At 45.0% G+C, this 107,647-nt stretch overlaps 6 protein-coding genes across 11 annotated transcripts; all 6 read left to right on the top strand.

Moving 5' to 3' along the window:
• The first annotated feature begins 4,277 nt into the window (after positions 1-4,277).
• On the top strand, positions 4,278-23,195 carry LOC125724046 (neurogenic locus notch homolog protein 1-like). The gene is given in 35 exon segments (XM_049000978.1): positions 4,278-4,557; positions 4,868-5,015; positions 5,017-5,209; positions 5,740-5,771; positions 5,774-5,867; positions 5,954-6,187; positions 6,289-6,444; positions 6,539-6,724; positions 6,860-6,973; positions 8,025-8,138; positions 8,230-8,463; positions 8,549-8,659; positions 10,052-10,244; positions 10,351-10,496; positions 10,624-10,737; positions 11,363-11,482; positions 11,804-11,880; positions 11,882-11,957; positions 12,067-12,295; positions 12,529-12,730; positions 12,825-12,978; positions 13,107-13,291; positions 13,464-13,596; positions 13,730-13,987; positions 14,085-14,197; positions 14,291-14,862; positions 15,352-15,765; positions 15,888-16,036; positions 16,893-17,106; positions 17,447-17,537; positions 18,092-18,251; positions 19,671-19,969; positions 20,062-20,209; positions 20,317-20,414; positions 20,501-23,195. Coding segments are annotated over 35 exon segments (7,389 nt in total). The 5' UTR covers positions 4,278-4,294; the 3' UTR covers positions 21,866-23,195.
• Positions 23,196-24,626: 1,431 nt separating this feature from the next.
• On the top strand, positions 24,627-33,206 carry ubac1 (UBA domain containing 1). Of its 2 annotated transcripts, none has more exons than XM_048986203.1 (10): positions 24,627-25,006; positions 25,685-25,805; positions 25,942-26,015; positions 26,386-26,490; positions 27,426-27,528; positions 29,076-29,184; positions 29,562-29,793; positions 29,924-30,010; positions 30,551-30,689; positions 31,059-33,206. In XM_048986203.1, exons 1-10 carry the CDS (start codon positions 24,869-24,871, stop codon positions 31,172-31,174), a joined length of 1,224 nt encoding a protein of 407 aa, XP_048842160.1. In that variant the 5' UTR covers positions 24,627-24,868; the 3' UTR covers positions 31,175-33,206. The 2 variants fall into 2 exon arrangements, with proteins under 2 accessions (XP_048842160.1, XP_048842153.1); XM_048986196.1 differs by having other exon boundaries at positions 26,383-26,490.
• Positions 33,207-35,198: 1,992 nt separating this feature from the next.
• On the top strand, positions 35,199-50,833 carry sfi1 (SFI1 centrin binding protein). Of its 3 annotated transcripts, none has more exons than XM_048986179.1 (32): positions 35,199-36,088; positions 36,185-36,343; positions 37,066-37,137; positions 37,246-37,356; positions 37,449-37,543; positions 37,789-37,906; positions 38,626-38,728; positions 38,816-38,972; positions 39,500-39,661; positions 39,877-39,947; positions 40,027-40,119; positions 40,274-40,371; positions 40,756-40,822; positions 41,455-41,585; positions 42,321-42,402; positions 42,555-42,733; positions 43,221-43,296; positions 43,622-43,717; positions 44,286-44,362; positions 44,627-44,729; positions 44,855-44,951; positions 45,422-45,582; positions 45,923-45,997; positions 46,461-46,535; positions 46,986-47,162; positions 47,708-47,913; positions 48,035-48,130; positions 48,815-49,013; positions 49,116-49,191; positions 49,595-49,751; positions 49,976-50,072; positions 50,247-50,833. In XM_048986179.1, exons 1-32 carry the CDS (start codon positions 36,069-36,071, stop codon positions 50,394-50,396), a joined length of 3,636 nt encoding a protein of 1,211 aa, XP_048842136.1. In that variant the 5' UTR covers positions 35,199-36,068; the 3' UTR covers positions 50,397-50,833. The 3 variants fall into 3 exon arrangements, with proteins under 3 accessions (XP_048842136.1, XP_048842127.1, XP_048842142.1); XM_048986170.1 differs by having other exon boundaries at positions 46,986-47,186; XM_048986185.1 differs by lacking the exon at positions 35,199-36,088 and having other exon boundaries at positions 36,277-36,343; positions 37,486-37,543; positions 46,986-47,186.
• Positions 50,834-51,423: 590 nt separating this feature from the next.
• On the top strand, positions 51,424-65,804 carry cbwd (COBW domain containing). 2 transcript variants are annotated; one of them, XM_048999886.1, is made up of 16 exons: positions 51,424-51,507; positions 51,908-52,024; positions 52,163-52,249; positions 53,052-53,148; positions 53,746-53,837; positions 54,799-54,858; positions 55,427-55,464; positions 56,945-56,991; positions 57,400-57,486; positions 57,832-57,876; positions 60,230-60,286; positions 62,478-62,529; positions 63,625-63,693; positions 63,802-63,867; positions 63,997-64,126; positions 65,120-65,804. In XM_048999886.1, exons 2-16 carry the CDS (start codon positions 51,910-51,912, stop codon positions 65,191-65,193), a joined length of 1,116 nt encoding a protein of 371 aa, XP_048855843.1. In that variant the 5' UTR covers positions 51,424-51,507; positions 51,908-51,909; the 3' UTR covers positions 65,194-65,804. The 2 variants fall into 2 exon arrangements, with proteins under 2 accessions (XP_048855843.1, XP_048855834.1); XM_048999877.1 differs by having other exon boundaries at positions 51,440-51,618.
• Positions 65,805-65,936: 132 nt separating this feature from the next.
• Positions 65,937-68,938, top strand: foxd5 (forkhead box D5). 2 transcript variants are annotated; one of them, XM_048999858.1, is made up of 2 exons: positions 65,937-66,676; positions 67,606-68,938. In XM_048999858.1, the coding sequence occupies exons 1-2, from the start codon at positions 66,516-66,518 to the stop codon at positions 68,648-68,650; spliced, it is 1,206 nt and encodes a 401-aa protein (XP_048855815.1). In that variant the 5' UTR covers positions 65,937-66,515; the 3' UTR covers positions 68,651-68,938. The 2 variants fall into 2 exon arrangements, with proteins under 2 accessions (XP_048855815.1, XP_048855823.1); XM_048999866.1 differs by lacking the exon at positions 65,937-66,676 and adding an exon at positions 66,726-67,419.
• A 2,597-nt stretch (positions 68,939-71,535) lies between these two features.
• On the top strand, positions 71,536-98,904 carry pgm5 (phosphoglucomutase 5). Its single transcript, XM_048981409.1, has 11 exons — positions 71,536-72,304; positions 75,509-75,671; positions 75,979-76,125; positions 77,342-77,467; positions 77,728-77,918; positions 78,430-78,584; positions 88,385-88,500; positions 92,160-92,295; positions 93,128-93,311; positions 96,118-96,255; positions 97,985-98,904. Exons 1-11 carry the CDS (start codon positions 72,047-72,049, stop codon positions 98,072-98,074), a joined length of 1,704 nt encoding a protein of 567 aa, XP_048837366.1. The 5' UTR covers positions 71,536-72,046; the 3' UTR covers positions 98,075-98,904.
• Positions 98,905-107,647: the final 8,743 nt, after the last annotated feature.

Raw genomic sequence — 107,647 nt, 5'->3', positions numbered from 1 at the left:
TAGCAAGCTGAGGAACCACTTGTGTGTGTGTCTGTGTGTGTGTGTGTGTACAGCTGGCCAGGGAGAAAGTCGAGCACAAAACACGAGGCGCGGTTTTCTTTGGGCTTTACAGCGCTCAGCCATCTGTCCGCGGCTCCACACAAAGCAGTCGAGCAGGTGACACTCTCAGTGACTCGGCTTGACGGTCCATTCTGCCGTCCTCGTCATTACCAGTGTTTTCTTCCCCCCCACCCCCTTCCCTTTCTCTCTGCCATTTGGCTGTAACCAGAAGGCGAGAGCTCTTCAGGGACAGGTGCTAAAAAAAAACACGCAGGCGTGTTTGTGCGCCGCAGGCTAATCCAACGAGTAAATCAAATCATTTAGTGTTACGATCAAAAAGTTAGTTTGCCGTGGGTCAACAGAAGCCACAAATCTGTCAAATCCCCACTTTGCAGCTTGTCAGCTCTGTGAAATATCATTACACTCACTCTTGCTTGGGTAAACTCAGTGTAGCACAGATTTTTGCCCCTCCTGTTCAGTTTAGGGTTGGAAATCAATCTGTTGATTTTCAGTATTCGGTCCTGGGGCTGCACAGATCTTCACCCCTGCATCTGAGGATACTTACTTGCCTAATAAACCACTGAGGATCCCCAGCCGCTAAAGGCTGAGCCGCATGCATGCACTCCGCCTCCTGCATGGCTCCATCCCGAGAGAGCTGCACTTTCCCATGGTCTCCTTATGGTAGAACACTTTGGCCCGTGGGCTGGGCTGCACTCTGCTTGGTCACACGGTGCAGAGACTTTCCCAGACGTCCAGTAGTAACATCTGCTGCCGTGTTATGAACCTCCTGCTGTCCTGTCCTACAGAAGTGAAGATGTTTACAAATATTACAAATGCAGAATTTTCCCAGTGTGATCCAAAACTGGGAGCCTGAACCCCAACACTAAATGCAGTATCAAAGAAGCGACCCCCCCACCACCACCTCCCGTTTTGGTCTGGCTGTGATGTGAGGGGTCCGGGCAGCATCTGTGACGCGCTTACCCCCCCAGTCATGAGGACACTTTGTGGGGGGATTTTTAGGTCCCACATTCAGGGCAGAGACGCTCTTTATTGTGCATGCGTGTGTCCTGGGTGGCAGATGGCAGGTCAACTCAGCTTGGCTTGTGGGGGGGCAGAGTCGGAGTCAGAGGTCATAAGAAAACAGCTGTGCTGCCACATTGCAGAGCTGGCGCGGACCTGTTGCCGAGGCCGACGGGGGGGGGGCGGGGGGGGTCGTGATTGGGAGATCCCAATGTGACGCAGAAGACAATGGGACCACTGGTCTGTGACAAATGCTGCATGATCAGCAGAGTCCCTGCATGGGGGCTGCTGCTCTTCCTGGACCCCCCCTGGCCATGTTGTGGTTAAATGTGCCCCCGCCGTAGCCCTGCTGGGTACCGCCCCCCCCAACTGGTTTGAATTGTTAACTTTAAAAAGAGCACCTTCTGAGCACTGTGTCTCAGCACTTCACTGGCTCTTTGTGGGAGGGGGGGGCTGCCTTTCATTGTGGCCCCCCCCCCCCCCCCCCCCCGGAGCCCAGCTGGGGGAGTTGAGGTACCGCTGTAGAGCTTACGGCTTTTCTTTGTTTGTGACTCTCTGAAGTACAACTGCCTGTCTTTGAGTGTGTCATGGATTTTTGGGCTGGGGGTTCGGGGGGGTTTGGGGGGGGGGGCTGTAAAAAGATTTGGAAGGAATTCTAACGTCCCTCCAGCTTCGGGCCTCTGAAAGACTCCCTTTAAGGACAGATTTAAGGTGGAGCCGCTCTTATGGACAAACGGGGTCCCTTTTCAGCACAATACAGTGGGGGGATGTGGCCTGGATGTGGCCTGGATGTGGCCTCGATGTGGCCTGGATGTGGCCTGGATGTGGCCTCGATGTGGCCTGGATGTGGCCTGGATGTGGCACACCTTATTCGGGGGGGGCCTTGAAAGTTTGAGGGAGGTGTGAAGCTGGTGGCCAGAGGGGAAGGTGGAGACTGAAGGGGCTCGAGCAAGTTGGATAAGGGGAAAGGACTGAAAGGGGGGCGGGGGGGGGGGCGAGGGGGGGGCGAGGGGGGGTGAGGGGGGGCGAGGGGGGGTGGATGGGGGGGCGAGGGGGGGCGATGTCTGAAAGCATAGTTCCCGCGTGGCAGCCTGCAGCCTGCAGCCGCCTCGGGAAGACGCAGGGACAAAAGGGCCTGGCGGTGGGGATGCCATTCAGCCGCCTGCTGGACCTCGCTCCTCATTCTCTGGGGGACTGGGGGGGCGGGATGGGAGCCGGGGGGGCGAGGGGGGGTCACTGTGGCGAGCAGCTGCCATTCCCTCATTAATATGCGCACCTGCTTCCTCTGGCCAATCTGGGAGCCCTTACACCCCCTCTCCCCCCGCACCACACACACACACACACACACACACACACACACACACACACACACACACCCTCCTCTGCTGGCATGCCCCTTCCCTGTGTGTTCGGACGCATGCTTTGCGTGCTGTGGAATTATTTTTAATGCCCGTTACGACGCTGGCACATGCCCGCGGTCTGCCTCTGCGCCCCCACCCCCCCCAGACCCTTCATATGAGAGATAGTGTGGCGACACTGTTTTGGCCCGGGTCCCTGCCGCTGCCCAGACTTGCTTTGGGGGGTGGACGCCACACCGATGCTGCTTGCTCAATGCTGCCCCCTCTGGCATCGGCGACAACGAGCATTAAATTCAGATTGCTGGCACGGTGCCCCGGAACATGTGTTTTTTTTATATATATATAACTTTACTCAAAGAGGCCAGCAGGGTATTTTCTTTTGCTGGGGAGGCATCATGATCCCCAGGAGACACATTGTAATAATGCCCCCCACCCTCCTTCCAAGGGTCGTACTGCCCTGTGGGGTGAAGAACATAGACAGTGTGAGGGTGTTTGTTCACTGCCCTTTTTTGAAGCCTTTTTTTCTCCCGTGTTCCACCCCATCTTTCAAGTAGGATATTATTGTTGTTGTGAGCTTTTGTTTGCTTAGCACGCTCTTTATCTACAGTGCCTGCTTTTCTTTTACACAGCTGTGCTCTTCTGTAGTAGTGGAGCCTGACTTAATCTCAGCCCGAGCCCTCGCTCGTGGTGGTGACCGCGACGGCCCTGCCTGATGCCGGAGCCTGCAAAGGGCGTCCCTGGCCGCCGAGCCAGGCGGGCCTTTGTGTGGGACACGACAATGAATCGTACGTCAGCCAGCTGTGATGGTTTAAAGGGCCGGTGTTGAATTGTGCGTCACTGCAGAATGTTAAAGGGTATAATGTTCTTGGGGGGCAGGGGGTTTATTTAAAGGCCGTGGTATGAAAGGCCTTCATTTGTGGTAGGAAAGTATATTGTTATGCACTTGCCCACTAAATATGTAGAGTCATTTAGAGAGATGAGCTTTTAAATCTCCCGGTTAAGGAACCAGACCCTTGTCCTGTAAAAGATCTCGGCCGCAGGTTGTTGGAACAGATCGTGTTTGTGTGACTTTGGTGCTCTGCCTCAGATCCCCTCCCAGGAAGTGATTCAGGCCCCCCCGGCCTCCAGTGACCAAGCCTGATGAGGATGTGTGGCATTAGGGTTGTATGCAGTGGCTTTGCTGATAAGTAGAGTGTAATTTGTGGGGGGATGTTGAGGTACGACAGGCATGGCCCTTTCTCCCCCTTTCCTTCGAGCTCAGTGCCGTGTGTAAATGTACGGCTCCACGGGCCAAACGCCGCACATTATCTCCGAATTATGGGCTTACGACAGAATGGCAAACACCCCCCTGAAAGGCTTAGTCCCCCACGTGGGGCATTTTTCCCGGACCCTTTGAAGCTGTGTTATTATGGGCTGGCACTGGAGGCCGCTGTCAGCGATGATCCTGCCCGCAGGGCTTGGTGGGGATTGGGGTGGGGGGGGGGGGGGGGTGGGCGCTCACAGGAAATATGACAGGAAACGGTGGCCGGTGGATGGCAGACCTGCGGCAGGGCTCAGCACGCATGCTGTTTGCCGACGGCCAGTGAGACGACCGCTAATCATTAAACAGGCTGACGAGGCAGACTCACTCAACCCGAGCAAACATTTTTAGGGCGGTGGGTGTCGGCGGGTTGTACTCATGTGGTATGCTGATATATTTTTTGTTTACACGGCCTCGAGACAGTGGAATGCCAAACTTCAAAACGCACGTGAATGAAATCGGTATAGTCGTAACCTGTGGAACCTTGAGGTTCTGCAGCGATCGTCCTCCTCCGTGGACGGGGGGGGGGGTAATTCGGCGCTGGTCTAACCACGTCCAACCGCCCCATTCTCCCTAGATGCCCAGACAGTTTTGTGGGGAGCCGCTGCCAGTTTCCCAACCCCTGCATCTACTCACCGTGCAAGAACGGCGGGACGTGCCGGGCGCTCGTCCGCGACAACACCGTCGACTTCGCCTGCTCCTGCCGGCTGGGATTCTCCGACCGCCTGTGCCTGACCCCCACCCACAATGCGTGCGTCAGCGCCCCCTGCCGCAATGGCGGCACCTGCGACCTCGTCAGCCTCAAGGAGTACAGGTGTCGCTGCCCGCCAGGGTGGTCAGGTATGGATCAGGCCCGGCCACTGGGGGGCGCTGTTCTTCTCTGGATTGTGTAATATGATACAGCTCAAAGCATCAGCATACTGACTAATTTATGTGGCGTGATTGCATCACCACTGGAGTGTTGTGGCCCCTGGAATCTGGATGTTCTTGCCATGTTTTTGGGGTTTTCCTGCTGCCACCCAACTGCAAAGCTGGATGGGTGATGGATGGATGGATGGATGGATGGGTGGATGGATGGATGGATGGATGGATGTGTGATAATGAAATCAACTTGTTTAATACCCAGTATGCCCTCCTGGTCCTTTCTTAGGCAAACAATGTCAGCAAGCAGACCCATGTGCCTCGAACCCCTGTGCCAATGGGGCCAGTGCACCCCATTCGAATCCCATTACATCTGCACCTGCACTCCATTCTTTACGGGCCAGACCTGCAAGCAGGACGTGAATGAGTGCGCCCTGAGTCCCTCCCCCTGCAAAAAACGGGGGTGTGTGCATCAACCAGGTGGGCTCCTACCACTGCAACTGCCCCCAGGAGTACACGGGCGTGCACTGCGAGGCCCCTACCTGCCCTCGCAGCCCAATCTCCGTGGCCACAACGGGGGCACCTGCGTCCCAGAAGGGTGACTCCACCTACGAGTGCACCTGCCTGCCAGGTAGGACCCTCCTCCAGGAGTGACAGACAGAACCAGAGCGTCCCGTTTGAACTCCCGCATGCTGACTGTAGGTGGAGCTGTCGGGCAGCGCTGTGTTCACCAGCTCACCAGTCCCGCCCCACTCAAGCGTGCCCAGTCTGCACATGCTCGGTTTGAGCAGCTCGCTCCGGGTCCCCGCTTGAGCACTTAACATGCACTCCAACACCTAGTCTTCATTGTGAGGATAGCGTTGCCGTTACCTTTGTAGTCTGGCTGCTACACTGGGAAGGTTTCTTCCTGCATTTGCGGTGTAGGCCTGGTGGGTAGGGCAGCCGGTTCCCCTGGGTGACAGTCACCCATTTCAAGTGTGAGTCTGGGCAAGGTCCTCAGAAGGTCCCCTGTTCTATGCCAATCCTTAACTGATGTTTGCCACGTCCGTGGCCTTAGCACTGACACGCTAACTACTGGCCTAGCAGAATGGGAGCCTTCCCAGCAGCCTGAGGTTGTGGCTGTGGCGTCGTCATCCATGTGTTATCATCGGCTCCCCCTAGGGTTCACCAGCCAGAACTGCGAGCACAACATCACATCGACGACTGCCTGGAGCACCGCTGTCAGAATGGGGGTACCTGCGTGGACGGCGTGAACACCTACAACTGCCAGTGCCGGCCCGAGTGGACGGGTAAGCCTCCCTCCCCGTGCCCTCGGTGCCCCCCGAGGATGAGCCTGGCGTTCCTGTGCCGAACCACGTTCCCCCCCCCCCCGCAGGCCAGTTCTGCACCGAGGATGTGGACGAGTGCCAGCTGATGCCCAACGCGTGCCAGAACGGCGGCACCTGCCACAACACGCACGGCAGCTACCACTGCGTCTGCGTCAACGGCTGGACAGGCGACGACTGCAGCGAGAACATCGACGACTGCGCCAACGCGGCCTGCTACAGCGGCGCCACCTGCCACGACCGCGTTGCCTCCTTCTTCTGCGAGTGTCCCCACGGCCGTACGGGTGAGCCAAAGCCCCCACCCATCCGGAGGGACGTCCCGTTAGGCCTGCACGCTTTACAAACTCTATAATCAAGACTCTAAACTGTGCGCCCCCATCCCCAGGTCTGCTGTGTCACCTAGACGACGCCTGCATTAGCAACCCTTGCCAGCGAGGCTCCAACTGCGACACCAACCCCGTCAACGGGAAGGCCATCTGCACTTGCCCCCTAGGTTATTTCGGCTCCGCCTGCGACCAGGACGTGGACGAGTGCTCCCTGGGTGAGATCCCTGGCGCTTCGGCGAGTGGGTTGGCGGCAGGCGCAGCCCACGGGCATCCCCATCCCTGCCTCACGCGTCGTTCCATCTTCTCCAGGCGCCAACCCGTGTGAGCATGGCGGGAAGTGTCTGAACACCAAGGGCTCCTTCCAGTGTCGCTGCCTGCAGGGCTACTCGGGGCCGCGCTGCGAGATGGACGTCAACGAGTGCATGTCCAACCCGTGCAGGAACGACGCCACCTGCCTGGACCAGATCGGGGGCTTCCACTGCATCTGCATGCCAGGTGCGCGATCTGCCGTCGGGGCTGCGTCGAAACCTCCATGCTGCACCACCCAGAGGAAAGGCTTTAAAGCGTACCCGAGCGACACCGAGTGTAGCCCCGGCTGACCACTGTCCCTTCTCCTGTGTCGCTGGGCAGGTTACGAGGGAGTCTTCTGCGAGATCAACACAGATGAATGCTCCAGCACACCATGTCTGAACAACGGGAGGTGTGTGGACAGAATCAACAGCTTCTACTGCGAGTGCCCCAAAGGTGGGAGGCCTAAACCTGACCCCCTCCCCCCTCTTCCAGGTTATCATTGTAATACTGCGTATCCCCGACGTATCAGGCGGGAGGTGGGAGGGTGACTGCGTGCATGAACTTTTGATCTTCTTAAAAATCCATTCGCCCCCCTGACCCTGAAACAGAAGCAGTGTTGAAAGGCAGATATGAGCACTAGGCTGCCCCCTGCTGGTTCACTGAGGCTGGGACACTATTTAAAATGGCGCAGCAGCTTAGCAGCTGAAAAACCACCATGTTTATGGTGGGGACCAGCTTGAATGAAGGCTCCGTGGTATTGTGATGTGAGTGCAGAAAGAGTTCTGCAACCGTTAATCTCTGAAAGATCGAAAGGAGGATAAGGGATTGGGAGGTTTGGAGTGGGGGGTGGATCCTGGATCCTTCACTTCCCTGGTTCCCACTTGAGATGTAAATCAGTTCCTCCGCAAGGTCTGTGTTTGACTCTTCAACCTGCCACATATAGCTGGTATCCACGGAGATGCCAGCGCCCCCCACCCCCGCCCTCGACATGACATGTAAAGGTGTGGATTCTGAGCCACTCCCCCATGCATCCTAGCTGAAGGGATTAACGGCGTGACCCTTCTGGGGATTTTCTTAAGGAGAAATCAATCGCACTGTTTGTTCGATTAAATAAAACCGGCCCTTTTTCTGGCCGCTGATTTTAAGGGACACTCAGCTGATCATTGTGGCAGACCTGGAATTAAAGTACTGCGCCTTTAAGCTGTGGTGCCTAAAAAAATCACGGAGGGAGAAAAAACTGGCATTTCAAAGACTGAATGACTGAATTAAATGACTGAAGTCGCTCAGACTGAATTGACATTGGCTGTGGGAAAGATTGAGGCAAGATTTTGTGAATGGAATGATGAATGTTAAATGTGGGACACGGTGCCCCCATCTTGGAATAGATCTCAGAGAAGCTCCAGCAGTGTGCTGGCCGTGTGCTTCCCAGCCAGACCATAGCTGGCCTCTCGCACATCTCTGCACGTCCCAATGAGGCTCCATGTTGACCTGCTTGCTTCCCCAGGATTCTCCGGGAACTTGTGTGAGGTGGACTTCGACGAGTGCGCCAGCACACCCTGCAAGAACGGGGCCAAGTGCATCGACGGGCCCAACAAGTACACCTGCGAGTGCGCCGAAGGTACGAGACCCCCCACGCGCCGCCCCCGCTGTTCCTGGAACAGATTCCCCAGGGCATCACGCCGGTTAACGTCGGCTTCGCCCTGTCACAGGATACACAGGCGTGCACTGCGAGACGGACATAAATGAGTGCTACTCGGACCCCTGCCACTATGGTACCTGCAAGGACGGCCTGGCCTCCTTCACCTGCTACTGCCGCCCGGGGTACGTGGGTCGCCTCTGCGAGACCAACATCAACGAGTGCCTGAGTCAGCCATGCCAGAACGGGGGCACCTGTCAGGACCGGGAAAACGCCTACATCTGTATCTGCCCCAAGGGCACCACAGGTGAGCCTGCCGGGCCGAGGCTGTCCGGGCGGGACGTTGCCGGGGACGAAGAAACGACGTGTCTCTCCGTGCTTTTGCCCCCCAGGACAGAACTGCGAAGTCAACCTGGACGATTGCAAGAGCCGGCCGTGCGACTATGGCACGTGCATCGACAAGATCGACGGCTATGAGTGCGTCTGCGAGCCTGGCTACACAGGTGGGGCCCAGCGCGACATCTGGCTGGTGGGCTGGCTCGTCTCCGGGGGGGGCGCGGGGTGGGGGGTGTCGGGTTACCAGGCCCAGGTGATCCACCTGTCAAGCCTGGAGCTCGTGTTAGTGTTATTATTTTTTTTGTCCTGCCCATTGCGTCCTGTGACTGTGTTTCAAGCTCTCGAAAAATGGGGGATGTGGGTGGTTGGGCTTTACTTAAAGGCCAACAAAAGCGGTTTTTTGTTTTTTTTGCTATACAACTGGTTTAGCAGCTTTCAGTGACTGAAAGGTCAGTGTTTAACTGAAATAGTCCAGGCTGAAGCGGTGCATATCGCCCTGGTCTGACTCCTCTTTGCGAGACCCCACAAACATTTATAATCTTTATTTAATTTAGTGGATGCCTACAGTTACGAAAGCAGAGTCACTGGAGCAATTGGGGTTAAGAGATCAGAATGGGTGGCCTGCAGATGACATGCACAGTGTACTATCCCGCTGTGCATCACACTGCCCCAGTGAGGTGTAGTCACATTGTACAGTTAGGAGAAGAAGTGTCGCTAATTATGCAAGTTACCCCAGTGTCCCTCTTTCTGTGGGGTTTCACTTCAGCATCTAACATAGAAATGAGAAGGGGGGGGCAGGGTGGCAGAGGGTGGTTCGGGGAAACTCTGCTGGGCCTCAAGTGCCTACAGTTCTCCTTCTGTTCTCGATCCCAATTATCTGAACGCAGAGATGCAGATCTACAGCAGAGCAGGACTGTGATCCAAACAGCCCCCATATGTTGCCTTTCTAATTAATAGGGAGGAAGGGGGTGGGGGCAGAGTTAATTGTTGGGCACTCTTGTGTAAAATGGTTCCCCGGTTTCCGTCCTCGTAAACAAGCGCCACTGTGGTTCCGCTCGCTTTGCCTGGTATTGTTCGTGTTCTCCATTGTTCGTCGCGTCGCGTGCCGGAGTGGCCCGGCTTCGGAACGCCAGCCCGGCTCCGGCTCCGTCGGGTCTGCTCCCATGATGCTCGGCTTGGGATTCTGCGTCTGGGTCGCCAGGTTGTGGCCGGTGTGCATACCGTGACTCTGAGATTAGCTGCAGGGCTGTGAGTAGACCTCACTTTCGATGCTGATTTGTTGACGTTGGGTTTCCAAAGGCTCCTTTGTCGTGGAGGCCGTTGCGATCGCTGCAGGGTTCACCTGCATTCTGCCTGATCTTTATATCATGGCAGGAAAACAGATCTCAGGTCTTGTGCAGTTTCATGTTGGCCTCTAGGAGTATGAAAAGACCTATGTTTTCTGACCACTAGGGGGCACTTTTGGTTTACTGCCAGATTTGAAGATCAGCCCGCTTTTAGTGTTAGTGAATGAAATTTGTTCCACAGCTGTGAACTGACAGACTTCCTTTTTTTTCCAGGAACAATGTGCAACATCAACATTGACGACTGCGCACCTAACCCCTGTCACAACGGCGGGACCTGCCTCGATGAAATCAACGGGTTCACCTGCGTGTGCCCCGAGGGTTACCACGACGCCACGTGTCTCTCTCAAATCAACGAATGCATCAGCAACCCATGTATCCACGGATACTGCGAGGACGAGGCCAAAGGGTAAGCAGATCTGCTGTAATCCTTGCGTCTACTTGACTCGTTATTCCTGGATATGCGTCGCGTCGCAGCAAAATGCTGGCCTCTGATTGGCTGCGCCTCCTTACAGCTACAAGTGCATCTGTCATTCTGGCTGGAGTGGCCAGAACTGCGACATCAACAAAGATGAATGCGAGTCCAACCCCTGCGTCAATGGCGGCACCTGCAAGGACATGACAGGCGGCTATGTGTGCACATGCCGCGTGGGGTTCAGCGGTCAGTGGCCCCCAGTCCGCTCTGCCTGTTACCCTCCCTCTCCAGCTAACCTCTTCCAAGTCTTCTTCCAGAATCTGTGCCCCCCCTCCCCCCCACAAATCTGAACTAGGTGCTCCATGTGTTGCAGGCCCTAACTGCCAAACGAACATAAACGAGTGTGCGTCCAACCCCTGCTTAAACCAGGGAACCTGCATTGACGACGTGGCCGGGTACAAGTGCAACTGCTTGCTGCCGTACACCGGTAGGTGTCCCCCCCCCTCACGAGCAGCTTGACGTGGGACGGCATTTCGCAATCATGTGATGGTCTGCCAGCTTCCTGTTGTGGCTCCGTGTTGTCGAGGGATCCTCTGGCTCTTGCGGTGCTGCTGGTTAGTGGTGATGATGACGTTGGGCTCTTCAGAAGCTCCTGGATGTTCCTGCAGGATTCTTCCTCGTCGCTCTGTAGCCGTTAGGGAAGCGGAGGGACTAATTTTTGGAAAGAATGTGGGGGGAAAAAATGAAACGCTCCAAGAGGAGAGGTGAAGTGGCACTGTTGTGGTGGAGGGACGGTGGCAGGGGCTACGTCCTGTTTGGGTCCTGTTGTACGTCCTTGCCGCCCCCCCCCCCACACACACACACAATGGCAGGAAGCAGCTGCGTTTCCTGCTAGATCTGGGTGCAGTGGAATTATACGTGGAAACAGCAGAGGAAAACCCCAGGCTGCTTTCTGAAACTGCCTCGTAGTCCTTGTAAGACATCCGAGAGCGAATTAAGAGCAGAGCTCCAGATATAGCATCTTTAAAATGCCAAGTTATTAGTCTTTAAGTGTAATAAATAATATTAATGAATAAATATAATGTAATTGCTCTGTATTTTCTGCCCCCCAGGTGAGAACTGCGAGAGCTTGCTGGCTCCCTGTGGGCCTAAACCCTGTAAGAATGGAGGCGTGTGTCAGGCGTCAGAGGACTACGAGAGGTTTTCCTGCGTGTGCCCTGACGGGTGGCAAGGTGAGGGAGCGTGCTTCCCCCCCTGGCTTGTAGATGCGGCGCTGGTCTGTATCAGCACTGTATCAACACCGTATCAGCACTGTATAAGCACTGTATCAACACTGTATCAGCATTGTATTAACACCGTATAAGCATTGTATCAGCACTGTATAAGCACTGTATCAACACTGTATCAGCATTGTATCAACACCGTATAAGCACTGTATCAACACTGTATCAGCACTGTATCAGCACTGTATCAACACTGTATCAGCATTGTATCAACACCATATCAGCACTGTATCAGCACTGTATCAGCTTGCCCCCCTTTTCCCCCCAAAGGTCAAACGTGTGAGGTGGACGTCAACGAATGTGTGAAGAACCCCTGCCGTAATGGCGCCACGTGCCAGAACACTTTGGGGGGGGTACCGCTGCAGCTGCAAAGCCGGCTTCACTGGACGTGACTGCGAGACGGACATCGACGACTGCAAGCCCAGTGAGTCTCGCCTTCCCCCGCTCTGTCTGCGCAGCCCCCCTCCCCCCAGTCTCCCTCTGGGGCGACGTCCCATGGTCACACTACTCACCCCACACCCGCCGTCCCCCAGACCCTTGCAGGAACGGGGGCTTCTGCAGGGATGAGGTGGACGGATTCACCTGCACCTGCCTGCCCGGCTTCCGGGGCCTGAAATGCGAGGAGGACATCAACGAGTGCGACAGCAACCCCTGCAAGAACGGCGCCAACTGCACCGACTGCGTCAACAGCTACACCTGCACCTGTCCGGCCGGCTTCAGCGGCATCCACTGCGAGAACAACACGCCTGACTGCACGGAAAGGTGCTAAAACATCATACATACTGGGGGGGGGGGTTAACATTCACCACTCATGTGTAGGGTCTGGGGTTCAGTAATATCCCCATCGTATGTCTGTCGGGCTCTGTGATAGATTGACGCTGTCTTGTTGCTCTGCTGCTTGGCCCCAGGCTCAATGCAACCCTGTTCTGGAGTCATAATGGAAGCGGCCATGAAGCATGATGCACCGACAGTAATACTCCTTTTTGCACTTGCAGTTCCTGCTTCAATGGTGGCACGTGTGTGGATGGCATCAACGCCTTCACCTGCCTGTGCCCACCAGGCTTCATGGGCAGCTACTGCCAACATGACATCAATGAGTGTGACTCCAGGCCCTGTCTGAACGGGGGCACCTGCCAGGACACGTACGGCACCTACAAGTGCACCTGTGCCCACGGCTACACCGGGCTCAACTGCCAGGTACGCAGCCCTCCAACCGGACTCGCTGTCTTTGTTACCCCCCCCCCCCCTTTCCTCTCGTGCCTGATTTGTTTAGCCTCTCGTCTCCTTCCAGAACCTGGTGCGCTGGTGCGACTCGTCACCCTGCAAGAACGCGGGCACCTGCTGGCAGACGGGCACGTCATACAGCTGCGAGTGTCAGAGCGGCTGGACGGGCCTCTACTGCGACGTGCCCGGCGTGTCCTGCGAGGTGGCGGCCAAGCGGCAAGGTAGCGCGGGTTCGGGAACAGGAGGAGTCTGACAGGGTGGGGAGGGACTATCGCTGTCAAAATAAAAGCCAAGATGCTGCTTCCGGCCAATCAGTTCGCTCTGCTTTCTCTGCCCTCGTCTCGCCTAGGTGTGGACGTAGCTCACCTGTGCCGGAACTCTGGCCAGTGCCTGGATGCGGGGAACACCCATTACTGCCGCTGCCAGGCCGGATACACGGGCAGCTACTGCGAGGAGCAGGTGGACGAGTGCCTCCCCAACCCCTGTCAGAATGGAGCCACCTGCACAGACTACCTGGGGGGATACTCCTGCGAGGTAACTCAGCTGCGACGTCTCCCTGGCGACGGGGGCCACCCACCCCTCCCTCTCAAGGGTCCAAACTGAAATGCTTCCCTCTGCAGAATTTGGCTTCTGTTACCTGGCTCTCTTCCCAGTCGTTGTTTCATGTCAGTCATCGATTCCCGCTCTCTCTCCCCCCCCCCCACAGTGCGTGCCAGGGTACCACGGGGCGAACTGTTCTAAGGAGATCAATGAGTGCCTCTCCCACCCCTGTCAAAACGGAGGCACATGCATCGACTTAATCAATACCTACAAGTGCTCCTGTCCCCGAGGGACACAAGGTCAGGGCTCGCCCCCCCTCACCCTAACCCCCTCCCCAAAACCGGCACACTTCATTAATTAGGGCTTAATGATATTCAGCGCTCGGCTGAAAGTCTTTTTCTTTTGAGTGCAATGATAGTGTTACCCTCCCAGGCGTCCACTGCGAGATCAACGTGGACGACTGCACGCCCTTCGTGGAGCCGCTGACCCGCGAGCCCAAGTGCTTCAACAACGGCAAATGCGTGGACCGCGTGGGCGGCTACAGCTGCGTGTGCCCGGCGGGCTACGTGGGCGAGCGCTGCGAGGGCGATGTCAACGAGTGCCTGTCCAACCCGTGCGACCCACGCGGCACCCAGAACTGCATCCAGCTCACCAACAACTACCACTGCGAGTGTCGCACTGGCTACACTGGTAAGAGGGGCGGACCTCCGGGCCCCATCGCCATGGGTGCACGCGGTCCTTCTTGACGGGGAAATGCTAACCTGTGTGCTACCGTTACGCTTCTCAGGCCAGCGCTGCGACACCGTGTTTGACGGCTGCCAGACCAAGCCCTGCCGCAATGGGGGCACCTGCGCCGTGGCCAGCAACACGCCCCGCGGCTTCATCTGCAAGTGTCCGCCGGTGAGTCCACCCCCCCCCATCCCCCTCTTGAGGGCGCCATTCCCTTCTCGCCGAGTCCCCCGTCGAGCAGGTGTCTCCTGTCCGCCTCTGCAGGGCTACAGCGGATCCACATGCGAAAACGACGCCCGTTCATGCGGAAGCCTGCGGTGCCGGAACGGGGGCACGTGTGTCTCCGGACAGAAGAGCCCCAAGTGCCTGTGCCCGGCGGGCTTCACGGGGCCCGAGTGCCAGCACGCCACCGAGGGACCCTGCAGCTCCGGCCCCTGCTACAACGGCGGGACGTGCGAGCCCCTGGCCGAGGCGCCCTTTTACCGCTGCGTCTGCCCTGCCAATTTCAACGGGCTGCTCTGCCACATCCTGGACTACACGTTCGGGGGCGGGTTGGGCCGTGACATCACACCGCCGCCCGAGATCTCTGTCAGCTGCGAGGTCGCGCAGTGCGAGGGCCGCCGCGGCAACGAAATCTGCGACAGCCTGTGCAACAACCATGCGTGCGGCTGGGACGGCGGCGACTGCTCGCTCAACTTCGACGACCCCTGGCAGAACTGCTCCGCCGCGCTGCAGTGCTGGCGCTACTTCAACGACGGCAAGTGCGACGAGCAATGCGACAACGCAGGCTGCCTCTACGACGGCTTCGACTGCCAGGACACCGAAGGACAGTGCAAGTGAGTTTGCTGATGCACCGTCTGTCCATCCATATGTCTCTCTGTTCATCTATACGTCTGTCCTTCTGTCTATCCTTCTGTTAATCCACCTGTTTTTCCATACATCCATCCATCAGTCCATCTGTCCACATATCCCTCCATTTGTCCATTCATGTCTGTCTGTCCATTCATCCATCTTTCATCCATGCGTCCCTCTGCTGACCATTCCATCCAGCACAGGAATAACTTAGAATGGAAATGTCCATAGCATGTATTTAAATGATGCATTGGTTCATTTAATGTAAGTGTAAAACACTATATCATTTCTTATGCATGCTCACATATATGGCATTTTCATTGCTTACCTGCTTAAAGTACAGGGCACAAGGCAGGGGACACCCTTGTGAATACTTCACAAGTACATTGTGCGTGGGAATCAAACCCACAACCTACAGACGAATCACTCATTAAATTCCCACTCTGTGGTTCCCCCGCCCCTCCAACCCGCAGCCCCCTGTATGACCAGTACTGTAAGGACCACTATGCGGATGGCCACTGTGACCAGGGCTGCAACAACGCCGAGTGCGAGTGGGACGGCTTGGACTGCGCCGACAACGTGCCGGAGAAGCTGGCTGACGGCAGCCTAGTCCTGGTGGTGCATATAGCTCCGGAACGGCTCAGGAACGACTCAGCGGCCTTCCTGCGCGAGCTCAGCCGTGTCATCCACACCAACGTGGTGTTCCGGCGCGACGCGCGGGGCAACCCCATGATCTTCCCGTACTATGGAAGCGAACACGAGCTCCGCCGCCACAAGATCAAGCGCTCGACCAATGACTGGGGCCCCCGTGCCCCCGGTGTGTTCAGCCATGGTGGCACACTTGGTGCCCGGCGCCGCAGGGAGCTGGATCAGATGCAGATTAAGGGGTGAGTCCACATCAGGACCCGTCTGGTCGGGCTGGCTCTACCTAAAACTCCAGAAACCCTCCTCACTCGCTGTAGTCCTGCAATGTAGGTTCCGTGCTCTGACTCTCTACTGCCCCCTTCAGGTCCGTGGTGTACCTGGAGATTGACAACCGCCAGTGTTACCTGCAGTCTGACGACTGCTTCCAGAGTGCTACTGATGTGGCCGCCTTCCTCGGAGCTCTGGCCTCCAGTGGCCACTTGAACGTGCCCTACATCATCGAGGCCGTTACCAGTGAGTGTTCCCCTCCCCCGCTCCATCTCCAAAGTGACGTGGACCGCCTTGGATCCACGTGTAAATCACACCACCTCGCCTTGTGCCTGCTGGCCCCTTAACCCTCCCATAAAAGCCTTACGAAGGGGTCATCGCTTTTGCCTCCAAATGACAGTCTGTGCTAATGAAATGTACACGACAGCAGATCACTCCCGCTAAATCCCCGACTTTATGTTCAAATCCGCACGCTGTGGGCACCCAAAATAGCAAGATCTCTACGAATAAACTGCAGCAGCGCATCTTCACCCCCCATCCCCCACGAGTGGGTCTTCAGCAGCCTTCACCCCGTTGAATGTAATACCAAGACTTAATGCATCTCTAAGGGTTTAGGTGTGGAGAGTTTATCATTTCAAAATCATTAGGAGAGAAAAAAAAGAGGGGAAAATTGATCGGGAGTGTGCTAGAAGTTGGGCCTCTTTGTTATCTTGAAAATCCTAATAAATCCTCGGTCTTTACAGCTTAAAGCGCGTGCAGTAATTTGAAGTTCATTAATCCCTGCCTTTTTTCCCTTAAAGAAGAAATGGTCTCATGGTACCCTATTCTTAAAGGGGAGTGGGGGTTTATTTTACCCTCCCTTTTTTTGCCAGCTCTTTTTGATGAGAAGTAGTTAGCAATTCTGATTATCAGCGAATGAGACAACCTTGTTTTACAAGCGCTCTCCTGCCTTCCGGCTGCTGCTGTCGTGTTCGCATAGACGCGGGCTCCGAGCGACCATCTCCGCTGGCACCGTGAGGCTCTTCCTCGCCCTGGTCGTGCCTTTTTTTAAAAAAAAACAAAAATCCCCCCCTTCCTGACATGCGGCTTCCCTCTACCGCAGGCGAGAACAAGACCCCGACGTCTTCGGAGCTGTACCCAGTCTATGTGGTCTTGGCGGCCGTGGTCCTGCTGGCCTTCATCGGCGTGGGAATGATGGTCTCCCGTAAGCGGCAGCGCGAGCATGGGCAGCTCTGGTTCCCCGAGGGGTTCAAGACCACCGAGCCCAGCAAGAAAAAGAGGAGAGAACCGGTTGGGGAAGACTCCGTGGGACTCAAGTAAGTTTGTAGCCCATTCCACAGAATTGGGACGATCGTACTCTCATATTTAAGTCTTTAATTTTCGGGTTTCGGTCTTTTGAGGAAAATGTTATGGCATGACAGTTGAGTGTTGGGTCCAGGGATTGAGGTGTCCTTCAGTTTGCGGATATGATGACAGTGATGGGAAAAATTAGGAGTTGGAACCGGCGCATTAATTGACGGGAGTTAGCAATGCGATGGGCACAGGTGCCTGCGGCCGGCTTGTCGTGGGATCTGTCCTGTCGGCCGTCAGGCTCCTGCCAGCAAGCCGGAAGGAGACTAACGGGAATTTCCCCCGGGTTTCCGGATTTGGTAACAGGCCACTGAAGAACTCCTTAGACGTGTCCCTGATGGATGACAACCTGAACGAGTGGGAAGAGGAGGCGATGTCAGACACCAAGCGCTTCAGGGTAAGTGAGCGGCTGCCGCCTTGACGGGAAAAGCTGTTTCTGCTTTTAAAAATATGCAGTTTAAGTACAAATTCTGTAAAGTCTTTCGGATTTTAGAAACTATAAAATTTATTTGCATTTATTTAATGTACCGCACTGCTGATAGGATCTCGCAAGATCGCTCGTTCCAGTGACGTGACGATAAAAGTGATTTGATTTGATTTAATTTGAAATAAAAATAATAGGTATGTTAAACTGAGAAAACAAAAATGTTGGTTGTTTTCACAAGGCATAACGATACTGTGGTATTATGGTAAATGACAAAAAAATGTTAGGACACCTGCACTGGCTAAGATGCTCTGTGAACTGGGAACTAGGAGTGATTGTTCGGGAATTTGTGTGTTTTTAGTAGATAAAAGGTATTTGATTCAGCGATGTGATGATTTATCATTATTATTATTGTTTTGAAGTGGATCATGCGTCTGTCTCAGGTTAAAGAGAAGTGCAATCATTAAGAGCCGGAGTTGCTTTAGCGTGGTTTGTCTGGCATTGCATGATGTGTGTCTTTTTTTTAGTTTGAGGCTGCAATGCTGGACTTGGATGACCAGACCGATCACCGGCAGTGGACCCAGCAGCATCTGGATGCAGCAGACCTGCGTAATCCCTCCATGGCGCCCACGCCTCCCCAGGGCGAGATGGAAAACGACTGTATGGACGTCAACGTCCGCGGTCCAGGTATGCAGGTCTCTCACTTACACATCCGTATTTAGCTCTCAATACTGCTGCTCGTCTCCATCCACTGAGCACACTCTTAAACCTGCTGGTCAGATCCTTCATAAATATCCCCTAGAACAGTGCAGTCGTCAGTCTGTCTTAATCTGGTATTCACTGTGGAAGATCACGCTTGCTTATATAGATTTGCAGTCAAAGTGATACGAGGTTTTTTTTAGTGTGTGTATGGTTACTAACATACTTGCGGTGCCATCTGTCTGTTGTCATTGAGCTGACATGTTGTGTAGAGTGATTCTGCTTGAATTAGTGTGATGGACAACAGCATCCTTTATTTCCCTTCTCTCTTGGGCCAATCAATCATAAATACAGCTCTGGGAAAAATTAATTGACCACAGCAAAATATTCAGTTTCACTTGTTTCTCAGTTTATGGTTGTGCGCCTGTGTAAAATATACATTTTTTTTTTGCAAACGCCAGTCTGGCTTATCCTTGCTTCTCGCTGATGAAGGCCTTCTTCCTTGCGTTATGGGTCTTCAGTCTTGTTTCTAGGAGCCTGTTATGAATTGTCCTAGCAGTGCATTTCACACCTGCAGCTAATGTTGCCAATTGCTTTTGAAGGTCACTTGATGTCACCCTCCAATTCATGAGAAACTGTCGGATAAGTTAACGGTCATCTCTGGCATTATAAAGTTGCTTCTACCCTCTACTCGGCTGGTATTTTGTCATTCCCAGTGTCTCCTGCTTCACCTTGTTCTTGTTTACTGCTGTCTTAGAAACTTTGAGCCTGGAAGCAGCCTGCAGTTTAGCTTTCTGCCAGCAGAACCAGGATTAAACCCGGATTTAAAAATGCAGATTTGTAAAAAAGAATATAGAGTGGTCTCAATTTTTTCCAGAGCTATACAATGCCAAAATATTCTTTCTATCAAAAAATAATGCCGAATGCCCCGAAAAAAGAATTTAAGAGAAATCAGAATCCTCTATCTGCAGATTTTGACGTGCTTGAGTTGAAAGAGTCCAGCGGATCTGGGAATTACTCCTGCTTTTGAAGTGCAGGAGCGCGTGTAAGGAAGGCAGAGCCGTGTCTCAAAGACCGTAATTCCTGGTTTTTTGGCAGCCCGGGTTGGGTGGGGCCCAGGCGGGATCCTTCGGCTCCTTGGCTTTTTAAAAGTGTCTCAGATATCGAGCTTGATCGGAATACCATTATTGGAGAGGTCTGTGTTTACTCCGAGGCAAAGAAATGTTAAATCCTTCTTTCGATTAGTTTGTTCCTTTTTTGTTTTTGATCCTCCCAGCACTTCAAGATTGAACTGTACCGCATTGGGGCTGATTTCTGTGCGTGTGCGTGTGCGTGTGCGTGTGCGTGTGCGTGTGTCTAATTCTTCCTTCATTTCTGTTAACCCTCCCTCTCCTGCACCCCCTGCAGACGGCTTCACGCCCCTGATGATCGCATCCTGCAGCGGCGGGGGCCTCGAGACCGGCAACATCGAAGAAGAGGAGGACGCCTCTGCCAACGTCATCTCGGACTTCATCTACCAGGGGGCCAACCTCCACAATCAGACGGATCGCACGGGCGAGACGGCACTACACCTCGCAGCCCGCTATGCCCGGTCCGATGCCGCCAAGCGCCTCCTGGAGGCTAGTGCAGACGCCAACGTTCAGGACAATATGGGCCGGACGCCTCTGCATGCCGCCGTGGCCGCCGATGCACAGGGAGTCTTCCAGGTGCTGTTCGCTCGTAACCCAACCATAGGTTCATTATCGGTCTTTCTCTGCCGCCATGTGACCGGTGCTGACAAACGTGCTACCGTCTGCAGATTCTGATCCGAAATCGGGCCACAGACCTGGATGCCCGCATGCACGACGGAACCACCCCACTCATCCTGGCAGCCCGTCTGGCCGTGGAAGGCATGGTGGAGGAGCTCATCAACTGCCACGCCGATGTCAACGCAGTCGACGACTTCGGTACGGACGTTCTGCTCTAGGTCTCCTTTGACTCGATTAATCGATTAATCTCGGCGCATCTTTGGCTCAGTATGCATCAAATTAATCCATCCCGTTTTTGCCACCAGGAAAATCTGCCCTGCACTGGGCAGCTGCAGTGAACAATGTGGACGCCGCTGTGGTCTTGCTGAAGAATGGCGCCAACAAGGACATGCAGAATAACAAGGTGGGTCACCAGTCATTCACCTCAGAACCGTGGGGTGTGGAGTTCGCCCTCCGCACGGCTCCAACTGTTTGCTTACTTTGCTCCAGGAGGAGACGCCTCTCTTCCTCGCCGCCCGGGAAGGAAGCTACGAGACGGCCAAAGTCTTGCTGGAACACTTTGCCAACCGGGAGATCGCCGACCACGTGGACCGGCTGCCTCGAGACATTGCGCAGGAGCGCATGCACCACGATATCGTGCGGCTCCTGGATGAACACAGCCTGGTCAGGAGTCCCGCTGTACACAGTGGGCCCATGAGCGCCACACTCTCCCCAACGCTCTGCTCCCCCAACGACTACCTGGGTAGCAGCATGAAAACCTCGAGCCAGGGCAAAAAGGCCCGCAAGCCCGGCGCCAAGGGCGTGTGCGGCAAGGACGGCAAGGACATGAAGGCCAGGAAGAAGAAGATCCAGGACGGGAAGGGCAGCTTGCTGGACAGCTCTGCCGTGCTCTCGCCTGTGGACTCCCTGGGATCTCCACATGGGTACATGTCTGACGTTGCGTCCCCGCCCATGATGAACTCACCCTTCCAACAGTCTCCCATGTCCCTCAACCACCTCCAGGGCATGTCTGACATCGGCGTCAGTCACCCAGTCATGGCGGGCAAGCAGGACCTGGGTCAAATGCAGTTTGACCTGGTGCCACCTCGTCTGTCCCACCTACCAGTGTCTAGTCCCAGCAGTTCTGGCTCCATGACGATGGCAATGGGCGGGGCAGGTGGTGCCATGAACAGCCAGTGTGATTGGCTCTCCAGGATGCACGCTGGTCTAGGCCAGCAGGCGGTTTTCAACTCCATGCGTGGAGCAGGAGGAGCGCAGCACGGCATGGTGCCCCCCCTGCGTGGAGACCGTCCCACCACCACGCTCTCTCCTATGATGGGGTTCCAGGGCATGCAGAGCAGCCACCTCACAACGCAGACTCACCTCATGCAAGTGCAGCAGATGCCATCGGTGCAGCAGAACCTGCAGCAGCTGCAGCAACATCAGCAGCAGAGTCTTCAGCTCCAGCACCAGAACTCCAACACTGCCACTGGAGGCCACATCATCAGCCAGAATTTTATCAGCAGTGACCTGAGCAGCTCAGACCTACAGGCCGTGTCGGGCAGCAGTTTGCCCGTCCACACCATCCTGCCCCAGGAATCCCAGATGCTGCCCTCATCACTCAGCCAGACCATGACTAGCACACAGTTCCTCACTCCACCTTCTCAGCACAGCTACTCTGCCCCCATGGACAATACCCCTAGTCATCAGATACAGGTGCCTGATCACCCATTTCTGACACCCTCCCCTGGATCCCCTGACCAATGGTCAAGCTCTTCCCCGCATTCCAATATGTCTGATTGGTCAGAGGGCATCTCCAGTCCTCCAACCAGCATGCAGTCACAGATTGGACTTGTTCCAGACCAGTTTAAATAGATTGGATACGTCTAACCCTGGCTAAGTTGAACATTTTAATTACGTAGAAATGTGTAAATCCCCTTTTATTTTATTTTTTAAGATACTGTTCACGCAAATGCACAACTTGCAAGAAAGATGACTAAGAAAGGATACTTTTATAATATATTATACTAACAGTAGTAAGAGTTGTCGTCATCCATTTCTTATTTATTTATATCTATTTATAATTTTTATTTGCTAAAAATATTGGGTGCTGAGGTGTGAGACTCAGACCAAGGTAGAAAATGTGAACAATTTCAGGTTTGTGTAATTAATTGTTTTAATTTTATTTCTGTAGTAACAGGAGAAAATCCCGATGATCAATAGACTGTTATTTATTTCTCTTTATAAATTTTTGTTTTTTTATGATTTTTTAAAAAATCCATGCTTTTATTTTTTTAAACATTGTATATAACATTGATAAGATTTCAGTATTATTGGCTTTTTGTGTTCAACAAATACAGGGCTGTTTTAAAAGAACCACAAAAATAGGCTGTACAAACTGTGACTTTGTATGTTTCTTTCTCATATTCACAATGAATCAGTCTGTTTCTCGAGGTCAGCGCACTGAGGTCATCCAGATCTAATAGACAAGGTGATTGGCTGTTGATAACCAGGTGACCAGGTTGATAACCAGCCACTCCCTTGGAAAGAAGCCCTTAGGCTGAGAACTCTGGGAGGTTGTCCAGACCTGGCTGTATCCAACTAGCATGTCTGAATTTCTGCTGTATGTGAGTGGATGCTCTGAAACATCCGAAGTTGAAGTGTATAATAATGTACATTTTGTTACATGCAGGGTTTTGTTTCAGAAATCTTAAGTCTTAAGCATGTCACGCCAGTTGGAGATGTCACAATGCTTATTTACGTATTGTTAAAATAATTCGTATAGAACGTGTATGTTACTCAGTATTACTGAGACCTAAATATGAATCTACTGAAATTTGTGAATTTGCAGGGGTCAACTGAAGTACCTATGTAAAAAAAAAGATGTGGTTTTATGAACTATTTATTGAAATGTTTTGAAATCTGCTTACTAGAGTAGCTTATTTTCATTTAATTGGTAATTTTGGGGGGGGGGGGTTATTTTGTAGTGGTCCAGACAGATGATTTTGTCAGTACACTAACCCACTATGGAGAGCTTTTGGGTGATGTCGGTTACTGCTGATGTTTTATAAACCAAGATGTAGAAAAATCTGTGTAATGGGTTTAAACACTTTGCTGCCGACGTTCAGATTTGTAGTTTGCAAAAGACTATTTTCTGTAATTTGTACAACATTTGTTTCTTAATACAATAAAGAAGACTACTTAATGTCTGCGTTTGACTTGTGGTCTGTCCTTCAGCCCTAAAGAACCATAAAGGGACTTCTGTGAAAACAAAGACCAAACTAAAAAGCTGCTTTTTGTTACTTTTACAGCAGTCCTTGTGAATAATAAAAACTGGACTGGTAATAGCATTAATGTCCCAGAGTCACGAACTCTTACACACCTGGTGTGACGCTCACGCTTTCAGACTCTCACGCTCACACAAGAAATCTTACGCCAAATCTATATTATCCCATTATAAATGTAAAATTAGCTACATCAAAAGCTTTGGGGTAGTTTGCCAATCCCACAGACTATTTACAAGGGAATAAAACTGTAATATAGGTCAATATAGGTATAATATAGGTAAATGCATATGCATGCGTGTGCAGACTTGTCTTGAACTGAAAATGTCACTCCAGCCAGCTGACCAAAGCTGGCAGCCCTGAAGTCCACACACACAAAAGTAAGGACGGAGGTACGGGGTAGAGATGGAAATCGTGATTCTTTACACTGAATCTTTCTGGCTCGTTTTCATTTATTATTATTATTAACCCAGACATGTAAATATCTGCATTGCATCGGTCAGTCCAAAACTACATGTATATGTCTGCATGACATGCAAATCAGATTCAGTATTTGGACGTCTGACCAGGCCCCTCTTGGATATATACAGTTCAGTGCAGTTATATATTCCAACGTCTGGCTATGAGATTTTTTGGAAGTCTGTGAACATGTAAGACAGGTGCAGGACCCAATATTGGACATTCAAAAGATATCATAAAAAATTCATCCCAGCTCCTCAGGGCACGTCTTCTCAACGTCTAACAAGATGTTCAGTAGATGCAGTTCATTCAATCCATCCATTCATCTATACAGGCTACATAACATGGGTCTGTTAATGCACTTTTTAATTAAATCAGCCAGGCAGGAGTGCCCCATGATATCATATCATATTCGGACCCCAGAACGTCAAGCCTACACGCCTTTTACACGGTGACGGTAAATATGTATAATTTGGCGTCATCTAGTGGTACAGAGCAGGTAGTAGTTAATGGGGAGCAATTAACGGATGGCCAGTGATGTTTCCGGGAGAAACATACTCTTGTACACTAACGCAAGGTAATAGAAATGCTTCATAAAATGCCTAGCTGCTGAGACGGTCGTAGTTTTACGTTGCTTTCATTTTTTATTTAAATAGGTAAAAAAAAAATACACGTAACGACGTTGTAAAATAAGCAACAATTTATACTCAAAGTTACTGTTTGCTACATGGAAATTTGGCAATAACTACGTGGTGGTTTGCAAATGCAATGATTTTATTATAATGTTTATTTTTTTATCCTATGACAAAAAATATTAAGATGTTAGGTGTGCCGCGTTACAACCTAGAAAACTACAATTCCCATAATTCGCGGCTTGGTTTCACTTTCAGAGGTCAGAGTTGAAATCCCTTAACTCTTGCTATTGAGAATCGGGGTCCAGTGTACCCTCGGTGGGTGTGAAACAGCAGAAAGCAGGGGGGAAAATCCCCTTTGGCTGCCGTTATACTTTAATTGTTGAGTACAAAGCAGAAAAAATGGCTAAAGGACAGTAGCCGACAGAGACGGTCACGGTCACATTGCCGAGCTCCGAAGGCTATCCAGCCAGCTGATAGCTTGTCAACCAGCTCCAGCCGATATGTTTGTGCAGGAGGAGAAGATATTCGCTGGGAAGGTGCTGAAAATCCATGTCTGTACTATGGAAGGCACGGAATGGCTGGAAGAAGTGTCGGAGGACACCACCATCGAGAAACTCAAAGAGAAGTGCTTGAAACATGTAAACATGCTGCCCGTCGTTGGCCGCGACTCGCTCAGGACGGCTTGACAGGACACCCGCTTCCACCGAAGTGGCTTAGCTTAGCTTAGCTTAGGCTAACCGTAGAATAGCGTAGCCCACTTTAATTTAGCCTGCCTTAGCCTGTACTGCCAATCGCTTGGTATTTATAGACACTCGGATGGACGCGGCTAACGCACCCCGCTAAACTTCTTCTCGGTTTAACCAAGTTATCTAGCTTGGGCTAGTTAGGATATCTTGGTGTCCCACGTTGGTCATTTTGAAAAGCCTAAATATTGGCAATTTGTTGAATTTATATCGCTATAATAACTTTGTTTATAATAACTGGAGTGCGGTCCAGTTAGCCACGTTAGCGCTGACGTTTGCAATTCTGCTTATACTGTAACAATTTGTTTCTTACAAAACGCCTCTCGTCGCTCTCTTCCACGTTATTGTAAATGTCAGGGTACATGATATTTTCTGGGACAGTTACTTAAATACCCTCGCGTCTGGCTCGGTGTATTTCATCTCGTCCGTTTAAGAGTTTGTATAAATTTGTGCTGTTGCCTGTTCCTGCTGTCATTCTTCCATTATATGTATAATGGAATGTATTATTTTATCTTAATGTGACTCAGTAAGATGTAATGCATTGCATGCATGTCTGTTTTTAATTTGCTGTAGTATGTACACGGAAGTCTAGAGGATCCAAAGACTGTTACACACCACAAACTCATCCATGCTGCTTCAGAAAGGGTCCTTACTGACACCAAAACTGTTGTGGAGGAAAATATCAAAGATAAAGGTACATCGGGAGCCGCGAATGTGTAAAGAGCATTATAAATATTACACAAACAAAGCTTGGGTGATACATTACCAAATATGTATGTGGCTCATCGGTAGGTGAAAATGCATGACATCTTCATCCTTTATTTGAACAGATGTCCTGCTTTTGGTGAAGAAGAGGCCTCCCCCAACCCCTCCAAAGATGACAGAGGTCTCTGCTGATGAGAAGGTGAATCAGAATTTGTCGCCAAAACAAATGGGACCCCTTATAGCAGCAATTCAATTTTAAGAGTATATAGATCTACAATAGATCACAAGGGGGTGTGAGGGTCATTCTAAGTACATTTTAATGACAGGGGGGTAATCAGGCTGTTAAATGTCAGAGCTGGGAATGTTTGCTGTGAAATATTAATGCTCAAGATGACTTTTAGGAGGTACTATAGTAGGGTTATGGAAGTTCTCTCGGTGACCTTTCGATACACCCTTCTGTCCCATACCAGTGCTCCTCCCAGCTGCTTTCCGTCGGACGTGTGCTAAAACGCTCATCCTCCCCCTGCCTGTCGTGATGTAAATTACAATAATATTTGAACTTTCAGAAGAAGCCAGACACCAAGGCTCCGGACAAAGACGCCATCCTGAAAGCGACGGCGGGGCTCAGCACGCTGCACACGGACCGTGCCGTTGCCTCGCATAACGTTCGAGATGTGAGTTGGTTCTGTGCTTCGCCGCTTCAAACAGAACTTTGTGATCTGTGAGTCACGTAAGCATGCCTTAAAAATAGACTAAAGGAGTCTTTTTATGTCCTTTACGAAAGAAAATGTAAAATATCAAGGAACAGAATACACAGATGGCATCAGTGCTCGCAGTGTGAGGGAATCGATGCCCACAGGACTTCTTGCTTTGATAAAAAGTTGAAATGCTTTATTTATGGCTGTGTGTCAGGCGAATGAGATCTGAGATGTAGAGGTGCTATGACAGGCTTAGCTGCCTTGGTCTTCCCGGTCAGGATTGTAGGGGAGCCCGGTGCCTATTTCAGGCAGCATAGGGCACAAGGTACACTGTGCAGGATGCCAGTTTATTGCAGTGCACAGACGCGTTGCAGTACATGCACACTTGCGCCGTAGGCCATTTACGGATGCCAGTTCTAACTGCATGTCTTTGAACTGCAGGAGGACAGCACAGCACCAGGAGAAAAACTCTGTGAAATGGATAGGACATGCAAAGCCCAATCCGCCACACGCACACACACACACACACACACACACACACACACCCACGGGGTGGGATTTAAATTCCCAGTCCAAGAGGCATGAGGGAACAGTATACTAAGTCAACATATAACAGAAGCTGTGGACCACACAGTTTCAGTTTAGTTTTTTTTTTTTATACTTGTCTTGAAGTCCCAGGACATTATGTTGGTAGTTATAGACACTATACAGTTAAATTGGAACTGGCTGCATGTTAGTTTGTAGGTCAGTTTGTATGGGACTATATGCAGTAAACCATTGTCTGTACAGAATCTGCGGTAATTTGATGCCGTCTCTGTCTCTATTATCAGGATAGATGTTTAAACTATATATGTTAATTTTGACATAGGTAAGTAACGGTGTTTTGGTGACCCTTTTGCACTCTGCGATAGTTCCAGACAGAACTTCGGAAGATCCTTGTCTCGCTGATTGAGGTGGCGCAGAAGCTATTGGCCTTGAATCCGGATGCAGTGGAGCTTTTCAAGAAGGCTAATGGTAGGAGCTGTCACGTTTTGGGGTTTACATGTGGAAATGGGCAGCTCATACTTGCTCCTATGGGGTTACAGGGTTTATTTTCAGGGCTCCTATGCAGCTTGGAAAAGTGTGAAATTTGATTTTGGTGTTTTCTAAATCTGGATAAGTATGGGGGAAAAAAGTATGGAAATATTTGTGTTTCTAGACTACTGCAACACCATGTGCTGATGTTCCTTACTTTGCGACGGTTTGACATATTTTGACTTTTGATGCTCTGCTAGTAATGCATATTCAGTAGTTAACTTTGAATTTTCATCTATTTCCAAACTTGTACAATACTTTCACTTTCTACTGATACCGGGCAAAGGCAGCATTCGCATAGCCACGTTTCCAGTCCGTAGCAGTCATGAGCGTAAACATCTCGCATAGTGTTCAACAACATATTGTGCAGTGTTTTTTTTGTTTGTTTGTTTAGCCAAATTTGTGTTTGTTTACTTTTCAATTTCTGGTATTTAGTTAGTTACAGTAATTGTTTATCTTTTTATTCAGTGGTAGTAGTTATTTACTTAATTTTTATATCATATCATTCGTATTTGACTTGCAATATTTTCCCCTTGCAATCATCAGAAGATACCTCCATTTTACGTGGAGGAGCACCTGTATTCTGAAAAAACAAAAAATATCTAAATTTTCATATGGATGAATGTGAGCTGGTTGTTAGCGCCAGAATGTGCATGGAGCGAATACTAAAGAACAGCTTCCCAAACCTAGGAGTGGGGGGGGGGGGTGTGTCTGTGAGGTACATGCTTGATTAATCTCTAGCAAGAAATGTCAACGACGTAGGCAGAAGCACTTTAATTCACTGGCTTACCAGGACTGAATCCCGGGGACTTCCGCTAAAAAAAGGGGCATCCCAGTTGACAGCACCCGCCTGACTTGGGAATCTCAAATATTGTAACTGGTTGGCTAAGGATCCCAGATGTGAATGGAAAGCAAAATGCAAAGCATGTGTGAAGTTGGAAAGTGAGTAGGATCCCTGTCTGTTCTTTCTGTGTTGTGGGGAAGTAGAGCCCAGTGAATGGATGTACATGTAGACGCATAAAGCTGCGTAACGCACAGTGGCGGTAACTTGATGTGTGACCCCCCCCTGTGCGGCACCCGCTTCAGCATCTTCCATTTCATAACTCGCGTTGAATATTGAATGGCCTGAGTGGTTATTTATAGAGAAGCGATTAAAGCGTTAGAGGGCAGCGCTGACTTTAGCGAGCTGCTAAAACTGGTCTGTTGGGTGCTAAGTGAGTATTTCACATGGATCTTACCCTTAACAGTGAGGACGAGCATGAGATTCCATTCCTTTTTTGAACATTCGGCATTTGCCTCATGAAACATTGGCTATAAGGCCCCCTGTGTAACTGCATCGATACTTTATTAATCCCAAAGGAAATTTAAGAGGGAAAAAGCACACAGAACAATCAGAGCTACTGGATACGCTGCAGCAATGCCGGAAGTGATATCAAAAGCAGCGATGGCATGAGAAAGCATGAAAATAACTTTGCTAACCCCTGCAGCCATGCTGGATGAAGACGAGGAGGACAGAGTGGATGAGACCGCTCTCCGGCAGCTGACTGAGATGGGCTTTCCAGAGAGCCGTGCCGTCAGGGCACTGCGTCTGAACCAGTGAGTCCCATAAGACCTTTTTCCTACCCTGTTACATTTACATTTATTTATTTAGCTGAAGCTTTTGTCCAAAGTGATGCCCAGATGAGGCAGGTAGTATGTTACAAGCATACCGCTGTCAAGCAGCCAATTAGATAAAAGCGTGGCTTGGCTGAGTTTCCAGTGAGGGACCAGTAACGAGTCCAGGTTAGCATAGCAACAGGAGCCTAACTATATACTTCAAAATAATGTGAGAACGTAGCAGATGTAAGAAGAAGTGTGTTAACGGAGCCATCAGCTGGCGCCAGCTAAGAGAAGCTGGAAAGATGAGGGTAGTAGATATGGAGGGAATCCAATTAAGCATTGAAATGTGATGCAGTGCCTCCTGTTTCCTGCAGCATGTCTGTGACCCAGGCTATGGAGTGGCTGATTGAGCACATAGATGAGCCCACTGCTGACAGCCCCTTGCCAGGCCAGGACACCCTGGGGGCGGCGGCAGCAGCGATGGCTGCTCCTCTCCCTTCAATGCCAGCCTCCCCGCAGTGTGGCACGGGGGAATCGAAGCAGGACGAACTCACCGAGGTCTTCAAGAGGATCCGCAGGAAACGGGAGTTCAGGCCCGATGCAAGGGTAAGATGTCCAGAATGTGCCATTTCCCAGCTCTCGCCTCCAGCCTTGGGGACGGGTCTTTCTGCGTCTCCATTCGGGCGTACGGATCACTGTATTCCTCTCTGAAATGAGGAGGTGTGTTCTTTGGCAGGCGGTTGTAGCACTGATGGAAATGGGCTTTGATGAGAAGGAGGTGATTGATGCCCTCCGTGTCAATAACAACCAGCAGGACGCAGCGGTGAGTGTGTGAGAAAGAGAATTTGAGAAATATATCCAGTCTTTCCACTTCAGGTCTTTGAAGTGTATATTTTAAAACTGAATTAGAAAAGTGTAAAAAAAAAAATACGTATGTAAATGTGTATTAAATATGAATTCTAGTCATCAAACTTTAGTCTTTCAGGAATTAATTGTAAAATGCACAAATTCAGATGTAAAGTTAATATAAGTTTTTGCTTTATACTTTCATACAAACGTTTACTTTCACTATTGGAATTATATTTAATACGTGATATTTTATAGATGACATTTTTCGTTACTTTCTGATTAAATAATTGGCAGCCCCCATCTGGCGTAGTAACATGAAATATTCAAATGGCTGTGTCAGTACTGCTTGTGCTGTCTGTTATGAATGTCTTTCAGTCCACAATACAACCTCCAGTTAGCACTTTACTGCTTGAGATTCTGCTTTTCTTCCGTGTCCCTTGGCCTTGGTCTTTCATCTGTATCATGCTGAATGGTGCTGTGTCACATGACCTGACTTGTTGTGTCCCTCCATCAGTGTGATTGGCTGCTGGGTGACAGGAAGCCCTCCCCAGAAGACCTTGACAAGGGCATTGACACCAACAGTCCCTTGTTCCAGGCTATTTTGGAGAACCCTGTGGTGCAGCTAGGCCTGACTAACCCCAAGACTCTGCTTGGTCAGTACCCTGAGTTCCTTTGTGTTTTACACTCTGACCTGTTTGACTTAAAACACTCGCTGATCTGTGCTACGACAAACCTCCCGAAAGCACCTAAACAGTGACACTTAAGTTTAATTCCATATAATCTTAACAGATATAATGAATGTTATTTCTGCAGTGTTCAGATACAGAACAAGGAGGACTGAATGCAGTATCTTGCAGTCCTTCACATTAAACGTTTGTCCAGAACTGAGCACTTTGCGTGCCTCAACAATGCAACATCAACATCTGTCTGCAGTGGCGTTCGGGGGAAAAACTGCAACCGTAGCAGGACATAAAGCATGGAACTGGGCAGAGTTCGCTTCTGACACGACTTCCTCTTCGCAGCATTTGAGGACATGCTGGAGAACCCTCTGAACAGCACCCAGTGGATGAACGACCCAGAGACTGGGCCTGTCATGCTCCAGATCTCCAGAATCTTCCAGACTCTGAACCGCACGTAGGGCCCGCAGGGGTGACCCATGGGAAAGGAAGAGTGGAGGCATGTCAGTGCTGGGTCATAACAGAGTAGCGTGGCTCATGGCTTTTGCTCATAACGGAGTAGCGGGTGTGTGTGTGTGTACATGTGACTTTAATGTCATGTTGCCTTGTGCAGTTAACATTAGGGGATGCGGGAAAACAACTACAAAACAGTGGTCTAAAAGTTGAAATACCTATTTATAACGCAGGACAACTTTTTAAACAATGTAAACGTTAATATAATTATTGTTAGTTTTTTTACATTTTAAGAATTAATAGAATTAATTTTAATTTAGCATATTTTATTTATTTCCTCATCTAAAACATCAGTCATCAAGCAGATGTTTACACTTTCATAAGGGTCTGTTTGTTCAGCGGTGATTATTATTTACCGCAGTTAGTTTTTCTCAATCATTATTTTACCAAAAAAATCACAAGAGCCGAGTTCTGGCTCAAAGCTTTCATTAGAAGCATAGGTGCCGAACCTTCCCAGTGCAGTTTTCAGGTGAGAGGTTAGTCTGAGCACCTGCAGACATCTGGCCAAGCCTGCATCATAGAACTCATGTAAAACCTGAAAGATGACCAGCAATGGCCACTAACAGCCCAGGTGAGGCTACCTACAGTGGGGTGTGGTAGCAACCGTAGACAGATCAACAGATGAACTCTTTTTACATGCACAGTTTAAAGAATCTTCAGAAACACATGAAGATGGGTCATCAAAACCCTTCCTTAACCATCTGCTGATCATTTGGGTTGTGGTCCCATTTAGTTTGAATTAGTTTTTTGGGTTTTTTTTTCCAGTTCCCTGTAAGGAGGCAAATTGCAGTATTGAATGTAAAACTGCAGTTGATTGATCACTATAGTAAGTGGATGCCTTCTTCAGATGGGTGCGTGTTCACTTGGTGGCTGAAGATGGCATCATCTATAGCTGCTACGCTTATAAATTAAAAATGTACCATGGGCTCATGAGTCAGAGCCGTAAAATAAGAAGAGCAGAGTGGATATAATTCCTGCGAGCTGTAGGGAATATGGTGGCTTTGTCTGAGCCGACTTACTACATATTTAGCTCATTGGCAATTTAGGTATAATGGTCATATCAATAAAATAGAGAAAACTTGTTTAAAATATAGGTATTTAAATTTCTTAAAAAGCTCTGGGAAACAGCCATAGTTATGGCAAATATGGCCGGCTCTTACCTCACGATTTCTTAATACAACACGTAATATTAAGGAGAAAAGAAGCTGGCTGAAGAGAACAAACGCAAGTGAACTGACTTTGGGTGCTGCCGTTATTTTGATTGTTTTTGTTTTATTTTCACATTAGTGTTTCTGTTACAGAATGTGCAGAGGAATAGCCATCCATCTATTGCCCCCATATTTGGTATGTGAGCAGCACAGATGGCAAACCAATAAACACCTTATAGCAGATCGGATTCCCTCCCTGGGTCAAGAGACATTAGAACGTTGCAAAACTTTTGAAATCGATTTTGGAAATACTTGTACTTTTACGTAATCATGCACAAATATTTGTTAGAATTCTGCTTGCCATGCCTCCATTTCCTGGTTCATTTCTGTTGACTAATGTCTCGGATGTTTGTAGTGGTCAAAGGAAAATGAAGTGGTTGCTAATATTTGAAGCAAACAAAGAATGTTTAGGGAAGCAGCCAAAGTCTTTAGTATGGTTGGCTGCAAATTTTGATGAAATTTGGAATTATTTTACTAGAGCTAATTGCCTGTCTAGATTGACAGTATGGTAGGACAGTGTCATTGGCGTCATCGTCATCATGAATCACCACACAGTTCAAACATTTGACAATGCAATAGGCTTGTCAATAGTTTGTTGCACTAAAAACGCCTGTCTGTAAAGTTAAATTTCACAGTTACGATAGTTTTCACAACATAAAACTTTTCCTTTGATTTTACAAATATGAAGCTGTCATCGTTCACCTTCAGTTTGGTGTGTTGATGTTTTGACGTTCTGTACGCCAAACCAAAAAAGCTTTGTCTTTACACTCAACAGTGGTTTTACTTCTTTACCTCCTGCCACAGTTCTGTGAGCTAAATATGGCAATTTCAGTAACGGGCATTTGATCTTTCTTGACTTTGTAAAGTCTAGGACCAGTGCGGTATGCATCTGGGACAACCAAGATATGCTGATCAGCACAGACCTGTGGTCTACCCTGAAACAGTGCTATAATGCAGGTAACGGGCAATCGCACAGAATGTTTTGACTCCATAGGCAAAAATGTCCTTGGCTGTGTGCAGTTGTAAGTTGACTGCTTACTAATGTAGTGCTTTAGGCAAAATGAACCTGAGAGCAAAATAAACTTGTGTATAAAAAGAAGTTCCTAGGGACATCACCCCAGTAAACCTATCGCCACTATCCTCCATTTATGACCTCCAGGTGAGTGTATATAGCCTATCAGAGCATTGGCCTTTAATACATGAGCACTTGTGAATTGAACCTCTTGTGCCTCAAGTTTGATTCAACCGTTCTCAAATTGGTCAGAGGTTTGAAAACCATTTCTTTGGCAAATTGATTAGTAAGTAACCAAGCATTTGTTGGTTCTGTAGTGTTGCTTAACTTGGCATGTTTTTTTATTATTATTATTAAAGAAGGGCCCCTTGTAAGGGTTTGGCCAAGAACTTCACTTTCAAAAATGTACAATTCCACCTGCCCGGATTGAGTGGGATGCTTCTCTGGGACTGTTCATCTCATATTTGAAGCTAAACCACTGCTCATTTTCCTTTAAAATAGACTGAAATTGAGTTCCAGATAGCATCTTTTATTTTTTATTCAACTAAGAAATGGTTTAAAGATCGCATTCTTTGGAACAAAAAAAACGTGTGGCTTTCTTAAAGTGGATAGTTCTGTTCATGTTGCATGCCGGAAATGTTATACATTTATGATCATTGAACATTTGAATATACAATTCAGAGTGATGCTGCTCTGTGTTCATGCAGTGATGAAAGGTATCTCTCACTCCTTGGGCTATTGATGAGTGTTCTTTGTCCCCAATGGCCTACATTATAGAAATTCTCCCAGTACTGTACAAGTCTACATTCTTAAACTTTTACATCCTTTATAAGACTTAGTACTCCCATTGTGTCTTGTGGCATTGTACCAAGGTAGTATTCTGTGCTCTAATATTCCTACAGACCTGTGGGGGAAAGCAGTGTGAGGAACTGGTTTTATTTGAATAAGTAGTATAAGGAGTATGGATGGAAAAAGGAATCCCAACTGCTTACCAACCCTTTGCTATTCCCAAGCTGGAAGGTGCCAGTATCTCACCTGGTGGCAAATGTGGAATGGAAATTCACAATTAACATGATTATCATCGATCCTGCCTGTTTACCCAAATTCTGCAGGTTAGAAAATGGTGACCTATGCAAGTAATCTTTACTCGCCAGTCACAAAAAGATCCATTGTGCTTTCTCTGTTGTATTCATTGAACTTTGTACAAAGCCCATGATTTGTGGTGAGAAAATCAAATCAACAATCAAGTATAATGGAGGAAACACTTGAAGAGCAAGAATTAAGGGCACGTGTAGTTTTGATTTTCTGGTTTGAAAGTGTTCATGTGTAAGCAGGTGCTTTTCAGTGGTGTGTGTAGTAATAGCATGTGTTTCACTATCAGGAGCAGTACAGTGAGTTGAACAGCGCAGCCTAGTCCTGATTTCATCTCTCACCTCCGACGTGTTGATAGCTGACAAGCAGATTTCTACGGTCCCCAGTTTGCAGGATTCTGGACGTGTCTCTTATTTTTTAATCTGAAACGGTTTGCTTCTAACCCGTGGGATGTTGTGTGATGACGTTTCTTGTTTGATCACTTCCAATAAAAGACGACATTATAAATGAAAAAACTGTGTTTCTGCTTGTCTATCACGTCTTTCCAGGCATTTTCCACGGTAGTAATAGATTGCACTTTTATCAGTTGTTAATGCATTTTGGTTAGTTTGGCAAATATTTGTTTTATTTGGGCGTATAAGTTATAGAAGATTATAGGGCTTCATTGTATATAACCTAAGATTGTTTCAGCACTATCGGGTTGATTTGTACTATTTTACCACTATGTAGAGTAAGGCATATTAACGGCGCTAAGTATTTCAGACATTACGTCCCCTTGAACAAAATCACATTAGCTTCATCGAGCTGTATGTGTATGAAATACATACAAAATATAGATAATACTTTGCATGCATAGGATTCGTATGGCATAAGTGAACTTTTGGAAAGCTGGTCATTCCAAGGCGGAGCACCCCAGCGCCTGTTCGCGCATCAATGATCCTGCGGCTACTAGCGCAACTCGCCAAAACTAGACCATAGCAACGCGCGCGGCGGGAACGCGCCTCGGGTCTAGCGGCAGTTAGCTGTTACGCGGATAGTTAGCTGTCTAAATAAAACCAATGGCTCTATTAACATAACACCAGCTCAGTTAACGGCGATTAAATGCTTCGAAAATGCGTGTAGTATAGTTTACGCTGTGTCGACGGTTACCTTCGCACATGATTGATGTGCAGTATACCTGCTGCCATACGAATTTAAGCTGTGATAGTTGGAGGCGGCAGCTAGGTAGCTGCGCTTTCCAAGCAGACGGGAAGAAGATACAAACATTCACGCAAAATGACTACATAACAACTAAAAAGTTCGTTTAACAGCGAGACTGTGTACTAAGCCAGCTGGAGTGTTGTATCTACTTTCCTGACTTCTTGTGTGGTCAAATGTGCCCTAACTGGCTAACTTTTATAGCTTTGGATAGTCTGTGAAATGGAATGAAAGGAAATACGTTCAGACTGATTTCAGGTTAATTAAGCGCAGAGTGTTACGGAGCGCCAGCAACGCTGGACATGGCTGTATAAGAAGCTGTCGGCTATCTTTATGAGGGGCGATACCAGGAGGTGAGTGTAGCAGCCCTGGATCTGGTGCCCGTCAGTGGACATCTCTGGCCCTTTCTCGCAGCCGCTCCCACGTCCTCTCTGTTTACCGCGTTTCAGGGGACCTCCGCCGGTCTCTTGCGGCGGCGCTGGAAGCGGCTACGCGCCGAGAGGCGTACGCCGAGCGGGTGGTGCCCGTGAGACGGCACCCCGGAGGATGGAGTACAGAGTCGGCTATACCTGGAACAGGGGAGGGAGGCTGAAGGAGCTCAGAATAAGGTACGGAATGGGTCTGTGAGGGACGCCTTTTCTGTTTAACTGTATCTTTCATTACATTTTGTTGACAAGTAGTAGCATATTAACGTAATGCGGGGTTTCCACTTATGCATCTGGCGTATCTCAGGTTTGCAGGCTCTCGCGCTCAAGTAAGAAATCTTACGGCAAATCTATAACATTCCATTATAAACCTAAAATTAGCTACGTCAGAAGTGTTGGGGTAGTTTGCAAACCCCACAGACTATTTACAAGGTAACTAGTAGTAGTAGCAGAGCTTTATTGTCATCTCAGCCATATTCAATGAAACACGCTGTGACACGAAATGACGTCCGACAGAGACCAAAGGTGCAACGTACAACACAACAGCACACTCAGACAGATCGACAATGAGGATAATGGGAGGGGGGCAATAAATAATGCTCGTAAATATATCGCTAAAAATACATATACCTACAAAATAAGATAAAACCATGTAAAAAGGAGGGGGAGCGCATCAGGGAAGCTGTGACAATACAATATACGTTATGGCAGGTAGCCTGGATAAAACTGTTACATTCATGTAAATTCTCGTGCATGTGTGTGCAGACTTGTCTCCAATTGCAAATCTCACTCCTGCCAGCTGACCAAAGGTGCTGACACTGGAAACCTTGGCAGCCTCCAGGCTACCTGCGATGTAATTACCGATTAGAAAAGCACTCAGTCTGTCATGCCTTATCTGCCCGCAGACATCTGGCACGAAAGTTCTGGTACCTGTGGATCTGGAAGACGTTTGGCCGGGTACATCCATCCAGAGCTAGGTACTAGAAAGGCTGAAGGGTTTTTAAATGGTTTTCAAGAGCTGTTAATCAGTATGTTGTGGGACGCACCCAACATCGCCACAAATTAGTTTGTTGACCATCCCACAGGTGTCATCGCCGAAGAGCCGTCCTGCAGAAAGCTCTGGACGGATGGAAGGAGGACTGGTGGGTCAGCAGAAGGGAGTGGTCACTGTCTGTGCGTGCGGACTGTCATTACAGGTGGGAGGTTTTTAGTTTACTGATTTCTGTAGTCTTAGACTGTCCCTGGAGCACATGGTTAGTGACCCTACGCTGATTTGTTTTCTTTCTAGGTACCATCTGTATAACCAGGCCTTTTCTGGTTGGCAGGAGTTTGTACGTATGAGGGAAAGGAAGAGAAGAATGTTGAAAAAAGCGGAAAGTTACGGTAAGGATATTGTACGTGTCACTCGTATTTTGTGTCAGCCAGCCTAAATTGACAAGTATTAAATCTTTTATACTGAAAATGATACATAAATGCAATAATTTAAGGAAAACTTCTGTGTTCTAAGTAAACTCATTATCTGTGCTCTCTGGTCTGAGCGGGGTCACCGACTGAAGATTCTGTGCCATTTGTTCAGTCCTGTTGTACAGCTTAGAGGAAAGGGCATAATGAGGTCTGTTTTATTGCAGCTGAGGGACAGACCCTGGCCAAGGCTTGGGAGAGCTGGCAGCTGTACTTGGAGGTGCGGAGGATCAAATTACGGATGCAGGAGAAAGCGATGCAGCAACGAGAGCATGGAGTCCTGCGGTGAGACAGCCTGCTGAGAGGTCCATTCCCTTAATACCCTACTGTGAAGCCACAACTGGTCAGTTTGGCTGTTTTATGAAGGTTGTCTTCAGGGTCATCACTGAGGCTACGGTAATGCATACTTCATTTGTGGTATAAAGGTTAAAACGAATGGTCATCTTTTGTCATAACATCGCAGATGCATACTTATTTTGTGTGCATTTGCACTGTCATGCCGAGAAATTGCTGTGTGTATCGCTGTATATGCCAAATGCATAGTTGTGCACTAGTTATAGCTATAATGTCGATTTACTAAAGTACAAGAACTGGATGATGTAGTTTAAGGCTGAACAAGCTTGCCATTTTCTTTACTTAGACCAGCTGTTTTGGGGACATTGGAATACCTATCCTAGCAGTATTCTGGAGGCTTGGTTGTCTATGGCACTATATGTATCTTCATCTGTGCACTATGTTCTTGCTGCTGTATGCACCAGAATTTATCCCTGCGATCGATAAAGTTAATCCTTTTCTTGATCTTAAAAGAATTAAGGTTAGGCCCAGATAACGTTCCATCAGCAGCAGGATAATTTAATATTCATGGAAAGAAATGAGCTGAAAGGGCATCTTTTAATTACTTAGTGTTGCAGTCTCTGATGGAAGTTGCTCAGCTCAGCTGCATGCCCTGTGTAGGATCTGCATGTGTGATACATCGCCTGTTCCCTCGTTTTGCTTTACCGCAGATCTGCATGGAGCCGGTGGAGGAGCCGCCTGCAGCTACGGCAAGATCAAGTCCTCATGGAAGAGGCAGCCCTCCAGCACTGGGCTCTGGCCCTGCAGAGTCGGGTGAGCAACCAGAAGAGCTTTCATGCCTGTGCATCTGCATCTGAGACTGTAGATATGAAGTGCCGGACACTGCAGTGTGTGTTCTAGGTGTGGCTGCAATGGAAGGTGGTCTACCTGCACGCCATCAGCCAAAGAAATCGAGAGACTAGAGCTGCCCAGCATTACAGCCGTGGGCTGAAGAGATTTGCACTTCAGTCTTGGGCCAGATACCTACACTGCCGTCAAGTCAAGAAGAAGCGACAGGGTATGTACCTGCCAGAGCACGCTGTTATTCTGCTTAAGCAAGGCCACGTAGTCTTCCGAACACCTTTAGGCTGGGCTCTGACCGCTGTTCATACCTGTCATCAGTGCATTCTAACAACTCTAGCGCTCGAGTCTATCCAACATGTGCAGTAGATTGTCCTTTTAGCACCCTGACTTGGTGATTCATCGAGGAAAAATAAAAAAGCAGATTGCCTGGGGGTGGAGAATTGAATAGGAGGGGTACATGTCTGTTTTTTTGACAGCTGTAAAGGCTTCATCGATTGCTTAAAAAATCCTGTTCTTCCAGTTTAAGTAGGAGTTCCATTACTGGCATGATTCGCCTTGGGTATACAGAGTTATCAAGGAGAAATGCATTGGACTTTAAGGCCTGGATTTTAGACTTGAATACATTATATAAACAGTAACTAATTGTCAGTGAGTCTTGCTCGTTCTTACGTTTTTTTTTTTGGGTATATTTTGCATTCTTGCACCCTAATTATAAGTCTTTGTACCTGTGCTTCTTTGCAGTTGAAGCCAAACGTTTGTGGCAGCTGAAGGTGCTGTCCCGATGCTGGTATACGTGGCAGGATGCCGCCTGGCACGGGCAGCAGCAGAGGGACAGGTGGCAGGTGGTGGCCACGTTGGCACAGCGCAACACGCAACGCCGCGCACTGGCTCACTGGACAGCCTGTATCCTCTTTGTACGTTATGACAGCTGATTGTTAGCGCGTCTCTGCATCGACATCCATAGTTTCCTTTTTAAAATCAAGTGTCTTTGGGGTGCAACTGTAAACTTCGTTGGAGCCTCTGGTATGAGTATTGTGAAGTTATCATGGCCCTTTGGAGCCTAATGTGACTTTCAGCAGTAACTGAGGGTTCATGCTCTTTCCTGAGCCTCAAAGAAGACATGGAGCTGCATCAGGAGCAGAAGGAGAGGGAACAGATTGCGATCGAACACGACGGCAGGCGGCTGTTGGTAGGCTAGTGACCGCCGTGTGAGTGGCACGCGTCAGCGCTGCCCGTATTCCTAATCGGCTTCCGCTGTCTTCCTGCAGCACTTCGGATTCCGGCTGCTGGCCCGGAACGTACGCGAGAGCAAGGCCTGGCGGGTCAACCAGATTCTAGCCCTTCAGCAACACCAGCACAGCGTGAGTTAGGGTTAGGGCACAATGCACTCGCTCATTTCTGAGGGCACGTGGTTTATTGTCCTTTTTTGTCTAGTCACCATTTTTTTAAACTTATAATTTATTGGCTTTTAAACAATTTATTTACATTATTTGCCTGTGTGTTTTCTTCAAACAGTTGACCGTCCAGTTTTGGAAACGCTGGCAGCAGCGTTATGAGGAAGCAGAGGATGGAAAGCTGCTGGCGAAAAGGGAGACGGCCCGCAGACATTACAGGTAGCCCGTCCCGGTCCGGCGGACCCATCAGTCGCTCCTGACTGCTTGTTGGCCCGCGCACTGGGTGGCAACTTGCCTGCATCATCAGAAAACTCTGTTTTAGGACAAAATGTTTAAATCTGTAAATTCTTTCTGAAAATTTTTCCAATCCAAATTGCTGCTTTTTGAGACAAAACTAACAAAGTCCGTTTGAATAAATTATATTTTCATATTTGGTGGGCAGGTTATTTTGAAAAGCTGTGCATTTGATAATCTCTGTCAGATGATCGTGTTTCCCCACCTACTTCTCGAACTCTTTATTCTGTTTTCTTCAGTGTTTTTCTCAGCAGCACATTTCTATCAGCGCTTTGCATGAGCTCCGTGTGTTTCTGTGTGTGTCCCCAGCACGGTGCTGCTGAAGTTCTCCTTTCGGCGCTGGACAGAGTACGTGACGGAACGCAGGCTGGCGCAGGTCTGTTCCTGCCTTCAGCGGGTGGTCCCTGGGCGCACTTACACAGGCATGATGGGAGTGCGCTTTGTTCCAGCATGTGTATAATGTCGTATAAAGGCCTAACTGCGTATTTTATCGAAACTGAGTTGTAACTAAAATGGGTCTCTTAGGCTCTGTTTTATCACATGACAGATGAAGTAAAATGTTTTAACTATGCACAGTTTGAAAGAAAAAGGAGTGTGAAAATTACAGAAACTACAAAATCCAGGACAAAACAATGAAAACACCACTTTTCTCTGGTTCCCTGTAGACGAAGCCATGCTGTTTTACCTTTGTAGGGCAGTATAAGTGTACTCAGTGGTTCTCGGCTAATTTACCCCCAGGTCCATATTATTCCTTGCTTAGTAAGTCACGACCCAAATTCACAATGAATCTTGTTCACCCGGGGGGTGGCAAACGCAAAACTTGTTGTGACCCCACTAGTTGAGAAGCTGGGAATTCTTATACCTGCGTGTAACTGAATTTGCATTAAATCCGGAATACTTTGGAACCAATGTGCAGTGTTGAGACTTTGACAGACAGTTGAACTGCTTAGAGGAGAGGCGAAAGTGCTGGCAGCTTTAGTGAAGGTGCGTATGGTATCTCCGTGGCAGGAGATGGAGCAGAGAGCCCAGGCCTGCTTTGTGAGACGGGTTCTGCCTCGGTGTCTTGGAGCCTGGGCAGAGTTCACTGCTAGGCGAAGGTTAACCAGAGAACAGAAGGAGGTGGCACAAGTCTACAGTCAGTGAGTAGCATCCTTACGTATTATCTGTACACTACCAGTCAATAGGTTTTGCACACACAGGTTTTCTACAACTGCATAATACTCACTTAACGGTTACTAAACATGCACTCAATATTCTTTGCTAACAAAGTCACAGTATGTTCACCATTTGCGTACTTTTATTAGCAAGAAAATGTCATCTTTGATTCACCAAAGTAACTTCTACCAGTTTTAACAGCAAGGCAAAATTCAAGGCATTCTTTCTACAAGGTACATTAAATACTGCTGATTCATGGGATGAAACAGTTCGTGCATTTAAAGGACATCCTGGAATTTGACTATGCCAACATCACACAATTTACAGTTAATAGGGTGTCAGACATGCACTGTTTCATACTGTTTCTATGTTGTAAAGGAAATGTTTGACTTTTCATTTATAGTTGTTCACGCAACTTTACAATGCTTGGGAATAAAAAATCTACACTTTATGAAATAAATGGAAAAGTGGTAAAACCTGTGGTGTACAAAATCTTTTGATTTGTAGTGTACGTTGGAAACACCTGCGAAGGTTTCACTTGTCCGTATGCTGTGTTCCAGTAGCAAGTGGCAGGTTTGGGTTGTATGCTGAGTACTAATGGTGAAAGGCAAGGAAATGGAGAACGTGTGAGTGTCTGATGTTTAGAAAGGAGCATGTGACTGACACAGTGATTATACGCAATACCCCAGTGCGTGTGTCTATGTGTTTGTCTGCTTTAGGCAGCGAACCTATAGCTGGGTGTTTTACACCTGGTGGGAGCGTTCAGTGGATCAGAGGGAACATCGACTGGCAGAGAGGATGGTAAGGCAGCCCCGGCTGTTTCAACACAGACTGATGCATCCCATTCCCTGCCACACAGGTCTTCTGATCGATTCACCCGTTAGCTAGCAGCACAGTGCCTTCCCTGTGTTCTGTCAGTCTGGTTCCCAGTCACCCTATTCCTGTCAAACCAGGCCATTCTACAGGCGGAGCAGTCGGCGCTGAGGCGGGCCTGGGAGCATTGGCGACGCAGAGCGGAAGAGGACCGTCTGCAGCAGGAGAAGCAGGCGTCCGCAGGACGGCTGTACCTGCACTCGCTGGCTCGCAGCACCCTGAGGGAGTGGAGGGTCAACGCCACCTTAATGCGAACTGAGTAAGCACTGCAGTCTTAGCATGATGTTAGGGGCCCCTGGGATCCATTTGTACTTATTCAAATAAGTTAATCAATGGGGCAGCATGGTGGTGCAGTGGTTAGCACTGTAGCCTCACACCTCTGGGGCTAGGGTTCGAGTCCCCATCCTGGCTGTGTGTGGAATCTGCATGTTCTCCCAGTGTTATTTTGAGGTTTCCTCCAGGTACTCCAATTTCCCCCCACATTCCAAAAGCACTGAAGTTAATGGGAGTTACCAAAAACTCTGTTGCACCCATAATTGTGAATGGTGTATGAGTGTGCTCTGTGGTGGGTTGACCTGGGTTGCCTTTCACTGGGTTGTTCCCTGCCTTGTACCGTAGCCTCTGGGATGGGCTCCAAACCCCTGTGACCCTGCATAAGGGCAAGCGAGTACAGAAAATGGGTGGAAGTTAATCAGTCTGCTTTTGTAAAGTGCACACCACTAAATCCTGGTCTGTTCTTTGCACAGGAGAGAGAGAATGAATCAGGCGTTGAGACATTATCAAATGTTCTGTGTTAGACGGGCCTTACACCGCTGGAAAAAGGTAGTGGCCTTAATTACATTGTTTTAATGTGGTGAACTGGCATGCTAATCCTCTTTCACGCCTGTTTTACTAGGTATTGTTTGTTTTACTTCAGTTCTGTTTTAAAATCTATTTCATATTGTTGCATGTTCACTGCTATTTTTATAACTGCAACACTGGTCGTATTTATTAGGATATCTATAATAACCATAACTAGATATGCATACTGCTATAAGAGATATAGCGGTCTTTGTTGTGGATCCCAGTTTACACAGAGTAGCTTCATGTGTGTATTTATTTCCAATACAATAGTCATCCACACAGTCTGTATGTACGTACATTGCAGTATGTCCAGTGCAGGAAATCGAAGGCTAAGCAGGTGGAGTGGGTCCGTGACCAGTACACCAGCAGGCTGCTGACAGGCGCTCTGGAAGGGTGGAAGGTATTGACATGTGAACTTCTGGTAACGCTTTATACTAACTCTACCTTCATAATGCATCCATAGAACATTCAGTGCACCTTTGATATGCATTCATAAGCAGCATGCAAGTACACCTTAACATTCTAACATCCCTTAAAAGCTTTAATATGCATTAATAACAAGCATTACATGATTATACAATTATGTTTGTTATTATTATATAATGTTTGTTATCAATGTATATTACAGCTGTTAAGGGATGTTAGGATGTAAAGGTATACATGCATGATGTTTATGAATACTTAATGAATACGTTATGAAGATGCATTGAATGTTTTATGAATGCAGTATAAAAGCATTATGAAGGTACAGTTAATGTAACGCGTTATGGAACTCCCCAGTGTACATGTGGGTGTACTCTGGTGCCCAAAGAAATGTGTAGGGGTAGCTCATTGATGCTGCTTCAGAAGGCACTTTACAAATGTATTTGCAATTGTTTACCTTTCCACATTTGATTGTTTCTGGGAAGTTTTGTGTAGAAGTGACCCTGAAGGTCCAGTAGGGGGAGCTGTAATCTCTCTGCTTGCAGGGTTACCACCGACAAAGACAAGCTGTGCACCACGCAGCGGAGGAGCTAGAGAAAGGACAGCGCCAAGTCCTGCTCAGGTACCATCATCACCAATATTTTGCAAAAACCTGCCGTAAATGGGAAAACTAAAGTTTATTTCTTTTGTTTTTCATTAAACAACATGGTGTTCTGTATAACAGAGAAACTGAGCTGGTGTTGTGTTTTGGCAGCATTTGTCATACTGTCATCTGGAAAAGGAAGGAAGTAGGGGAAGGAAAACCAAGAACAATGTTCTACCTGGCAGCAGAGACCTCCTGTAAAATGACTCGGTCTGACCCTGTGTCTCCCTGCTGCTGTTTAAGGGAAGTGCTCAGCGTGTGGAGGGGAAACGCAGTCCAGCTGGCGGCAGAGAGGATTAAGTGCGAGGAAGCCAGTCAGCACTACCAGCACTGTCTTCTGTCGAAGGTGACCTGCGGCTGGGGCAGCTGTGAGGGGTCACATGACCCACGCCATGATCGGGGGCTGTGCGAGCACACAGACATTGAACCCGCGTGTCCGACGGCCCTCCCCACTAACCGTTCGCTGTGCAGTCCTTTCAGGCATGGAGACAGACCACTGAGCGTTTGCTGCTGTGCCGCCAGCAGCGGCACGAGATGGTGAGAAGATCCCAGGCTCGTATTCAGCGAGGTCAGCATTGGGAGGAGCATTCTGCTCCTCAGCATCCTCAGGCTCAGTTTGTATATGTAACTGTAGTGTCATATATACAGTTTTCAGAGTTGTAGATGTAGCAATCTTGTGTATGTGTGTGTGTGATTTTTATTTTTTTTTATAATTTTTATCATTGTTTTCTCCATTTTCTTTAGGTGCTCCCAAATTCCTCTACAAAATGAATGAAGTAGTTTGGTTACTAAGACAAACAAAAAATACATATTCAGAGAGGGAGAGTTTGGATAAATGTGTCTAACCTGTAGTCAGAACAAAAAAAATACACAGATAATGTTTTTGGGATCAAGGGACAGGTGGAAGCAATAAGCACACATACTGTAGCCTGACCACCCCCTCGCTTTGTACAGAGATTCTGTAAATTTATCTTTTTTTTTTTAAGTAAGTATGTGTTGTGACCCTCTTCTTTTCCCCTCTGGGTTTGTCTCCTTCAGTACTCCTGCGGCAGGTTTTTAAGCGATGGAGGGAGAAGAGTAGGGCGCTGGTGGAGGAGAGGACTGGCATGGAAAAGGCCGGCCGGCATCACCGGGCAGTCCTGCTAGGACGTGCCCTGCAGGCCTGGAAGCTGTACCATCACAGGCAGCAGCGTCTGTGGGTGAGTAAGGTTAGAGCTGAGTGGGTGGGGGGGCAGCGATCGCCTTCAAAGCAGAATCACTCTGTGAATGATTGTTTACCCCAGTCTATCAATAGCAGATATTCCTCAATGAAGGAATACACATACTTGTATCTTTAGACCTTTTAAAATTATGTAAATATGTTTGTCCTGCTTGATTTATATTGATCAGATTTAACATTTACTAACTCATTAAAATGAGACATCATGATGGAATCCGTTTCTGAATAAGTGTATTCAGCAGTGCCGCAGATTTAAGTGTAAGGTTATCCAGGCAGTCTCTGGCTGCTTATTTGAGTCCTTGTCGTTTGTCATTCTGAAGGTTTTAAAGACACAGGCCACCCGCTTGCTGACTCACAGGACCTGCCTGCGATACTTGACATGCTGGAAAACACAGGTATGTTTACAAGGTGACAGAAACTGTTAGTTTTTTTTTTTGGCCTCTCCCAAACTGTCTGTATTGTTCATTACCTCAGTTCATTTAACCTTTTACTGAGATCCTTACAAAACATATTATTTGCTCTTTACACGTCGTAATTATTGGCAATGCTGAAAATTCTCATGATCGCCATATTCTCGTTCTTATGTTCCCTTTGACAAGCACACCTTGGGCAAGGGTGTCAATAATTCTGGAGGGCACTATCGCCACAAACAATACTGTCTACATATTTGTTTGTGTGGAACTGATGATTCAATTGTCAAAGCTCTGCTGTTTCAAGGGCAGCCGTGACAAAAACAAAAGTAATTTCAGCTTTGTCATTTTCACTCTCATTAGAATAGTCATTTTTGGTTTTAATTAGTCATTGCACTTGTTTTGGGTGGGTTTGGTAGTCTGACAGCCATATGATTGATACACACAGCTGCAGCTCAGACAGAAAGAGGAGGAGCTTACTGAGGTGGCGCTCTGGCATTGGTCTCTCAGCCTACAGGCCAAGGTAACTCCTGCCCTTTCACACGTCACCATCATCGTCATGTAAAGTTCCTCCAAAACTCATAACAAGTATTTACAGGAGATGTGAGACTTAGTGATGTAACTTTGTTCCACACCTATCATCTTTATATTTATATATTCATAATATATAAATACGAAACTGGCTGCGTCTATAAAGTTTTCGGTGGGTGGCGCTGTTGCTTTGCATCTGTAGAACTGGGGGTTTTAATTCTACCACCACTCAGTGTGAGTGACGTTTATTGTAATTCAGCTGTGTAGCTTTCCTTTGGATACTCTGGTTTCCTCTTAGCTTGGTGGAATATAGCCTGGTGTTTTGCGCTAGGCTCCCCGGGACAGGCTACCAGACTCCCCTCCAAGAGCTGACGGATGGATCGGCGATTAACTTTGTCAGTCGCTGTCGTCGTCTTTGGCTTATTTGAACGCGTCATTCCAGGTGCTGGATATCTGGAAAGACTGGGTCAGAGAGCAGCACCGAAAGCGGCAGCGACTAGCCCAGGCGATTCATTTCTACCGGGATGGGCTGCTGAGGGAGGGGGCGGCGCGCGTCCTTACCTACACCGCGGACATGGGCTCCTTCCGGGCCAGCTTGTCGCAGCATACCCAGGAGCAGGTGGGCGCCAGGTTACCGTTACAGGTGTGACTGGACCCGTTACATGCTGTAGCTGTATGCTCTCCCACGATAGCCCTTTCTTTTTGATGGCTATGTGTGCTGTGGAGCTGTCTAGTAGTGTGTGCTTAGGCATCTCTGTTCTAGGATTTCCTCTACTAGTTCAATGCCTCCCTGAATGTTCTTTATGTTACACTCGTCATTGAATTGTTTTATAAGGTTCTTGCTTAGGAAGATGTTGTGTAGCTCCTGCTCTGATACTGCTTACACTTTTACCTGGGCATTCATTGGAAGCTTAGCCTAGCTACACCTACGCCTAGTCAACTCCTCAACAGCTGTATGTTTGTAATGTGCAGTTTGTCTTGTTTGTATGTTGCTTTGGACAGGAGTATCTGCTAAATAAAAATAAATGAAATCCTTTTTTCTGACAGCAGTTTAGTTATGTAGTTTTGTAGCTCGTAAGTGAGGGCAGACAAGCTTGCAGGTGGTTGTGTCCATGGTGTGTGTGTCTTCGTCTGAGTCCGCCTGTGTTTGCCTGTGTCCCACAGAGCTCCCGGAGACTGCAGCAGGTAGTGTGGCGCTGTGCCATGCGCTGGAAGCAGCGAGCCCTGTGCCAGGCGGGCAGAGCAGCGAAAGGCCCATGCAGGAAAAGGGTCTCTTTCAGCCTCCCTGTGCCGCCGGCCGGTAAGACCAGCATCCCCTGGAGCCGCGAGGCTGAAGGAGGAGCCGGAGAAGAGCACACAGCAAGTCAGATGTGAGCGCGACACACGCTATGGCTGCTGTCCTGTGGCTCACCGGCCAGGCTCTTACAGCAGCTGGCTAAATACGGGCTCTGATCGTTAAATTGGAGTTGTGAAGGTGCTGTGTGGTTTCAGGCTGGCGGCAAGGGCTGCACGTCTGCAGCCGCGCCGATCCGAGCATCTGCTGTACTCTCTGGACACAGAGCCAGCGCACAGTGCTGCACAGAACAGGTACTCACTAATACTGCCAGCGTACTCACAGCATGTACTCCACAAGGATGCACTGATTTTATGATTGGTACAAGTCAGGGTTATTATCATTATCATGCAATAACTAATACAGAACATTTTCATAAAATCAAAAAAAACTAAACTAAAACTAGAAATGTTGCATCTATCAAATAAACAAACAGAATTAAAACAAACATCAAGTACTTTCCGTTACTGTTTTTAATGCTGTTTAAAGTAATGATTTATCTTTAATTACCATTAATACCTGGAACACGTTTTACCCATTTTGAGGACATAAGTACATAATATGCGCTTTGTATTCACATAGCATTTTGCAAAGATGACACATAAAATAGCTCCACAACTTTCAGTCTATCTCTAGAAATAAAATACTACAACATAAACTGAAACTAAAATATATATAAACTAAATAGAAATATATTTTCAAAATAAAAACTAGTAAAACTGAAAACTTAAACTGATTTCAAATGAAAATGATATTAAAAAAAATTTAAAAATCAGAGATGTAATAGAAAAAGGAGAGAAAATGGAGCATCGTAGGATCCGCTAAGCAGCAGTGTGACATGATTGCCGCTTTTTGTTCTTCATAGACAGCAGATTCCTGTGTGGTCACAGTGAATCGCTGTATTTCCTCCTGCAGTGCTTCTCCTATGTCTCTTCCAGCACGCAGTGTCTGGTGTTACCTGCTGAGCCTTCGCCCGTCACTCCAGGAAAAGGACTTTGCCCCAGTGGCCCTGTGAATTTCCAAGACCTAATTCTGAAAGGGCCCAGCCACACTGGGCCACTAGGTTTCCGGAAGGAACCCATTAGCGAGGAACCGCTGCTGCCCCCTTCCTGCTTCATGACCTTCCCCAAACCCCAGGTGGCGACTCCGTCGCAGTGGCCTAAATATACACTACATCCATATGTCTGTACAGGAATGGGGATTTTATCATTTTTATTTACTCACTGTTACTTATGGCAGCACGAGCTCCCAGGGTCAGAGGTCAAGTGTGGCGGCCAATCGGACGTGCTGCTGTCCCCTGATAAGTTCACCACCGGTATTATTTACACATTATAACACATCAGGCTTATAGCACATTGGTTTGTAGCTCAGCGGATCTGTAGCCAGCAAAATAATACTATTACTGTTGGCCCTTTGAACCCTTAACCCCATTTACTTCAGGGGTAACCCTGCTGTCTAATCCTCACTTATACATCCTTTGGGGAAAAACTGTTTGCTAAGTAAGTGTCATGTAATGGTTTGTGACTGTATGTCATCAGATAGTTTGGTAATTTTGGTGACAGTCATGAGAGCAGATCCATTGAGAACCTTCTGAAGCTGGAGCTGCGTACTGGTGCTGCTATTCAGTGAAACTGGTTTTAAAGCTAATTTTACAGTGAAACCGAAAGATGGGTAATTGCCCTTGATGGCTAAGGCACTGTTAATGACCACCATTGCAGTGGATTGTGGGAGATCTGATGATGAGGAGGAGGAAGAAGAGGAAGATCAGCTGAGTAGTGGGATGTGCACTATCGACCCCACCACTGCACTCACTGAAGAGCTGCTCAGCATTCGACAGGATATGCTGCGTTATCAGGACAAGAAGAAGCAGCTGCAGTACGAATCCTCATCCAAGCTGTGGCCATCATTGGGGTTTTGATTTTTAATCTTTGCGATACTGCTAGTCAATGAGTCCTCTAAAAATATTACACTGCAGTAGTGATAACTGCCTGTCTATGGGACGCATCAGCAGGGGTTTATTTTGTACTGTCCTAGCTTGGGTGATAAGCCAGAATCCGCAGATAAGATGTTCACTTTTGGGGCCTGCTGTGCCCACGCAGGGCCTGGCGCAGACTGGCAGAGGTGTTGCGAAGCTGGCTGCAGACCAGTGCCAGTGATGGTGAGGAGAGTGGAGACACCAGGCAGGAGCTGGAGGAGGTGAAACCCTGTGTGTTACTATTAGGTTGTGACAGGGTGCCTTAGCATCCCTGGAATCTGCTTAATTACTTGGTACATTTGTTTGAATATGTAAGCATAATTAATATGGGTGTTACTTGTACTGTAAAGTGCTGTGCATTTTCCCTGGATTATAAGTACTTTCGTCTTACCTAGCTGGAGGCCAGGATTAAAAGGCTGGCAGGGCAGCTAGAAGACGAGAAGGCCAGCATGCAGTGTCACGCCAGCAGGATTCGTCACACCACCAGCATGCTGCAGGAGTTACGCCTCGGTTCGGCGGAAAGGACAGCGCGTGGCCCAAAGTGAGGACGGGATCCTCGAGACTGAGGCTTGCAGGAGAAGACTGCAGGTTCTGCCATTCTGACTGGATACAGAATGAGAATCCATCATGGAGCCAAAGCTTTTACGCACCAAAAAAAATATATATAATAATGTGAAAGGTTTATATTTTTTTCATTGTAGTTATTGTCGTTTTGCTAGTTATGACATTCTGTGAATTATCTTTTTTGTAATAACTTACCAGATGGGTATTGACTTTATTCCCCAATACAGAACACGGGCTGAAATGCCCTCTGTTTTACATCTGTTTTGAGACTTTGTTTCACTGTTAAATTCATGACAGTTTAGTTATGCTGGAATAATGTCATGTACAAAATATTTTTGTGACTTTTTAAAACAAACGAAAAGGAAAACTGAGCAGGATGCAGTTTATTGAATGATTAAAAACACTGGTGTTACTTGTACGTTTGTCATTTTACTGCAGTATGTGTCTGAGGGGTCAGTATGATGGGAGATGATCTCTGGTCATAGCAATAGCAGGAGTCACTGCAACATTAATATTCTGAGGCCACAGTTCACCACTGCAGCCCCCAGGGTCAAAATAACTGCATAGTCCTACTACGTTCTCTGTCCTTCTGAAGTGTAGCTCAGCCTAGAACAAGGATTTGCTTCTCTTCAACGGTTTGTTCAGTCTGCTGTTGCTTGCCTTCATGAAACATTCAACTCTCACCCAGCGCCTTATTAGAATCATCTAATTTAACCCTGGAAGAGATCTCTCATATCCCAAGGTGATTCAGACTCATGGAGTCAACGGCATTAGCTGTGCCACCTTGGATTACATACAAATCATCCTGGAATAGTTACTGCAGGAGTGACACGAGCATTATCACACTCCTTAATAAGGAGTTACCTTTAAGGGAAATTTCATTTTTTTTTTATACACAGATGAAAGTGCTACATTTGTGCTTTATAACGTTATACTATGTAAATATAACGTAAAACTTTCCTCTGTAAATTGAACTTACTATTCATCAGATTAAGCGGAACCATAGACTCTGTGTTACGCCAGGGGAGCGGAATGACTGTAACACTGGAGCGAACGCGTGTTCCGCAGATCCGCAGTTTACAGATTAATAAGGTTAACGCGGCTGAGTGTGTAACTCTGATGCTTAATCGTTCTGCTTGATCATTTAATCGTGCACCTGTTGTTTCTTGCTTATTATATTGGAGGAGAGCTACGACAGGGAAGGTGTGAACTAACCTGTTTATGTCATGCTGTTCATGATAGCAGTTTATGTTAGTTGGTAACTAAATAAAAACAACAGAGTATATTTATTGGAACTAGTAAAGTGTTATAAATGTCAGAAACCGATGTGTAAAATCTGTATTCTTTCCTAGCTAATTATGTCATAATCTCTAAAATATAATCGGGTTTTCGGAATTACGGTAGATCGGAGCTACTGATGAGACATTTCCCTTTGTTAATTTCTTGCAGTTTGGAATACAGTAAATTAATTTTTGTTTATTTCTCCTTATAGCGATGGACTGTGTTTTAACAGATGAGGAGGATGACTGCCCGGAGCTTGTTCCAATTACAAGAAAGCAGGATATATCCACTGAGCAAATCCCTGTTACCATTATCACTGGTTATTTGGGTAAGATACGAGAATATGCAGAATAATAACATGAATATAATAAATACTTATAAGTTACAAGTTTGATGGTCATCTGCTTAAATGTGTGTTTTAAGTGAATTATACGGATAATGTCGTTAATTTATTTTTTTTCAATAGGTGCTGGAAAGACGACACTTTTGAATTACATATTAACAGAGCAGCATAATAAGAGAATTGCTGTCATTCTGAATGAATTTGGAGAGGGTAAGACAAACATCTATGTCACAAAAGAATGTATAAGATGATAAGAGGGTAAAATAACGTCGTGTCACCACAATAGCGATCAGTCACAAAGCGACATTAATATGCACATAATGCAGTTCTTAGGAGTAGAATTAATTTCTATTAAAATTATGTAGTATAATATATAATATTAGATCCTCAGTGATCCTCAGTGATTAGATCCTCAGTCTTTTTCCGACCACGTTTAGCCTGCAGTGAAGTAGTCCGCCCACAAGAGGGCAGCAAATGACTTTTGAATGGTGAATGAATGGCGTTGACGGTACAGAAGCGGGATACGTTTTAGTACCTACGGTTTTAGTGGCGAGGGTGATAATTATTTCTTAAAGAAAATTAATAGAAGCAGTGCATGTACATATTTCTTTTATTTTATGTTTGTAATAGTGTCATATTTGAATTGTTTTCAGTTTGTCAAAATACAATTAATTTAGTTGGAGAATTTAGAGAAAGTATTTCCTTGAAAAAGAGCAGAATTACCCAAGATGATGACACTATTCGTTGTGTGTATATTGCTGAGATATATCAGAATGCATCTCCTCAGTCCTACTCCTCTTAATCTACAACACTGCCCCCTGTCTTCTCATTCTGAATGTTACTTTAGCATGCCCGTCTGTTGACCACTTTTGCAAAGACCGTGACTGTATGCTCGGTGCTGCCTCCTGCTTTGGTTAAGGCTCTTTTCTCAAGATCTCGTTTCACCCAGAAAGGCTGCATTGAGTTTTCACGCAGCGGCAGAGTTCAGCAGAGCCTTGTATTCCTGCTCCAGGCAGCGCCCTGGAGAAGTCCTTGGCGGTGAGCCAGGCGGGAGAGCTGTACGAGGAGTGGCTGGAGCTGCGGAATGGGTGTCTCTGCTGCTCCGTGAAGTAGGTGCACTGGGGAGGCTCCCTGCTCCAGAGCTTTACCGATACTGGGTGTCCATAGTGATCGCAGGTCACGGGGTCAGTGTAAATGTTGGACAGCGTATAGGATACTGGTTGGAAAGCTGGACTTAATAAATAGTTCAGGTTGTCTGTCATGTTTACAGGGGTTCATCATAATTTCCACTATGATTTGAGGTAAAATGGAAACCAAGTATGGGTGACCAATTTGGGGGGGGTGTTAGAGTTTTAGTTGACAGCAGATAATCAGGTGCAGGGACGGATTTGACACTGGATATATTAATGTTTTTTGTATGCAGTGTGTGCCTTATTCCAGTAGACTTATAGTATAAATTGGAGCAGAGTTGTACTTGGGTGGGCCATTTGCAAAACGCAGTGTGTCAGTTTAAGGGCTATGTCATAAAAATATCTTTAAATTGTACAGTTTGGATAAAAATACAGTTAGGAAATTTGTGGTGGAATTCATCTTTAAAAGTTCTTCATTCATAATAAGTGTCAAAAGGGTTCTGCCTGGAAGAGGGTAGATTTCCCGGATTCCCAGATGATCCCAGACGTGTTCACTGTTTCTGCATTTGGCTGCAGGGATAATGGCTTGAAAGCTATTGAAAATCTCATGGAGAAGAAAGGAAAATTTGACTATATACTTCTGGAGACGACAGGCCTGGCTGACCCTGGTAAGGTCTTCTTCAGTCTAATTCATTTGCATGTTAATGTTAAAATCTTTTAGGTTCTTCTGTATAGCCTTGAAGTTTTTTTATATTAAATCGAAATATTGTTCCGTTGTTGCCATGACGGTCCTGAAATGGAGAGGTTCCGCCTTATCGAACTTCAGGTTCTTGTGCACGAATGCAAACGGCCCGGTGCCTCGATCCTCTTCCAATCAGGTCAAGAAAATTGTCAGAACCGCCCAGTCTGGTGAAGGGAGGGGGGGGGGGGGGGCACAAGGGAGGAATCAATAGGAATCAGTAAGTCATTACCAGAAGCCATGCTGGACAAGTGAACAGAGCAAATCAGTGACAGGTGTCAGGGGGCAGAGCAGAGCAGCTGGGGCTCTTTGGCACAGACAGACGTCCTGTGACAGGTGGCAGCATCACTGGGTGGGACGATGGGGGGGGGGGGGGTCCAGTCAGCCTGGGCTCCCCTGAGGCTCACAGAACAGTATCACCTCCGAACAGCTCCTGCTCTCTGGAAGCCTGTCAGAGCCCAGATTGCTTGTACTTCCCTTTTTTCTCTGCGTTGTTGTTTTCATTATCCTGCTATCAAATATTTACGCTGCTTTCGCGTCCCTGCTGACGGTTTGACAAAAAGTGCAATATGTGAACAAGCAGGGTGGGGTGCCGTTTCTTGTCACTTGTCTCTGCGGTAACTTTCGCCTGAGCAGAACACCTGGGAGACACCTCCATTTATGGCCCTTTGATCTTTGTAAATTATAAAGAATTGGCATGATTTGGTGCTTTTTAATTTCCAGCATTTCACAGTAACGGATCTTAACAGGGAACCTTTGCACAAATGATTCGAATAAAAGCTGGATCGCAATAATTTCCATCTTATTCATGGCATGTTGACAGTAAAATATACTCAGTTTTTTTTTTTTATTTCTTACATTGTGAATTTTCCTTTGATTTTGTAATGCAGGAGCGGTGGCCGCCATGTTCTGGGTAGACGCAGAATTGGGCAGCGATATTTATCTCGATGGTAGGAAGCGACCTTTGTGACACTCCTGCACAGTTACGGATGGGAGATGAATGTTTGACATGAAATACCCACATTTTATTGCCAGAACTGTGCTGTGTTTTCCCATGGCTGCATGAAAACAGACCACAATCTAGGGCTGTAACCTGCCACATCCATTACTAGCTTTACACCAGCTTATGGTTAAACCAAGGCTTCTTCAACCTTTTTTGTGCCATGGACCTCTTGGTGAGGCCCGTGAAGGCTGTGGACCTCATTCACAGAATAGTGATGTGAACATATCTGTGAAGTCACAGGTGCCACTACACCTGCTGTGGTTTGTGGTCTGCATTCATTGCTGCAGGAAGAGCTAGATTTCACTTGGAGGTTAGTGAAGATAATCATGTAAATTTTTTTCCCCATCCAAGTTCGCCGTCCTCCTGAAATCTGTCCTCGGAGTCCAGGCTAAGAACGCCTGGTGTAAACGGGCTGGTGTTCCTGGGAAAATACTTGGGAAAATGCTGCTATATGAAGGTTGTGTTTATTAGCATGTATTACTTTGCACCTAAGAACTACCATTTTTACTTTCCAGGAATCATTACAGTAATAGATGCAAAATATGGAATGAAGGTAAGTTAACCTTGCTTGGCGGTCAGGTTGAGATCGATAGAACTTTCTAGAAGATGTTCTTGCCTCCTTTCTCTCCCCCCCCCCCCCAGCTGTAAAAACCTCCTTTGCCCCCCCCCCCCCCCCCCCCCCCACCCCCACACCTGCCAAACATAAAAGCTTTGATTTAAACATTCCTGAGAGGGGCAGGGATGGTGACACCAGGATAATGGGCAGCTGTTTGACGGTGTCATGCTTGGCGGTTCGGCCTCTCATGCCTGTGGGTCCCTGACGCCCTTCTGTGGGCAGGCAGTTTGATTGAAACCGAAGGGGTCATTGTAATCAGAGGCGATCACGCTAATGGGATTGTCACCCCCCCCGGCGCCGTCGTCCACCCAGATACTCTCTGAAATATTCATAGGCTGCAATCTTGACAACGAACCTGGGGGAGAGCCGGGCCTGGGGGAGAGTGACGGGGGGGGTCACTCTCCTGTTCTTGCTTTTGTTCCATCTGATTTTTTTAAAGAAAAGTATTAATAAATAAAATAAATAGTGCATTGGATCCTTTTCAGTTGTCTCCAACCTGTCAAAGCGCAGAGACAGCAGGTCACAGCTATGGCTGATCTTCCCCATCAATGTCCGGAAATGGGATAAGGTCCCCGTTCGTAAATGTAGACAGAATAACAGGGGAAATGAAGCAGCTTGTCTTCCCTTGGTCACATAACGTGGGATTGACGTTCCCTCCATCCTGATTTGTCAGGGGATAGATGGCGACAGGCTAAGGACACAAGCGTAGAGCACGTCTGCGGCGTGCCCAAGCATCGTGTGCCAAGCTGAGAAATGCTCAGAAGCTCTTTAGGAACTGAAGCACATGGTTTCGTTTCATGGCATTTCCTGTGCTGCTGCCCGCAAAAGTAAACTCAAGTGGATCTAAATTAATCTCTCTCGGCTGGGAGGTCGGAGTTTTCAGAATGTGCTGTGTGCAGTTAATGCATAACGGCAGCATTTTCCTCTGATTATTACTGTCCAAGGTTCTGTACTGGCAAGCTGCTGAATGTGCTGGTCTCCTTCCCGCTGAGTTGTTAATTAATTAGGCTGGATAGGGCTGTTTATTGCCTGAATCGTGTTAAATGGAATGTGTCAGCTGAGAATCATTTTTCAATTGTGTTAATTAAGGTCAGTTATGGCATGTTTATAATAGTGAAAACACTGTCCATCGATCCAAGCTTTCAACGTGAAACCCATTGGGACCTGCAGCCCATCTCACACATACACTAGTGGAAATTTAGAGATGCCATTAAATGGTATAAACTCCCTCCCAGTTAAGGGAGGAATTAGTGTTTATTGCTACACTTCCTATTCGAATCAGGTTTAAAAACCCCTGGCCTGCCCCAGAACCAGTGCGAGGGGAGACTGGCAGCAGACAGGAGATTTTCGCTCCTCGGAGGGAAGCCGTTTACTCGGCACTGTGTCCCCTAAAGGGCTCCTGTTTTTTCTCTTTCAGCACCTGATAGAAGAGAAGCCCGACGGCCTAGTTAACGAGGCGGCCAGGTGCGATTTTACTCTTTGTTCAGTTGTTTAATTGTGATATTCAACAACTTAGTCATCCAACGCTATAGAGGAGACGCGTGGTTTTAGCTGTTCGCATTTTGCCGAACGAGCGTGGCAACAAATTGCAGGGGGATCCTCGCTTGCCATAAAATACAGCTGTTCAGCCCCCCCTCCTCTGTCTGTTTCTCTCAAACCAAATGTCCCCCCAACCCCCATGATCCCAGCCACCGCTGAGCCGGGTGGGGAGGTGTGAGTAATTCAGGCAGCCAGTGTGATCTGCGGTGGTCCGTCACCCTGCCAGGTTAAGGCCACGTAAATGAGTCCTCTGTCCGTTTGCCATAGGGCTGTGTGTCTGCTAAGCTCCTGATTTTTATAAGGGGGGGGGGTAACCTTTGGCTTGTTCTGCAGGCAGGTTGCCCTGGCTGACCTAGTCATCATCAACAAGACTGACCTGGTGGGCGAAGAGGAGCTGAGCCAACTCAGAGAGACAGTGAAGTGAGGGGAAGCTGCAGCAGTGTGTGGCAGTGCTGTGCAGTTGGTGCCACCTGACCCTCTGTAGGATGATGTCATAGTTAACGCCCCACCCACTGGTCACATGCCGATGATAATGCCAAATATTACCTATTAAATATAGGTCAGGTGGAGCCCTGATACTGTCTGACATGGATCCGAGTCTCAGGGTCTCTGGATCCCAGCTGTACCATGTGTTAGAATCGCTCTTAAAGAACAGCATCCTGGGATGCATCCAGTTTTCTATTTATTTTCAGAACGTGACAGTTCAGTTCTTGAATTTCTGTAATTCACAATCTGGAACATAACCTGTTTCATCTCTTTTTCTAGATCGATGAACGGCCTTGTGAGGATATTAGAAACACAGAAATCCAGGTAGGACTCTGAAACCATCCATGTTTTCTGTCTTTCACCTCCTATCTAGCATAAAGCAGCAGTGTTGTCAGAGGACACACACACACACGCACACACACACGCACACACACACGCACACACACACACGCGCACACACACACGCGCACACACACACGCGCACACACACACGCACACACACACGCACACACACACGCACACACACACACACACACACACAGCCAGGGCGATGGTGCCACCCACTGAGCCTCTGCGCATCTCTGAACCTGAAATGCTTATTTCTGAATAGCACATAATGCCCTTACAAATATTTTAAGAGACTTTTATCACTCCATCTTTGAAATTGAGCTTTTTTAGGACAAAACCTAATTGATTGTTATAAAATGTATTAAACCCATAAACAAAACTCTAAATGTTATATTGTAATATGGGATTATGGTACAAAACCTGATCCCTTTGACCCTCTGTTAGTGGCACTACTTTGTTTTGTTTGATGTATTTTTCCCTGGTTTACTCCACACTAAAGTGTGCAGTATAGTAGGAACGCATTACACACTGAAGTGTGCAGTATTGTAGGAACGCATTACACACTGAAGTGTGCAGTATAGTAGGAACGCATTACACACTAAAGTGTGCAGTATAGTAGGAACGCATTACACACTAAAGTGTGCAGTATAGTAGGAACGCGTTACACACTAAATGGTATAAAACCTGATCCCTTTGACCCTCTCTTAGTGCAGTAGTGTGTAGTAGGAACACGTTATACACTACAGTGTGCAGTAGTCTGTAGTAGGAACGCGTTACGCAGTAAAGTGTGCATGTAAACTATTACATTCTTAGAGCTCTCTGCAGAGTGTGCAACTGCCTCTGTACACCTTCAGAAAAAGGGTAAATCCCTGGTACAGTTTTGTGTCCTATGGTACAAACAACATTAATGTACCACCAATGGTACAAACATGCACCTTTGAGTTCATTTCTGTACCTTACTGATAGCTAGGGTACAATTGGCAGACCCTTGAGGGTGTAGCTCCAATTATAAGTAATTATACCCTCAAAGGTACAAATTGGTCCTTTTGTGACAGTGTAGAGCACAGTGGAAAGGTCTCTCAATCAAGAATCATCTGGTTCTTTGAAAAGTTGATAAGCGAGTACTACATTTATAGGACCCACTATGGTGCGAAGGACTGTGTGGCCAGACACAGCGAAGAATGGCTGCTCTTAAATGAAACAGCATATGGAGCATAAGAGGAAACAGGCCTGTTTTTGTTTGTTTAGCTGCAGTAGCTGCGGGCCAGAGGAACAGCCGCCTGATTCGCTGTAATTGCTACAATCCGAATGCTGCATGTTTTAGCTTCTCTGGAGACATTTTGGCATTTTTTGTTAGTTTAATTTGTTTATTAGTCCATGTAAATCGGGTCAGATGGTAGAAGCTGTGCAGATTTTCTTTTTTGACGTCGTGTGTGTTTCCAAGAGCTTGTTCCTTTGGGAGGAAATCCGTAGCCCTCTTTTAGTTGGGGGGGGGGGGGGATGCTTGTTGATGGATGTTTATGGATGACCCACCAGGGGTTTTCGATCGCTTTGTTGTTGTAACAGAGTAGATCTATCACTGCTGGACACAGACACTTTCCCTATGCCCACATTCACACAGCTCTTCTGCTGGGTGGGGCTGCCTTACTGCCGCACTGCCTAAGCAGAGGTCACCCCCTCCCCCTCCTCCCTCGCCAGGGACCTGTCTGTTTGGCTCACATTTGGTAATCTCTGTACACAAATGTGGGCTCTCTGGGGGGCGTTCCTGTCACCCTTTCTGATGGAGAGGTTCCAACTGACGTGAGCAAAAGGAAAGTTAAAGTAAATGAAATTAAAGGAACCCAGTGGATTGTAGTGGGTAACAGTTTACTGAACCCAGCACAGTATTTTTCTTTTTTTAGATTTGAAAGCTTTGCATGAATTATTGTTGAGAACACAAAGTAGGAGTACAGTCCAGGTATGATTTTGATTTCATTTTAATGGAAAAAATCCTGAATATTTCCAATTTATTTCATACCTTGCATGTAGAGCTTCTTTTTTGGATGTTCACTCTCTTACATTGAGGCATTTGTGTTAACGGTTGTATTGCAGGGCATTTTATGCAGTCAACATGATTACTTTTCCGCACTCGCTCATCCCTTTATTGTGAAATTTAAATTTCCCATGAATCTTTGGTGACAAAAAAGGTCAAAGTAATCTGAAATGACCGTATACGCTCAAGTTCATTTCCACCACTAACTATGATGCCCCATGCCAGGAACAACTCAAATATTGCGTTCTCTGTAATATTAAGCTGCGTTTATGTACGCTTGCTGCCTGTCTTTCTTAGGGTCGACTTATCCCAAGTGCTAGACTTGCATTCCTTCGACAGCCGAGGTGGCGTGTGGTAAGTATACCTGCTACAGAGAAGTATTTCTATCCCCAACCTAAGTATTTCTGTAGTGTTGTGTGCGTGTGTCTTACAAGGTTTTAGATCGTGCTTCTGCTGTTTTGTTTATCATCTTGCTTTTTCAAAGAGTAAAGGTCACTAAAATTGGTTGTTACAAGCCCAGCTCACATGGATGTTTTTTCAAGTTAAGTGAAGTAGGTTTTATTGTCATTTCTACCGTACACACAGTATATAGAGAAATGAGATAACGTTCCTCCAGGACCATGGTGCAACACAGAGCAGGACAACGACAGAGCAGCATCATAAGTGCAGACAGGACAGCATAACAGTGCAGATTGACAAGACAAGACAAGACAACATACAGTGCAAATTAACAGTGGAGTTACTGTATGGTAGCAGCGAGGGTTATTTGTGCAAAAATGCTGTGGGTAAAATTCAATCCCCTTTCCTCAGTGATATAGTCAAACCTGCAACCTGATCTATATCGGATGCTGGTTTCATGGTGAGATGATTCCGTACCTTTAAATTCAGCTGTTAGTTTAGAGAAATCAGTCCGGATCTGTTGCTTGCATGGTCGGGTTTAGTGATACTCAGCACTCGAATGTTGTCTTTGAATCTGTTATGGGTTTAGAATTAAATGTGTTTTGCATTCACTTAATCTGTCTGCAAACGGATAGTCCATCAAGCTTTCAGCCCCTTAGCTTGAACAGGGCTGCACAGGCCCGGGGCTTATGACTGGAGAGGAAGCCAGTCCATCACCGGACATGTACATGCACATAGTCACAATCATACACTGGGAGCAGTTTATAGATGCCAGTTAACTACCGGCCTGTCATTTGGAGGAAAGTCATGCATGACGAGAAGAATTTGCACAGATCAGAGGCCGGATTTCAACCGCCTTCGCTAGAGGTGAGAGGCAGCTACCCAATGAAACGCTAAGCCACCCTGATAAATTGCAAGTTATTCACCGATTGCCATTGTCCTGCATAACTACACACAAAGGCCAGATGGGGATGCATTATGGCCTGTTGATAGACGAGCATCTTTCCTCCAGAGTCACCCAGCTGTTGGGGATTAAACCTTTGTCACACCAGGCTGCTGGGAGGAACCTATCGCAACGTGCTAATCTGTACAGATACTCTCTTTAAGAGCCTTTCACCTTTACTGTTACACATCTGCTGCTTGCTTTGCTGACCTTTACAAATATAAATGACCCTTTTCTGTCTTGCTATAAGTGACTTCTGGGAAATGTTCACCCCCAGCTACTGAATGGACCTAGCTGTGTGGTTTGGTTATCCCCCCTCTGGTTTCCTACAACTCAAATGCTTTCCCACCACAGGAACATTTTTCATGAACCAGAACCTTTTTCTCAAACCAGGAACTTATGTCATGTTCCCATCATAGGAACTCAGCCCAATTGTAGTTCCTCTAAGGTAGTTCAAACTTTTTTTAGTCCCTCCCCCAGAGTAGGGGTGGGGCTTATAAGTAAAGTGCAGGCAAAAGAGGTAGAAGTAGTGGAGGAAAAATCAAACAGATGAAATTATTTTTCCTCTGGCAAAATAATGTGAAATTAAGTTACATCGTCTCTTTATAACTGCATGACAAATTTTGTTTGATAACTGACATGCTTCTGTCTAATATCGCTGGTGCTGGCAGAGTAACTTGTCAATGCTTATTAGTGGGATAACATAACATTGTTTTCAATTCCGTGGAAAAAGATCTATCTGTTGGCCAGATTTATTAATGAGTTATAAATGTTTTGCATGTCATATAAATAAAATATAAATAAAATGCAATTTGTTTCACATTATTGGACTGTGGGAGCATTTAGGAAAGTGATACACAAAAAACTAGCAGGAACTACAGAAGTTCCCAGTCAAGACAGCCCCAAAACCTGAAATCAGGAAGTAGGTTCCTAAACTTTCCATGGCTTAGATTAAGAATTGATATTGACCCCCCCCCCCCCCCCCCCAAAGTGTATCTGAACTAAACCCAGATAGGTACAGGCTAAGTTTAGTGGGTGGGCTAGTTTGGGGGGGGGGGGGGCATTGGTTGCTGATTTGTTTTTGTGTATATGGCTGGACTTTCTGACAACGGTACGTTTTGCTGTTATGGTCCCTGAAGTACACATCTATTATGTTTTACCACAGATTTGTATTTGTTTATATGATGTTCTCTCTTTGTCTAGGCTGCAGGAGAAGCTAGAAGCTGTGAAAACGGTACAACCACATCTAGATAAGGTGCTGAAGATCTGTGGTGAAGTGCTGTGGTTTTTCCATCCATCCATTAAGTGTGTCTAACAGACGATTGCCTTGTGAAATCGCCGCAAGGTCTCGGGCCGTTCCAGAGGTCTGATTAGACCAAAACTGCATATTTGGCATTAGGAGTGGGAAGATATTTCCACATTAAAATCTTGGCTGTTTATAGTTGAAGTCTAGCAAAGCTAATTGGCCCAGTGAGGCCCAGTTTCTATTTTTTCATTCTCAAGTTTTTAAAGTGGTATCACCCTTAAACAAGGCTTGTTGCCTCACACGTTTAACTGCAGCAAGGCCTGCTGTGACCAGTCGAAAAGTGGGAGTCTTACAGGCTTGTCCGGGTTTGTTCTCCACTTGTGTGTCCTGTAATGTTCACTCAGCAGGGAGCTAAATGCCTCAATTGTCGCCTGTTTCTCCTGATCCTCTTCGGGCATTCCCCGGCCACTCACCCCCTCATCCGGCCACCCACCCCCTCCCCAGTGGCTCTTTTCATGCAAATGGGGCCTCTGCTGTCTGTTGTTATACGAAGCTTTTTTTTAAAAAGGAAGTCTTTAGCACTGACACTTGCATACGATACCGTAAAAATTTCTACAAGTGACGCTTTGGAGCCCGAGGTAGTTTCCCATGATACAAATTCCGTGTAGCTGTGTTGGGAGTGTAGCTATGTTGGGAGTGTCCCAGTGGCCAAATTGATTGGGTTATAAGAAGGTCCACGTCACCATAATGCCATGTTCCTGTCATGTAACTTCTGCTTCCATGTTAATTACATCGACCAGTTCAGTTATTTCATGCTTTTTGTTAAGAAAGCCCATCTCTCCTGCTGTGTATATAGTAAGTCTGCAACATCCAGCTTTCCTGTGTTGTGATTGGTCCTCTGAAGGCTATGCTGAAAATCAGCATAATAAGCAAGAATTTTTCAGGCAACATCAGCACCTTGCATTGTGCCCGATGCTGATACTCCAGTGCTATTTCCATTTCCCATCCGGCTAATTTTTATAGTTAGGAATAAAATGGTTTTGTGAAGCTGTACAATGTGGAAATTACTCACACTTTGTTGTTTTACTGCTCATAATTTTTCAGACGATTTTGACCGTGACCTTTGAAGTACCTGGCAGTATTTCTGAGGATGACTTAAATGTATTTGTTCAGGTAAGGAACAAACAAAAAACCCAATCCACCAACATCGAAGTGTTAATTGTGGGTTAACAACAACTCGAATAAAAATGAAGAATTATTTAAGATTTTGTTTCTTTGCAGAATCTTTTGTGGGAGAAGTCGTACAAGAACAATGCTGGATTGGTCATGAATGTTATACGATTAAAGGTAAAATATCTGAGATGTAATATCCAAATGCACTATTTACACGTGCAGAAATAATGGTCTGAGACAGATATGGGGTTCATGTAATTGTTTTGTGTATGTCTTATTTTATTTTGTTTTATTTTGGTCCAGGGTATTGTATCGCTGCGGGAAAAGCCCCATCAGATGATTCTCCAGGGGGTGCATGAGCTGTATGATCTGGAGGAGACCCCCCAGGTGTGGAGTGAGTCTGCGCCCCGAGTCAGTCGCCTCATTTTCATAGGTGAGCACTGTTGCACTGCTAGTGTTCTCTGATTGTGATTCCGGCCTGTGTGATTTCTCTGTGTTGTGTTTGACTATATGTATGCCGTACAATTGTATCTTTGTACTTTATGTGATTTTACCTGACTGCTGTATGCAGGTATATCCCCCCCCCCATCATCCAGAAAGTGATATATCTTATCTAAGTCTTATCTTATTTCCATGTGTGCTTTTATTACCACTGTTATTATTATTATTGTTGTTCTTATTTGGTATTGACATTACTGGTATGCAAGTACGGATTTGGGGTATAAAGGTTTAAATGTGCATTCATTTCTTGTCTTACCAGTACAAATGTCTACTCATTTTATTCACATTTGCACTGTTATGACAAGAAATTAACGTACATTTCGACCTTTATACTACAAATGCGTATTTGCATACCAGTTATGTCAATCTCTGATTATTTTTTATTATTATTATTGATTGATTGATTGTTACTTTTCTTAAAAATTACCTATAATCTCACTACCTTACTCCAGGGTACAATAGCTATGCTCCTAGAACTGGAACTCATTTCAAGCCAGTACATTTCACATTTAACATTTCGCAAACATTATTGTGTGTGTGTGTGGGGGGGCAGTCACTGTTGTTTGGAGTTAAGGGCCTTGCTCAAGGGCCCAAAGGCGACATCACTCTGCTGCCATGGGATTTGAACCAAAAACATTCTGATGACAGACACAAACTCAGATACTGTTCATAGCCATCATACCGGCTTGCATTTACTGTACCCCAGGCAGGGCTATTTACAGTGATTACACTCTGACAGTCTCCTAATTGGTTGAGCAGTAGATACAGGTTATTACTTCCAACAGTGTTCTGTAATACCTGCATTATCCTGTGCTACAGCCGTAAACAAGGTATACCTGACTTTCAAAGCTGTGATAGTATCTCTTCGGTTCTGGACCCCCCCATTTTGGACACCCAGTCTAAACCCCCTCTCCTTTTTCTACAGGAAGGAACCTAGACCAGGAGATTCTGCAAGAAGTATTCATCGCTGCTGTAGTCAATGGAGAGAGCATGGGCTAACACAAAAACTCTTTGTCATTCTTCTGGTAAATTTCACATTGTATCGCTGTATGTCTCTCCATCTCAAAAATATACAGCCGGGGTGCCCTGTGTGATTGGTCTCCGTCATCCTTACAGAACATCAGACATAGTCCGAGTCCTCAAATCACTCAGAGGCACAGCAGAGGCACAATACGATGTATTACAACTACTGCTCACAGTGTACTAAAGAGGCACTTTACAAATATCAGCATGATAACATTCAGTTTTGAATATTTGAAACTGATCTACCCTCCCCCATTTTTATAATCAATCAAACGTTTCTAAACTGTATGCAATTTAAATTGATTTTTTAAATGGAGATCATTTCAGTAATGTATTTTCCATAACATCTTATGAAGTAAATTCTAGCACTGGAATTTTAAACAAAAAAGCAAAAAAACTCAAAGCTGTTTCTTAACGATTAATTGTCCCTGAAGGTTTACTGTTTTGCGCATTAAATTATAACGATCGTATTTAATTTTAGTCTGTAGTTTTTTTTTGTTTGTTTCTGATTCATTAAAAGTTTACGATTATATAAATCTGTTTGCGACTTTGATAGTATAGTTATAATAAATTGTATTTTGCTGTTACCGTTACGTGTCGATTTATTAATGGCAGATTTTTATGATTATTTCATTTGTTACGTTTCTGTGTAAAAGTGGCGATTTGTCTCACTATGTGAAGTAGCTATAAGGAGTTTAAAAGGACGCGGTGTACGTGTGAGCGAGGCGCTGAGAGTAACAAACAGCTGATTGTCCTTCCAAGAGTTATTTTATCGGGATTTTTCAGGGTCGCGGTCGTTTTCATAGTCTATATGCTTAATAACAACGATAATAATTATTATTATTGTTATTATTATATTGTTACTAATACCGATACCTGTTAATGCCAATAATGTTAATGAGCGTTTGGACTACATTAAGTGTTTTCACGCAAGCTTAATTTTATCAAGATGAATTGAACTGATGAAATAATAATAGTTCGTTTAAGCAAAATAAAACAGGCGTATTATATTCTCGCCGTTGTTGATCACTCATACGTACCTGCAATTTGTCTAATTTTTAAGGGAATTTGCGTCGTTTTATTCATATTCACTTAACCTATTACAACTGAAAAGGTGATACCACCAAGATTTTCCAGCATCCCGCAAACCCGCAAAGTTGAAGAAATGGGCGTGATCGGCTTAAGCACTCGTTTGCAATTAAGATTGACTTTGGCAGTTAAATACATATCCGAGCCCCAAGGATGTTCTTTGAGGATTTTTTTTTTGTTCTTTCAGCTCCCCCTAATAAAAGTCTTCCATGTTGCATTGCCTAACCTTACACTCTAGCTGTGTCGTTTCCTACCTGATTCTGATGCTGATAGCCCATTTTACTGCCGTCTATAGCACCTTTCCTCCGGTGCCGGCGGGGTGCTTCGCCATGGCCATTTTCATGGTCACACCACCTGCAAAGATCTTGAGGTGACAAACTAAACTAAGCCCTGGGGGGTCGAGGGGGAGAATCTTCTTGAATTATGCGTGGTGTTAAAATTCACGTCTTGTGTCTTACGGCGAAACTGGGGTGGGCTACTTCGCTTTTTAATACGAAGAAGGCTTTAATAACTTATTTTTTTCCTTTGTGGTTTTATACATTTTCATCAGTAGTGTTCACCTCTCGGGACCATCACATTGCAGTGCTTCATATATTACCAATCAGACTCTCCCAGTTAACTTTTATGGTGTGGGATTATTTCGTATTTTATAATCTCATCATGAATGTATTGAGTAAAATATACATAACATAACATGCATTAATAACATAGATTCAATTCTTTCTCCCTGCATGACAATTAAGGAGCAAAATACAGTTGGGAAAAGGTAGGAAGAGCGTTGAGGTTTTTTAGGTGTGTTACTGTTATAGTAAGGCATTTATATAGCACAATTATCGCAGAACCTATGTTTCATGTTGTTCATAACGACTAACTGTTAACCGTTTCTTAACCGATGATCAAACGTTTAAAAGTGTTTAAAATGATCATCTCTGTTGGTCGTTTTCAGCTAAACGTTCTTTTAGCACTCAGAGTACCTTTTTATCTAAACCCTAATAACTGGTGTGATTTTCGATATCGTCCTGTGTTCACTATAGTTAGCATATAAACGTGGGCTTTACTTTCCGCGTTCCCCCCACCGGAGCAATCGTTCGGATTCCCTGCGGTGACATGCAGGTTCTGATAGGTTTAGCCGTCAATGGGACAGTCAGGGGGCGAGGACCCACCCCTCATAAAAACCCGAATTGACCAATATCGTAACAAAGTCGGAGGGGGCAGTCAGGATAGTAGTGCGGAATACCACGTGTTGACGTCGGTCTTCTTTACATTGAATTTATCTTTGTGCTTGTATGTACATTTTAGACGGGAAGTTATGACTCTCTCGAAAGAATACGAAGCAAACCAGCAGCGAAGGCTGGTGCCGCTGGATGAGGGTGAAATCGACATTCTGGGGGACGGTGACCCTCCTGATCACCACATTGCAGAGGCCTTCTTGTCCCTGCGAGATGCTTCGGTGGATGAGGCGTCGGCCGAACCTAGCGCCGAACTGGACTCTTCCGGAGCCGATTCGTCCGGTGAAAGCGAGAGCAGCTTCTGTTCATCTGGTGAAAAGCATCACAACACAGTCAAGCCGCCTTATTCCTACATCGCTCTCATCACTATGGCGATCCTACAGAGCCCAGAGAAGAAACTGACGCTCAGCGGCATCTGTGACTTCATAAGCAACAAATTCCGTTATTATAAAGAGAAGTTTCCCGCGTGGCAAAATTCTATTCGGCACAACCTATCACTCAATGACTGTTTCATTAAGATCCCTAGAGAGCCCGGAAATCCAGGAAAAGGCAACTATTGGTCCCTGGACCCTGCATCCGAAGACATGTTCGACAACGGAAGCTTTCTCCGAAGAAGAAAACGATTTAAAAGAAGTCTTCCAGAATATGTGAAGGACAGCTTTATGCTGTATTCGAATTTAAATTTTCGGCCATATGGGCGCCCATATTGTGTTCAGGGTCAAAGTGCCGCAGACGCAGGATCGCCGCGCTACCTGCCGCTACAAGACGGAGTCGTAACTCCTTCCTCTTATTACCAGTATCAGGGCGTCCGCGGCGGAAAGGTCACGGGACCCAAGGGACTTCAGATGCAACTATACGCAGCATCTCTCCAACCTCAGAAGTCCACACCTGTGACACGAAATAAATGTCCTTTCAGCATCGACAGCATAATGGGAATAAATTCTTCTAGTGTGCAAAACCCCAGCTTCCAGGGTCCGACAGACTACTCCAGCTTGCTAAGGAGACCAACCACCTACTTGGTCCAGACAATGTTATCCGCTCCAAGAACTTCGTTCAACTCATCTCCCGTGAATGTAAATCCACCCGAACTGCAGCAGATGCGGTACCTACACTGAAAGGAAGGTGGACACTTTCGTGTATATAGATCACATCTTCAGATGCTGCTGTGAATTGTGAACACGTATTGTGTAAGCTGTACGCTTTCTATATAAAAGATAAATAGCGAGATACGACATATAACACTGATAGTTGTAATGTATATAATATGTAGTAATATATTTATTAAATGCGTAATGTAAAGGAAGACAGTCACGAGAAAACCAGAGATACTATGTATTTAAAGTTTTTGTCGGTATATGTTTTGTATGATTTCAGATGCTTAATTAAAAAAGCCCTAACTGTCACTGGTATGTCTATTTTTTCAAAATGTTTGCCGGTGTGTTGGATATCATGCCTGTTAGTTAATTAAAAAAATGCGCGCCAAGGCCCCTATATTAAAATACTTTACGGAGAGATAATTGGCTAAGATAGAATTCGTGTCTGACATCAAGCGCCTACTCACTAGCCGTTTCATAATCAAGAGTTATACATTCAGTGGGTTTGAATTAAAACGTAAAATAAACTATTGAGAGTTTAGTTTTAGGCCATATTTAGTATCCAAACATTAAGCAGTCAATAATAATTATAGACAGAAGCATAAATACATTGAGAAACAACGGTAGCGCTGTCTGATACATTCCAAATATCTTCCTGTGTAGCAGTTCTCCTAGCAGAGATGGCGGTGGACAGATCGTTTAATTATCTACGTCAGTAGTTGAAAACAGAGTATGCATCATGTTGGACCCATGCTGAGAGCAGCCATTAAAAAATAATAGAATGACATATAGTAGAAGACCACTTAGTAAATGTCAATTACGGTATCGGCATTGCTGATTGTTAGTCATCACAGTTATCTTGGCCGCTAGTAATACCAAGACGATAATAAATCAAGTCATGATTTGATAAAAGTTTTAATGCAGTCAGCCTACCTTGATTCATTGATCAGGTGCTTTTGTGTTTGCATTCGTTAAGCTTGTTGTTTTGCGTGTTTCATTGACAAGCCTGCTGTTGCCCATACAGAGCTTACTGTGCGCCCCCAGCAGGGCTGCGATCTTTGGTCAGCTGGCTGGAGTGAGATCTTCAGTTTGAGCTAAATCTGCACACGCATTTACAAGTATGTAACTGTTTTATTAACTTGTAAACAGTCTGTCCGGTTTGCAAATTACCTTAGCACTTTTGATTCAGCTAATTTTAGGTTTGTAATGGAATAATATGCACTTGCCGTAAAATTTCTTGCGTGAGCGCGAGAGTCTAAAAGTGTGAGATGCATGAGAGTTGGCTAACCTGCCCACCAGACTTCGTGCGGTCAGAAAAAATGGTTCGGCAATACTACAGTTTTGTGCCCGAGGGTATACAAATAACATTAATGTACCCCCGATGGTATAAAATGTTCATCAAAGTCTATTTCTGTACCTTAAAAGGTACAGTTACAGCCACGGTAATCAACTGGCAGACCAGTGACAAGTAATTGTACCCTCAGAGGTACAAATTAGTACTTTTTTCTGACGTCGTGTGGCAGAAACTTGAATTAAGTGTATAAAACATGTCATAGGCATGTGAATGAAAGTCATCAGAAGGCACACAACTGATTTTTAACTGGCGAGGTACAATATATCCTACTTTCATTATAGACTTTTATTATAAATTCAAGTTATGCTTGAAATAAACTTTATAAAAAATTATTTTACTTGTCGCACACAGGTAGTAGGCCTACCAAAACTTCCAATACTTACTTTAACATATTGATGTTAAAATCAATGCATTTGCGTCTATTAAAAACACACGAAAATTGATAATATGCATAGTGATATGCATAGGGTTGGTGCCCTGTCCTGGCTCTGAAACACTGCAGCCCTGCATAGGACAAGCTGGTATAGAAAATATATGGATGGATGGATGGATGGTCGTCACTTTCAGCTGCCAGCTCTCACATAGCTTGTTAGATAGACTTGTAGGCCTGAATATAAGTAATAAGTATAAGTAATTTCACCTGAAGTCGCAGTTCTTAATCATGTAGTCCCGAATGGCCGCGACGTTAGGGCATCAATGTGATTAATTCGTAATTTGTAGTGTTTGTGTGAACTGCAAAATTGAAGATTACAACGTTACTTTCAATACGCGCGTATCTTAAACGGTATTATTGTAGGATCTGAATGTTGCAACAGTTAAATTAAGCTTTATTAGAAGAATAAGATGGTGAGTCACGCTGCCCTATCCAGGATAAGCGACTGGAAAGTGGATGGATGGAAATCGTGGGTCAAAATCCAACGCATCTTGACAGGCCTTCTTTGTGATAATAATGCCACCGTGCGGTTCAGTTTCGCAATTGCAAGCAGGAGACGCATTGAGGATTTTTATGTAGTTCTTCTATATAAATATCGGGTTATAATCCATATATAGACAGCCATCTGAATGCCCTATTTTCGTCATTAATAATTGAAATGGAGACGCTGTCATGATCCTGCGCAGGGCGTGCTTGAAATTCGAGGGCTCCTGACAAAATATCACCTTGCCTCCCCCCCAGTTCATGGGCCCGACGTATTCAAGGGTTCTGGTCAAGTGCTGGACCCCCGGAATCTGCCAGGATATCCATACCCCTCGGATGCCCCTAATCCTGCGTAGTCTTGTTCACTGACAAATGTGGGTTATAAGGACTGGATTGGTCAATTTTCCTCAGAAGGGAAAATATTGAATATTTTTTGTGTGTCGCAGACGACATTATGACATCCGTTTACGCTGATTATATATAGCACACGCTTTGCTTTCCGAATGTCAGCTTCAATGGGCAGATATGGGCAATTAGTTGAACCCACATACTGACAGCACTTGACTCAATCTGACAAGTGCTGAACACAAAAAGCATCCAGTTACAACGTTGCCCGAACAGAGTTCTCTTCCCCCTACTCCATGACCTATTTTTGGCATTAGTTGCAGCTGATTGCAAAGATTTTTGGCCCTCCCTGATTTTTTTTTTTTGGCAGACGTTTGTCTTTGTTGAAAGAACTATTTGAAAAGGGTGGTGTTGTCAAGAGAGAGACTTCTCTCCGTTTGCTCGCCGAAGTCTGCGTTACCTCTATTACAAAAGTGTTGCCAGAAGGGAAACGTGGAAGGAACTAACACGCAACGGAAACATCAAAGCCCATTCCACCCCCTGGAAGCCGCCGCACTGGAGTGCGCTGTCCGAGCTCATCCTGTTTTTAAGAGACAACTGAACAGAATCCGGGATCTCTCTACCATTCAGTATCAATCAGGTCCTCAAAAACGAATGCAAGCTTCTCTAAGCAAAAGGAGAAGGCATAGGAACTACAGTTTCCCGCAGTTGTAGCATCGTTTTGTCTCACGAGTAAATCTGTCCAAGAAGTGCTCAACGAGAAGAACAAGAATCTGCACATTTTGGACGATTTCCGAAGACTATGGAGACTAATCCAATCCCCGTGGTGACTGTCCAGACTACCCCCTACGATGACCAGAAACCGGGCCCAAGCGGCTTCAGAAAGAAAACAGCAGTTTTCGAAACGAAGAGAAATTATTTGCAAAACTACATCCAGAGCGTGTTGTCCTCCATCGACTTGCGGGACCGTCAGGGCTGTACGATGGTGGTAGGGAGCGACGGCAGGTACTTCAGTCGCACCGCTACCGAAGTTATTGTACAGATGGCTGCCGCCAATGGGGTAAGGGTTAAAAACGAACTATACCTCCTTTATTCAAACTTACAGCTTAACTTATAAGCAGGTCTCAGGTACAAAGTCATGCATGAACTTGAGGTTCATTATCATTATAGAAAACCACCCATGACATTTTTTACGATTATTGTAATTTTTTTTCCAGCAGTTATTGCCTTTAGACCAACTAGTAAAACTCATACTGGAGACTTAACTTAAGAGTTGTAGGTTCACATCCCGCGCCATACATTGTGTTTGTTCTCTTACAGTAAGGTATTTAATGACAATTAGTCTAATGTAGTATTACATGCACCTGTAAGTCATTACGAAACGTGTATGATTGTCATTTAAAATAATAACCAATAAATGCATTTTAGTATAATTTAAATTAATCAAAATGCGTTTTGTTAACTGCCGTTGTTTCTGTTGACGGAATGAGAGGAAATTTCACAGAGAGACAGAAGACTGTCGTGATTGCAACAAGACAGGCTAAAATAAATAAGAACATACTTTGCACGAAAGTTTTTAAAAGCTGGCTTAACACCCGCCCTCAGAATGCGATCGGCACTTAATTTACCAACGTAATACCAATGCAAACATTATTGAAAATAAAATAACCATTAATATTTGAAATAGTGAATTCGTTGTGGTTGTTATTGTGGAGTTTTATCATATTCTTATCTGCGCTGGTATCCTTCCCCCTGCCCTCTATTCCGTGCGCAGCTGTACTCCCCCTTAGCTAACCAACCCTAGCTGAGGGATGCCCCGCCAAATGGACTCCTGCCAGAAAAAAATCATGAATATTTCCGCTGAACTTAACACGCACGATCATTTATAGGAGGTTTCTACTGTGTTATTGTTCCCAGATAGCTGAATAATGGTTAAAACAATAGCATATAAAAAATAGCCTACAGTAATATTATACTCATGTAAACAAAAAGCAATTTAAAAGCCGGAATGAAATTATGGTTCGGTTATACAAACCGTTGGGTGTAGCATGTTACAAATACAATATCCCCTTGGGGATGAAAACATTGTCACTTTCGTGTTCTATTCTGTATTTAAAATAGACCGTAAACGTTAATTTACAAAGTGGACCCTAGATCAGTGTAAAGGTACAATATTTCGAAAGAATTGCTATCTCGGTAGTTCTACATCTGAAGGCTAAACCACAAAGTACGGTAAAACACAATAACGTGTTTATTTGCACAATAAGTTGTTTTCCATAAAGTCCACTACATGGTGCGGAAAAAAGTTATAGATTTGATTAATGCTGCTTACTAATCATGGATTTGTTTTAACAAGCAGTTTTGGAGCATACATGGAACGGTTTTCAAGGCAATAAAATACTCGCTTCATTGTCAACACTAACAGCATCTTAAAAGGGACCTTATATGGCTTTGTCTTACTGTGCGACTGCACATGAAAACGCTGGCTGCTCCTACAGTGACTTAATTAAGGCGTTAGGCGGGGTAGCGTAGCTTCTGTAACTAGCTTGCCTTCTGTGAAATGACTGAATCCAAGACAAAGCGTGTGTGTGTGTGTGTCTATATATATATATATATATATATATATATATATATATATATATATATATATATATATATATATATATATATATATATATATATATATATATATATATGTATGTGTGTGTGTGTGTGTGTGTGTGTGTGTGTGCGTGCGTGCGTGCGTGCACGCGCGTGTGTGGGTTAGGTTTGTATTATAGTGTGGGGGACCAAATGTCCCCCACAATGTAATAAAAACCTGATTGGTCCGCACAACGTCATAAAAAATATTCTTCAGGTCCCCACAAGGATCTGTGAATCCAGTCAAAAAAGTAAAAATGTCAAACGTCTCGTATTTTGTTTGATCACCTATGGTTAGGGTTAGGGCTGGATATGGGTTAAGGTCGTCATGTTGGGATTTGAGTTTTCCCGAAGGAAATAAATGGAGAGTCCCCACAAAGATATACTTACAAGCCTGTGCGCGTGCTTGTGTGTTCGTGCGCGTGTGTGCATGCGCGCATGTATGTAAGTGTGTGTGTGCGTGCGCAAGCGGGTATACCTTGCATCATGGGGACGCATGGGAACGTGATGAATACCCGTTGTTTTAAGCTCAATTTAATAAAAATCTGTGACGTCAACGAAAAAAAATACTAAAAATGCAAAAACTCCAGTGTTTTGCTTGGTTACTTATGGTCATGGTTAGGGCTGGGTAGGGGTTAAGGTTGTCATAGCTAGCGTTAGCATTTTTTCCATAGAAATGAATGACCCGTCCCCATAAAGATGTGTGTGCGTTTGTGTGTTATGCAGCTGTTTCCTCAAGAGGGAATTGTGCCTACAACACTCAGGCTTGCTAGGCTGTCATCAAGCTTAGCACAAAACTCCCATTTCTTCAGCATTACAATTTTATCATACTTTATGGTAATCCTTCAATATTCTTTTCAGATGTGTGTTATACAGTTGTGCATGTTTCATTGAAACAATTGTGTCATTGTGGTGGAATATTAGTTTCGTGTTTGTTTTCTGCTTGTGTAGTCTGGTTTTGGGGTATGTCATGTGAAATCAACCACACCCAATCACATAAATGTCCAGATTTAATACAAATTAAAATAGCTCAATAAAAAAAAGTACTTTGCCGAATACCACGGTAAGTCACAGTAAGTTGTTATCAGTGACCTGTCATAAATCGAGGGAAAGGGACTGCTCCTTCCTCACCGCAGCACAGAGGCAGTGAAGCGGAGCCCAACCAGGGAGATACGTTGTGGTCCCACTGGCCAGACCGTCCACCCCACCTCACTGCTGCTCCCCACGGTATCCGTGGATTACGTCACTCGCTCACTTCTGAGACTTCAGAATCTCCCTTGGGTGAAACCGATCACGTATAGTTTGCGCCTGAGCTGTCCAAGAACACAGCTAATAGATCTTGCCCTACAGACATCCCTTTACAGACTGAATTATACATAAAACTACCAAAAACTGTGACCCCCATCAAGAGAGGCAGCATAAAAAATTACACCAGATGAGAAATGTAAGGACTAGACTTTTTCTGAAACAACAGCTTCGTGTAGCAAACTAATAAATCTATGTATTCATAGTCTTTATTACATAATCACTGTATAACAGTCACACATAATGCACCTGCTTTGTCCAGGCCCGTGAGAATGCACAGGTGTCCTTGCAAATTCAAAGCCTTCACTCCACCCTGCAGATCGGGCGGCTGGTCATCGGACACAATGGAATTCTGTCCACTCCAGCCGTGTCGTGCATCATCAGAAAGATCAAAGCTATCGGAGGGATGATTCTCACCGCCAGTCACAACCCAGGGGGGCCTGGGGGGGATTTTGGCATCAAGTTCAACGTAGCCAATGGCGGTGAGAACTGCTTTTCAACCCATATTAGCATATTAAGATTTTCTTTTTTCACTTTCAGGTTTTAGATCCTGATGTATCTTTACATAAAATATCACTTGCATGTTTGTATTTATAAGCGCTATCCTGATATTTAAAATTGACATGGACAACAGTATTTTTAAAATTGCTTTAATAAAATAGATTTATTGTCATATATTTCTTCTTTTTGTGCTGATTCCCCTTTGAACTGCACCCAGGACTGTATGTGGTTCACTGCTCGTCTGTTAGCCGGTCTTCAGCACTGTAATTGGCTTCTTCCCCGTTGTAGGTCCCTCTCCTGACACAGTCACAGAAAAAATCTGCCAGGTCAGCAGGACACTGGAGGAGTTCGCTATCTGCCCAGACCTGCGAATTGACCTATCCAGGTTGGGCCGACAGGATTTTGACCTGGAGAACAAGTTTAAGCCTTTCAGAGGTACTCTTCCTATACAGACACTGTAAACCATCCTGCTGCTCCAGTCATGTAAATGTAGTGCTTCTAAGCACATGTCACATGCTCTAGGACTAATTCATTCTACTCACTTTCATTTCACGAAGAGATTGCCGGAAAACCACTCCAATAACTTTCACACGCAGACATAAATGAACTGTTTAATAATTCACTGCAGCTCCTATGCATATCAGTCAAAAGTATGGACACGGCCACCCATAGAAAGGTTTATTTGTACTATTCTCTGCATTTTAAAATCATTTTGAAGACATCAAAACAATAACATAACATATCAGAAAAAAATGCCTGGATCAAAAAAGTACTAAACAAAACAACATTAATTTTTTTGGGGAGGGGAGGGCCACCATGGGTTTGGACTCTGAAGGTTGCTGGTTCAAATCCCTGGGTCATCAAATTGATCCCACCATTGGGCCCTTAACCCCAGTTGCTCCAGGAATAGGCCGACCCTACTGTCTCCTCTATGCCAGCTTCATGAGGTGGCCTCCTGGGATGCTTTCCCACCTGTCACCCATTGGCTGCTTTTCCTTCACTCTCTGGTCAACCTCCCCCAAAACCAGTTCTACTGTGTTTAATTCAGGTGGCCGGGTCATGTGATGCAACACTATCACTCTCCTTTGTAGGCAGCTTGGCATGTCAAAACGTTTGCCTGTCACTACACACACACACAAACACACACACACACAGGTTTGTAATTATATGTTTGTGGGGACTCTCCATTCATTTCTTTGGGAAAAACTCTAATCACAACATGACGACCTTAACCCTACCCAGCACTAACCCTAACCATAAGTAACCAAACAAAATACAAGACTTTTGGCATTTTACTTTTTTGCTTGTATTTACAGATCTTTGTGGGGACTTGAAAATGGTTCCCAAAATGTGAAAAACACAGGTTTTTATTACATTGTGGGGGATATTTGGGGCGATTTTCTACTGCACAAAGTACGGTACTTTCGGTACTTTATAGAAGTACCAAAAGTACGGTACCTGGTGCAGTGGAAAAGCACCCTTGGTCCCCACAATGTGATTATATACACCTAATACACACACACACACACACACATGTATGTATAATATATATTTCTGAAAATTTATGGCATATGGGGACATTTTAAGAACTTCCCTCTCTTCCAAAGAACTGGCTTCTCTGACATTTCTGCTTTTCTGGTCCTGTTTTCAGTGGAGATTGTAGATTCCGTTGAGGTGTACCTCAACATGCTCCGTGGCATCTTTGACTTCAACGCCATAAAGGGACTCCTAACCGGACCGGAGCAGCTGAAGATCAGAATAGATGCCATGAATGGAGGTGAATGTCAAAGCAGGCCGAGGGTCATTTTGTTTCACAGACGTTTTTGCTCTTGTTATGTACACTTAGCAGGCATAGATGGGCTTGGCAGAACATTTATCCTGCATATTTCTAGTGTAAAGTACCTGTCATCTGGCATATATTTCCTGTTTTATACAAACACATTCAGCTCACACTGGTAAGTTTTATGAAATGCGAGCCACCACATGGATGACAAAAGGATGAGAATCAAAAATCATGGAAACTCTGTGCTTCTCTAGTAATGGGCCCCTATGTCAGAAGGATCCTGTGTGATGAGCTGGGGGCCCCGGCTAACTCGGCAGTCAACTGTGTCCCCTTGGAGGACTTTGGAGGCCAACAGCCTGAACCCAACCTGCACTACGCAACATCGCTGGTGGAGTCCATGAAGGGGGGAGAGTTTGGGTTTGGTGCAGCCTTTGACGCCGATGGGGTACATGGCTTCCATGTCCTGCCCTCCTTTCCTTGAAATTATTGTATGGCACAATTCCAAGTTTACATCCTGCAATAACCAACAATATACCTGAAACACTTTACCTTTTATTTTATTCATACTTCTGCCAAAAGTCTGTAACATTTGCTTGAGTAGCACATGTGTAAAAATAGTCCTCAAGTAACAACCAGCTCAAAAAACCTTAAAAGAACAGAAAAATTTATCATGTATGCAGCACTTTATGCTGTAACATGTGCGCTGGGGAAGTTACTCACAAATGTAATCCACTAATGGTAGCAGTGAAAAGTTCAGGTCCAGAAAGGGTAAATTCAGACCAAGGCTTTGTTTGGTTGAGTATGAAGAGTCACAGTCAGCTTTCTGGACCTGAACTTTCCATCTCTGTCTTTAATGGATTAGTATTGAGAGTAACTTCATTAACACGGTCTGTAACTAAATTTTTCAGCTAATGCCAATGGTTGGTCTTCATGGTCTTTGTCTTTTTTTCCGTCAGGATCGCTACATGATTCTGGGCCAGAATGGATTCTTTGTTCAGCCATCTGACTCCGTGGCTGTTATGGCTGCCAACGCCTCCTGCATCCCTTATTTTAGGCAGAATGGACTCCGTGGTCTGGCGAGAAGCATGCCAACCAGCACCGCCCTGGACAAGTAAGTAGTCCTATGTTGTGTGGCCTGTCTAGGTTACCCATCCTAGGATCTTAGTGCTCAATTCTTTCAGTGTTAGGATGTTTAACTTCCCTTTATAGAAAGCTGGTTTAGCTAATGAATCATCTAATGTGGTTTTAAAAAGTACATTTCCAGTTTTAACATGTGCTCCACAAAACCACCAATCTTCTCATTGTGGGTCCCATCCTCCTTCCCACAATCCCGGGGGAAAGGGCAGGCTCCTTGGGCGACTTTATGGCTGACTGGGGGTGGTTGAATCCATCACGTTTGTCAACAAATATTACGACAGCGGCTTTCCTGGCCTCAGGCTGCCGCAGACCCACACCCAACCACTTTATCTAGACAAAGAGAGCCACACAAAGCGCTGGCAGCCAGGCATGATGCAGAAGGCGGCCACTAATCAGCAGCATTAATGCCCAAGTCCATGAGAGAAGCTCCAACCCAACTGACACGTGTTTCATCATTGTGTGTGAGGGGAGATGAGGCGCTATTTGTGTGTGTTGTTTGTTTTGCTTTGATGCCTTGGGAAGTGAGATTCATGAAATATCGCTGAGTTGGCGGTATCTGATATTATGAATAAATGCAGTTGTATGTTTTACGTTCTTAGTTCCCACCGCCCAGAAGCCTATGTATGATGCACGTCTACATAGCTCGATGCTGATGCTGTGTGTATTCGGAGCATGTCAGTGTTCCTTATCTGCCATCTTTACATTAGTTCCCTGTCCTGTGTAAACAACAAACACCCCCCAGCCTTGTTCGTCATAATGCCACTTGCCATCTGTTTCCAGGTTACCACCTTCTGTTTGTGGGGGGGGGGGTACAAGGTTTATAATTCTATTCACTCTTAAACATGACCACACCTGTTGTCCACTCCGGTAGGGTCACCTTGAAATGTCTAAATGGATTACTTTTTTTGGAAAACTATAAATCATAATTAGCAGAACGTTTTTTTTTTAAATTCATATATATTTTATCTGATGACTTTTCTAAATGATTGTTCTGGTTTGTATGGAAACCGTATGCCCACAATAACACTCCTCTAATGGTTATTTGATTAACCAACTGATTGTTGAAGGTGTGCTTCCTGTACGTAGCTTTCTGTTCATGAAATACAATATTTAAGTTGCCTGGGATAGATTCCAGGTACCACAACCCTCAGGACCCTGTAAGGGAGATGGATGGATGGAATATTTACTTAGATGTTTGAAATGCATTTAAAACTTTAGTAGGTCCTTATTATAATTTCTGCATGCTGCTGTAGGCATTGTTTAAGGGAGGAGGTTGAGTCTTTCACAGCGATGCTCATCTGCTATGAATAACAGACTGAGCTCAGCCTCTACATGCAGGAGGAAATATGCACCTCCCAAAAATAGCTGGGAGATTGTGCTCATCCAGCCCCCTTGTGTAATCATGTGAAGTGTTTTAAAATATATCTGTTATGTAATATAATAATGTGGAACAGTGAAACACAGTAATGACCAAGCACCCCATGAGATAAAATATGATACCATGTTAGTCAGTCCAGTTCATTCACGCTTATTCAGGTCCCATAGTGTTTTCTTACCATTTTTTCACATCCTGAAATTAATTTGACTGCTTTATTACAGGCTGTTTTGGCATCGTAAAAAAATCACATGTACTGTACATTATGCAATTCATTCTGAAACTGTTAGACTGATGTAATGCCCCCTCAAGAGAAATAATTTGACCACTGACATCAGTTGACTTTGCTGGCTATGTTCACTTTGTTAGATTTCATTTTTAATGCTAGCCATTGAGACTAATGGGTGACTAATTTGTAAATTTTGAGAATAATGCAAATCATTTGTTGTGTGGGTTTTCCAGGGATGTTTGAGATCCTTCCCACAGTCAAAAAACATGTAGTTAGGTGAATTGGTGTCTGTTAATGGTTCCTTGTAAGTATGTACCCTGTGATGAACTGACATCATTTTGAGAGTGTTCCCTGGCTGGTCTCCTACGCATGTCCCCTAGGCACATTAACATGATCAGTGGGCCCCCAACAATTTTCCACAATGGTGTAGTTGTCAACTGGGGGGGGGGCTTTTTAGCAGAGACCCTGAGATTCAGCCCGCAGGAGCCCCTGTGTTACAGCGTCCCTGTTCCTATACTGCCTGGGATAGGCTCCAGGCCTGCTCTGACCCCCACACAGGCCCCCACTGCATAGGCAGTTAAAGACTGGATGTAAAAGCTGTCACTGTAAGTCTGGTTGCCTTTGTCATGGGCAGTAAGGACAATTACAGTGCAGATATCTAGGTTAAGAACCTTAATGTAGGCTGACTTTTTTTCTTAATGAAAATGTTTGTTTGGCCAGAGATTTGCAGGGAAACTTCTGGTAATAAAAACCACGCCACTCCTATTAGTATTGGCAGCTGGCTCGGAAATAACGTAACGCTCTAGTGTTCCGATTTAATTTTTTATTTAACAGACATAACTGTACACAATGTTACTGTAAACATATGAAATGTTTGAAGGAATCCAGGGGATTAGCAAAACAAGTCTCCAGGAAGTATGTATTGAAGGTACGTCAAAATTAAAAGATAGCATTGAATAATGAAGGCAAGAGGCAGAACAGGCATTTATGTCAGAATAAACATTAAACCCAGATAGGATTCATCAGCATGCAGATAATCTCACAGCTGCAGGCATCACAGGTTCATATCAGGATTTGCTGGGCTTTTTTCCCTCATAACTATATTTTTATATATTCAACAGGACATTCGGGGCTGGCGCCTTGCCTATTTGTATTTTTTTGACATCAGAATATTTCCATGACATCAGAGCCACACTTGGAGCTCAGAATCTATTGGTATTCTGCTTTATTTTGTTTACAGGAACAAGCAAATTCGGGCTCTTGATAGATCAAAAATGGTTCGTGGAAATCATTACTATTGTGCGATATACACATTTGTAATAAGCAACCCTATTCTCCTTCTAAGCGCCAGCCTTCTGTTTATTAACGTTAAGTCTGCTGAGAGCGCCGATAAAGACTTTATTGTGTAGAAAGGTGTGCCCCCAGCGTGACTAATTCTGACAGCATAATACATTCCTTTTATCAGGGTGTGTGCTCAGTTACATATTAGTATGGGCATGGTATATTTCAATATCCCTTAACGAAAGTGAGATTTGTCAATTCACATAGGCCTATGTATTCACCATATACGCTCTCTGAATAAAGTTGTATTAAATTCACAAGTCCGTGAATGACTTTATGAATTAATTCAAAATATGGAACTAATCTGTTCATTTTAAGTCGAGAATCCTGGGGTGGCTTGTTCGTTGTTTTTTTCTGGGCACATCGTGCACAATTATCATCTTTATATTTGCCTCCAAATGCATGGCCATATATAGACAGCCTAACTGAAATAACGCTGAACAGACCCGCGCGGATGCGCATTATACCGCGAGGCAGAAAGGCACGCGCCTGTATCGCGGTGATCCCAGGAAGCTGGGTGCGCGCGGTCTCACGTGACTGCCGCGAGGAATCCGCTACGGCGGCATGCGGATCCGCCGTGCCTATGCAAGGAAAGAACACGGCGGCGCGCGGGTTTGTGCTTCGGCCTGGGAAAAGGCGGAATGCAGCAAGAAGGAAAACATCTGTCTGATCGGCCCCACAGGAGGACCTACTGCTGTGCCCGTTGCCAGGATGTTTGCATAAAAACATATCAGAAACTCAATCGACTTAAATAATGAAAAAAGGGATACTTTTCACATTCTGTAATTCAAAAGTCTTATTTAATTTTCAGGCTGCATATGTATGTGGTATATTCTGAGTTACTGGCAGCCTTGATTGTCATTTAAAAAAATGTCGCTAACTGCTTTCCAACATAAACCCCATAAACTCGTTGAAGTAACAAAAAGCAGTGCAGCAGTCCAGACGTGACTCCCTGAGCGACGGCGCCTTTAAACGCGGTACTCCGGGTCGCTGGCACCCCACGGTTACAATGAGAGCGGAGGGGCGGCGGCCGGGGCACATTTCTGAGCCTGCACCTGTTTTAAAATCCTGATGTCCTTCCCCCGCTATGAAGTGGATCAGCCCAGCGGTGCCGACGCGACACCTGTCGCAGTGCGGACAGAGATTCTTCGGGGTACTGCAGCACTGAGTCCGCCGGGGGCTTCGCTTTCTACGCATTACCGAAATAATATCACGACAACATTTACCGCATCTTTCCGTCATCAGCTGCGTCTCGCTTATTAGAGACGATCCTGTCCTCTTTGATACACAGTTAAAGCTGAAGTTGAGTGACAGTCCATTTAATACAAGGATTTCCTTATTTCTCTAACCAGATGTTCGATCACAGTATTGTGGCGGCCTTTCACGAACAGAAACTCTGACGAACCGTTTGCCATGTTAAGACGTTATTTTTTTGTTTAGTTACTTTAAAAAGCTCTTGCTAGTTATGCAGCAGTAGTTGCTGATGTATTTTAAATGGGGAATCTCCAGCTGGAAAAACAGGCTCCCTTTGTTGTCATGGCACTGCCCTAACAAGATAAGAGGTGCTAGAGCATTAGAGAGATGGGTTGCCATGACAGAGTTAGGCCTCCATGAGCATTAGAGAGATGGGTTGCCATGACAGAGTTAGGCCTTGTTTATGTTGGCCAACAGCAGAAATGTCAGCGTAAAGTCAGAGGTCAGAAGGTCCATTTTATTACTGGTTTGAGAGATCCCAGCCCCACCCCCCAGCAGTGCCACAAATAACATCATACTACTCTGATTTGGTGAACATGCTGAAAAGAAGAAACCACTGGATCATCCAGTGAACTATTTACTCTTTGGAAGTATACTGGCGGAGCGGCATGGTGGTGCAGTGGTTAGCACTGTTTCCTCACACCTCTGGGACCCGGATTCGAGTCTCCGCCTGGGTGACGTGTGTGGAGTTTGCATGTTCTCCCCATGTCATTGTGGGGTTTCCTCTGGGTGCTCCGGTTTCCCCCCCACAGTCCAAAAATATGCTGAGGCTAATTGGAGTTGCTAAATTGCCTGTAGGTGTGCGTGTGAGAGTGAATGGTGTGTGAGTGTGCCCTGCGATGGGCTGAACTGAACAACCCCATCCTGGGTTGTTCCCTGCCTCGTGCCCATTGCTTCCGGGATAGGCTCCGTAGGATAAGCGGTTTGGAAAATGGATGGATGAAAGTATACTGGCATCTACACATCTGCTACCGGGCTGGCATGGTCGAGAAGTTGTGCAGTGGTTAGCACTGTTGCCTCCCGCCATTGGGACCAGCGTTTGAGTCTCCACCATGACTCCATGTGTGTGGAGTCTGCATGTCATGAGGTTTACTCTGGGTACCCCCCAGCCCAAGGACATGCTGAAGTTAGTTACCCCCAGAGTTACCATAGATGTGTGAGTGACTGGTGTGTGAATGTGCACCCCCCCACCCCCACAATACTGAATAGTACAAGTGGTTTCAGAAAGTGGATGGATAGATATCTGCTGCATTAGCTGCTTCAGGTTTATGTCTTAATATTTATTGCATTCTACTTTAAAATGGATGATATGTGTAATAAACAGCTAAGGAAACTGAACAGTCCCCCCCCCCAGGAAAGCTCTCCAGGGAAGGGCACCAAGACAACATTTTTTTTGCTAAAAAATGTTTTTAATTTAATTTTAATGTTTTTGTTTTTAATGTTTTTTTTTTTTTTTTTTTTTTTTAATTGTTTCATTTTCAGCAGTGGTCTAAAACATGAAGTGTGAACTCCACTGAATGTTTATTTTGTTAAAGCCTTGTGTTATATATTCTGTCTTAAATTTGCTTATTCAAAGGTGAATTTTCTGCCACTTAGATGGTGTTTTCCCTAGTGGTTCGCGGTGAGCATTTCAGGAAAGTGGAAACTTCCAGAAACGCTGATCGTGTACCGCATATAATACTGCTGGCTTTGAAATCCGGCCACGAGCTTGGAGATAATCACAGAGCTACAGGGGTCACAGGTTTTCATCAGGATATGCTGGAAGCTGAAAAGTGCAACTGAAAAGCATTTCAGATGTGTGGGTGGCAGTACTCTGCTATTACACCGTTTCCTGTTTACGCAGCGGGACTCAGACGTGACATGAGCCTGTGTTTATTGGACTGTTCTTTCGGAATGTGACACTTGTCACATGAAAAGGGTTTCGGAAGAAATGGCACTCAGTTTTTCATAATAAACAGAATGAAAGACTGGTGTGTTTTGGCAGTGATGGAGAGACAGTTGATCCTGTGATGACACTCTTGTCTTTGAGTTGTGATATCCATTTATTTTATTGTATTGTGATGGAGAACAGGCTAAGTTTAAGTTTCTGTATGGTGGTATTCTCTCTCTCTCTCTCTCTCTCTCTCTCTCTCTCTCTCTCTCTCTCTCTCTCTCTCTCTTTCTCTCTCTCTCTCTCTCTTGTACCCCCCCCCTCCCCTTCTGCATGCATGTGTGCGTGCAGCTTTGAGATCACATGGCTCAGTCTCAAAACAAACATTACCCAGAGGGTCAGATTGCCTCGTACCTGCCGTTTTTCCTTATTAAGTGATTGGAAGAGCTGGTGGTTGTTTAGCCGTCCTGTCTGTGACTTGCTTTATTTCAAAGGCGAATATACCGAGCTGCTGCTTCCAAGATGTGTGGGAGCCAGTGCTGTCCACGTGCCTGGGGCTGCTCGCTGTGTTCTTAACCATATGTAGTCAAGAGCGCAGTGCGCTTCACAGTGCTGTACCCATGACACGGGTCTCTTGACTGATATTCTGCTAAGTAGCAAACTAATTTAAACTGCCACACAGTGCATTACGGGTGTTAGTGAAGATGAGTCATGTTTGTTTTATTATGAATTCCTTTATTATTACCATTGTTTTGGAGGTCAGAGCGACTCAAAATTTTACCTCAACTCCAAAGACTCCAAAGTGTTTTGTGTCTATACACAACCCTTCCAAATCGTCAGCAGCATTAGTCAGAAGTGGTCTTTGTCATACATGTTGTACTTCAAACTGTTCTTGAATAGCTGGCCCACTAAAATGACTCTGGGGTATTTTCCAGCTAATACAAACAGACGATGAAACATTTAGGAAATGTGATAAATATTTAATGTGCTCACTGACGGTCGCGTTTCACTTCGTTACTCTGAAAAAAGCCAAAATGGTGTCACACATTTCTCTGTGAACTGTACATTTTCAAAGATGTCACCGTGAAGACAAAATGTGTTTGTTCCAACTGTGCGTCTGTAAATAAACTGCACAGTTTATTCATGGCTTTAATACATCACTTTGAAAGGTCCCGTGACGTGACATCATCTGGTCAACTTGACGTCTCTGCAGGTCAAGTTGGTCTTCAAATCATTATCTTGTTTTTGTTTCTTTTGCGTACATCACAGCGTATAACATTGCACAGTGTCTCTCAAGGCAAACTACAGAACCACAAGTGTGGTTAGTAATGTTATCCTGCATGTCAGATTGCTCTGTGGTGAGGTGAACCAGAATCCTTAAATTGCCCATCGTCTACCATTGTATGTGTGTGTGTGGTCATGTACGGTATATATGACACTGTGAGATAAACCTGTAATATTGACCTTGCCTTGTATTTGTTTGGTTTCTTTTGGTTTGGTTAGGGCTGGGTAGAGGTTAACGTTGTCATGATTGGGATTAAGGTAATGCCCATAGAAATGAATAGATAATCCCCACAAAATATAGATACCTATTCTGTGTGTGTGTGTGTGTGTGTGTGAAAGGTTTCAGGTTTCTAGTGACGCTTCGCCGAATAAATGTTCTGAATAGACCCAGTAGAGTCGTGTTTCCCTTAGTTTCAAAGGTTAAAATGTTCTTTTTTCCCCCTTGTCTTATAAGCTGCCTGTACTACCACAAACAACGTCAGAGAACTGGAAATTGTTTCATACTTTAAGAAGCCTGTCTAGCAATGTGAATTCAAAGAAATATGCCATCAAATTTGGTTTATTAAGAAGTGGAAAGTTCTCTTCTTGCTTTCTCATGTTACAGCCCTAATTTCTACACTGAGACTTGTAAAGCTCATCCCAGCTTCTCCAACAAGACATTACAAGAGAATTAGCTAAACCTAGCAAGGTGGCTCTTTGAGCCACTGAAATCTCGACTCCTTGGAGGTAATCTGAGTGCAAGTGCAGCAAAGATTGTGTGGTCAAGGTGGATGCATTAAGGTGCAGTTCCAGTGTAGTACTAAGAAACCACCTGTAGGTTTTGATCCGTTGAACTGTTGCTTGCACTTTGATTTCCATGTAATGTGAGATATGCAATGAGCATATATAAAGCTATGGATTGTAGGAGAGGTAATATATGCCTACTTTGGTTGTTGTTGCTGAAATTAAACACCCAAGCAGTCAAGCATAATTTGCTTGTTATACAAGACCAAAAGTTTCTAGATATGTTTATCAGAAAATACAGTTTTAAATTAAAAACTCGTAAAAACTTGTTGCACGAGTAACAAAAATGCAGTAAATAAACAAAAGGAATATACTGACTAAATTCCAGGTAAGGTTATATTTGGTTACTATGGTAACATGTTGTCATCACACAACAGTTATGTGACAGGTTCACAAATTGTGTCATTACCCAAAAGTATTTATCCTGTGAGAGCCTTGACTTTCTCAAGGGCCCAGACCCCAGTCTATGCTGACATTTTAGACTTGGATTTCCTTGGCCTTCTAAGTCTGCTTTTTACCCAAATGTTAAGCATTGAGTTTAGAAATTAGCCAAAATAATGAAAAATGTGTTTGATCACATTTTACACTGTGGTGAAGTAGCTGTTGGCTGAATGATTCGCACATGTTGGTGTGGAATGAGTGGTGACTCAGAAGGAAGTTCGGCGCTTTGAAGTTGCTTCAGTTGGCCAGTTGTGTTCAGCTGTTGATGTCACTGTCTTAGAAATATCTAAGGCATCTTAACCTTCTGCCACATGCATCACCCTCCCTCAGAATAAAGGAAGAACAAGTACTGAAGTGTTGGGTGACTCCAAAGTATTTGTTTTAGACAAGAAGACTAGAGGTGTTTTTTTTTTTTTGAAAAACAAAAGCTTTTCAGTTCTCAGCTTGACCTCCCAACTTGCCTGGATCAATAAAACCTCTGGCAAGATCAATCAATGTTAAACACTTTGGAAACAGAATACTAGGAAGCATTAAAAGCCCTGGGAAAAGTTCATACAGATAGATTTTCATGCTGGCTGCGTAAAACTTAGTCAGGCAAGAGCTGAGATTTGCAACATGTTTTAAAATTGCAGATGAATCAGTGCATTAGTTTTTGAGTTGCTAAGACATGGCTTCCTGTGATCAGGAAGTATATGATAAATAGTTTTCAAATATTAACTCAGGTATATCTGTTCAGAAAACTGGACTGACTTTACCATAAAAAGGTCTTAGGGTTCTAGACCAGATGAGTATAGTGAGAATATCTATATTTCAGTTTCAGTTTTTTTTTGACTATGGTCAACTTGTTCTCTCTGAAATCAGTCTCTACTGAGGTCTAAAGTTGCCTTAAAACTTCAAATGAATGTGATTCGATTTACCTTGATTTTACAATGAAGATCAGTCAAAGCACAATTAGTTTTACGCTGCATAGTGTGCCTGTGCCTGTGGTTGCAGGCATTGATTAACAGGCATGAGGCAGGAGTATCAGTACAGCTGGTCTTTTAAATGTCAAAATTAGAGCAAACGGATCCATATATGAGCAGCACATACTGGGCTTTATGTGTTTCTTGTTGTTGGTTCACTGGCACCTATTATGTCTCTCATTAATTTAAGCATCTGCTAAATAACTATTATTATGTCATGCTTCGGTTTTTGCAGAGTGGCCAAGGCCTTGAAGGTGGCCCTCTACGAGACCCCCAGCGGCTGGAGATACTTCGGGAACCTGATGGACTCCGGAAGGTGTTCCCTCTGCGGGGAGGAGAGCTTCGGCACAGGTGAGCTCGCAGGGAGATTGCCCTGGGCCCTCCTGCAGACAGTAAACATCATACACCGGGGAAGCTTCAGCCACCTGAGATGAATCTATTCTCTCCCTCAATGGGTACGAACAATATGATCTTCTCACTTTTCCCTTTTTATGACATTCAGATATGTGAGTCAACCATTTCTTATAAAAGTAAAATCCCGTGAAACTTAAAGTGAAAGATGTGGCCTGGCTTAATTGGCCACAGCCTCCCAAGCTCCGCATGCCTGCCTCTTATCAGTATTTTGATTGAAAATAAGCAGAGAGATCATTGCCCTTGTATTACTACAGCAAATTAACTTTAATTGACATCACTCTGGCCTTATGGGTATCCCCTGATGCAAGAAACAGCGATTCTTCTGCTATAAAAGGAAGAAACTCTGTGAATCATCGTCACTCAGCAGCTTTCGCTGGCAGCCGTCCACAGAACGGGAGAGGCTTTCTTTGATGAGTCATTTTCTTTACACTGAAGGGGATCTTTTACCAGTACAGATTAAGGCTCTCCTGGTTTCCAGAGGAATCTTAAGTTTGTGCTTCACACAATCCATTTAAGGCAACCGGCAGAGCTGGTGCTAGTGTACTGAATCATCACGGATGATTAGTTCCCTGCACAGAGCTCTCTCAGTCGGAGAACAGCAGCGGCTCGACTGTAAATATGTCATCTTTTGTATCTGTGTGAAGTATAAAGTGTGAATCTGGCAGGTAAACAAATTTGAATTTGTAGTTGTGCCAGGGCAGGGCTGACGTCGAGGATGCGGAAGCCGCGGCCCGCATTGTCAGCCGCATCGAGGAGCAGATTGGTGTCATTTTCGAGCCATTTCTCAGATTGGTGTCCTTTTGCCATTTAAATGTGGCACCCATGACTGTGACGGCCCTGTGAATATGAATCGCTGATGAAATTCACTACGGAGTCTGGTCTACTGCCTGAGAGAAATGGCCAGGGTGGATGCTATTTTCAAGCAAGTTAAAATAACTTTGGAAAGGGTGCTGAGATCAGGGCATCACAGAGGCCTTACACTCCTCTGGTACACAACTACTCCTCTGTTCCCCTGTTTAAAATAGTACCGCCGCAGTGTCAAGTTTCTGTCTTTGCTGTTGAAGTTTGGATATTTTAAATATGGGGTCTGTAAAGTGTGCCATTTTAATATTGTGTAAGAACAATCATAATATTACTGTCAAGAACTTCAACTGTTAAGAACTTGATTTAGCTGTGTTGCTCTATCTCCCCCTTGTGAACTTAATCTTCTTATATAAATTATCTTTCCTTGTCTTTGGTCTTTATCTGTGCCTGATATAAACAGTCTGCTTGGCTATAATTTGAGAGGATAGAAGTTTGGAGTTGATAAATTAGATTTTTTTTTTTTAACCAAACAATGATTGCTTCACAGAGTAGTCATTTATTATGAGCGCAAGTGAAGATGTTCCCAGCAATGTTCCCATCTGCTAAGCTGAAGTCTTCCAGAGCAATAGTTACCATGAAACTGATGATTATTGTTTTTCATTTTATTCACTGCTCTCGGGGGATATACTTTCTATTTAATTCCCTTTGACCCTTTTGGCAGAGTTATATGCAACCTTTCTAATATATTTTTCCTCAGTGTGTATCACACCTCCTTGTTCTGAGATTATAAATGTTTAAGATAAGATAAGGTAATCCTTTATTAGTCCCACAAGTGGGAAACTTGCATAGTCACGGCAGAAAGTGAACAGTAGAAGAATTTCATACCCAGAGGAAAAAAACACATTCACGATGGTCCCAGATAATCTTCATTAGAGATACAGAAAGTAAAAACCCAGGCAAAGATTTTATTACAACCTACCAGCTGAGTACTCTGCACGAACATAAACAGTCACAGTCACACAGACCACCCCTGGTCTTCACTGACACCTAAAGACAGTATTATTACATCATTACATTGTTATAATTAAAGATGCCACAAATATAAACAGACGGTAAGGCAAGTGAACGTGTAAGTTTCCACAGTTAAGCAGGAAAAGTTTCTTTCCTCCTCATATGACTTACATGCTGAGTTTTATGGCCAAACAAATCCAATTTTATGCCATGGCTTTGGTAAATACTATTTTCTTATTGGTCCAGAGATGTCACACAGGTGTTGGTTATTTCCATGTAACCGTACAGAAAGTTCCGGCAGCCTAATAACAGTTATATATTAAGGTGTTTTAACATTTTAGTAAACGTTAGTATAAAAGCCTGTGTGACTTATTACTCATAAATAAGCGCCAATTTTTTATCAGCGCAGTTTTCCTGGGTTTCCAAACCAAAGTGCCGGTCTGTTGATGGTTTCTATGGTAACTTGCTGCCTCCGGTGAGCAGCCCGACCAGATGTTCTGTCGTTATAGGGTCTGTATTTTTAAGAGCACAATGGCACATTATTTAAGGTTATTGAAATCATTTTCTTCTGAATTTAATTGTGAGTAGTTTATTAAATTTTTTTCTTTATTAGCAGTGGTATAAGCGGGATAAACCACTTTGAGGTCCCCAGTTATATGAAGATAATCGCCCTCCGTCTCTTTTTACATCAAAGCGTCACTGATTATTTTCGTATAACCGCACATCTTGTCATGGTTTGTCCCTTACATAAACCAAAATAATAAATCAAAAAACTAAAAATGCTAGGGTTAATGTTAGGGCTGGGTAGGGTTTAGGGTTAGGGTTAGGATTAGGGTTAGGGTTAGGGCTGGGTCGGGGTTAAGGTCATCATGGTTGGGATCATGGATGTAAATTATGTGGGGAAGGGGGTGTTGTAACCATCCCCAAAAAAACAAAACTGGGTAATATGACCTCCCCCTCCCCCCAAATAATGTTTTCCCCTAAATGGGTGGAGACCTCAACCCCCTAATGTTCTAACCAAAGTTATACCCTTGGTTGAAATGAGCATTTTGCCAATAGAAATGAGTGCATGGTCCCCACAAAGATATGAATACAAATGTGTGTCTGTGTATGACTGTGTGTGTGTGTCTGTATGTGTGTGTGTGGCTGTGTATGTGTGCGTGTGTATGAGTGTCTGTGTGTGACTGTGTATGTGTGTGTGCCTGTGTGTGTGTATGTGTGTGTGTATGAGTGTGTGTATGACTGTGTGTGTGTCTGTGTGTGGCTGTGAGTGTATGTGTGTGTCTGTGTAGCTGTGTGTGTGTATATGTGTGTGTGTGTGTCTGTGTGTATGTGGCTCTGTGTAGCTGTGTGTGTACAGTATGTGTGTGTGTGTCTGTGTGTAGCTGTGTGTGTACAGTATGTGTGTGTGTGTATGTGTGTGTCTGTGTGTATGTGGCTCTGTGAAGCTGTGTGTGTACAGTATGCGTGTGTGTGTGTCTGTGTGTAGCTGTGTGTGTACAGTATGCGTGTGTGTGTGTCTGTGTGTAGCTGTGTGTGTACAGTATGTGTGTGTGTGTCTGTGTGTGTGTGTGTATGTGTGTCTGTGTGTAGCTGTGTGTGTACAGTATGTGTGTGTGTGTCTGTGTGTGTCTGTGTGTGTATGTGTCTGTGTGTGTCTGTGTGTGTGTGTGTCTGTGTGTGTGTGTGTCTGTGTGTGTGTGTCTGTGTGTGTGTGTGTCTGTGTGTGTGTGTCTGTCACCTGTGGGATTCCGACCTTCATTCCCCATGTGCCCCTACAGGCTCGGATCACATCCGCGAGAAGGACGGCCTGTGGTCCGTTCTCATGTGGCTTTCCATCATAGCCTCTCGTAAACAGGGTGTTGAGGAGATCATGAAGGACCACTGGGCCAAGCTGGGCCGTAACTACTTCTGTCGGTGAGTCAGACTGCGCTGCTCCGGGTGCTCGGCTGCCAAAGGAGGGGACCGGTGTCAGGGACGGCTCTGTTATTTTGGTCTGCCCTCCTGCTCCCCCCACAGCTTCCATAGGTGGTGATCTGTTTGCCAGGGATCTCGCTTTACTGTAATATTTATATTATCTGCACCCCTACCAAAACTATATAGGTTTGACAGTTTTAATTTGAGGAGGTTATGGTAATTTACTTGATTTGGCAATAGTCCTACTGCATGTATGTTCCAACTTTGCAATCTTTCAACAAGCTCACAATAACGGGTCTCTGTAAAAGTAACCCAGATGTTTTTTAATGGCTTTTTTTATTACTTCAGAAACTCAGTGAGCCTTGTTCTTACTATCTAGTTCTGAAACTAAATGAAAATGATCTAAAAATAACAAAGACATCGCTTAGAGTTTCCGTCTTATGATACTGGTCTCTCTTCAAAACCAGCGATTTTCCCAGTAAATAGATTCTCTGCACATTATGCAAATGCATTGTGGGATATATGTACTGATAAATTTATACCAACAGCGGTCTTGGGCATTTCAGGTCCAAAAGCTACAAATCCAGACCAAGGTTTTGTTTCTACCAACTAGTTTAGTACTCTGTGATTGTGACTTTTTATGTTCAGCTGGTTAGTAGATTTGTAGCTTCTGGTCCTGAAATGCCCAGCACTGACCAACACATGCATTTTTCATTTTGCCTGTGCTTATGGGACTGCCTGAATGCTGTGTTTTTCAAGATGCATTTCATTCCCTCAAAGTGATTTAGTTGGATTCTAGTTTTGTTTGTGTGTGTTTTGTGTTTATGTTCAGGTTTGATTATGAGGGCGTGGAACCCAGGATTGCTTTCTACCTGATGAGGGATCTCGAGGCTTTGATCGCGGACAAAGCCTTCACTAGCCAGAAGTTTGCTGTCGCAAACAATGTGTACAGCGTCGAGAAGGCAGACAACTATGAGTACGTCGATCCAGTGGATGGAACAGTGGCCCGAAACCAGGTCAGATGTCTGCAAGCTGGCTTGCAGTCATACTCCATGACTGTGTTCCAAAGATTGTTCCAACTATCTCTAGAAATATTTCTCCTCCTTTGGTTGAGGGCTCCAAGGGGACAATAACTTGCCAGACTGTCTCTATTTGGAACTGCTGATGTCCTAGCAGATGCTAAGCAAATGGTTTGCTTGGGATATAGGGGCTGGAGGGTTAGTGAACATCAAGGCTCTAGTCAGTAAAAGAAATTTATAGACTCTGAAAGGAAACCCCCTATTCTTAAAGATTTGAAAGGCATGTGTCAGTTCATAGTGAAGTTTTACTTTTTAATTGATTTTTAATTGATTATCAATATTAGTCAGTATTATTGATGCTCTTCTGTTTTCACTACTTCCTGTTTAAGCTGTTGGTGACATTTGCTCTTGGTCGTTCAGGTTGCATCAGTTTATACAAGCTCTAATTCTCCAGCCGTTGATCAGATCAGTTACATAGTAATCTGGGCAAAGCTGGACCTTGGGCTCGTCCAGGTTCTTCAGTGCCATGTGTCTTTACAGGACTGGCATGTATTACGTCAGCTGCCACAATCCTTTATTTGGTGTTGAATACCAGTTTCACTTTAGGAAAACCACCCAGATTAATCAGATCAGTTCCTGTTAACAGTTTTGACATAAGCAAGAACCTTTGAAGTGGAAATGTGAGTAAGGACAATCACAGAGTTCCTATTTTATAAGAACGTAAAAGCTCGCGGCAGAAGAGACAATCGGTGAATATCCGGTCAACTTCCATCTCTGTCTTTGAGCAGATGTTACCTTCTCCGTATTCCCCTTCCCCTGACCCAATGCAGCCCTTGACAACCTCCCTGTCATAATCCCACCGAATGTCATTAAAGCAGTCCCCTTCCTTTATAAACCTCACCTCCTTTGACATCCCTCTTTGCTGGCTCTGTCGATACTGTCCTAGTTGCTCTATCAATATCATCCTCACTTGTCCTCGATTAGCTGTATAGGCCACCAGATAGTGTAGTGGTTAGCATGATGTACTCATAGCCTTAAGAACCTTGGCTCAAGTCTGGTTCCTTTTGCTAAGGTACCTAACCCAAGTCTTATTTCAAACACTGATATAAAATAGCATGTTGCCTTTGTTGAAAGTGTCTGCAAAGAAATTACGAATTGAATTTTTTAATAAGCACCTGTCCCAGCACACCCTGTCTCTGTTGGGGGGGATCCAAACATCACGCACAAACAGCTGGGGCTACAGGCAAACAAGTTAGCGAAATGGCATCACTGATACAGAAACGGTACTCAGACTCGGAAACACTTTATTCGACAGATATGTCGAGCATACTAGGTATTTTTTCTCGGTGTCGCAACCTGTGCGGCATGAAGCACAGACTTACGACATCAGGTAAGACAAAACTTTAAACATAAAATGTACATTTAAAAAATGCACGTAAAGTGCAGTTCCATAGAAGGTGAAATGTGGCAGTGGGATCGCTCAGGTTACTAATGCGATAGACTGTGCTGATTTAGAAGAGATACTGTTTTAGGGAAGGAGCTGTTGATCAGTAGAGGGATTAGACCCCAACGACCAATCGGCATCACCTAGATTAGCCTTTCTAGACCGTTCCTACAGCAGTTACCACCTCATTAGTCACGTCTTAAAAAGCTGCAAAAAGCTTTTTTTTGTTTGGTTGGAAAATCGCGCAGCCCGTCGTCTCTGCGTGACACCTATTTATCGCGGGATGACTTTCCGATATTCTAGACAGACAGGGATTGTTTCAGCTGTCGTCCCTCTTCGCCATGCCTGTTTATAGGGACCAGTCGTGCGGGGAGGGGGGGGACGGGGGTGTCAGCTGTCTTGTGTGCTGTTGGAACATCTCGCCTGCAGTGGGGTCCTGGTGGAAACTTTGCCCCCTGGGGGAGTGCTGATGACAGGGGCTGATGCCAGGGGTTTATAGGAATTATGCTTCAGCTGTCTCTGGAGTCTGCTACCGAATTCATCCCCATCACACATGAATCGGAGTGATGGTAGGACTGCAGCCTCTGCTGGCTTTCTCCATTTTTAACGAGCGTTTAGGCAGGACTGCCCAATAATATGTAACAAACAATTCTCATTAATGCTGACTATGTCAACCACGTTATGGTGAGCACAATCCCGTTCCCCTTGTACAACAGCGACATCTAGTGGTTTGGGACCGGAGCTTTGTATTTGCCTGCTGACGATTTTATCCAGAGCCACTTTCGGCGTTGCCCTTAACAGCTAGAAATTGCACTGCAGCGGTTTAGGCTAAATACTTTCTTCAGTGGAACTGTATCAGGGCCGCTAATGGAAAATGAAATATCACGATAAACCTTAACACCAGCACTGCCTTCTGTCCATCTCTATACTGTCACATTTCATAGGAAGCAGGGGCCCTCGGCAGATGAGAATTAGTCTTGACCTAATAAATGTGAGAGAAATGCAAAAATATGATTTTGTAGTTATGGAAGAACGTTTATATCTACGATTCTTATTTGCAATTCAATAGAACATAAATTAGAATCTGCATTTTTTTTTGTTTGTTTTCTAAATCAAATTCCAAGTTTCATTTTGATTTGTATATGCAGTGCAAATAACCTGCATATCCTAGAAATTTAATTTTTTTATTGCATGTTAATTTCCTTCGCAGAAATCAAAAGTGAAAATTTAAAAATAAAACGAAATGTTATAAAGGCAGAAGATGTAGACAGCTGAGGTTTTGTTGTGGCTTGAGGCTGGGGTTGTCGCAGTGACTTTCCTGCAGGAAAGCTTAGTGTGTTTCTACTGCTCTTCCCACAGGGATTGAGAATCATCTTCTCGGATGCGTCCAGACTCATCTTCCGACTGAGTGGCAGTAGCGGGGGGGGTGGGGCGACCATCCGGATATATGCAGAGAGCTACGAGAGGGACCCTGAGAAGCACAGCAGGGAGTCGCAGGTGCGTCTGCGTCGCCGTGCGTCAGTGTGCTCTGACATGCAGTCCAGGGACGGATTATGGGTTGTGTGGGCCCCTGGGCAAAACGTTCGCGAGGGCCCCCCCCACCACCACCACCAGCACCACCACCACAACCACCACAATTCAAGGGCCCTTGGCAGCCAAACGCCCTCCCTATAGGGTCAGGGGCCCTTGTAGGCAGAGGATCAAAGAATGTAGGCCCTCTAAAATAGACAAACGAAAATACATTGTTGATAAGCGTTGCAAATTGTTTTGGGCTAGGGGCCCCACGGGCCCCCTGCGCCCCAAGGGCCCCTGGGCAGTGGCCCCACTGGCCTGGTCCGTAATCCGTCCCTGTGCAGTCCTGAGAAACGGAGCCTTTGGTTCAGTGTGCAGTTTTATAGCTGTGGGTGTGTCGCATTGGGATTCTCCGCAGGTCAAAATCTCACCATATTCTCACGCTTTAACAGCCTCAGCAATGATTGTTTGTGAAGGTCTGTAATGCCTAAAATAATACATTTTGTCATTAATTTCATAAATCACTAGTACCAAAGGTATCAGGTTTCAGCAGAATTTTTCCACGCCTTATCAACCTCCCTGGTTTGCACAATATTTCCACAAAATATCCCATCACCAGGTCCAGTGTCTTTGTGTACAAAGACATTCATTTTATCAAAGCGAAATTACCTTAGCGTGTATGTGTAAATTTGTTTTTTTATCTTATTCTCTCAGAACTGAAAGTTCTTTTTTTTTTAACAAAAAAGCCTTAACTTCTTAAATTGTAACAAAATATCACGTCAATAATATGACAAAATTTGAGAGCCAAACAAGTAGTTTTTCACAAGTCACATGACTTGCTGCTTGCTACTAGCAATGTTTCTTCACATTGCTCCATTTAATACGACAAATCTAATTAGACATTTAAGAAACACCATAAGGTAGGATACCCTTGCGAGGCTTTACTTAAACAACGAATGTACTGCAGGCTACTGTGTCTACATGTATATTTAAATATTTATTAAAAGATCAGATCGGAACTTGGAATTGACAGATAGAAATATTGAATGGATCAGATCAGGGTACCAAAAAAAATGTGAATAAACCCTGTTACAGTACAACCAGTTGCCTTACTATGGACATGCTGTGAGAAGACTCAATGCACTGGTAAGTACCTTAATTCTTTGGAAAACTGAAGGTGAAACAGAAGGAAAATCACCCACAACAGGCTGGAAGGATTCTGCCATCACAATAATGAAGATGCCTTAGGGAAGAATGAGGACCCAAGTAGGACATTCGTAAGGAAAGCACTTTGTGGTTGTCTACGTTAACTTGATGACGCCTGACAATAAAATAACAGCAAAACTGGATTACTGTAATGGAGTAATCAGAGAATTATCAGTACTTGTCCTCTTAATAGTACTCAGTTGTCTCAGTAAGGCCCTGCGATGGGCTGGCCCCCCATCCTGGGTTGTTCCCTGCCTCGTGCCCATTGCTTCCGGGATAGGCTCCGGCCCCCCCCGCGACCCAGTAGGATAAGCGGTTTGGAAAATGGATGGATGGATGGATGGATGGATTCCTCAGTAAGGATTCATTATTACAAGTTGAGCAATTCAACAGTATGAGCTGCGTTTACAATGACACCCTCAGGCGTTTTTGGCCCCAAGATCTCCTTACATTTGGCATGATGGAAGTGGCCTGTTTAAGAGTGATCGTAGCTCCTTTGTCCTTCCAGGCTGTGCTTGGACCCCTCATTGCCATCGCGCTGAAGATTTCAGACGTCCACGAGCGGACGGGACGCCGTGGTCCAAGTGTCATCACCTGAGTTCAGCTATAGTATCAAACCAGGGGCCAAACCAGAGACAATCTTCCAAGAAGTTCCAGTTTCCCCACACAGCCTCTTCACTGCTTCACAATCCCTTGTGTCCCCAACACTACTTTCCAGATAATGCCTAGCAGTTTCACTAAATTTATGTGATGTCGTAAGATGTTAACTTTGAAACATTTTCAAGAGATTTACCAAAGATGGATCATCGATTCCGATTAGTTAATGTGTGATTATAAAAAAATGTAAAGATTCCTTCCCCCATGTGCTAGAATGCAGAAAAATACTGCAGAATGGTCAAAAATTGTACGCCTTTAAATGTGTAAGAAAATACATGTAGTTAACCAGATGTGTAGATCATAAATATGTTTTCAAAAGCATGCGGTTGACAATTATACATGCATCTCAAGACTTCTCCTTTAGAAAAGGGTTTTAGGTTTTAATTTAGGGTTTTAAATGAGGAATTGTGAGATTGCGTAAACGCGGTCAGAAAAATAGCAACAAGATGTAGCAGCAGGTTGGTGAAATTGTGAGAACAAACTGGTTCAAGCTTGTCTTGCTTGTTCTTCATCTGTACCAACCTCTGCAGTCATCAATGAAAGTCAATGTGGGATCGAAGGGCATCGGAAGTCATGTATTCATCACAAAACTTATTTTTAACTCGTGTAATTATTAGCAGAAACATACTGTACACCAGAATATCGATTTTAAAAAATGGTTGACAGTTATTTTGAAAAGCTGATTTCTTAAACATTGCTCTTCTGGAAACTAAGCTGTGATTATGCTCTGCTTATTAGCAGTACATATTAAAAATGGTAAAAAGGGATTAATTTAATATTGTCTCTGAGAATAAGAAAACATTGAAACTGCTTTACTCAAAATGGACTGCTAGTTAACATTTCCAAGTCATAAAAACATCACATTTTCATTACAGCCCTCAAGTTAAGCAACTTAACTAAGTTCATGACTCGAACAAAAATGCGCAGGCATGCAGCTGCCAACCTGGATTTGGAAAACATGAAATGAAAACAATCTGGGACTTATTTCTGTGGAAGAATTAACATGACAATTAAGGATGGAGACTTGGTTCAAATCCCAGAATGCAGAACTTAAGGTTCTTAACATGAATCCCTCTAGTAGAATATAAAGCTCTAAGTTTGGAAATGTATGTAAATAGTTTGAGAATTAGACAACCCCAAAAGATTGCTGAATTTTTACTGAAAAATCTATTTTGTTGTGAAACTGTAAATACAAACAAATACTGTACATCAACATACATAACTGTTACAAAAACATAGATTTATGTATAATTTGTGCATAGCCTATTTGCATGGCATATGTGGTAGGGTTGTGCTTTGCAGGTATGCAAATTCACCAGGGGTGAAAAGGGTGACAAGGATGCAACCCTTTCCTCCCGCAGTGCAGGGGGAACCTTCCGGCACGTTCTCAATGACACAAAACAAACCCACGTTGCACGCTACCTCAGCACACCTGCGTCTGGGAGACTGTTGCTAACTTTGGTTAATACTGGACATATTTAATGTGAGTATTTCATAGCATAGTAATCAACCACAGTTTTAATGATAATCAACATTTGAAACGGTAATACTAACCATCGGAAAGGTTGCTGTGTTTTACAGTGAAACTGCTAGTCATTTCATGCCTAACCCTAACCCTAACCTCGACCCTCTTTAGTTTTGTGGTATGCTGCAGTTGCAAAGGGCAGGTAAAAGTGAGGACCTTATTTTGCTTTTTTTTTTCCAGGAGGCAAGGTTTAACTTTCCTTGCAGACCCTGATGCCCCCCCCCACCCCATTTAAAAAAAAGTCATTGGGTCTACATGTATCACACAATCTCATATTTTAGGTTCAAAATAGCAAATTCTCCCAAAAGGTCAAAACTTTACATCTCCGGCATCTATAAGGATAAGGCAATCAGGATACAGGGGTTGTGATTCAGTATATTGTGATATATTGCAATATTGTACATAAGGCGATATTGCTATTGTTTTAATCTAATTTTATGAAAACTGTTAAATTATGAAGAACACACCACCATATGCATAAAATCTGAGTAAAAATACTTTATTAAGCATTTGCTTATATCAGTTTAAAAAAAAGGCTTGCAGAATACATGGCACATTTTTTTTACGTTGGAATGGAAGAGTCAAATTCAGTTGGCAATTTATTTCATGGATTCCTGCTCGGAATGTTTCACATGTGCGACTGAAATAAAACGAAAAAGCCGGAAGCAGCCAAAGCTACAGGTCAATGAAACCGTAGAAAGATGGAATTAGTCTAAATAAAATAGAGCAAATGAAAACCAAATAAATACACAAAATTAAATAGAATATATAAATTACAACGGAATGAAAGGTCAAAAAATAAAAGCATAAGCTACTAAAAATTTGAAATAATTAATATTGTATTTTACGGATATAGCAATAAAAAGTGAGATAAGAAATGAGTAATAAGTGAGTAATGGTAAAAGAACACCAGTAATATCACAAAAGCCAGTAATGCCACAATAAGTGAAAGGGAAAATATAAAGTGGAATATAATATTATTAACTATTAAAAAGTCAGTGTTTCTAGTAGCTGTTTGAAAGTGTTAATCGGCTCAGCTGAGCGTCACAGAATTCTAGTAGGAGTATTAAAGGCAAGAAGGTCAGTAATGTATGAAGGTGTAAGTCCATCTAGTGCTTTATGAAATAAGTAAAAGAATCTTAATTCTGATTATAAAAGACACCAGTAATCAATGGAGATTATACAGCATCTGATCTGCTTTCGTAGTTATTGTTAATATTCCGCCAGAAGCAATTCTGAATTACTTGTAATTTAAAAGTAGCCATTTTCAGCAAACGTGGAAAAGGGGAATTACAATACTCCTTACACACACACACACACACACACACACACTAATGGGAACTTTTCTTAGTAGTTAAAGCTTAAGGATTAGTGCATGATTACAAATTATTGAATAAAATCAGTTAGGTTACCACAGATAAAGTACATCAGCTACGCTGCAACGGTAAGTTCAGTAGCATGTTAAGGCTGTAAAACATGAAACACAATGAAACTGAATCAAACACACAGCCATCTGTGATGCCTAAGCTTCTAGTTTCTTCTGATATCACCACTCGATGGACGTGAAATTGTTTCTCTCACTGGATCAGCAAACACCAAAGGGTCCTAATCGATCCTACAAAGAAATAGTATCGCTTACAGTTAATGTGAAAGAAGTTCTCAGTACAAGTCCACATGTTTTCTCAGGCCTTTGTCATTTGAATGCTCTCTATACATAGAACACCCGCCCACAGTGTTATAGATGCCTGTTTTCAATACTTCTTCACTTTTTATACAAACACTTACCTATAATGAGAACCCAGACTGCCCAGCTCCAGCTTTGACTACGTTGAGATGAATCTTTTTGTGAATCTGAATAACACACAGCATAAAAGAATTGTGTTGGTACTACAAGTAAATCAATCATCGTGATTATGTCTTTCACAGTTTTATATTGATACTTTGTACACTTGTGTAGATGTCTAAGTGTGTATCCGTCTCCATGACTACAAAGGCAGTGCTCAGCGCCTATAGATCTGGAGGGATGCAGGTAGACCAGGTGTGAGCATTTTTCTGCTATGTGGCCGGCAGCTACATTATGACAGACAAAGAAGAAGCAGACAGGTCCCTGCAGTTAATATCACTTACCGACTTCAGCGTGGAATTCTGGACAGGCTAAAAAAAAAATTTTTAAATCACTTTAAATATTTACTATGGAGTGCAAAAACTGATTTAGATTTAAATCCTGAATGATTTAGTGCATTTTCATTTAACAGTTTCAGACAGGTATTTCCCGTAATATTTTGTTTTATTTGTACAAATATTGAAACAATTTCTTAATTTAATTGATTAAAATAATTTAGATGAAATGGCTGGCCTAAGAATATGACAGCTTAACTCTGTGTGACCAGTTTCTTTAAACACCCATAAATTCTCGATCACTGATATAAAATTCTAGAATGATCAAAGCAATATCTTATATGTAATACTTACATTCAGTCACTGTGTTCAAATCTTTGCCTGTTGCTTCAAAAATATACTTCCCGTTATCTTGGTCAGTCACCACAATGAACTGATTGTTGTATTGGCAGATAAAATCGCCCGAGCTCAACTTCAAATCACTCGAGCAATGTGGAGGATGTCCTTGTCTCTCCCATAATGGACTGTCGTTACCCCTTTTATAAACTCTCTTCCACTCACTGGCACATTCTGCTTTGCAAACTATACACGTTTTTGGCGGTAATCCTGCAAGGATGCAGCACGTTACACTACAGTTAAGATCACTGTCATCTTAAAGAAACAAGACCGCGAATGAACAAAACATCTCTGTAATAATAGTTTAACAACAGTTCTAAAGATGCAAAGTTTAAAACGTCCTAATCTATGAACAGCAGACAAATTCAGTGAAAGGTAACATCTTACCACGTGTTTCTGCTGGAGTATTAGTAGATAGAGAAAGAAAAGAGACTAAAAGTAAAAATAGCTTTTTTCTTCTCAATGAGAAATTCACCACCGTCATCGTCATCCAGGCTCCTGCCATCTCTGTCTTTTCCAAATCCATGTTTCTAAGATCTCCAGTTTCCTGCCAGTGCACTTGCGTGGGCTGCAACGCATTCACTGAGCTTTGACTGTCATAAAGCAGAAAAGTAAGTACATTTTAACGATCTACAAAGGAACCCTCTGATGTAAACCAATACAGGCATCGCGCGATTTCCTATTTATAGTCAGACCACAACAAGCAGAAAACGTGGACTGAGTCCAGTGTGTATGTTTTTACATTAGGCCTACTAATGGATTCAGTAGTGGTTGCACAAAAAAAATTATTGATGCTTAGTGTACCATAATGTGCTTTGATATGTTTATACTGAATTGTTTAGGGTAAAAGAAAAACATTGTACAGTACAACACATACACACTGTACTGTGGATGTACACTTTCTTTTGTAATTTTCCCCTAAAGGTTGTTTTTGACCCCTTGTGGTCCTTTTGGTTTCTGTGGTGTTCTTAGTGTGTTCTGTTTTGTTTAATAAATCCCCATTTACCACTGAGCCGCCAGTGGGTGGTCCGCATCCTCGGTTTCCTGCCTGCACAATGCTACGCCGTCGTGCCCAAACTACCCGAGTTCATCACATTAAGGGTCTCGAACGTGCACGGTAAGGAGCACGGCGGTGGGTTGTGGACCCAACTGACTGTATTTTAATTCACCGTCTACCTTATTAATTACCCGACTATCTTTCATTTTCCACCGTAAGAGCTTCATATGAGTATGTCCCACCTGCAGATCGTGACAACCTGTACTCAAAGATAATACATCCCTTAATCTGCATTTATACTACGGGACCGTTGAATGCTTTAATCTGATTGGCTGACGAACGTTCTGAGGTGTGCAATTATTTTCAGATAACCGCACGGCGAACGTAGTTCCAGGTAGCTCTCTTGACCGCATTACAGTTCCATATCACTTCGCATAGTTAACTGTAATAACGGAAATTAGCATACAGTACCTATACAGCACACAGGACTAACAAAAACAACAACATGACAGACGATTTTCCGAAAGTCAATTTTAATATTTACGGTGAATGTGAAACTTTCAACAACTGGGCTGCAGCAGTATTAGTTAGCCTAGTGTACCAACTTAAAGGCTACACATGACATTTCTCACTAGCGAGGTAATAACAGCGCTGCATCTTAAAGCAGACTTACAGTTTAGAGACGGTGCTTCAGAACACTGTAGAGGGACACACAGAGGTAGCCTAATTCATACAAGCTCTCTCTCTGTTTCTCTCTGTGGCAACCGTAGTATAAGCGGAATAATTGACTCCGGACCGTTGAATTATTAGAAAATAATGCACACCCGAGGTGTAACGGCCACTCCGCTTCGCGTCGTGGCCGCATTACCACCTCGGGTGTGCATTATTTTCTAATAATTCAACGGCCCGTCGTCAATTATTCCTTACTTAAACAGTAACTTGTTAAATGGGCAACTGTGGTCAGTCCAGATTTCCGTTAGTAATTTGATTCCATTTACCAAAACCATCTCTATCTAAAGTCGAGCCGCTAAATCCCACATATCGTGATTCGTTATCGTTACCCAGCCGTCATAGCTTTGGGCAATAACACACACGCTACGCCGTATCTAGTTCGTTGATCCATCGTATATTAGAAGTGCTTCATTATTAAGGCAATACAACAGTTTAGTGAGCGATGCATGTTTTTTTCTACCAGGTACATATTTCTATTTATCCTCGCGTATTTAAAACGCTTACATGAAGTCTGCAGGTTAACTGGAAAGTAGCTTACCTCCTGAGATTCCTTCGCTGCGACAGCGATCACTCCACAGTGCTCAGCCACTGATAAGACACTTCCGCGAAGTTGCTGATGCAACAACCGGCTTACTTTGTGACAGTGACTAGAGGATCAAGACTTAGTAACTGTGTGAGTTGAATTGCGTTTAAATTTAGCAACAAAATACGTCTTTTACGTGTATATTACTAGAAATTTAAAAACGAAAGGGGTTGTCTTAGGACGGTAGGGACCTGTTCCTAAGTCGGTGACGCCGGGGGTTGCTCCATTTCTTCACAGTTGCAGGGTTAGGACCTCGAATCCCTCCTCTGGGTGTCCTGGAGTTCAAACTCTAAACAAATCTCTGCAACTGACTGGTCTATGAGTGTGTGCATGAGTATGTGACCCTGACCAACATAAGTGGTTAGTAGCAAGGGAGGGAGGAGGTATCTCTGAGCAGGGGAGCTGAGGAGAGGTGTTGCAAATTTTGTGTGATCATGTGTTCTCAGAAGGGGCGCTTGGTAAAATTTGCTGGCCAGGTTGAGGGGCCCCCTGCGATAATGGGCTCGGGGGGGGGGATGAAGTTTTGGATTTTGGTTGCTTTGTTCATCTTTCCCTATGACTCAGTCTGTTGCTGCGATGGGTAGAATGCTTGATTATTTTAATTGCCCTGGTCCTGCAGGGCTTTGTGTAATTATCCTGCAAAAAGGGCAGTGCTGACCTTTAGATGCTGTCTGCTGAACCACCGCTCTCTGCAGGGCTTTGCAATCTTTGACTGCCATTCTCAGACCGTGATACATATCTCTGTGTCAGGATGCTCGCTATGGCCCTCGTGTCAGAAGTTTTCAGAATCAGTAGGAAGACCTCGAATTTCCTCGAGCTGATAAAGGTCCTGCCTTGCCTTCCTGACCTGAGTTGTCAGGGTACAGCCCTGCTACAGTTTCGTTTGGTTGTGAAACAATAACACTTACATTTTTTTTCACCTATCCCATCTTGCTCTTCATGACGCACAGAAACATATGTAAGCGAGAGCAAGTTTGGCAGTGAAGAGCAGCCCCCTGCAGCAGCACCCATGGAGCTGGGGGTTAAGGACCTTGATCAAGGAGCCGCAGACCTGCCAAGGCCAGGCTCGAACCAGTGACCTTCCAATAAGAGGCACAGAGGCTTAGCCACTGCTCCCCCTTAAGGAAACATAAAGAATCACTGGACTCTGCCCACAGTCCGACGCTGACATAGGACAATGAAGTTTTTCTACTCAGCCAAAGTAACCACTGCGCTAAGTCGGCATAACTGTACTCTGTAGAAACTGTACCCATGACAGTGGGAGTCACTTTAAATGATGGAAACTTTATTATTTAAAAATAATTTATAAATCTTTCTTATATAGCATGCTTTCACGATGTGGTTCTTGTATAAGTACCCATTATGGTGTCACAATATACATACCCCCCTCCCCCCCATATATATGACACCCATGTCATACCTCTGCACTCCTCCCTCTGTCTCCTGATTTAACGGGCAGAAATGGTCTCCTCATCTTCTTCCTTTAATGACCTCTTTAATATATTCATTGGTAGGATTCACCAGTATTAAAGTTTCTGATGTGATTTCCCCGGTTAAAAAAGCATGTCTTGCAGGCACTCAGTGGGACTAATTTTCAGTCTGGGAGTTTTATACTCGATTCCAGCCCATTTTGTCTTCGTTCTGGGAGAATTTTGGTAAATGATGCCAACACAGAGATCCCATCGGCTATTGAACTGTATAAGCAGTTCAGAAAATCACCTCTGCTAAGTCTGAATATCTTTAAAAATAATATCCAAACAGGAGCCACAGCCCTCTGCCCCCCCTCCCCCCCACATTCAGTTTGAGGGTGTGTCTTATTTTATCACACAGCCAAATGTACCAAACGTTTTGTGTAACTCTGAATGGGTTTGTGTAACCCATTAGGTTTGATGGGTTCCTTCAAATTTTCAGAAAGATCAGTGATTGACATGTGAATATAAAAATGTAAAGATTCCTTCCCCGTTTTGCTAGAATGCAAAAAATGTACCGCAGAATTATCACAAATGCACATGTAGTTAACCAACTGCGTAGATGATATGCTATTCTGAGGAAATGTTTTCTCAGCCATCTCAAGAATTCTCCTTTCAAAAAATGTCAAGATTTCAAATGAGGAATTATAAAATGACCTAAATACGGTCAGAAAACTACTTATGAATCACAGATGAAAGTGAGCAGGGGACCTGAGGGCAGTCATTTAGAATTAGCTGCTTTTTAAACATTGCTCATCTAGAATCTTTGTGGTAAGTATGTGCTGATTGTTTAGAGTATTTAAATTGGTTAAAAGGAATTATGTGATTTATGAAAATAACGAACCACCTGGGGCGGCATGCTGGATTCTTGTGTCTTCGGATGATGTTTCTTCAAGAAGCCCTTCACCAGATCAGTTGTGTTGTTTTGCTTCACCACACAGGTTGCTGATACCTTCCATTAAAAAAAAAAACAGAAAAGTAAGTAGATTTTAACCATTTATATGGTTGTGGATCAGCGATAGCACTGATTTTCTTTTCAGCCGAGTAGCTTTTCAAAAGTATCAGCCAGTGTGGCTAACCGGACTACAGCTTCCTTACCCATGCATTAAACTAGCCAGAAAGTCATTCCAACACTGAAAGCCGAAGCACAGAAGCGTTACAATTACATTTGTGTGACTGTGATGCTGTGATGTGTGTCTGTAGGCGGGAAGCCTGGTGCTGTCGAGCAATGTTTCCATTGGCAGACTGAGGATGAGTCATCGGTGTGAATCACGATAGGCAAACTACTGAAGCTTCCTGCAACCTTTCAGAAAATGGAGGCCAAAGGTGCTTCATCGTACAGTCATGAATGTTTAAGAGTGTTTTCCTGCTTAGAAGAGCACACAGTACATAGAAGAAAGAACATGTCTGTACTTTCTGAATCCCTGATCCGCCACAATAGAAAATGGATGGAAATCACTGGCAACCATTACCCAATTCCTGATCTACTGTGTTCTGTTTGCTGGGGTCATGGTCTTCAGCATACAGTGGCTTATAGAGCTCAATAAAGTATGGAATAAAATAAATTATTAATTTATTTACATTGAATATCTATATATACAGAACATTTATTATAAGTCACATTTCGTATTCCATATGTGGTCAGTTTCTGCGTATACTGTTTGTGGGTGTTATCAGGTGTGTGGGGTGCAGGA

This window comes from Brienomyrus brachyistius, chromosome 2 (assembly GCF_023856365.1).
Source record: "Brienomyrus brachyistius isolate T26 chromosome 2, BBRACH_0.4, whole genome shotgun sequence".
NCBI classification, from domain to species: domain Eukaryota; kingdom Metazoa; phylum Chordata; class Actinopteri; order Osteoglossiformes; family Mormyridae; genus Brienomyrus; species Brienomyrus brachyistius.
This window is presented reverse-complemented; position numbering and strand designations above follow the sequence as displayed.

Bases quoted from the DNA above. Each gene is read 5' to 3' on its own strand.
- ubac1 (XM_048986196.1), top strand. From the start codon at position 24,869: ATGTTTGTGCAGGAGGAGAAGATATTCGCTGGGAAGGTGCTGAAAATC. The intron at 27,529-29,075 runs GTAGGAGCTGTC...TAACCCCTGCAG, and splicing joins GCTTTTCAAGAAGGCTAATG to CCATGCTGGATGAAGACGAG. The intron at 30,011-30,550 runs GTGAGTGTGTGA...TCCCTCCATCAG, and splicing joins ACAACCAGCAGGACGCAGCG to TGTGATTGGCTGCTGGGTGA.
- pgm5 (XM_048981409.1), top strand. From the start codon at position 72,047: ATGGAGACTAATCCAATCCCCGTGGTGACTGTCCAGACTACCCCCTAC. The intron at 78,585-88,384 runs GTAAGTAGTCCT...CGGTTTTTGCAG, and splicing joins ACCAGCACCGCCCTGGACAA to AGTGGCCAAGGCCTTGAAGG. The intron at 92,296-93,127 runs GTGAGTCAGACT...GTTTATGTTCAG, and splicing joins GGCCGTAACTACTTCTGTCG to GTTTGATTATGAGGGCGTGG.
- sfi1 (XM_048986170.1), top strand. From the start codon at position 36,069: ATGAGGGGCGATACCAGGAG. The intron at 37,907-38,625 runs GTGAGACAGCCT...GCTTTACCGCAG, and splicing joins CGAGAGCATGGAGTCCTGCG to ATCTGCATGGAGCCGGTGGA. The intron at 42,403-42,554 runs GTAAGGCAGCCC...CTGTCAAACCAG, and splicing joins ATCGACTGGCAGAGAGGATG to GCCATTCTACAGGCGGAGCA.
- cbwd (XM_048999886.1), top strand. From the start codon at position 51,910: ATGGACTGTGTTTTAACAGATGAGGAGGATGACTGCCCGGAGCTTGTT. The intron at 53,838-54,798 runs GTAAGGTCTTCT...TTTGTAATGCAG, and splicing joins GACAGGCCTGGCTGACCCTG to GAGCGGTGGCCGCCATGTTC. The intron at 64,127-65,119 runs GTGAGCACTGTT...CTTTTTCTACAG, and splicing joins CAGTCGCCTCATTTTCATAG to GAAGGAACCTAGACCAGGAG.
- foxd5 (XM_048999858.1), top strand. From the start codon at position 66,516: ATGTTGCATTGCCTAACCTTACACTCTAGCTGTGTCGTTTCCTACCTG. The intron at 66,677-67,605 runs GTGACAAACTAA...TGTACATTTTAG, and splicing joins CCACCTGCAAAGATCTTGAG to ACGGGAAGTTATGACTCTCT.